The sequence below is a fragment of the Hemicordylus capensis genome, chromosome 2, assembly GCF_027244095.1.
Source record: "Hemicordylus capensis ecotype Gifberg chromosome 2, rHemCap1.1.pri, whole genome shotgun sequence".
Classification (NCBI taxonomy): domain Eukaryota; kingdom Metazoa; phylum Chordata; class Lepidosauria; order Squamata; family Cordylidae; genus Hemicordylus; species Hemicordylus capensis.
In genome coordinates, this window is record NC_069658.1 from 310,456,305 (window position 1) to 310,600,483 (window position 144,179).

Consider the following 144,179-nt stretch of genomic DNA (forward strand, 5'->3'; position numbering starts at 1 on the left):
AAAATGGGCTCAGACAAATTCACAGAGGACAGGCCTATCAAGGGCTGCTAGTCTGGTGGCTGTGGGCCACCTCCAGCCTCAGAGGCAAGATGCCTCTAAATACCAGCTGCAGGGGAGTAAAAGCAGGAGAGAGGGCATGCCCTCACCTCTTGCCTGTGGGCTTTTCAGAGGAATCTGGTGGGCCACTGTGTGAAACAGGATGCTGGGCTGGATGGGCCTTGGGAACGATCAAGCAGGACTGTTCTTATGTTCATAAGCTGGTGACCCATCTGATGAAGCTGGTGCATGCCACAGTAAATCTGTTAAGTCTTTAAGGTGTCAGAAGACGATTGTTTATCTCTGCTGCAACAAACACAGCTACTCCTCTGTATCAGCGTACAGTATATACAGCTAGCATCTTAGACGTGAAGGCTGTGACAACTACAGTGATAATTTTTCTCTTCGAAAGGAACCTCAAACCCCGAGAAATCCCTCAAAACCTGTCGCTCCCTCTCTTCGTCTTTTCTATTTAAAGGCACCTTCTTCCTCGTCGCTCTCCCTCTCTCCCAGCCCCCACGCCTTCGCATCCCATGGAAGCCCCCTCCTCCTCCTCTCCGTGCTGTGCCCCCCTCCCTTCACGCAGGCTCCGCCGACAAGCCTCCCCGCCCGCTCCTCATTTCCGCTTGCGAGGCCTTCCCGAGTCCAACCCTCCTCTCCGCTTCCTTCCCGCCCGCCGCCCTGTCGTGCGCATGCTTGGGTTATGCAACCAGCCCGGCCGCTCAGGCCCCAGCGCCCGAGTGTCCCAGCTGCAGGGGGCGGCGGGGCCGCCTAGCCAGCAGGCAGAGGCCGGGTCCAGGCGAGGGGGGCGGTGCGGAGGTGGGAGGAAAGGAGGACCAGCAAGGGAACCGGCCCGGCCAACCCTCCCCTTCAGGAGAGCGCGGGGAGGCGGAGGGCGAGGCAGCCAGTCGCCTCCTGCCCGCCTGGCGAGGAGGAGAGCGAGCTGGCAAGCGGTCTGAGTGGCATCGTCGGCACCCCCGGCCAAGTCCCGCCTGTTCCGCGGCGGCAAGTGGGTTGGCTTCCTGCGCGCTGTGCCGCTCCCCCCCTTCCTCTCCCTCTCCTTTCCCTTCCCTTCCTCCTCCCTCCCGCTCTCTCTCTCTCTCTTTTCCCTCCCTTCCTTCCCCCGGCAGTAGAAGCCGCAGCGGCAGCAGCCACAGCAGCAGCAGCCCGGATCGCCTGAGCCATGGCTCTGTGAGAGCAGCACATGGCGGCCGCAGCAGCCATGAACCCCCCACTAATCCATTCAACTCCCCCCTGAAGAGCCACCGTGCAACTGCAGCCGCCGCCAGCCACCAACCAACCAAACAGCCCACCCATCTTAGTTGAATACTACTACTACTACCACCACCACCACCACCACCCACCAACAGCACTGACAATATCCAGCAGCCCGGCTCCATCACTTCTCACCAAGACCCACCCGCAACTATTACTCTTGCTGCCTCGCCTGGACAGACGGCCGTGCCCAGCCAGCTCACTCGTCGCCCTCCTGCTGCTGCCGCCGCCGCCGCCACCCGGTCCCCCTCGCCAACGCCGCCGCCATGGGAGTGCAAGGCTTCCAGGACTACATCGAGAAACACTGCCCCAGCGCCGTGGTGCCGGTGGAGCTGCAGAAGCTGGCTCGGGGCAGCCTGGTTGGTGGAGGCCGCCAAAGGCCCCCCCAGACCCCGCTGCGCCTCCTCATCGACGCCGACAACTGCCTGCACCGGCTCTACGGCGGCTTCTACACGGACTGGGTGAGCGGCGGGCAGTGGAACCACATGCTGGGCTACTTGGCGGCGCTGGCCAAGGCCTGCTTCAACGGCAACATCGAGCTCTTCGTCTTCTTCAACGGCGCCCTGGAGAAGGCCCGGCTCCACGAGTGGGTGAAGCGCCAGGGCAATGAGCGCCAGACCGCCCAGCAGATCGTCAGCCACGTCCAGAACAAGGGCACCCCGCCGCCGAAGGTCTGGTTCCTGCCGCCCGTCTGCATGGCGCACTGCATCCGCCTGGCCCTCATCCGCTTCCACATCAAGGTAAGCAAGTCGTGGAGGCCTGCTCTGGCGCTGCTGGGTGCTATTCTCCCACCGCTTCCCCCCTTTCTAGATCTCCTAGCTTGCTAGACCAGCGCCCCCTTGCACCCATGCCCTGCCCCACTGCACAAGAGCCCCTTCCCCGTTGCACTTTACAGCCCCTGTCGGCTCTCTCGTCTCATGCTCATGCTTCCCTTGCGCTCTCCTGCCCACCCTCCTCTTGTTCCTTTCTCTTTCTGCGATCTCTCTCTTTTTTTTCTTTCTGCACTTCTTTCTTTGGGAGTCAAAAGGGCCTTTCGACGCTTCATTTTATTCACACGATAAGAAGTGGCCCCTCTTTGAGGCCCCCTTTGCAGCGGCTCTCCGGCCAACTCCTAGACTGCCTTTTCCGGCCAATAGAAGCGCCTGTGACTTTCCTCTTGGCTCCTCACGGCTCCACGGGTTTTGGGGCGGGAGATCGGGGCTGCACACTAAGATGGCAGCAGGGTTGCCCTCCCGGTTATGTTTCTACTGAGTTCAGAGGGAGGGAGAGAGGAGGGAGGGAAGGGAGTTCTGTTTCCCTGTATCCGCAAAATGTCGTCAAAACCTGGCGGTGTTGGCGGCTTGGGCGGGGAGAGGAGGTGCTGTGAATTTCCTGGGAACAAGCATGCTCACTGCTGGCCGGTAGTAGTCACAAATATGGCCAAAAAGTTTGTTTCTGCCTTGACCACAGACTCACCGCCATCACCCTCTCTCCTGCCTGGAGCAGAAATAAGTAGTCTCCCTGCCACCTCATTAGTAGCTGTGGAGCTGCAGGGTGCCCTTAGCTGGCAAAGAGAAGGGCTTAGTAAGCACCCTGATGTCCTCAATCTCTTTAGGGATTTTTCTATTTATACATACCTGTCAAGCTTTGAAAACCAGATGAGGGTGATCTAGAACATCCGAAGGCTCCTATCCACAATCAGAGATGTTCAAATTAGTTCAAACACATGTTGTGCAAGAATTACAGCTTCTCGTCTTTCCCCCACTGTTCCTGAGGCTACATCTCTTTTAGCTTTGTAAGCACTTGATTTTTTGATATATTATTGCCTTAGAACACCCCCAGCCACGGCCTTGAGCCTCTCTACTCAGTTCCGTTACCTTCCTTTTCCATACTTGATAGCAGTATTAAAAGGTGGTGGGTGGGGGAGGAGCTTGCTCACCAGGTTTGTTTGTAACTTCTAATTATAGATTATAAAGTGAATCTGCAGTATGTTTTGAAGTTTGTGTAGTTTGAAAACTTTAGTGAGGTGTGTTCTGACTCCATATTGTTCCAGGGGCCATTGTTCTATTTTTGTGGATTTATAGAATGTTTATTGCAGCTGCTGTTTGGGAAAAAGGACATCTCTCTGGTAGCCAGCAGCCAGTTTTAAAAAGTGCAATCACTTTTCCATCTTGTCTAAATCATAAATGAGTACTGAGGGACTTTACTCACACGAGTTTGCCAAGCAAATGAAAGTGAGCAACAAGTTATTTTACAGAAGATCTATATTTTAAGGGAAGTTGAAGCTAAAACTATCATGAAAACCTGAAGTTGAAAACTCTCACAAAATGATTGCTGCAAGTAAGTTGAAATACTTTAATATAAAGTTCCCTGTTTTGAACTTTTTCTGGACAGCAGTGAAAGCCATGCAGTTGTTACAGCTTGTCATGTAAATGTAGAATTGCTGCACTGAAAACTACAGTAATAGTGATGATAGGTTTAAACTATACTTTAGTCACTATTTAGCCTTGATCGTCCTTGCATTAATGTTTGGCATTAATACCCTATTGATGTCTCTGCATTTTTCTTAAATTATTTCCCCCCCCCAAGGGAAATGTGCAATCCTTTTCCATGGTGGATAAAAGTAGTATTGTTTCACTGCACACACACACACACACACACACACACACACACACACACACACACACACACTTTGTGAAATCAAAACCAGTGGAATCCTTGGGATATTCTGCTAATCTTGTGAAAGAGTAAAACAGTAGAAAAATGTTGAACACATTCTTAGATAGTTTTAGACTGCATCAGTTTTGTTGCATAGTTTAATAAATATAATGTGACCTTCAGAGACCTGCAATGATCCCTTTTGAGAGCTTACCATTATCCAGGTTTTGTGTGCCCTTTTGGCAGATTTAACCACAATTCTAACCAGGACCAAGAATATTTTTCAGGATGGGGTAAGTTTTCCTAAAACAAAACAACTTTCTTTAAAACATTTAAAAAGAGAATGCTGAGTGTTAATGTTTCTTGAATTCGTTGAAGGTGGGGTGGGGATAACATACTTGTTTTCTGGAGGCTTAGAGCAGATTCCTTTTCTGCTTTTAACTCCTACTTTAAGGCCTAGAAATTATCCTGCATTTTAGAGAAGCAGTGATACTTCAGACTAAGTTGATAGTGGAAGTCCCACCCCTTGTTTCAGTTGCAACGGGTAAGAAATTTTATAAGCCTATGAGTTGACAGATCTGGTATAATGATTGGCTTAGAGGAGTGACAGATGTGAAGTGTAGCTCTACAGTGAACAAGTTAGATTGTTCTGTTCGTATATGCTTGTTAAATTCTATAGAGTGAAAAGCTGTTAAGTGCAACCACACTTCCCTGTGTAACTTAATCAGATGTGACGTGCATCTCTAATAAAGGAGTAAATGATTGAGGTTAGAGACTTGTTCTTAGAGTAGTCTGTAGTGAAAAATGTCATAGGCCTTCCAGGAGGAGCCATCTAGATTTGATATCTTCATTGATGCCAATGAGTGCAGATAATCAGAAATGTTACTGTAAAAAAACAACCACCAAGAACATGAAGAAGCCTTCACACAGTTTACATTCTGTCGTCAAATGAAATAAGCAGCAAGTATTTGCATATGCCCCTCGTGGTAGTCAACTGAAAAAGTGAAATAGTTCTTGATAGAATAGCTTGCGTGCAGAATTCTAGCATTGCTAGAAACAGCCCCTCTAGTTCTGTCCCAACGGTGGTGGTGGGTGGGAGGGATCCAGGGAATATTTTATGTATTTTTAGTGCTGCTTTAGTGAGTACTGGACTGAGGCCTAACACAACTGTTATTCCAGTAAGAGTTTTTCCAGAAAGCGTAAGCCTTCCAAGGTTATTGTTATCCCCCCCCCCCCCCGGCTTGTTATCTTGCTGTATGACTTTTAAAAGCTGTGGTGTTCCTTTAACGTTCATATTACTTCAAACTACTGTGCATTTTTTCTAATCTATGGGTGAACTCTTGCTCCTTAAAAAAAATAAAAATCTATTATTTGTGTTGTGAGCCACCATGAAGTTCCTTACGGATGAAAGGTGGGATAGAAGTAATTTTAATAAATAAAACTGAAATAAATGTATAGAAATGCAAAATAAATTCTGTCATGCTGACAATTGAAGTAATAATTCATGTATAATGGATTATTGCAGTAAGATAAGAATTTATGAGACTGATATTTTGAACTCTCCAGTGGGAATTTTACTAGTAAATGGAAAATCTGTGGTGTGTGAGTGAGGAGCATGGGAAAAAGTTCTGAGAGCACTTATCCTTTAGTTTAAATGTTGAATTCCAGACTGGTCCCATTTTAAGATTTTAATGCATTGTATTTTAAAGCTATTCCATTGACTCACTGTTAATTTTTAGTTGTGTGTTTGGATTGTGAGTACATAAAATAAAGTTTGGGGGTTAAAGTAAAGTCCTGTCAGAAATTTTTAACATTTCTGGCTTAAAACTTAACATCTTTGTCTACATATGTTTGTCAACATATATGCATTCCAATTTTAAAACCAAAATCTTATGATAGTACCAGACAATTTATGTATTTCAAGATCTGTGCATCCTCTTCATAGTCAAATTCTAGTGCTTACATATGTGTAGCAAAAGGAATAAGTTATTTTGTTCTTTTTCTCTTATCTTTTGTAAAACCTTTCCTCATAGCCTTTTGCCATTTGTTCATTATTATTTTTTGCCATTTCTGAATATATCAGCTGCTCTACATTAGATATTATTTTAGAAAAATATATACACAGGTATTGTCAGTAATGAAGGATGCAAGTGTGAGTAAACTTCTGTTTTCCCTTTAAATTCCATGTGAGTGACAAGAATGAAAAAGATGGAGCTCTGTTTTGGGTGGGTTTGTTGTACATGAATAGCTGTGCAGTGCAAAGCACGAGTCCTCAGATTTTCTAAAGTTTCTCAAATGCCTTTGAATTAAGGGAAGCGATTGTGCTGAAAATCAAAATACTTGAACTTGATTCGCTGCACTCCTTGGACAACATCAATTGCACCCAGACCCAAGGAGACACGGACGCAGTTACATTTGGTGAAACTGGCCTCTTTATTAACATTCCAATTGCAGTGGACTTGTTAAGGCATTCAGCTGGGATTGGCATTCCACCCCCTCAGTGCGGGCACTCACAGGTCGGCCACGTGTGTGGCCGCCTTACTCTAAGGCCTAGGGCGCTGGCACCTTGGCTCAAGGCAGTTTGACCGCTGACAAGCGGGAATGCCCTTCTCAGCCGACCTAATGTCAGGTCCCTGTTGTTGGACGGACTGGGCGGGTGCCTGCAAGCAGGCCATAGGCCTGCTCCAGCCTCGCCCCCAGGAGGACGCCTGACCAATGGGAGTCAGCTGCCAGCGTCACGTGCTCCTCCTAGGGGGCTGAGGCAAACGAGCCACGCAGCCTAGAGTGGCTGCGATTGGCTTGCGACTAGCTAATTATAACTAAGCATAGAACCAGTTAGTCATGATTAACTTAAGTCCAGTTAATTTTGATGGGATTTAGTAATGACAAACTTGATCTGGATGCTCCTCATTCATTTCAGATGATGGAGTTAGGCAACAAAATGCCAGTTAGGCAACAAAATGGACAAATGACTGGAACACAATTTGGGTGTATTTTTTAATCTTTAGTTATATTCATTCATTTCTCCATTAAGAATGATGGTTAGTTTAAGCTGTAGGCAACAGCAGAGAACAAATAAGATTTACAAATTTTTTAAACCTTTCCAGAAGTTCATCCTGAAATCTTGGTATTGCTGAGTGTTCATTTAAGATCTAGAAATATGTTGTTGGAAACATATCAATGTTTTGTGGCTTTCATAAATTCTTCACTCACTTTTCAAGAGAATTTATCAACCTACGGCTTGGTTGTGTGGTTGTTTACTTGAGTAAATTCAAGTAATTCAATGGGATTTGAATTCAAGTAAGCATGTGCCTAATTACAACCTTGTCTGCCAGTGTTAAGGCACTGTGAATTCTAGTTCTCTTAGAAGTTCAAGAAGTTTATTTTAGGTGCTTTGGATATTGCTTAAAATAACCAAGAGCACTGTGGCATCTTAAAGACCAATGCATTTATTGTAGCATAAATGTGTGTGAACTGTAGTTCACTTCATCAGATGCATGGAATATAATATATAATCACTAGTCAATGGGTTTCACTTCATAGACTTAATGTTGACACCTTCCATGGTAACCACTGCCAGGTAGCCATGTTGGTCTGTAGTAGTAAAAACAATAGTCTTGTTGCACCCTAAGGATGAATGTATTTATTGTAGCATAAGGATTTCATGAGTATAGTCTGCATGTGTGTGGTGTGGTGAGTTAATTGTATTAGAGAAACTGTTGCTTCCACTTCTGCTCTTCATGATGTTTACAAGCTAATCATAAACACATTGATAGAGGTCCAGAGAACTACTTGTCCTTGTGCAACAAATCTGCTCTAGCGCCTTAAAATTTTTGATGTGTTTGCCTTAAATAGTTTGCCTTAACCACCATGGCCATATCACAAACTGATTTGAAGCTCCTCCTGAGTTTTGAAGCACTTTGCTCTATGGCATGGGTGTGGTGGGGGTGCAAGAAAACTGCCGCTTGAAAAAAGCAAAGCCTACAGTGGTCACAGCACTCTTCGAAGTCTGGAAGTAAAATTTTACTTGTGTGTGCTGGTCAACGACCGTAATAAAGATTATTATTATTATTATTTTACTTGTGTGGAAATAAAGTTCATTGTTTGAATTGGGTCTTAGATTCTTGTTATATATTTAGTAAAGTGGTTACTGAAGCATAATCTCAGTTTCAGTAATCTTATTTCTGGAAGGAGGAGGACTGTAGTCATGTATAGACATTTGGATGGAATTTTTATTTGCTGCTTTTTTCTGTAGCAGTGATTGCTAGATGATCAATGTGTGTAGAAGGGTGGATAAATATTTCTAATTATATTTTTAAAAAATTCAGTTTAAATTTAATTTTTGTTTAAATTTTTAAATTATGCTTTTTTAAAAAAACTGCTGGCCTACATGAGGGAAATTACCCAAAGTAGTCCATATCAAATTAAAAGGACAAGTTAGGTAATATCTAACTTGTTTTAATTTCAGTGGGACTGCTTTGAGTAATTTTTCTTATGTCAGCATGGCTTTAAAGGAAATCTGTATTTAACACAAATATGTTGAAGCCTACATTTAATCTCTTAAAACTGAATCGTCGTCTACCATATTTACCCAAATAGAAGACTGAATTTAAGATAACCCCCCTATTTAGGGGTTAAATACAGGTTATACCTGTATTTACTCAAAAGGAACAGCACTTTGAATTTAAGACAACCTCTCAAATTCTAACATCAAAGAACTTGGAAAAAACCTAGTCTTGGATCAGGTAACTACAGTACTGTCAAGTAAAAGAGTTAAAGTATGCTTGTCTGTATAACAGCAAGTTCTATGGTGGGGGAGGGGGGATCTTTTGGGTTTAAGCATTATACATGGCACAATAAGTTATGTTGGTTTCTTATTGGACTGAAGAACTAGCAAGTCATTGCAGACACTACGGACTGAAAGATCCTTCCCATCCAGCATCTCACCAGGATCTACTTGAGCCCATATGGTTCATCATGCACTCCTGTTTTACGCTATCCAACTGCCTGAACTGTACAATGTGTTCAGTTTCAGATTATGAATATTTATACTTTATCAACCGAATAGCATGTGTGTTTACTCTCCATCTTATGGGCAAAAATCTTATAGGCAAAACCTGTTTTGCCGAACAACTATCACCCCTTGTTTCTAAAAAGTTCTAGATACTTGTTACAGCCAGAGTCTGTTCATGTTTACTTGAAAGAAATTCCATCTTTTTTAACTAGACATAGTTCTAAATAAGTGTGCATATAATAATTGTAGCCTTCCAGTAAGTGATTTTTCTTGGTATTCTGGAAATTTTGGATGCCTCAGGTTTTTAGTGAGTTGGAAGGTGCCAGTGTTCCCTCTAAGGCAGGACTGCTCAACTTTGGCCCTCTTGCAGATATTGGCCTACATAATCCCATAATATTGGCGCCTGTGGCTGGGGATTATGGGAGTTGTCGTCCAAAAACAGCTGGGGGGCCTAAATTGAGCAGGCCTGCTCTAAGGTGTGGGCATGTGCACATTCTCACAAGTTTTTTGATATCTACTCAGTTAATTTTTGGAAGGGCGGTATAGAAATTGAATAAATAATAATAATAATAATAATAATAATAATAAATAATTTTAGATCCCACTCAAGTTTATTTGGGAAGGCCCCACTCTGAATGCATATGTGTGCACACTGCCTTGATCTTGCTACCCAGAACCATACTCATTCCACACACAGACGAAAAAAATTAGAGAGAACACTGGAAGGGGCAGGAAAGTCCCCTTCTGAGAGCTTGCTTCCACTTATGGTTATATAGATACAATCCATAGTGCTTCACTGAAGGGAGGACAAGTATTGACAGAACAGCAAAAAAGTTTTGGTCAAAGACAAGGTTTGATACTGTATTTGTGGTATATATCAGCATACACCATAGTGTACACCAGGCTTGAACTACACATTGTCAGCATTAAAACTTGTTTGATATGCACTACTGATATAAATTTCAACAGAAACTGACAATGCTTGTACTGTTTGCTTATAATAGTTAATGTGTACTTCTCCTCTTCTCCCTCCCCATCTTTTTAAACATAGGTTTCACAGAGCATTGAAGACCACCACCAAGAAGTAATTGCTTTTTGCCGAGAAAAAGGTTTCCATGGCTTGGTTGCGTATGATTCAGATTATGCATTGTGCAACATCCCTTACTATTTCAGTGCCCATGCCCTAAAACTGAGCCGTAATGGAAAAAGCCTCACAACAAGCCAATACCTGATGCACGAAGTTGCCAAGCAACTGGACCTGAATCCAAATCGGTTTCCTATTTTTGCTGCTCTTTTAGGTAGGTGGAATAACATGTGGAAGTCCCACATATAAACTGTTCTTAAAAATGTGTAAATGAAAAGGCTAGAACAAAGCCTTAACAACTCTATGTTTCTAAAAACACTTGTTTATGAGATGCTCCTCTCCTTTTGGTTTGTGTGTTTGCGGTTTTTACAGCAATGGATGAGATCCCTGGTACCCTGATCTCAAACACTTTTACTTGGTAGAATGTTTATTTGGTTTCAGAAGTATTTCAAGTAAGACTGCAGTGCTAAACATGATTTCTTTCAAGTAAGATCTTTACTTTCAAATAAACATGTTTATAAATTGGGAGGCGGGGGAACCCATGGGCTAGCATCCACAGTGGCGCTCGCTACCAGAAGTCAGAGTTAGTGCAAGCATTTCTCTGCTTTCTACCCTTCTCCTAGAAAGTCATTTCTGAGGGTCTAGGGACCCATAGCAATTGTGTGAAATAAGGCACGATTATTTCTGTAGGGGGACGGGGAGACTCTGGAAGGTGTTTGGATACACTTTTGCTAGTGGAAGGTATCTCTGTGCATCTTCTCCCTTCCCCTGCAGTCTCTGTGCTGCATCTCAGAATATTACTGAAGCCTCAAGAATGACCTTTTGCGTGGTTCTGGGGATTGCTGGGAGGACAGTAGGAAGAAAAGAATTGCTTGCTCTAACTCTGACTTCTGTTAGTACTGCTGTGGATGCTACTCATGTATATTAGTTACTGTTATAAACATTTGTTATCACATTCTATTACTATATTTGGGTTAAACGGAAGTAATAAAATATATAAAAAATAAATAAAATAAAATCCACCCCACTCCCCCCCAAACTTCTGTCAGGTTCAGCTAATTCCAACACAGCCTCAGGTTTAAAAAAACCAGTATCTTGAGACCAACATTTGCAGCAAGTATTTATTTTTAGCAGCTTACAAATATTGTACATTGTATGTTCTAGGTAATCACATTCTACCTGATGAAGATTTGGCTTCCTTTCATTGGAGTTTACTTGGTCCAGAGCATCCACTAGCCTCTCTTAAGGTACAATGTTCTCATATTTTTTTCTGACAGTTAAGCAAGTAACTTACTGTGGAAATAATATAGGCAATATTTAATAATGTTGAATGGTTCCTGAGAAATTTAAGATTGAGTTGCAATTTGCAATGCACTTACTCTAATGTAGTACCAGAAACTTCAGGAAGACTATGGCGGAGAAATTGTGTTATGGACTGCAGCTAGATGTTTCAGCATACCCCGTTTTCCTAGTTATATTTTTAGTTCTGATTTTATCATACTAGCAACAGAAATTTGATTGCTAGTTGGCAGTATTGGGTCTCTTTCTTTTTTGTTTTGTTTTTGCTTTAGAGAACAGAATTTGTCTTAAACTAGGTACATCTAGCATCTCAGGCTTAATACTTAGGCAACAGTGGCAGACCCGTTTGGCAACTTTATGAAACAATATCTCCAAAACCTAAACAAAGAGGGTGTGTAATGGTGAACCAGAGAACTGTCCTTGTCTTCTGTGCACAGCTTATAATAGCCACCAGGAAGGACAATGGTGACCTGACCCTTCTGATTCTAGATGTGGTTGGGCACAGTCACCTAGAAATGTCTAAGTTCTTTTAAAAAACTATTTTTGCTGCTTGTGTGGCTGAAAAACTAATTTTTAGGTAAACCAAAGCAAATTAGTGTACTCAGATTAAAACGCCCATAATATCTTTCTAGTTGACAATAATGAGAAGTCAGAAATGGTAAATTCAAAATGATGATTTAGGCAAGAGAAGCATGTCCTGCTTTCTTGAATTTCATCACTTTCTCATCTCGACACAAGTATAAACACCTTGCAGATTAAGTTTTGGTACCTTGCAAAATAAAGTCCTGAAGCTGACTAAAGTTCCTGCCATACATTTACTGTAATGGCATGGTAAAAGTATGGCAGGAACTACTTAAAGGGCATAACTTAAATGTATTTAATGCTTTGTTTTAGTGTATAAGACTTTCTCATGGCTTGAATGAGTAAGATTGTGTCTTAGGAAGATATGTAGAACAAGACGACAGTCTTTAGATAAGGGCTGTAGAAGAAGCCATTAGAAAATAACAAATCAGTGCTAACTGTGTTTGTTCAGAAATCATTCTCTTGGCATCAATGGAACTTGCTACCAAATAAGTGTGCTTAGTTTTGTAGCACAAGATTGAAGGTTGATTCAGCACTATGAGCTCTGGGGACACACACACACACACACCGGTTTATTGAGTGGTCATGTATATTCTAATTTCATACTCATTTAAAATCTTTTTCTTGGAAGGAACAAAAAGCAACCTTAGATTGTGCTGACCTGCAATATCATGTCATGACATTGAGATCCATCATTGTGTATAGATAGGCTGCTACAAATTTGCACGCAGGTTGCTGGTCTTGTTTTCACTTTATTTTATAAACATTTAATGAAATTATCTGCGTGAAAAATAAAGCAATAGCACAAGGGTGACCCAGTGCGAGTGTTCTTGGATATGTATTACAGCCTGTTTAAATGGCATTTATCTGTGCTGGGATGAATCTCTTAAGAAGCTGTCCTGCTGTATATCTTATGTGCCTAATAGGTCAGCTTCATTGGCCCCTTGGACTTACTTCTCTTTGCATCTGCCTGGACAGGCAAAGAAAATTATCAAGCAAAGGTTGATAATCTAGTTGCTTGTAAGAAGGATGGGCAAAAAACCCAAAAACAAACCCAAGGTTATTAGCAAATCTGATAAGGGGAGGCCCCATATTGACTCTTAAGTATGTTAGTTACTTAGAAGCACATATGAACCTAATGCACAGCAAGGAAATGACTTGACTAGTAAGCCAGATGCTGCTGGTTCAAATCCCCGAACACCTATATTGTGCGGCAGCGATATAGGAAGATGCTGAAAGGCATCTCCTGAAAGGCCAGGAGTCGACACTGACCCAACAGCACATTTTACCTTATTCCAGTCACTGGCTTACATAGTCTAAGTTACTTGTGAATATTCCCACTGCAGTTAATGGGAGAACTTGTCCCATTACTTTCAATGGGAGTACTCGGTGCTAATTTTCTGAAACCTGTCAGTCAGGCTGAGCGAGGTTTGTTCAGCTTTAGCACATAGCTAGCTAATCAGGAGTAGAGGAAGAAGCTCTTTCCCACTGTAATCAGAGCCCATCCTATAGTTAAGGGTATTTCCGTATGCTTCTAGGATCGACAGGAAGCTTCAACAGCCATGATTTGCCGTGAGACTAGGCAGCTCCTAAATCCCCAGTTCCTTTTCCTGTCGCCTCAGGATTGGCAGCAAATGGAGAGTAGCAATGCTGGAAAAAGACAGTGTAATTCTATGTATATTTTATTGGTATTAGATCTTACTGTTTTTTAGAGGTGCTTATTACCTGGTAAAGATGTTTAGAATTGTAGCCTTGGCTGACAACCAGACTCAGATGTGGTTCTGTGTACACATTGGTGATTCCCCCCTTTTCCCTGCAATCCCTGCCTCCTGAAAATATGTTCCATGAGGATACCCAGCCCTCAGGAATATATTATTGGTAGGCGTAGGCTGCAGACGGAAATGGGGATTGCCTAACATAATCATTTCCCTCCACATGTGAGCAGAGGTTCTCCCCATGCACAGCTCTTGTGTGGATGCTGGCTGATATGTGTTAGTGATGTGCCCGGACCAGTCCGGAGGCCATTCTATAGGCCTCCAGACTGGTCCAGGGACGGCCGGTTCGAGTTCAGAAGGTTATGGGTGGGGGGTTCCATTAAGGGCGGGGGAGGGTTTACTTACCCCTCCCGCTGCTTTCCAGCTCTGGCGGCCGTATTTACTATAGCAATCGGGGCGGCAGGATACCTCCTTGCCGCCCCTTTCCCCGCTTGCTTGCAAAAGGCTTTAAAAAGCCTTTTGTGCTGTAGCAATCGGGGTGGCAGGTTACCTCCCTGCCGCCCCTTTCCCTGCTTGACTGCAAAAAGCCTTTTTCCAGTCAAGCGGGGAAAGCCTTTTGCAGTCAAGCGAGGAAAGGGGCGGCAGGAAGGTATCCTGCCACCCCGATTGCTACAGTGCAAAAGGCTTTTTAAAGCCTCTTGCAAGCAAGCGGGGAAAGGGGTGGCAGGGAGGTATCCCGCCGCCCCGATTGCTATAGTAAATACGGCTGCCAGAGTTGGAAAGCGGCGGGAGGGGTAAGTAAACCCTCCCCCGCCCTTAATGGAACCCCCCCCCCCAGTGCTGGACCGCAGCTCCGTGGTTCCGTGCACACCCCTAATATGTGTAAGCTAACAGGAAGCACTTAAAATAGTGCTCTTTAGTCTACTTATGAAGTTAAAAAGTATTCATTGTTTGAATAAATATTAAATATGTTTGAGACAGAAGTGCAAGCTGATGTCAATCAGCAAATAATAGAAACATAAAGTAAAAATCAAAATGTTGAAACTAAAGATCAGGGATCCACAAATTTATGTTTAGCTCACTAGTCAGCAATAATTCTGGTCGCCACCAATTCTCTTCCCTTTTTTTGGCACACAGGCAGAGAACTAGGAGAGAAATGGGTCTTCTCTCATTTGCACAGGGATATTAAAGAGGGTAAGCAACAGTGAGAGCCTTACTCCTATTGCTCAGAAAGGATTCCTTCTGTTTCTTATCTTCTCAAAAATGACAGTGGGGAAAAAGATACAGTCTATAGTGAGGAGATCTGTTTGGTGCTGGGTGTCCAGCTCTCCAGTGGCAGCTGCCTCCAGCCCTATGTCCTGCTTGTCAGAGAGCTAGGGACACTTGTCACTGGTGAGCTGGCAAGTGGATTTGTAGAGGCCTGCTAAAAATAACCTATGTTTGGACTTACAAATTATTGCAACAAGGTCTTGAAAGAATAAAAGCAGCTCGTGTCAGATTTTACCTCAGTCACTCTTGTTTTTGGTGACTGGACCAGCTCAAGTTTCAGAACTGTCTTCAAGGGCAGCCCCACATAGAGTGCATTGCAGTAATCCAGTCTGGATGTCCAGTCTGGATTACTATGATGCGTTGTATGTGGGGCTGCCCTTGAAGACAGTTCTGAAACTTGAGCTGGTCCAGAATGCTACCGCAAGTTCTCATGGGCACTAGTTGCTTCACGAGTATTACACTCATCCTGTGACAGTTTTATTGGTTCTCAGTTTGCTTCCAGGGTAGCTTCAAAATGCTGGTCTTGACCTTTAAAGCCCTGTATGACTTGGCACAGGGGTATCTGTCAGACCACGTTCTCCCATCTAAACCTGCCAGAGCACCACATCTTAGGCCGTAAGATGCCTAATATCTTACGTCTGGACCTGCTATTGCCTGAAATCAAATTGCTGGGGATCATAGACAGGGGTTTTTCTTGTGGCCCCTCAACTCATCCAGCCCTTCTGGATGAGCTTGGTCATGTTCCCACTCTCAGCATTTTTCAGAAACACTTAGACTCATTTTGTTGAGAGGCTTTAAAAATATTTATTCTTGTTTGCTCTAGTGGGTTTTTAATTTGTAAATCTGGTTTTAATTGGCTGTAGTTTTAACTGAGGTTTATTCATTTAATACTGTTGTATTTGTTTTGTTATTGTAAGCTGCCCTGAGCAGTATTGCACTGGAGGGGTGAGATAGAAATATTTTAAATAATAAATAAATATTTAGAGAGAGAGAGAGAATGAGCTCAGAATATGATCATCCCACAAATGTAATTAGCATTCATTTATGGATTTATCTGAAAAAGAAAATATTTATTGGAGGATTTACTATTTTGGACCTCAGGGGCAGGTGTTTTGTTTTGTTTTTAACTGATTTCTTTCCCTTCTCCCCATTCTGGACTTTCTTGTCTCTAGCAAAATCCTTCTCAAGATTACATAAGCAAATTCTTGTGCCTCACTTCTTCCATTGTTTCCTCATTTTAGGGAAAAGTTTATTAACCTAATTATTTGATCTCCAATTTTAAACTTGTTAATGGATAATTTGTAGTCATTAATTATTGTCTCCACAATCACCATTAACCTAAATAGTTCTCCCCACTCTACTGATTTCTACTGTTCAGATCAATCATATGCTCGCTTAGCTAACATTTCAATGGGCTAAACAGGCCTACTTAATGCAGTTTCTTAATTATCACCCATTCATTCCTACCATAAGAACAGCCCCTCTGGATCAGGCCCAAGACATATCTAGTCCAGCATCCTGTTTCACACAGAAGCCCACCAGATTCTTCTGTGAAGCCCACAAGCAAGAGATGAGGACATGCCCTCTCTTCTGCTGTTGCTCCCCTGCAATTGGTATTCAGAGGCATCTAGTCTCTGAGCCTGGAGGTATATAGCCACCAGACCAGTAGCTATTGATAGACCTGTCCTCCATGAATTTGTCTAAGTTCTTTTTAGAGCCATCCAAGCTCGTGGCGATCACCACATCCTGTGGTAGAGAATTCCATTTTCCTTTTGTTCGTCCTAAATTTCCTGGCAATCAGTTTCATGCGGTGATTCCTGGTTCTAGTGTTGTGAGAGAGGGAGAAAAATGTCTGTCCACTCTCTCTACTCCATGCATAATTTTACAAACCTCCACCATGTCTCCCCATAGTCACCTCTTTTCTCCAAACTAAAACGCTCCAGATGCTTTAGCCTTTGCTCTAGGCCCCTGATCATCTTGGGGTTTTTTTTGTTTTTGTTTTTTAAAAATCCAGCTTATATCCCGCTCTTCCTCTGAGGAACTCAGAGTGGTGTACATGGTTATTTTTATCCTCACAACAGCCCTGTGAGGTAGGTTAGGCTGAGAGAGACATGACTGGCCCAGAGTCACCCAGTGAGTTTCATGGTTGAATGGGGATTCGAACTCAGGTCTTCCCAGTCCTAGTCCAACACTCTAACCACTATACTATGCTGGCTTGGTTGCCCTCCTCTACACCTTTTCCAGTTCTACAGTGTCCTCTTTAAGATATGGTGACCAAGACTGTACTCAGTACTCCAAATGTGGCCACACCACAGATTTGTATAAGGGCATTCTAATGTTAGCATTTTTATTTCCACTCCTCTCCTAATGTTCCCTAGCATGGAATTTGCATTTTTCGCAGCTGCCGTGCACTGGGTCGACACTTTCAACAAGCTGTCCGTCATGATGCCAAGAAGAGCTGTCTGTCATGACCCCATCTCCTGGTCAGTTGCTGACAGCTACACTTGCTTGCATTGAGCTACATTTGATATTTTGTCGCTCACTGCCCCAGTTTGGAGAGATCCTTTTGAAGCTCCTCACAATATGTTTTGGATTTTACTGCCCTGAATATTAATAAACAAGACCATCACTCAAATAGCTCCTATTTGTATTTTCATTGGTTTGAATTCATTGTTCTAGAACTAGATGGCCAAAATCACATAGTTCAAAACAAGACCTGTTACTACTACTACTGACTACGAATATTTATATACTACTTTTCAACAGAAGTTCTCCAAGTGGTTCACATAGAAAAGTAATAAACAAATTCATAAATAAGGCCTTACTGCTGCTTTTCAAAATGTTATTAATTGTCTTTCTCCTACTAAAATAACATCACTTTTAATTCAGCCAAGAATTTTGCTTAATGATGTCATCATCTCCTGGCAGAGCTGGCTTCAGGTTTGACAGTGCTCTCCTGGGGGCCCCTTCCCCTTAGCTAGGAGTGAGGCACAGCAGGATTTTATTTCTTTTACTTCAAGAGCAGTAGCAATAGCAATAGCACTTACATTTATATACTGCTCTATAGCTGAAGCTCTCTAAGCGGTTTACAATGATTTAGCATATTGCCCCCAACATTCTGGGTTCTCATTTTACCGACCTCGGAAGGATGGAAGGCTGAGTCAACCTTGAGCCCCTGGTCAGGATTGAACTTGTAACCTTCTGGTTACAGGGCAGCAGTTTTACCACTGCGCCACCAGGGGCTCTTTTAAAAGCAACAATGTGAGCTCAGCTGACAGGTGCCTTGTGTCTCACCACCTGACTAATGTATTGTGTTGTGCTGTGTCGGGACAGAGGTGTATCTAGGGAAAATAGCGCCTAGGGCAAGCACTGAAATTACGCCCCCCCTCCAGACATCTGACACCCATGGTGCCATTCTGAAAGGGGCTTACATCTTCTGGCAATTAATTCCATTTGTTGATTATGTTTGAATGTGAATAAGAATGAAAACATTCTCTCTTTATTTCCACCCCTAACCAAAGTTCTCTTTGAAAAAGCAAAAAAGTTGGATAAAGTGGAACAGTAATCAATAACTTTAATTGATTGAAAGCCGTACTGTTTTGCAAGAAGTTGGATAACTGGAGCTTACTGCTCTAGACTCCCTAATGACCTATAATGACCTATACATACATATTTATTTATAAATTGGGAGTGTGATTGCAGAATATCAGAACAAATATTCTATAATGAATAGGCTGCATTCTTTCTTATTTTTAAAGTAGCAATTCATTTTCATCAGCAGAAAACAATCATACTGTGAATACATTTTTGCTGTTAATACTTATTCTTCGGTGCATAAACAATCCCATTTGAAATTCTAGCTGGTTTTCTAGCTAGTCTTTCAGTGGAAAGAAACTGATTTGCAGAAGAATGAAGGGTCAGTAAGTGGAATGCATTTCATCTGTTTGAAATAACTGCAAAACTCACAGCAGAGGAAGAAGAGTCCAACACATGCCAAATCCCAGAGACTGGAAGTCAAAGGTGGCCACTAAAAAGGATCACCAACACCAAAACATACCCAAGAAGGCAGGTAGGGCTTGCTTGCTTGCTTGCTGGCGGGGAGTGCGGTGGAAGAGAAGAAACCCCTCCCAACTTCAGCTTCTGTTTGAGCGAAGGGGTGTGTGTGCGTGCGTGCGCGCGCCCGCACCCTAAGCCAGGGGACACGCACCGGAAAAGCAAACCAGGGAAAAGGCGAGGCAGGCTCCTCCACCCTGGGGGAAAGCGCACCCACCACGTAGCCTTCCCAGGCAGCATTAAATCCTCAATAAAATCCGAGGCAACTAATATTCCTACTCCACCACAACGCCTTTCCCACTAGCCAGAAACCTCTACTGCAAAACGCAGCTTTGCTGAGATAAGCGACGACTGCTGTCTGCAATAGTTCATCTGTTACCGGCGTTACCAGGTTGCTTTCTGGTGTGCTTTATTCCCTCCGGAGCCCTCTCTTTGCTGTGTCTGGGAAGCTCCACGTGGATATTAACCAACCCAGCGTCTTCTGTTCTCATGGAAACCCAACTTTTAGAAACCGCCCCCATTGAGCTACGCAGACCACTCTCCTCTCCTCTGACTGAACATGCAAAAAGCAATCCACCTACCTACCCCTCTCTCTCATTGCAAGCCATTACTCAGACGCAAGCCCCTTCTAATTAGGAATCCAGGCAGGAAAGGCAGGCTAGCCTTTGCATTGGGATTGGGATGGAATGCAATCCCCTCCCCTCCCACTTGTCTTCTCTAAGGCAGCTGCAACGGCTTCCCTGATGAACAACACAGAGTTCCATCCCATCCTACACAGCAGGAAAACATCCGCCCTTCTCGGCTGTTCATTGGCTAAAGCTCATATAACACTCTGCTTTCTGGGAATTGTAGTTTGAACTTCAGGCTTGCCATGTGTGCCTATAAAATTAAAAAAACCACAATTCCCAGTAGCTATTACTGTGAGGCAGGGAGATCTAGCATACCTTCCTGCCCCGGTGCCACCCTTCCCCTCGTTCTTGGCCCCAACAAACAACCCCCCGTCCACACACCCCGTCCAGGCTACTAGGAGCTCACCTCCCCCCCGCCCCCCAGTGAGCACTTGCCGACTTTGCCGATTCTTTTCAGATGGAATAAAGCATCTATTCTCCCCTTCTCGGGAGAGAAAGGGGAATAGTTGCTTTTAGGCAGGATTCAGGAAACGCTGCCTGAAGTGATACTGAAGATCTCACTACTCACTAGTAGCCTGGGTGGTGGGGGGGAGAGGGCGCCACACACACGTTCTCCAGATCGCAGCGAATGGGAGAGCGCCCGCCTGCCCTCCGGCTCCCAGACTCCGAGTGAGTCGTGCCTACAGTGTGCGAGTGTGTGTGTGGGCGTGCGGGTGGGCAGGCCAGCCACAGCAGCGGGCAGTAGCGGGCGCCTGGGCATCCGTGAAGATTAAATGGGTTTTTTTTAAAAAAAAAAATCTTTTAAAACTTTTTAAATTGTTGTGGTTGGGGGCAGGGTATGGCAGGCATTTTGTGCACACCCCTGCAATGGCGCCTAGGGCACGTGCCCTGCCTGCCCCCCTGGTTCCACCCTGATTGTGACAGGGAGAAATGGTAGGTATAGGCCTTCACTGGCTACAAAGCCATTGGCAGCAGTGAAAAAAACATAGCATTACCCCTCTCTGACCACACCACTGCCAAGATAAGGGGCAGCTCCTTCCAGTCATTGGTTGGCCCAAGGGCCCTGCCTGGTAAGCACCAGCAGTGTCCCATGCCCCCTTCCCTCAAGCATTGGGCCCTCAGCAGCTCTCTGGGGTTGCTGCCTTGTGACAGTGACCCAGATCAGGCAAGATCTTCATTTATCTCTGTTTTCATTTCCAGTTGATAACAAAATGTTAAGTCCTCAAGTGTACACTCTTACTCTTTGTGTTTTGTACCCTTTTGGAATCCCATTCCATTTCTGTCTCTTCAAGAGGTCTTTCAATGCATCAGCAAACTTCATCGACCATTCTTCTGCTTTTTTGCCCCAAGAGTCACTATGCCAGTAATGAAGTAAATGGTTTCTGAAGGGTTTTTAAAGCATCTTATTTTGCTCTTCTTGTCTAGTTTGAAGCACAATCCTAGTATTGCAGTCTTCAGTCATGGTTCTTCCATAGTGCTGTTTCCTACAAATGAAACTCTGTTCTGGAATCTTGGCACCTGTTATAATATCTGATAGGTCTGAACAGAGAGACCATTGGATCTAAGCTGTTTTGATACAACATTGGTCCAAGGAAACCAACAGGTTGCTTACCTGTAACTGAGGTGCTTCTAGTGGTCATTTGTTTGTTAACACATGGGGCTCTGTGCCTGTGCAGGGACAGCCACGGAATCTCTCAAGCTTTGATTTTGGGCAGTAACTTCGCCCTTTCCAGACTTATTCTGATTCCCCTCAAAGTCAGTTCTGGAGTTTGCTGATCTACAGAGTAGAAAAGAAAAAACAGAGACAGCAGTGAGGAAGGATGGGTGGGTGTGTGAATGGACAGATGACTACTAGAAGAACCTCAGTTACAGGTAAGCAACCTGTTGTTCTAAGTCGTGGTCTCTGTCTGTCACACATGGGCGCATCACAAGCATACCTGAACAGGAGGCAGGCAGGCAATCACTGGAAAATAGAGCGGATCACCATCCTTCCAAAAATTGCATCCTGTCTGGAACGCACATCAAGCACATGTCGAACATGTGAGGTCATGCCCATGTGGTAGCCTGACAAATGGTATCCAGAGAAAGGTTATCATCAAAGGCTACTGACATTGCCATAGTCAGTGCAGAATGTGCATGAATTGGGCCCGGCAAGGGTCTCTTCGCCAGTTGGTATGCCAGGCGAATGGCCTCCACTGTCAACCTGGATAGGCTTTGAGCAGATGGCTGAGCACCCAGGGAATGGTCAGCATAAGATACAAAAAGGTGAGGTCCTTTATGAATGTCCTTAGTCTGCTGGGCATAGATGAATGTCCTTAGTCTGCTGGGCATAGAAGTTAAGTGCCCTACAAACATCCAAAGAAGCTTACACTCTGAGTCCAAGGTAGGGTTCTGGAAGAACACCGGCAAGGAGATATCTTAAGTACGATGAAAGGTATAGACTATCTTAGCCAAAAGTGAAATACCGGGCCAAAGTTGGACCTTGTCTAAATGAAAAATCAAGTAGTGTGGATCCACTCGAAGGGCGCGTAATTAGTTCACCCTGTGGGCAGACATGATAGCCAACAGAAACACAGTTTTCCATGTCAGGGGTCTCAAGTTTCACGAGGCTAGAGGTTCAAATGGGGCACCCATCAGTTGAGTCAGCATGAATGGAAGTTCCCACGAAGGGGCTGTCCTTGGTGTGTCCGTGTCTTTAAGTGTCAGTCCCTTAAGGAAGCGCTTGACAGTTGGGTCCCAGAAGGGAGATGGGCGACCCAGTTCTGTCAGGTATTAAGTCACAGCATCCAAATGTACCTTGACTGAGGACAACGAGAGTCCAGATGATTTGAGCTTCAGTAGGTAAGTCAACAAGGCAGAAAGGGATGGGCTTGACGGATCCACTCCAGTGGAGCACATCTATCCGGAGAAACTTTTCCATTAATGACCTTAAGATTTTATGGTCTCAGGTTTTCTGGAAGCTTTTAGGACTTCTACTAAGGCTTGGTCCGTGATGGCAGAATCAACAATGCCGTGAGATGAATGTGCAGAGCATTGGGATGTAGAATGAGGCCGTCTCGAAGCATCAGAAGGTTGGGCGAGCAAGGTACGTGGCCAGGAGTTTCAGATGTGGAAACCACCATTTCCTAGGCCACCAAGGTGCAATTAAAAGTACCTTCACTCGTTGGTTGCAGACATGCTGGATCATTCTGGGGAGCAACAGAGTGGGAGGGAACATGTACAGGTAACCCCTACTCCAGTCCATTGAGAAGACATCTCCTAGAGATCCCTCTCCTATGCTTGCCCTCATGAAAAATTGAGGAATCTGGTGATTGGCTTAGGAGGCCAAGATGTCTGTGTCCGTGGACCCCCAAACTGTGAGTATGTGGGCAAGGCAATCTGGATCCAGTCGCTACTCGTGGGAGTCCGTCGAGGCGCTGCTGAGTGAATCCGCGAGAACATTCGCTTCCCCTTGAATATGGATTGCTGAGATCTCCATATCCTGCAAGAGGGCCCACTCCCAAAGTTGCAATGTGAGATGCAGAAGGGATTTCGAACTCGTCTCACCCTGCCTGTTGATATAAGACTTGGTTGTGTTATTGTCCGCCTGTATTTGAATGGAGCGGACCACCCCCCCCCCCCCGCCGCCAGGTGACGGGCTTCTTCTGAATTCCAGAGACAGTGGAGAGTCACAGTACCACAGTGGGCTCCCCACCCCATCTCCAAGGAATCTGTTTTGACTACATAATCTGGAGCATCTGGGGAGAAAGGAGTGCCCACGCTTTGGGTCCTTGGGGAGGTCCACCAAAAGAGGCTGTGGCGAATCGAAGGTGGGATACAGAGTTTCTTTGACTGGCAATCATGAAGCAGTCTGAAATTGTCCAGAAACCAGTGTTGCGAAACATCCATGTGCAGACTGCATTTGGTAACACTGACATCGCTGACGCAGAATGGCATTTGGTAACACTGACATCGCTGACGCCATAAGCCCAAGCATTCTTTGCACCCTCTTTGCTGGGTGGCATCGGGAGTGGGATATGAAATCTGCCAGCGAAGTGACGTCGGCCACTCGATCTGGAGGTAGAGAAGCCAAGCCTCTGATAGTCAAGTGTGATACCTACGAAGCGAATGGTTTTCGAGGGGACCAGAGTGGACTTCTTGCGGTTTCTCTGCCGGCTGAGATCTGTCGTCAAATGCAGAGTCATATGGAAGTTGTCTAACAGAAGCTCTCTCGAGTCTGCTGTCAACAACCAGTCCAAGTATGGCAGGACTTGGACACCCCATTCTTGGAGGTGTTCCACTACTGCGGCCATACACTTTGTAAAAACTCTGGGGGCTCTTTAAATTGGAAACTGTCTGCGCCTATTCGGAAATGAAGGAATTTTCTGTGCTGTGGCTGAATTGTCACATGATAATATGCATCTTTTAGGTTGATAGAGACAAACCACGTGTTGAGTTGGAGTAAGGCCACCTAATGGCGCAGCGGGGAAATGCTTGACTAACAAGCAGAAGGTTGCCGGTTCGAATCCCCGCTGGTGCTATATCGTGCATCATCTCATACTGCACAGGAGGAGGCAATGGTGAACCCCTCCTGTATTCTACCAAAGAAAATCACAGGGCTCTGTGGGCTCCAGGAGTCAAAATCGACTTGACGGCACACTTTACCTTTACCTAGAATATCCTTCATGGTAAGCATCCTGAACTTCCTTCAGTGAAGATGGTTGTTGAGGTCCCTGAGATCTAATATTGGACACAGTCCGCTGTCAGGCTTTGGGACCGTAAAGAAGGGGGAGTTGAAACTGGGTGTGGAAGCAGACATCACCAGTTCTGTGGCATCTTTCACTAGGAGGGCTTTCACCTCTTTGATCAGTGGGTGGGGGGCTTGAATGGTAAAGAAGGTACATCTACAGAATACAGAACGGTAGAGAAGGTACATCTTGGAACTCTAATGCATAGCCTACCCAAACTCTGGTGAGAACCCACTTGTAGGAGGTGATTTTCTCCCAGCGTGGCAGGAAAGGGCTCAGACAGGTGTCAGTTCGAGGGTGGTGGAAGTCAGGCCCATTTGGTGAAGTTCCCAGTTTAGTGGAGCCCTGTTTCTGGGACTGGAACTGTTGACGCAGCCTTCTGTAGGATCCCTGATGTTGACCATGAAAGGAAGAGGAATCAGAGTGTTGCAAAAACGAAGAGGTCCTAGAAGTCGATGGACGATGCCAACGATACTGCTTTTAGCTTCTTGAAGTTGAAGACTTCAGACTCATGAAACGTGTAGTGTTCCTTAAACTGTTGCACCTTCTGAAGAGTACCGTCAGTGCTTGATCCAAACAAGGCATCCCCATCAAAAGGGAGGCTCTCTATCTTGCATCTCACCTCAGGAGTCAGCCCAGATGACCACAGCCAAGCGTACCTACGAAGGGCCACTGATGAGACCATGGAGCTTGCCACGCAGTCCGCTTGATGTCTGGACGAATGGGCTGTTGCTTCGCCAGGTAGGAGCCTTCATTGAGAGTCAAATGGGCCAAGTCATGTTGTTCGACTGGCAACATATCTAGATATGGGCCTAACTTCTCCCACAGAAACAAAGTGTAGCTGCTGATACATGCCTGATAATTGGTGCTCTTAAGCTGCAGAGTTGTGATTGAGTAGACCCATCGGCCAATTGAGTCTAGTTTTCTCACCTATCTATTGGCTGGGGCAGAGAATATGTTTTGCTTAGCCCTTTGAGCTGCCTCCACCATGGTGGAATTTGGTATGAGGTGATGCTGCAGAAAAGGGCAATTCTCACACTGAACCCTATACAGCCCTTCAGTCCTTTTGGAATAGCCTGATTAGAAGTAGGTTTGGCTCAGGTCTCCTTCGTTCCATCCAAGAGAGGCTTAAACATGGGAAGAGTGACTGGGGTGTGAACCTCTGTGTCATTTACCCCAAATATTGGATCAGCCTCTGGTTTAGTAACTGGTTTCACCTGCAGGCCCAAGGAAGTCGCCATGCACAAGACTTGTTCAGAGCGGGAGTGGAGATTATCATTTGGAGATTCAGGTGAGGATCCGGGAAATCTCCTATCAGAGAGGTATGTACACTGGAGAGGGAGCTCCCGAATCTGATTCAGAGTCCGAATCCAGAGGCGGAACTACCGGATTAGCCAGCGCTGCAGGATGAGAAAGTAGCAATGGTTGGGTTGGCTGAGTAAGTAGAGATGGAAGCACTGGTCATGCTGGCTGCGCCGGTTGATATGGCAGCTGTGATGGGGGACCCCTGGCTGTTGGAATAGTCTGGTTGACCCATGTATCCACAAGTCTGGACGGCTGGGGCTGATGTGGTCTAGGAGACAGAGACCTGCTGCAGGCCCAATTACAGAAGCGACGCCTCAGGCTGCAATCCCTGCTGGAGTGGAAAGCCAGAGGAGAGCTACAGAGACAATGATGGTGGCAGTGGTCCGAGAAGAATGGAGAGTGATGGTACCTAGGATAGGTACCATAGTTGCATTCTTGAGCATTGTACCGCCGATCACTGAATGGGTCCCAGTAACCTTCTCTATAAGATAGATACCAAGGGTAATATGGTTCAGGCTCAGAAGGCTTGAGGTCATATGGATCTGGATCATAGGGATCCGAATCATAGGGCTCAGGATCATTTGATTCTGGCTCGTAGTCAGGAGAATTTCCAGGGGCTTGCCATGGTGAACATGGTGCATCATCAGGGTTGAGTGCAGGGTTTGTAGGTTCAGGTTCAACTGGAACTGTCTCTGGACATGTTGAAGCTGCTGGAGTATCCCCAAGCACTCAGTTCTTCTTCTTGGGTATCTTAGGAAAGTGTCCTCCTGCTGGCACCATGGGTGGGGGTGGTGGCATTTGGAGGATATTTAGGCATCTCAGGAGGTACAGGCTTCTCTCTCCTTTTTCTTATCAGGATCTGCACATTGCAGACCTGTTTCTTTAGGAATTTTAAGCTTCACTGGGAACACCTTGTGGGTAGTCCCCATTGCCAAAGCCAAAAAAGAATAATTCTGTAATGAGGGTGGCTCCATCGGTACTGAAGTTGTTGGTTCGGAGAGTATCTGTACTGAAGTATGTACCAAAGATGACACTGGAGCAGGTGCAAAGATGGTATTGGAACAGGCATAGCAGATGGTACCAAAGAGCCAGAAGTCTCCATGCCAAGTCCTGGATCCCCAAAAGTAGAAGGATCCAAATTCATAGGGTGGGTGTCATGAGAGGCACTCAGTACTGACACCATAGTCTTCGGAGGAGCTAGAGCTCTTTCCTACAAAAGGGAGCGTAAATGGCTTGCTTGATTCTTACAGGTTTGCTTGGTAAATTTGAGGCAATGCACACAGAAGTCTACTTTGTGCAACTCCCCTAGGCAAGCTAAGCAGTGAGCATGTCCGTCCGAGAAGGGAATTTTTGCCTTACAGAGCGAGCAAGACTTGAAAATAACTTTAGAGAGGGGTGGTATAACCTCCACAGGAATAGCCCATCTGAAAAATATGGTAGAGAAAAATTCAGGTTTCTTTACCTTTTTTTTTTTTTTTAAATGACAATATGAAAAAATGACACCCAAGGTTCAACAAGAGAGGGACAACGGATGTTCAAACACGCCTTTCCTCCAAGGAAAAATACTACTCAGCAACAGAAGGAGATTAGAAAGAAAAAACTCGCCTAACAGCTGCAAGTGGTAAGGACTACCCGGTGAAGGAGCCCTTCCCAGAGGAAAAACTGATAAGAACAAACAGGGGCCGAGAGAAGTTCCCGACCCACTGGAAAAAAAATCTGCTGAAGCAAACATCCCTAAGCCCAAAAGGGCGGGAAGCGGGGCAGAGAAGGTGGAGGGACAACCAGTCAGAAATAAAAATGTAAACAGAGAAAGGCAGGAAAAAGCTCACAATGGAGAGGCAGGAATAAAAATACAACTAAAGAATAATAGAGCAGAGCAATTGGAGTAATAAACCTTGTACAACGCAGGGAGCAAGAGAAAAGCAGATGAGCTGTTAATCCCTTGGCAGATGACAAAAATCTGGCTGTGAGGGGAACCAGAATGACACTGGAAGGGGCGGAACTACTGCCAAAAATCAGAGAGCTTGAGAAATTCCATGGCTGTCCCTGTGCAGGCGCAGAGCCCCATAAGGGGCAGACAGAGACCACAACGAAGAAACATGTTTTTTTTCTGTTATTTGGAACCACCGCGATGGCTTCTAGATGAAACTGACGTGCTGGGAAGCACTCAAATGTTATGGTCTCTCTTTAGTTAGTTGTCCTTAAGTCAGGATCAGTAATTTTACAGTCTGCTTAGGATTTTGTTAAAATCTGAAATTGAAGCAATAAAAAATGGGGTAAGTTCTTAAGATAGCCTCAGTTTAGTAGTACTCTTATGTTTCTGTATTCTGAAGCAAAGTGGGCTAACTTCAGTCTTGTGGGGTTGTGATCCATTGTGGAGATTTGGCTGTGTTTGTGGCAGCTTCTGGTGTTTGTGGCACCTTGCCCTTCATGGCTAATAAAAGCTGCCAGGGAGGGGACAGGGAGATGGCTGGAGGTGATCATTAATGCTTCATTAAGGGAGGGCAGGATGCCATCGTGCCTTAAGGAGGCGGTGGTAAGACCTCTATTAAAAAAGCCCTCCCTTGATCCCTCCAGCCTGGAGAACTATAGACCTGTGTCTAACCTTCCGTTTTTGGGCAAGGTGATAGAGCGTGTGGTGGCGTCCCAGCTGCAGAGGGTCTTGGATGATACGGATTATCTGGACCCTTTTCAATCTGGCTTCCGCCCCGGGTATGGGACTGAGACTGCCTTGGTCGCTCTAGTGGATGACCTACGCCGGGAACTAGACAGGGGGAGTGCGTCCCTGTTGGTTCTGCTGGACCTCTCGGCGGCGTTCAATACCATCGACCATGGTATCCTTCTGGGCCGCCTCTCGAGTATGGGAATCAGAGGCACTGCGTTGCAGTGGTTCCGGTCCTTTCTTGAGGGGAGGGTCCAGAAGGTGGTGCTGGGGGACTACTGCTCGGCCCCGTGGCCGTTGGCCTGTGGGGTCCCGCAGGGTTCGGTCTTGTCCCCCATGCTGTTTAACATCTACATGAAGCCGCTGGGAGAGGTCATCCGGGGATTTGGACTGAGTTGTCAGCAATATGCGGATGACACTCAGCTCTATCTCTCCTTGTCATCTGATCCTAGGGAGGCGGTGGATGTCCTGAACCGGGGGCTGGAGGCCGTGATGGGTTGGATGTGGGCTAACAAACTGAAATTGAATCCGGATAAGACGGAGGTACTGTTGGTCAGTAGGAGAGCCAAACGGGATGAGGAGTTTTTACCAGTTCTGGATGGGGTTGCACTCCCCTTGAAGGAGCAAGTACGCAGCTTGGGGGTACTACTGGACCCAGCTCTGCTTTTGGAAGCTCAGGTGGAGGCGGTGGCCAGGGGTGCCTTTGCACGACTTCGGCTGGTGCGCCAGCTGCGTCCCTTTCTCGAGAAGGCAGATCTGGCCACGGTTACCCACGCCTTAGTCACGTCACGGCTGGATTACTGTAACGCGCTCTACGTGGGGCTGCCCTTGAAGAATATCCGGAAACTGCAGCTAGTGCAAAACGCGGCAGCGAGGGTTTTATCCAGAGCTGCCCGTTGGGAACATATCACCCCCATTTTGAAAGAGCTGCACTGGCTACCGGTTCGTTTCCAGGTCCAATTCAAGGTGCTGGTTTTGACCTTTAAAGCCCTAAACGGTTTGGGCCCGGGGTATTTGAGGGACCGCCTGCTCCCAAGGGTTGCTGCCCGCTTGACGAGGACATCTGAGGGGGCCCTGCTCCGGGTGCCGACAATGAGAGAGGCCCGGCTGTCGTGCACTCGGGACAGGGCCTTCTCTGTTGCTGCCCCCAGACTCTGGAATGCTCTCCCAGTGGCCATTCGTTCCTCGGACTCCATCATGGCTTTTAGAAAGCTTGTAAAGACTTGGCTTTTTTACCCAGGCTTTTACATAATCGTTTTTACTGCTGCTTCTGGGTGTTTTTATTTGTTGTACTGTTTTATGCCTGTTTTTATATGTTTTTATACTCTTAGCATGTTGTTTTTATTGTGTTTTTATTGTATGTTTTTAACTTTTCTAAACCGCCTTGGGGCTATATTTTAACGAAAGGCGGTATAAAAATGCAAAAATAAATAAATAAAATAAATAAATGTCCAGCTTTGCCACAAAAACCTAGGTGGCTGAGAACCAATGTGGTGACTGGAAAGGGCTGGGTGGAAAGAGAAGGTGAAGCTGCACCTTAGTAGGGAATACAAAGACTGAAAGGGATATGGGCTGGAAATAGAGGAGCAACGGTTGGAAAGAGAAAGGGAGGAGGAGCTGGAGCTTGATCGAGGAAGGAAAGGATGATGGAGGATCAAAGAGAGAGGAGTGGGTGGAGTGTCTTGTGTGACAGTTGTGGCCGACAGAGTCTGGGACATCTTTGTGCTGTTGGGAACCCTTCTTTTCCCTGGTTTATAGTTGCACATACTATGATATGTGCAGGGGCTCTTTTCAGACTATTATGAATACGTGGGCATCAGGTGTGTGTGGTCCCACTCTTCTCTGTACACATCCCCACACCCTACCTGGCATTCATGAAAACATCTGAAAGAAGCTGCTGTTGGATCTGAATCATAAGAGATGATTGCACTTGAGGAAGTACTTCCTATTGGCCAGATCTTCCAGTGTGACACAATTCTTCTATTGAGAGCATTGTCATGTAGGAAACATCATGCAACCTGTATGTAGATTATGGCATATGAAGGTTGTAGTAGCATGTGTAGTCTTTCATTTGTTTTTAGCTCACTTAATCTATTATTCTTGTTGTGATATTTTTATTCTTTCCTGTTTTCTGTGTTGTCTTCCTTGTGTTTTTAGATTCAAATGTCTTCATATCTTGCTTGCACTAATCTATTTACTTTCCATGCCCCCTTCTTGCTCTCCTCACTCCTCTTCCAAAGTTACTTCTGCTATTCCCCACTGTGTCCTTTTTCCTTGCTGCTCTCTGCTGGCATAGATCTTGATTCTTCCTCTTTTTTTGGTAATGCCTGATTAAAATATCGCTTCATCTTATCATTTTCTAACTGATCTCTCACCTTACAGTTTCCTACCACTGTTCTTCCCTGGTCTGCCTAGTTGTATTTGGATTGTAAGACTGAGAGCAGCACCTGTGATTCTTTGTTTATATATAATATACAGTCTATTCAAAAAAGGTATTGTGGTGTTTGTGCATTGCAGTGAAATACATGTGTTTAATTGTCAAGCAGTGATTTTCCTTTAATGATGCCATTGCTGGATCTGCCTCTTGGAGAAGGTAGTGTAGAAATCTGAATTGACACAGTCTCTGTGAGGTGGACTTACAACCTGGCAGATAATGCAAATTATCAAGAGTATTGACACAAAGTATTCATTGCTGGATTGTACCGTGTCTGGTAGGAGATGGCATGTTTTGTATGCTCCCCCATGAAAAACAAACCCCAAAGCTCACTGGACATTCAAAACTCACATGAAGGGGATAACCCTTCTCTGTGATATACTGTTTCTGACTGTACAGGGAACTCTTTATATGAAGGTGTATAGAAAACATGCAAAGATCTGGTTTTTCTCGGGGGGGAAATGAATAGGAAAAATTTCCAGAAATTGTTTTGGCAGAATTTCTAGAAAATTTACCATATATTTTCCCCTTAATTTATATAAGGTTTTCATTCCGCCCCCCCTCAGAAAATGTTCCTGCTGCCCTAAATAGATTGTGATCTGATTTGGCCTGTTGTTTGACCTACTTGTGTTGGGGGGGGGGGCAGGGGTGGGGTGGAGGAGACCCACCATAGTAAATTCCCACACCATATCTAAAAGGTCTTTCAAATAACTGAACTGAAATATTTGTTTGTGTGTGTGTTGGGGTGGGGGGCATGCTTGTGTAATAAAAACTTTTAATGTGCTTTAAATGTTATACTGAAGCAAATTTAAAGCTTCAGTAGGAAATAAATTATTCTTATTGTAATACTAGATCAATAAAACATATATGTATTCTCTCACACTCTTCATAGGGATAATCAGCTGAAAAACATGCAATTTTGAAATTGCCAAACTTGCCTAATAATTGCATTGGCATCCAATAATTATTACTAACTAGCTTTATGACTACACTGGCGCTTGAGCAAGGGAAGAGCTGTCTTTTGCCATCCATTTCCCCCCTTTTCTCTAAAGCCCACTGTGCATTACCAAAATCTGTCCCTGGATCACCTGACCCCCAGTGACATATTTTGGTGATCACAGTGGAAGGAGTGATTGGTGACGATCGGCCCTTCCCCTGCTCAAGCAGGAGTGCAGTGGTAGTTTGAAGCTTGCTGCTGTACACACACATGCTAATCAGGATGTTGACCAGTGAATTTTTAGAAGTGGAAATTTTTTGACAGAAAAATAGAGAATAGGGAAATTTTCCATCAGCATCCCTTATTACCTGCAGTCTAAATACAGCCTAGTAAAGGTTAACCAAGTGAGCACTCTAGTCTGTTTTTGCTTTAAGTGATTTTAAAAAAAATTGGATAAGAGCAATGCAGAATGATAGGGAAGGATTAGGGATGTGCACAAACAGAATTCACCGCTGCTAGGTGGGGGAGCAGTGATCAGGATCCTTAAAAAGGAGGATAGCAGATCCTTACCTGCTCTCCACTGCCCTGTGCAGTTTCCTGCTGCGGCAGCGGTCCTCCCAATAGCCTGTGCATGGGAGCAGCACGCACGGCATGTGCAAACGCCATGTATGTGCCAGCGCTGTGGAAAGGTTCTTGGGCAGAGCACTGCTGCAACAGGAAGCTGCATGGGGCGGTGAAGAGCAGGTAAGGACCTACTCTCCTGCTTTTAAAAGATCCCGCTCAGCTCACCACTCCTCCCCCGGCGGCTCCAAACCTGTGCACAAACCTTGGCTGGTGTACATCCCTTGGAAGGATTAACTCGCAATGCAGAATAGGCAAGTCTGAAACTAGCAAAAAATCACTGTACTCTACCCCCAAACCTGTAGGGTGTACAGCTATTGGGGCCATTGTTGCCTATTTATAGTTAAAGCTCACTTGCTCATCCATCACTGTAGAAGAGCTCAAATGCAATAGTGGCTTTGAAGGTCTTTATACCGTATTTATAAATATTTTTGGTGCCAGGTTATATTTGATTGCAAATATATGCAGATAACTTCCTAACTTTTTAACTTTAAGAAAAGGGCCTGGCACTTCTACAAAGTAAAACTGTGGCCTGGTACTACGTGAAGTGCTAGTGTATGGTATGTTGTTGTGTTTTATGTCTAATGAGAATAACAGAGCATTTGAAGCAGAGTATGAATTATTGGCATGAGCATTGGTATTAAATATCTTTAGGTCATACAAAAAGTTCAGACAATTTTTGGGAAGTTGCTCAAAGTGGTAAGGCTCTGAGATTTTCATCTACAAAGTGGGGGTGGGGGTTGAGCTTTGCTTGTCATATTGTCATGTTTCTGAATCTCATCTATTGCAGTTTGCTTTTTTCCTTCATTTTTGCCACATAATTATCAGTGTTGACTATGTTATCAATAACCTTAACTGTCTTTCTGTTACCATCAGAGCTTATTCATAAGTGTAAATTTGCTTTTTTTTTTTTTTAAGGAATCAATAACCATTTTTACAAACACACTCGATTTAACTTTTTTTAGGTTTTTCAGCCTAACTAGACTTCTCTTTTGTTTGTCTTTATGTACTTCATGGCATCCACATTGTGCTAGCAGAAGTGTTTGCGGCTTTTCTTCTAGTAGTTATAGAATAAAACTCTATTCACTGCCTATCTTTTTCAGCCACTTAATCTGCTGCTGCTGCTACTTTCTTTTGTGGACTTCTCTCGGTTCCAGTTACTGGGTAAAAAATATTAATCTTCTCCAGGATTGCAGAATTCTCCTTTCAAACTTCCATTTTCCAGGTGTGATGTCACTTCCTCCTCCATAATTATGGTGCTACCAAGTTAGATTTTAAAAATTACACATTTAGTACCCATTTAAATGTATCTTCTACCTGACTGCCATGATGTTAACTGCTCTTATTAAATCATTTGTATATTGTGCTGTAGGTAATTCTGACTTTCATTTCCAACAGAAATGTGTGTACAGAATTGATTGAGGCCTTAAATATTTCACTAATGTGAAGTAAATCTAGAGTCTTGTCATACAATACATCTGATGCTAATTATACGAATGTAGTTCAGATATGTACAAAAGTATTAGGCATGTGCCCGAAACGTTTCGGAGGCCATTGTAAAGGCCTCCGAAACATTTCGGCGCTGGGGCGGTATTCGGTGCTTCGGCACCGGCGGGGTTAGTACTTTAAGGGTGGGGGAGGGTGTACTCACCACCCCCCCGCCGCGTTTCCCCCGCCGGCGCTCTGTAAATTTCAAGCCCCTCGGGGCGGCAGCGTTCCTCCCTGCCGCCCCGTTCCCCCCGTCAGCCGGAAGTGGCCGGAAGTCGCAAGCGCGCGTGCGCCTGCCTGTCTGCCGTGTGCGCGCGCACACAACTTCTGGCCACTTCCGGCCGACGGGGGGAACGGGGCGGCAGGGAGGAACGCTGCCGCCCCGAGGGGCTTGAAATTTACAGAGCGCCGGCGGGGGAAATGCGGCGGAGGGGGTGAGTACACCCTCCCCCGCCCTTAAAGTACTACCCCCGCCAGTGCCGAAGACCATTCATGCACGTCCCTAAAAAGTATGCCAAGATACTTTTAACGTATATATTCTTCTTTAAATCAGAAGGGCCCATAAATGCATTGAGCATTTTTAAGTGGCATTTTATGAAATTTAGTTCCCCCCCCCGATAGAAAACAAAACTCATGTTTAGAATGATCCATTCTTAGTAGTGCAATGAGATAGAAGTACAATCACTTTCTAAAAGTTGATTTCCCACCCACCTGGGGTTGCCATATTCTGGCTTTCCAAATCCAGGTGCCTAATTTGCGTATTATGTAAATTGGTTTGAAAATAATTTTTGAGCAGGAGGGTGACTGCACTCTTTGCTCAGTAACTCTGCTTCTACAAGGACTAGAGCGTAGCTTGATAGATAAATAAATAAATAAATAAATGCTGAATTCCCAGCAGATCTGGGTGGGCTAGGGGGGCATGGCAACTCTATACCCACCCCATTCATTAGCGCTTGCTTTGAGGTAGAGGAGAAGAGGGAAGTGACTTGATAATTAACACACTGGGAAATAATAAAACTTAAAGCTGAAACACAGTTATGTTTTGATATATTTTGGTTCTTTTTTAAAGCTTGTTAAAACATGAGACTTTTAAAAATTGTATTTTATATTTATATACTTTCATGTTTTTTGCTTTCCATTCTCTCATTATATTTAGTCAGTATTTTTAAATGAACCTATTTAAAATTATTTGTGACTTGACTCCATCTACCAATTTGGTTTTATTCTAAATCTGCCTGAAACTTTGAGAGTGTTCTTCCATCAATATGGAGTCTTTAGTATAGTTGATTGTTGATAGATGATAGTTCATCTCTAATGTTTGAGAGCGATTTTTCAGAAGCCATTTTTAATTGTACAAGTTGCATCAGGTGAATTCTCTCCTTATTGTACGTGGGGTAAAATTGTTTTGTGAATGAGTTCCCATGTGGTGAAATCCACACATTCACAAATTACTAGGTGTGGTAGTAGACTATAATTTTTAGCAGCCAGCAGGAATATGTTAATAGTATCTTCAAACATGTCCAAACATCCTTCCCTGTCTGTGAACAGCAGCATCTTGGCTCCTCCCCTCACAGAATTAAGGAGCAAGGCATAAAGGACTGGGAGATGAGAGCTGGTCTTGTGGTAGCAATCTTGAACGGTCCCCTTTGCTAAACGAAGTCTGCCTTGGTTTACATTTGAATAGGAGACTGCATGAGAGCAGCTGTAAGATATTCCCCTTAGAGTAAGGGGCTGTCGTTCCATGGAAGAGCATCTACTTGCATGCTGCTCCTGACCCTAACTCTTGTTGGCATTTCCAGATAGGACTAGAGGAGACTCCTGCTTGTAACTTGGAGAGCCGCTGCCAGTCAGTGTAGACAATATTGAGGTAGATGGATCAATGGTCTGACTCGGTACAAGGCAGCTTCCTATGTTCTTATGACTGCTGACGTGACTCTCACACAGGCCTGAGTCATGTACTTCTGTGCAGAAACTAAACACTGCATAATCTCCCTTGCCATGTAGTCAAGGGGAGAACACAGTCTTCCTCCCCAACCCCCCAAAATCAACTCCTTTCCCCCCCACTCCATTTCAACAACCCTTGACAACAAGAGTTCTCTCTTTTTGCAGCTTCCTTGCCCCACAATTTGTTGATGCCGTGGTTAGGCTCTTTTTATTGTACCCATATTCCTACCAAAGGTTTGATTTGTACTTCGCTGCTACCCATAAAAATTCTGTTTTCTATATCTGAGCAAGACTTTCAAGGCTTGCATGGTTATTTTCTCAGATGCTTTCTTTGCACTCTCTTTTTCTCTGTTTTTACATTGACTTCAGATACTTAACAAGTTGTTCTAGTAAGAACTAACCTGCCTGCTTTCCTTTCACTATCCCTGCAACAAAATTTGGTCTAAATCGGTTAGGCAGTTCACAAGTTAGCCCACTTGCGCCTCAAATGTTTACACATCCTCCATCCTGAATTGGGGTGGATGACATCATGACAAACTACACCCTTGAGGTGTCCCTACAACTGTACCTGATTTGGTTCATACCAGTCCAGGTATTGTGAAGTTGATAGCGGGGGGTGGACACATGGACAGAATGCTGGCTGATCTCATAAGCCTGCTAGAAAGTAGACGAAAAATCTGCTCAAGGAAGTGTGGGAGGTGACTTTATGATTGTCACAAGGACTGGCCATTTGGCTTGAGCCATTCTGGCTTGCTACAAAATGGTGGGGGTGGGGAAAGCAGGTTTCTTGTGAACTCTCTGGGGGAAAATATGGTATGTGTGTCTGAAACATGTTGAGTGTGCTTCCACAGTGGACTCAGCACTGAAAATATGCATATCTAAATGATGGCAGCAAAATATTGTGGCTCTTTTTTGCTGGATATTGCACCCCCAGTTCTGAACACCAGAATTAAATTTAACAGTTCCTGTGGCACCTGTGCAATTGTATTTGTGGATTTTTGGTGAGAGCACTTGTTGCCACCTCTTGACATTTTTTTGTTTGCCATGCATTTTGGAACCAAGTGATCTGTTTTACTATTTAGAGCCTTTATGGCAACAATACTTAGTGCCTAGTCAGCATCTCTTGCGTGATAAGAATGCTTCAAATAAAAATGATGCACCAGTGTTATCCCCATTCCTATGATGAGGTGGAAAGATTGGGATGAAAAGACGTCAGATTGCAGAAAGACACCCATTGAGTTTGTGACTTCTCAGATCAGATTGTCAATTGCAACACAAAAAACACAAAAAGTTTTTTTTTTAAAATCTAACACAAAAAGTTGCTATGTGGTAATATTCACCTATAAATGGCTAAGTGAATCATCATCTTGTTATATGGCAGCCTTCAGCATGGAAAGAGCAAGGGGCTGCCTGTTTCTTGTGGTAATGCTTATGTAAATGTAAGTAACTACCAACTACTGTAAAACATTCAAGTTTGCATGACAGCATAGTAAGTAGCCAGTGGCAGGGAAACAACAGCAGGAGAAGGGGCATGTTTTCATCTCCTGCTTGCAGACTTCCCAGAGTTGCATGGTGAGGCCACTGTGGGAGGTGGAATACTGGACTAGATAGCCGTTGGGTCTGATCCAGCAAGACTTTATGTTAAGTAAATTTTGAGGACCATGCAATGACCCCAGCTTTCCTTGATTCTATATGGAGCCAGTTCCAGGTGGTTTTGAGACACTACTCATATGAGGCAACTATCTGGATCGTGCTTTTTTGTTGTTGTTAATGATATTTATAATTAACAGCAGCAAATAGCCTTTCCCATTATATGTTGGTTTTATATTGTGACTGCTGATCAGTTTTACAATTGCACCAACCCATTTCAATGGTGGCAGGCAATTTTCTATAAAGAATCCCTTTGTTGAAAATGTCTAATGGTTGCCTTGCCACCCAATTTTCTGAATGGGTCCTAGTGTTGTCCATGCTTTTCAGGTAATATTTTGTTCTCAGGTTTCATTTGTAAGTTCTTCTCTATTTTCATGCTGTAAGCACTGGAATGTCTAATACATTAAATGTTTTTGTTTAGTTGACTCCCCCCCCTGATTTCCCCCCTGATTCCCTATGCAAGGAAGGAACATTTCCAGTATTCTATCCTATGTTCAGTTTTCGTAACCTGTGTTCACAGGAATAGGTTCAATATTCCTAAGCACTTTTTTCCTTTAAAAAAACAAAACATACTTCCATTGTTTGAGCCTTGGGGGCGAGGCTGAACAGCATGTACTGTTCAGAAGTTGTACAGTTCTGCTCTTCTCTTCTTTACTTCCTTTTTTCCTTCTAAACCCTGTTAGAATCCTAGGTGCTTCTAATGAGATCTTGGATGTCAATGGGTAGTGAGGGGGCATACATTATAGGTCAAATGGGACAGGCATTCACAGACTTATCCTTTGCAAATATTCAAATACTTTCCCCTTTTACCTTGATTCTCCTGGTCTCTTGTATTTGTATCTTTCAGTACTCTTGATAGCTCTTCCCTCCAGCATCTCAGAAATACAGAGGTCTCTATCCTGTATTATAACTCCAGACTGAAATTGGAGCTGGGTCGGGCTACTGATCCATTTTTCCTTGACTGCAGGAGTGCCCTCTGGTGGCTTTAAATAGCTATGGTAGCTTTCATTTTGGCCATTGTTTTTTAAATGATGGCGCAGCGGGAAATGACTTGCCTAGCAAGCATGAGGTTGCTGGTTCGAATCCCTGCTGGTACTTCTATTGGGCAGCAGCAATATAGGAAGATGCTGAAAGACATAATCTCATACTGATGAGAGGAGGCAATGGTAAACCCCTCCTTTCCCCTCCAAAGAAAACCACAAGGCTCTGTGGTTGCCAGGAGTCTACACCTACTCGTTGGCACACTTTACCTTTTCCTTACCCAGCTATAATCAGCACCTGTTTCTGTAAATGGAAGATGAGGTGCTTTGAGATCCAGATAAATGCGGTTTTGGCTGTGATAGGTTTGGGCTGGAACAGGCATTTAAATATATTTGCAAACATGATTTAAAGTCCTAAGAACAGTGGGTGTGGGTAACTACTGAGAAGTTAGGCAGTTTTTTTTCATTCTGAATGTACAGTCTTTCTGCAAGCAGAAACTTGCAAAAGTCAAACCTGACAAGATAGCTGAATTCTGTTGGATACTTGCTCTGTCATAGCTATAAACCATCAGTAGTTACATACTAGGGAAATAATAGATTCTCAAGGCCTGTGTTTGCCTTGACAAGCATGAATATGGGTTACTGACCAAAACTGCTAAAACTGGAAAGTACTATAACAAGATTATAGGTATTTTTCAAGAGTGTAAAAACAGTTACATACATACATACATACATACATCACATACATATATCATAATATGTATTAGTTAGAATCGGTATGTATTCATAAAAGAAATGAAAGTTTTGTGTCCTGTAAAGGAGGACTGGAAGGGATAATAGCTTCCAGTGTTCTTGCATGTTGGATTTCCATTGTCTTTCCTAATGACTTCCCCCCACATCATTATGACTACCCCAGTTCCTCCCATAATTGTTACAGTGTCTGATGCTGAAGTGTCCAGAAGCTCCTCTTATGTGGTGACCCTGGATTAGTTTCAGTTTGTGACTCCTGAGGATGTGGACAAGTTGCTTGGAATGGTGTGGCCTAACACCTGCCCTGTTGATTCTTGCCCGACATGGCTTATACTGTCTGGCAGGAAGGTTCTTGTAGAGGGCCTGGTAGAGATGATAAATGCTTCTCTGAGGGAAGGTAGGATACCTCATTGTCTAAGGGAGGCAATCATTAGGCCAAGAAGTCTGCCTTGGGTGTGGGAGGCACTGCCTTGTGGTGGTTCTTCTATCTCTCGGCAGATTCCAGATAGTGTCTCTTGGAGACTGTTGTTCTTCAAAATCTGAACTTCCATATAGTGTTCCTCAAGGCTCCATATTGTCTCCGATGTTGTTTAACATCTGCATGAAGCCGCTGGAAGAGAATATCAGGAGATTTGGAATGGGTGTTATCGTTATGCTGATGACACTCAAATCTTTCTCCATGTCAGCCTCATTAAGAGAAGATATAACCTCCCTAAATGCCTGCCTGGAGGCAATGATGGGCTGGATGAGGGATAACAAACTCATTCTGAATCCATATAAGATGGAGGTACTTACTGTGTGGGGTTGGAATTTGGGAGATAATTTTGATCTGCTCTTTCTGGATAGGGTCTTGCTGCCCCGGAAGGAATAGGTACGTAGTCTGGGAGTGCTTCTGGATCCGAATCTCTCCCTGGTGTCCCAGGTTGAGTCGGTAGCCAGAGGTTATTTCTGTCAGCTTCAGCTGATACGCCAGCTGCGTTAGTTTCTTAAGAGGAACAACCTCAGAACGGTGTTACATATTCTGGTAACCTCCAGACTGGACTACTGCAATGTGCTCTATGTGGGGTTGCCTTTGTACATAGTCTGGAAACTGCAGTTGGTGCAGAATGCGGCAGCCAGGTTGGTCTCTGGGCCATCTAGGAGAGACTATATTACTCCTGTGTTGAAAGAACTATACTGGCTGCCTATAGATTTCTGTGCAAAATACAAACTGCTGGTTATTACTGAAACAGCTCAGTCCCTGGATATTGTCTTCGCTCTCAGCTCTGTGGCCCATTGAGATCATTTGGAGAGGTTCGTCTCCGGTTGCCACCAACTCTTCTGGACCTTCTCCGTTGCTGCCCCTGGGCTTTGGAATGTGCTCCCTGTTGAAATAAGAGCCTCCCCATCTCTGGCAACTTTTTAAAAGGCACTGAAGACACATCTGTTCACCCAGGCTTTTAATTAGATTTATAGCTTTAATAGTTTTTAATGTTAGGTTTTAAATGATTTTAATGTTTTAATCTTTTTACAATTTGTTTAATTTGTATTGTGTTTGTTTTACATAAACACAGGTTTTGGACTCTGTGTATGTGTGTAAAAAATAAATTTATATATACACACACACACACCCCTTGCTTGCTTTTTACTTTTATTCTGTCCTTCCTCTAGGAAGCTCAGGGCAGTATACATTATTCTCTCTTTATCTCTCCCCGCCTCATTCTACCCTCTTAATGTAGCAAGGTAGGGTAGACTGAGAATGGGTGACCCAAGGTCACCCAGCGGGCTTCATGGCCGGCTGGGGATTTGAACTTGAGGCTCCCCAGTCTTACTTCTAACCTCTACATTACACTGCCTTAATAAACATCCCCTCATAAAAGATTTAAAATAATCTCATCTTTTCTTGTGTGGTAGCCTGGGTACCAACAAGGACATAAAATGCATGGGCAACACTCTTGTGGTATGCCATTTTGTGTGTAGCAGTGACTATGACTGATTATTAAGCTATGCTAATAAAACCTCCAGAAATCTCACATTTCTTGCTGGCATTCATAAAATTAATCTGAGTAATACTTTGCTTCAGATGGCTTGCCACTTGAAGTTCTTTGCATCTGTCTTCACGGCAGAGGATACTGAGCATATACCTGTTCCTGAACCAGGTTTTTCGGTGATGGAGGCTAAAGAACTGAGTCAGATAGAAGTGACAAGAGATGATGTTCTAAACTATCTGAAAAAACTGAAAACTAACAAATCGCTAGGGCCAGATGGCATCCATCCAAGAGTCCTCAAAGAACTCAAAAGTGAAATTGCCGACATCCTTGCCAAAATATGTAACTTATCCCTACAATCGGGCTCTGTACCAGAGGACTGGAAAGAAGCCAATGTAACACCGATTTTCAAAAAGGGATCGGGGGGAGAGATCTGGGAAATAACAGGCTGGTTAGCCTAAGGTCCGTTCCAGGCAAATTGATGGAAAGCATGCTCAAGGATAAAATTGTAAAGCACATAGAAGAAAAGGCCCTGCTGGGAATGAACCAGCTTGGCTTCTGCAAAGGTAAATCTTGCCTCATGAACCTTTTGGAGTTCTTTGAGAGTGTCAATAAGTGTGTGGATCAGGGTGATCCAGTTGACATGGTCTACCTGGACTTCCAAAAAGCTTTTGACAAAGTTCATCATCAAAGACTCCTGAGGAATCTTGGCAGTCATGGGATAAGGGGACAAGTACATGTGTGGATTGCTAACTGGTTGAAAGACAGGAAACAGAGGGTAGGTATAAATGGAAGGTTTTCACAATGGAGGGAAGTAAGAAGTGGGGTCCCCCAGGGATCTGTACTGGGACCGTTGCTTTTTAATTTATTCATAAATGATCTAGAAGCAGGGGTAAGCAGCGATGTGGCCAAATTTGCAGATGATACCAAACTCTTTTGGGTAGTGAAATCCAAAACTGATTGTGAGGCTCTCCAAAAGGATCTCTCCAAACTGGGGGTGGGGGGTGGGGGGTGACAAAATGGCAAATGTGGTTCAGTGCTGGTGTAAAGTGATGCACATTGGGACGAAAAACCCCAACTTCAAGGATACTTTGATGGGATCTGAGCTGTCAGTGACTGACCAGGAGAGGGATCTTGGGGTTGTGGTGGACAGCTCGTTGAAAGTGTCGACTCAATGTGCGGCAGCTGTGAAAAAGGCCAATTCCATGATAGAGATCATTAGGCAGGGGATTGGAAATAAAACTGCTAGTATTATAATGCCCTTATAGAAAACTATGGTGCGGCCACACCTGGAGTACTGCGTACAATTCTGGTCACCACATCTAAAGGACATTGTAGAACTGGAAAAGCTGCAGAAGAGGGCAAGGGGAGTAACAGCAGGAGAGAGGGCATGCCCTCAACTCCTGCCTGTGGCTTCCAGCAGCATCTGGTGGGCCACTTTGTGAAATAGGATGCTGGACTAGATGGGCCTTGGTCCTGATCCAGCAGGGCTGTTCTTACGTTCTTATGTTCACTTGGAGTGGCGCTCATGCACAGCTTACATTCTCTGTGGCAACTATACCACTAATCTCTTTCTCCCCCCTCCCCCATGCTTTTCTTCTTTGCTAGAAAGAAATCTGTTTGTCTTGGTTCTAATGTGTAAAGCAGTAGTGCTGCTTGATGCCATCATTCCTCATCATTCCTCATCATTCTTTGATGCCATCATTGATTGCAATAATCTGATTATTTAGATCCTTTCCACTCTGGCTTCCGACCAGGATATGGGACTGAAACTGCCTTGGTTGCCCTGGTGGATGACCAACGCTGGGAGATAGATAGAGGGTGTGTGACTCTGTTGATCCTCCTGGACCTCTCAACTGCTTTTAATACCATACACCATGGTATCCTTCTGGGACGTCTCTCTGGGTTGTGCACTTCCATCTTATCTGGATTGAGTTTCAGCTTGTTTGCCCCCATCCAGTCCAGAACAGCCTCCAAGCCCCTGTTCAGAGCATCGACTGGCTCCCTTGTGTCTTCTGACTTAGGTAGAGCTGGGTGTCATCAGCATATTGAAGACACTGCAGCCCACACCTATGGATTACCTCTCCCAGGGGCTTCATATAAATATTAAACAGCATGGGGGACAGCTCTCTTCCCACAGAGAAGCTGCTGCAGAGCTCATCCAAAGGCTTGCCATGCAGCCAAGCACACATGTGGGGAACAGTTTTTGCTCCTGTCCCATCCCTCCAATCATGCTATTTGGCTTCCAAAAATATGTCCCCAAAGATCATGTGACCCTCAGACATATTTCTTGTAAACCATCCAGGGATTTCTGTATAGTGCAGTATGATAAATAAATAAATAAAATTCTGGAAGCCAGATAGCACTATTGGAGAATGGAGGAGACAGCAGCTAAAATTGTTCCCCTGGCTCCCTCTGTGTGTGCTGGGCTGATAGCAAACCATTTGGCTCAACTCTGCAGTAACATATGTACCACTATGCTAAGAGTTCAGTAAAGTCTTAATATCTTCCCTCTTGAGTGACTTCAACCATGTGATTGCATCCATGGTTGAGTGTCTGAACGTATGAGGCTATCTTTTATTGAGTCAGACCATTGGTCCATCTATCCTAATGTTGTTTACTCTAAGTGGTAGCAGGTCTAACATATCCAGCAAATTCTGAGCCCCTACAATGAACACCTCCATCCTGTTTGATTCAGCTTCAATTTGTTATCCCTCATCCAGCCCATTACTGCCTGTAGGCAGGGATTTAGAGAACGAATGCCATTTCCTAATGATGAAGATGAAAAGAAGTAGATTTGGGTGTCATCAGCATACTGATAACACCCAGCACCAAACCTCTTGATGACCACACCCAGCGGTTTCATGTAGATATTAAAAAGCATTGGTGACAGAATGGAGCCCTTGGGGACTCCATATAATAGCTCTCATTTTGAGTAGCAACTGTCACCAAGCTCCACCATCTGGAATCTACCTGAGAGATAGGAGCGGAACCACTGCAAAGCAGTGCCCTCTATCCCCAACTCCCCCAGGCGATCCAGAAGGATACCATGCTCGATGGTATCGAACACCGCCAAGAGATCCAGAAGAACCAGCAGAGTCACACTTCTTCTGTCAGTTCCCTGTAAAGGTCATCCATCAGGCCAACCAAGGCTGTCTCAACCCCATAGCAGGCTCTAAAGCCAGTTTGAAATGGGTCTAGATAATCAGTTTCCTCCAAGACTGCTGGGAGCTGGTTGGCCACCACCCTCTCAATCACCTTGCCCAACCAAGGGAGATTGGCCTATAAATATCTATCGCTAAGGGATCCAGGGAAGGCTTCTTGAGGAGTGGTCTGACCAATGCCTCCTTCAGACAAGGGGGCACCCTACCCTCCCTCAGCGAAGCATTTATGATATTAACCAAGCCACCTCCAACAATCTCCCTGCTAGATAGAAGCAGCCAAGTCGGGCAAGGATCCAGAGAACAGGTGGTAGGTCGCACCACCCAAAGCAGCTTGTCCACATCCTCAGGAGTCACAGATTGAAACTGATCCAATCTAAAACTACATGAGGGATCGCTGGACACCTCCTCCATAGACCCTACAAAAATAGCGGAGTCCAAGTTGGCCCTGATTGTTCACAAACAATCCACTAAAAGCATCACAGCAGAACCACCCCAGGGACTGATTTGAGGTAGAAGGAGCAGAGACCAAACTCCTCACAACCCGGGATATGTCTTCTGAGTGCGAACCTGCAGTCGCAATGCGCGCAAACCAGATACTCTTTTTCGCTGCACACACCACCTCATAAGTCTTCAGATGGGTCACATGCTGTATCCTGACAAGATTCGAACCGGGTTCTCCTCCACTTGCGCTCTAGTCATCTACCCAACCGCTTCAGCCACTGCAACTCCTCAGTATACCAATGGGCCATTTTTGCAGCAGGTCGGAAGGGATGCTTAGGAGCAATTATGTCTACTGCCCTGATGAGTTCCCTGTTCCAGGTTCCCACTAGGGCATTGACAGAATCACTGGCCACACCAACATCAAAATTCTCCAAGGCCTTTTGAAAACCTACTGGGTTCAGCAGTCTTTTTGGATGGACCATCCTAATAGGTCCACCACCCCTACAGGGGTGGATTGTGGCTGTGAGACCAACCTTAACCAGGTAGTGGTCCCTCCATGAAAATGGGGAAATCACTGGATCCCCCACCCGCAGAACACTCCCCTAATCCAAACAAAAACCAAATCGAGAACGTAGCCAGCAACATGAGTTGGTTCAGAAACTAATTGGGATAGGCCCTTAGTTGTCATGGTCGCTATGAACTCCTGAGCCGCACCAGACAAGCCACCCCCAAAGTGGATATTGAAGTTCCTCAGCACCAAAAGTCTAGAAGACTCCAACACCAACTCAGTGACCATCTCCATCATTGAGTGACACCAGTTATACACCAGTTTCAGGGGAATAACATCAGGAGAGAGGGCATGCCCTCAACTCCTGCCTGTGGCTTCCAGCAGCATCTGGTGGGCCATTGTGCGAAACAGGATGCTGGGCTAGATGGGCCTTGGGCCTGATCCAGCAGGGCTGTTATTACAGTGAGGGAACTAAGTATTTGATCCCCTGCTGATTTTGTCCGTTTGCCCTCTGACACAGAAATGACCAGGCTATAATTGGAATGGTAGGTTTATTGTAGCTGTGAGAGACAGAATAACAACAAACCCACCCTCAAAAGCCCAGTGCCCAAAAGTCAGCGATGGATTTGCATTGTAGTGAGGGAAATAAGTATTCGATCCCCTATCAACCAGCAAGATTTCAGGCTCCCAGGTGTCTTTTCACTATATGCAGGTAACGAGCTGAGATGAGGAACACCCTCTGTAAGGGAGTGCTCCTAATCCCAGCTTGTTACAGTACCTGTATAAAAGACACCTGTCCATAGAAGCAAGCAATCACTCAGCTTCCAAACTCACCACCATGCCCAAGACCAAAGAGCTGTCGAAGGATGTCAGGGACAAGGTTGTAGACCTGCACAAGGCTGGACTGGGCTACAAGACTATCGCCAAGCAGCTTGGTGAGAAGGTGACTACAGTTGGCACGATAACTCGCAAATGGAAGAAACACAAAATAACTGTCAATCTCCCTCGGTCTGGGGCTCCATGCAAGATCTCACCTCGTGGAGTTGCAATGATCATGAGAACGGTGACCTCCAAGAAGGTTCTAGAGTGGCTAAACAACAACTGTATTTGCAAGCCACTGTGCAGATGGTGGGACCCGAGCTATAGTGACTGTTGTCTCCCTCAGGAAGCATGCATGGCTCTGTGCAACATTGCTCTTACAGGAACCCGGCCCCGTATTGAGGACTTACCATTTAATGGGGAGGCTCTTTTTGGTCAGCAGATGGATGACACACTGGAGTCCAGAAGTTCTGGTCCACAGCACGGTCCATGGGGATGTCATACTCTACCTCTTCCTCCTCCATGTCAACCAAAAAACGTTACTGGCCACACCAGGGTCAGTATAGGCCTCAAGGATATCAATCTGGCTACCAGTCTAATGATTCCTTTAGCCAATGGGGCAAGTACCATCAGCGTAGAGGCGGCTCCGCGGCTACCTACCAATCTCATTTTCCCAAGCCTACCTATCCTAAGAGGCAATAACACCACAGCCTCCAGGCTGGCCGTCCATTACAAGGCATGGACAGCCATTAAGTCCGATATTTGGGTTTGGGGCATTATCCGCAATGGCTACCGCATAGAGTTTCTATCCTTACCACCTTTTTCCGGCATAAGAACCACCAAGCTTTCCCCATAGTTATTCGAAGAAATTCACTCCTTGCTGCAGAAAGGAGCTATCAAATTTGTATTGTATTTGGCATACAAGCCAATATTGTATTTGGCATACAAGCCAAAACATAGGCTTCTAGTCGAAGTACTTTATGATACCGAAGTGAGATGGGGTCCTGAGACTGATCTTAGACCTGTGGGGTGTCAGTTCCTTTGTTTGATACCGGCGATTTTGGGTGGTGATGATCCCAACCATTCTGCGCCTGTCTAGTTCGCGTCTGTCGATCTGAAGGACGTGTATTTCCACCTGTCTATCTCGCACCATCATTGCAAGTATCTGAGGTTCCAATCGGGCAACTGTACCTACCAGTACAAGGTCCTCCCGTTTGGACTGGCATCGGCACCTTGTGTTTTTACAAAATGCATGGAAATGGTGGTGGCACAGCTTTGGCTTCAAAGGGTAACAGTTTTTCCGTACATCAATGACTGGTTGCTGGTGGCCACCTCCCACCAGCGCCTAGTAAGACACGTGCAACTCGCTCTTCGCTTGCTTCATTCCCTAGGATTGGAGGTGAATATCACTAAGTCAGCACTTGTACCGACTCGGAAACTGGAATTTCTAGGACTCTGTTAGACTCTAGGGCAAGGAGGGCTTACCCAGCTCCTCACAGTCTCAGAGATGCTGCACAGGTGTTTTGTCAGCGGAGATGTCATACAGCCAGGTTCGTGCAAAGACTTCTCAGGCTTATGGCTTCCAGCACGGCAGTTTTCCCACTAGCCCATTTCCACATGCGTCATCTTCAAGCGTGACTCCTGGACAACTTCAATCCACAGTACCAACACCAGAGCATGTGCCTTTGGCCTCCACAGGAGATACGAACGGCAGTACTGTAGTGGACAAGCAACAAGCACCTGGCGAAGGGTATGCCATTTCGACAGCTCTCCCTGAAGATGACCATAACAACCAGTGCCTCCAACTCCATTGATTCAAAGGGCAGCTGGTGCTCATCCTAACAGACATCAACATGTCCCGTTCTTACTTGAACCAGCAGGGCGGCACGGTCTCTCGGAGCTTGTTGTATCTAGCTCTAGATATATGGGACTGGTGTACGCTCGGCTGACAGCCGAAAGCCTGGCTGACAGCCATACACATAGAGGGGACTTTCAACTCCCTAGTGGATGCACTCAAGTGCCAGACAGCCAACACCCACGAGTGGTCCTTGGATCGGAGAAGTCTGTTTGAGGTGTTCCACAGGTGGAGAGCACCGTCCATAGACTTTTTCGCCACAGCTGCCAAGGTGAAGTGCAGCCATTACTGCAGCAGGGCAGGGGATCAACCAGCATTCTCTAGGCGATGCTTTATGCTTTAAAGGGTTTGCTTATGTGTTCCTGCCATTTCCATTGATCCCAAGAGTCCTCGAGAAGCTGAAAAGAGACAAGGTGTGGGCGATCTTGGTGACCCCATGGTGGCCGAGGCAACCTTGGTTCACCGTACTTCTGAATATGGCCAATCACACTTAGCTGCACTTAGCTCTGAGCCCTCAACTCCTGACAAAGGACTATGGCCGCAGATTGTATCCGGACCTAGGATCGCTGCACTTGACGGTCTGGAAAATATAAGGCCAACACAATTCACTGACCTGGTTCAAAGGGTGCTGGATGCAGCACGGAAACCATCTACCCGTAGATGTTATGTTGCAAAGTGGAAGAAATTCTGCTCACGCTTCGTAACGGGGTCTCGCCCCCAACCAAGCTCCAGTCCAAGCTTTCTTAGAGCACCTTCTGGCACTGCAGGAGTTGGGACAAGCTCATGCCTCAGTCAGGGTACACTTGGCAGCGATAGCTGCCTATCACAGTTATTCAGGTTTGTTTACCAACCTGGCAGTTAAAAAGCTTTTGAAAAGGCTGCTTAACTTGTTTCCAGTGGGCCCACGTTTATTGCCCTTGTGGGATTTACAGTTAGTTCTCTCAGCTGATGACGCATCCATTTGAACCATTGACCACATGCAGCCTGAAGCTCCTGACATTGAAAACAATATTTTGAGTAGCCATCTCCTCAGCTCAGAGAGTTAGTGAGCTGAAGGCCCTTCGTTGTGATTTCCCCTACTTAATATTCCACAAGGACAAAGTCGTACTGCGTCCTGACCTTATGTTCCTGCCTAAAGTGGTGTCAGGGTTTCACATGGCTCATGAGTTGAGGTTGCCAGTGTTCTTCCCTAACCCAGTCTCTGATAGAGAAAGGGCTTATCATTTTCTGGATGTTTGCAGAGCATTGGCCTTTTATGTGGACAGGACTAAAGCCTACCGAAAGTCTAACAGGCTGTTTGTTAGTTATGCAGGTCTGTCCATGGGTATGCCCATCTCAACACCAAGAGTTTTGTCCTGGGTCACAGAAGCAGTTATGTTGGCCTAACACGTGGCAAAGAAACAGCTGCCTTGCCCAGACCCGGCTCATTCAACACGGGCTGTGACATCCTCCATGGCATTCTGACAAGGAATCCCTCTGGATGAAATTTGCAGGGCAGTGACCTGGTCTAGCCCGTCAACCTTCGTCCGCCATTATGCCCTGGATGTCCAGTCCTAGTCACAGTCTGCATTTGGAACATCGGTGCTCCAGTCAGTCTCTCAGTAGGCTGCTCCCTCAAACCAGGTAATTACAGCTTGTTATGATCCCAAGGGTGATGCACAGAGACCATGAAGAAGAAGGGCAGGTTTCATACCTGTAACTGTACTTCTTTGAGTGGTCTTCTGTACATTCACACTCCCTCCCTACCTCCCTGCAGCAGCCTGACTCTATTGCCAATCTCTGGTTGCGGTGGTCTCCTTGACTGAGGTAGAGTGGGATAGGGTCATATAGAGGGAGCTATGTTTCCTGCTCTTTTTTCTTTTTATGGTGAAGCTTTGGAAGGTTCTGGAACCTGGTCTCTGCACAGGTGCATAACCAAAGTGTGAATGCACAAAAGACCACTCGAAGAACTACAGTTACAGGTAGGAAACCTGCCCTTACTCACTGTGACATTTTTAATGACTTTTTTGCGGGTAAAATTTCTCACATTCAGGCTGAGCTGGATTCCATGGTTATTGTATGTAGAGTCTACTGTGGAGGTGACCAGCAACTCCTTTTATGGGATTAGATTGGATCATTTTCAGCTTGTGACTTCTGAGGAAGTGGACAAACTGCTTCAGACTGTGCACCCTACAACCTGTTCTCTTGACCTTTGCCCAATTTACTTATTTATTTATTATTTGTTTTATTTATTGTTGCATTTATATACCGCCTTTCATTAAAAACAATCGCAAGGCGGTTTACAAAAGTTTAAAAAACATACAATAAAATGACAATAAAAGTATTAAGCTAAAAATATAAAAACAAACCAAATTTAAAATCTATAATACACAAGCATAAAAACGATGCACAGATAAAAACACATAGAAGCCACAAAATTTAGCTTATTTAGAAAAATTTAGCTTATCTCATCTCATAATTATATTATCAGAGAGGGTCTGATAAATATTATAAATGTTTCTCTGAGGGAGGCAGGATGCCTCTTTGTCTTAAGGAGACTATTATTAGACCACTTTTGAAGAAACCTGCATTGGATCCCTCGGAGTTAGCTAATTACAGACCTGATTCTAACCACCTGTGATTGGGCAAGGTGATTGAGTGGGTGGTGGCTTCTCAGCTCCAGGCAGTTTTGGGTTATGCAGATTTTCTAGACCCATTTCAAACCTGGCTTTCATGTGAGCTATGGGGTTGAGACTGCCTTGATCGGCCTGTTGGATGATCTTCAGTTGGCTGTCGACAGAGGGAGTGTGACTCTGCTGATCCTCTTATATCTCTCTGCAGCTTTCGATACCATAGACCATGGTATCCTTCTGGACTGCCTGAGAGAGGTGGGATTGGGTGGCACTGTTTTACAGTAGTTCTGCTCCTACTTCTCTGGTAAATTTCAGATGGTGTTGCTTGGAGACTGTTGCTCTGCAAATCGAGAACTAAAATGTGGAGTTCCACAAGGCTGCATACTGTCTCCAATGCTCTTTAACATCTACATGCAACTTCTGGGAGAGATCATCAGGAGGTTTGGATCTGGGTGTTATCAATATGCCGATGACACCCAGATTTACTTCTCCATGTCAGTCTAATCAGGAAATGGCATATCTTCCCTAAATGCCTGCTTGGAGGCAGTAATGGGCTGGATGAGAGATAAACTTTTGAATCCAAATAAGACAGATGTATGGACTGTGTGTGTGTGGGGGCGGCGGGGTCAGGACTGTCTTCTATGGGGTTACACTACCCCTGAAAGGTCAGGTACATAGTTTGGGAGTGCTCCTGGACCCAAAACTCTCCCTGGTTTCTCAGGTTGAGGCGATGGCCAGGAGCGCTTTTTATAAGCTTTGGCTGATACGTTAGCTACATTCATTTCTAGAGGTGAATGGCCTTAAAACAATGATACATATGCTGGTAAACTCCAGACTTGACTACTGTAATGCGCTTTACGTAGGGCTGCCTTTGTACGTAGTCTGGAAACTATAATTGGTACAGAATGTGGTGGCCAGATTGGTGTCTGAGACGACATGAATGGACCATATAACAACAGTTTTGAAAGAACTGCACTGGCTGCCGATGTTTCTAAACAAAATACAAAGTGCTGGTTATTACCTATAAAGCCCTTAACGTTTTGGGACCAGGCTATTTAAGAGAGCGCCTCCTTTGAACCCTCCTGCTTTTTACGATCTTCTGGAGAGGTCCAGTTACTGTTGCCACCAGTTCTTCTGGTGGAGACTCAGGACCAAGCTTTCTCTGTGGCCCAGGGCTTTGGAATATGCTCCCTGCTGAAATCAGAGCATCTCCTTCTCTGTTTGTTTTCAGGAAAACTCTCCTGTTCTCGCAAGCTTTTAATTAGAATTTTAATAGTTTGTTTTATATTGTTTGTATCGTGTTTTATGTATTTTAACCTGTGATTTTAATGTTGGGATTTGTACACTGCCTAGAGATTTACATATCAGGCAGTATAAAATATGATTAAATAAATAAAATATGTTTTTAGTGTGAAAGTATTCTTGCCTGTTTTGTGTCCTTGGTATTAGATGATCCAACAATCTAAATAAGTAACACTAATCTTCTGGAAATCATGCTAGCCAAAATTGTGGCTTTTGCAGTCTTCTGTGTTTTGGACACACCTGAGATAACCAATGCTTTGTAGAGTTTAATCCTAAGCATGCTTGCTCGAAATTACTGCTCTGTGTGTGTGTGTGTGTGTGTGTGTGTGTGTGTGTGTGTGTGTGTGTGTTGGGCGGGGGGGAGATGGGAGACACAGACTATGGAATTGAGTGTTAGGCATGGTGATTGCCAGAGGCCCCCATCTTGGAAAACTCCAACTTTATTTGTCTGCATTGTACCTCAGTTGGAGAAATTTAGGTAGTTGGCCCCTTTTACAAAACCATGTGCTAAGAGCCCGTGGTTGATGAGCAGAACATTCTGGAAGAATCTATTTTGATTCATGTTATTGGTATGAATGAACTGCAGTCACTTGGGGAATTTAATTTTCATTAAGTTTGCTTTTCTTCTGATTAATCATTGGCAGTTGCTTAATAACATTCTCAGTTAAGTCTAGGAGCCATCAGGTTAAATCTTGGATCTTGAATTTTTTTCTTACAATACAAGGAAAGAATATAAAATGCTCCTCAGCATTTTTTATTAGTTTATAGATGAGATTATTCTTTCTTAGGACAACACCCTACAGCTAGAGAACTGTAGTAATTTCAAGCTTGTCTCCCTATTGGCTGCATAAATATTTATAGTTCATTATCCTAGCACTCAGGGATCTGTCTGTCTTTTTCCCCTTCTGGATTTAGGGTTCCAGATTTCTCCACTTTTGAATAACTTTCATTAGAAATGATTAATGTTAATACAGTTCAAAGAAATTTGCTCTGTAAAATGTGCAGCATGGTATATACTTTAAAATCTCACATTTTAAGCTCACATTTCTGAAAGTTAAAGCATTGTAGTTGGTTTGGGAAAGTTAAGTTCACTGTGCTACTCTGAATTTGGTCAACTGTTTCATAAGCAGTGATTCTGTGAATGCTTGCTTAGGAGTTAGCTCAGTTTCACATCAGCTGTGCATGCTTCAGAGTTAAACATACATGGAATGGGGATGTCAGGATTATATGGAAAAAGAAGATACTAAAGCTGTTCTCACAAGCAGCCTAACCCAGGCTAGGGCAGCCCAACCTGGGTTAGGCTACTTGTGTAGAGTTCTGCGATTGCTCTCAATCCTGGCAGCTCCCACCCAGCTGAACCCTGCTTTTTGCCCCAACTCTTAGCCGGGGTTAAGGGCACAAGCACACTCTTAACCCCACACCGGGATTGTGTGTTTGCTCAGGCTGCTTGCAGCCCAGGCAGACACAGACATGGGCGCCTAGAGTACCCACAGTATGTGATGCCTGTCCCACAATCCACTCAATGCATGGTGCATTGTGGGATTCCTGGAGCCAGGGCACATTGCCCCGGCAAGCCGTGCGGCTCTCGGGAGCATTGCTTGTGTATGTGGCCCATCCATGTAGCAAGGAGATCACCTGAGGGGGGAAGGTAAGTACAGTGCATCCTCGCCACTACCAACTGCCCACCCTTCCCGCCTCCTGGTTAGCCTTACTGTTTAATAGATTTGCTCAAATCGCTTAATGCATTAAAGTACATATATATTTACACAGAAGCTGTGTAAATAAAGGAGTTTTTTTTAATTAATGTTGAGCTTATGTATATGTTGTGCGAAATGTCAGAAGTGTAGTGAATGCTGATGTTTACTGGTCTTGTAACATCTTAGAGCTGACAGAGAAATGTCAGAAAATGCTGGCATTTACCACATTTGAAGGCCGAGTGCTTCCCCCCCCCCCCCCACAACAACCCTCATTTCCATCACTTCCTGGTAAATGTTGGAAGTAATTTGCTATGAAGTTTGCTTTGGAATTTAATGGTAAACTGCTGAAATGAGGATGAAAGGTCACTAGTCAAAACCCCTTCACCATAGACATAACAATAAATCTCTGAATTTTTCTGTTGAGAATTCCAATGTCAGTGTTGACCGTTTTCCAGTTAGTGCATAGACCAGGTACAGACTAATGCGAAAGCATCGTTGTTGCTTTTTCTATGAGAATGAGCCTCCGCAGCAGACTTGCAAGCATCCCTCTTCCCTTCAGGAGAGGTGGAAGAGAGTGAGCTTTTGTTCCCAGTATGGACTACACCAGTTCTGTGTGGCATACAAATGCAAACTGCCATTTAGCTCAAGCGACAATTAGGTTAAAGAAATCAGAAACAAACTAAATGTGGTTGAAACTATGAACTACAGTTCCCAGAGTTTGTATGAAACACGGAACAGTGTACTAGTTCAAAGTGAAAGCAGAGGATTTCACTTGTCGCACACAAAATTGTGTGGCAAGTAGTGAATGTGAGAGCCCATGGCTCTGAGAAGCTTGTTCTCATAGTGGTAAACCTGCTTTATTTTGAAATTCATATATCTTGGAGAAGCATGCATTCTGTTGATTGCTGCAAGGATTAAAACATAGATTTGCAACTAAATAGTCTAGCATAGCAGGAACATAGCAAGATCTGGCTAAAATCCTAGGGACACTTATCTGGAAGTAAGTTTCATTGAAAAATACAGGCATATTCCCAGTAAAGGTAGGATCGGGCTGTAACAATGCCTAGTAGTTATTTTGCCAAAGGCCATTTGTCCATGAGATGAAAAGTAAATGTCCATTCTGTTGGGTGGTTAGGAGAGTCTTCTACTAGCAACAAAGTAATACACTGCAGATTTCAAGTAGGAATGCTCAGTGGATGATCCTAATAGCATTTCCTAGTCCTTAGCATGTGTGTTGAGTTAGTCTTTGGATCAAGTTGGAAGTCCACAATAACAGATTCAGTACATGACATGTCTTGCCATTTGTCATGCTTTAATCTCAGAAGTCAAATATCTTTCCCCATGGTTTTTGCTTTTACATAGAAAAGCAATATTTCACTTAGAAGATCATGATTCATTTTCAGGAGATGAGATTTTTACCATGCTTGTTTGTATTTAAATTTCATTTTAAATCATTTTATTTTTGTACGTTTCTGTAATCTTAAATCCTAACAAAATTCCAATTTCTAAAAAAGCCCCCACTGTTTTTATCTTCAAATTACTCTTCCCATGTTTCTCTTTGATTGCATATGTAGCTGGTGCTTTTATTTTCTTAAGTTCAAGACCGCCCACCACTTCTCTAACGTACTTTCAAACAACCTGGTTTCCACTTGATTATGCTTACATATCCCTAATGGGCTTGCTTCAGTGGATGCCACTTAATTACTAAAGTAATTGTTGCGGGCATAGAGGTAGGTTTCTTTTATATATATATCTGCAGAAGCTGAAGTGAAGCAACAACTCATATTTGGAGTATTTGTTTATGATTGAGAGTTTTGATAAGTTTTAAAAGAATCTCCATAAATTAGTGAATATCTCAAACACACAAGTTGTTAAATTGTGCTTGTGTTAATAGAATTTCTTGTTAGCGTGCTTTACAATGGCATTTGATTCAAGCCAACTACTCATTATGAAATGTAACTACTTTTGGGACTTCTTGTGGCCTGGAGAATTCTAATATGTGTTTATGTTTCTAGGTACGAGCACACCAGTTAGTTTTACCACCCTGTGATGTAGTGATCAAAGCTGTAGCTGACTATGTCCGCAATATTCAGGACACCTCTGATTTGGATGCCATAGCTAAAGATGTTTTTCAGCATTCACAGGTAAAGGAGGAACAAAACTTTATGGACATAAGCTTTTTGTTAGAGCATCTTACAGTACTAACAAATAGAAAATATACTGATACATCATGTTTGCCTGTGCATATACACGTTTGTGTAGACTGCCTTTTCACTGAACCATGATCTAGCTTGGTGATCAATCCCTAGAAAATGCATAAGCACATTCCACTGTTTTATTGCAGGGTGTGCTCACTACTAGCCCTTTGTGACATAAACCTATGTACTTGTGTTTGCTTTATAAATTTCCATCATCGATGTAGCCCTATGGTGAGGGATGTGGACAGCATATAGTTCATATATGTGTAATTTATAATATAAAATTTTGAACTTATTTTTCAGTCTAGAACGGATGACAAAGTTAAACGATTTAAGAGAGCAGTTGCATATTATTCAGCAACTAATAAGCCCATGCCATTTCATCCACCACACTATCTAGGTAAGTGCTGAAATTTGTTTTTACTGCAGTAATCTTTAATCTTAAATCTTGGCGCAGTGGAGAAAGAACTTGCCTAGAGAGCAAGAGGTTGCCAGTTCGAATCCCCACTGCTATATTTCCCAGACTATGGGAAACACCTATATTGGGTAGCAGCAATATAGGAAGATGCTGAAAGGCATCATCTCATACTGCATGGGAGATGGCATTGGTAAACCCCTCCTGTATTCTGCCAAAGAAAACCACATGGCTCTGTGGTTGCCAGGAGTCAACACCGACTCGATGGCACAACTTTACTTATTCTTTAAACAAACAAAAAATAACTATTCTTTAGAATAGTGTTTGTTTCTCCTTCAAATCCTATTTTCAATTTTGAATTACCAGACTATTTAGTTTGTTTCTTCCAAATCAGGATTAGCTGGCTACTAGTAATCTCCATTATTCTATCTATCTATCATCTATCTATCTATCTATCTAATTGATTTCTATACCGCCCTTCCAAAAATGGCTCAGGGTGGTTTATACAGAGAAATAATAAATAAATAAGATGGAACCCTGTCCCCAAAGGGCTCACATTCTAAAAAGAAACATAAGGCAGATACCAGCAACAGCCACTGGAGGGATGCCGTGCTGGGGATGGATAGAGCCAGTTACTCTCTCCCTGCTAAATGAAGAGAATCACCACGTTAAAAGGTCTCTCTTTGCCAAGTTAGCAGGGGTTATTATTGTAATTAGTACTCGCCATTACAGAGTGATGTATCTCTTGTCCTAGCAGTTCCTTGTTCTTGTTTGTTGAACTAAATGGGCTCTCTCATCTGCTACTGTTCTGCCTCCATCTTTTTATTTTTTGACAAGATTGTCACTTTTGCAGCTTCACACACTTCTGGATCAAATTAGATTCCTGAATCCAAAGCTGACCGAACTCTGTCCTGAGCGTGGTACTTAGATTTTGGTTAATAGTCTTAGTCATTTACCAAGGTTAAGGACAGGAAGGAGGTTGAACCTGTTTTATTATTTTATTCAGTGAACTACTGTTGAGATTATTATGGCAATACATATTAAAAATGGCAAATCTTCACATGTTAGTAAGCTACAAAAACAAACTCTCAAAAAGACATTGACACGAACACTAGGCAAGCTTCACGGGGAAAGAGTTCTGACAATAGATGTCATGACTGAGAAGGCCCTCTCTCCTGTTTGCACCGTCAGTGGCATTTTGATACTCTGACTTATGTGGTGATATGGCACAGCTGCTGAACCTAGCAGGTATTTGTGTTCCATTCATTTGTGCCAAGAAGTCCTAGAGAATTACAATATTTACTTTCTGTATCCTTGGGACCTTTTCTAGTGATCTTGCAAGATCTCACTGTCCCAGCCCTACAATATAAAAAGGAGAGGGTATTAACCTGACTGAAAGTGGCATTCTTGTGTGAGTTAAAAGCTATTTTCCTTTATCTAGGGAAACCTTCTCTCTTGAGTTGCTTTGCATAGGTCTCAAGCATGCTGCTTCTAATAGAAGATGCTGAAATAGCATATCTATGTGTAGTTTAAAGTATGTGTGTTTGTGTGCATGTCTGAGAAAGTAATCCACTCTATGCTTTTGGGTTCGTCTCCCTAGCCAATATGGCCACCAACATAAAACATTCCCTGTATCAGTGACCTGGTGGATTTTGTTTCGAAATTCCAAGAAGTATCCAATTAATTTGATGCTATCTTAGACTTTCTCAAACCAGCTAAAATTCTTGGACTTGACTTCAGTATTTCTGTTAAACATATAAATAAAAACCTCTTGACCTAAATGGTGAAGGAAATCTACACATGTAACCACATGGAAATCTAAAACTAGTTTATTAAAGTAACTTTTTTTTTTGCATTATTGAAACAGTTTTTAAAATACAAAATGCTTGAAACTGGGGCAAAACACCATTTGGAGATATGTCAAGATGCCCATCTGTAGGTTTTGTTTGGGCTGAATGTCACTTCAATTCACAAGGGAAATCATAGTAATTGGGGTTTGTTCACACAGGACAGTGGTTACTGAGAGACTTGCCTTTTAACTCCAGGTGAGCTACACTATAGTCTGCTTATTCTGAAATAAATTACCTTGTCAAAGGACATATATTTGATTCGTAGAAGGCAATTGACCTGTCTTTTTGCCAAACTGATTAATACCGCAAGTGAAGCAATTTATATTCCCTTTTCTGAATAAATCAGAAAAGTGTGAGAGAAGGAGAAAAATTTCTCTCCAACTCTAGAACCAGGAGTCATCCCATGAAACTGAAAGTCAGGAAATTTAGGACCAACAAGAGGAAGTACTTTTTCATAGAACGCATAATTAATCTATAGAATTCTTTGCAATGGGACGTGGTGATGGCCACAGGGCTTAGACAAATTCATGGAGCACAGTTCTACCAGTGGCTACTAGTCTGGTGGCTGTGGGCTACCTCCAGCCTCAAAGGCACGATGCCTCTGAATACCAGTTGCAGGGGAACAACTGCAGGAGAGGGCATGCCCTCTCCTCTTGCCTGGGCAATCAGATGGGTGTGAAACAGGATGCTAGACTTGATAGACCTTGAGCCTGATCCAGCAGGGCTGTTCTTATATTGTGTTCTAATTCTAATTAGCCAATCCTCATTGAGAATTGAAGGGATATTAATGGATGTAAAATAGTGTCTGGTTTTGGATGCATTATGTAGACTAGAGTTTCGCAACTAGTGTTATGGGTACCACTGGTGATTAGAGTTACAGGGGTACTAATTAGGGGCTCAGCTTTCTGCTGGATTGAGCTGCCTGTTCCTGTCCACTGCCCCTGGGTCTTCTTTGGAGTTCTCCTCCGCCTCCTTATCTGGTCCCAATCCTTCTGACAGATCTCGGCCAATTGCCAACTCTGTCAATGGTGTGTGCAGCCAGCTTGCTATTGGTTGGCAGTGGGTGGGCAGGTGACTCAGGGACAGAGTGTGTGCTTGTGTGTATGTTTGTCACCACTGTTTTTCTTCAAGGCTCCTTTTTCTTCCTTGGCCCTGTGTCATCCTCTGCCAGCCTCCTTCCTCCTTTTCTCCCTCCTGCACGTGCCTGCCTGCTTCCCGCCACCACTCTTCAAGGCTATCTCACTCTTGCGTCGTCTCTGCACCCTCCTCTGCCAACTTCCTCCTTGTCTCCTCTCTTTCCACTTTTGTTTAAAAGTCGTATATAAATATTCATAAATTAGCAGTCTTTGGTTGCAGATGGTTGGAGAGTAATCTTGGTTGGGGGAGCCTTTAGTAACTCCCTTGTTACAAGCAGATAATTATACTGATTGTGACTGTGTTCTTTTAGGTGGAATGGGGGCAGCGGCTGTCACCCTAACTGTAATGAACGTGTGTGTGTGTGTGTGTGTGTGTGTGTGTGTGTGTGTGTGTGTGTGTCCAAGGAGGATTTGTAGGCTTGCTGAAGGTTTGCAGCAGAAGTGGTACACTTGTTTAAAAAAAACCCTTGATGTTGATTACTGTCTTCATATTGTTGACTCCTTATTGCTTTCTGATCAGCAAAGAAGGAATACATTACCAGTCACAAAGGAGTTTTAAATTCTTCATTAAGTTAGTGCCCTAGTTAGGTGAGGACTTTCCATTTCTTCTGTGTTTTGTATTAGTTTTAGGGAGTATTAAAAAGGATTTAAAAGCAAGTTTCTCTTAAAAGCTTGAAGCAGGATCTGCTCACTGCCATTCTGCTGAGAAATAGAAAGTAAATAATGGATTCTAAAATGTTGGGAGTAGCTGTAATATAAACAAGAGAAGGTGAAATATTGAAAAGAAAAAATAAATGAACAGACAAGGAAGTGGAAAATGTGTCTCCTGAGAGAGACAGAAATGAAACAAAACTGGTACACAGTCATTAAAGAAAATTGAGCTAGAAGAAAAACAAACCATACTGTAGAAAATTAGGTCAGAGTTTTAAAAACAACAGAAGCTTATCAGGCATTTATTCATATTTGCTTGCTTTTTATATTAATGAGTTAACTAAAATGTATTTGGGGGAAAACCCACACCCACCCACTTCATTTCCATTTTCCAATAACAGCCAGACCAAATCAGTTTGGAATGCCGGGTATAGTGCCACCGTATGTTTCTCCTCAGATGCTCAACATTCCACAGACCCCTCTGCAAGCTAAACATGTGGCAAGTACACTTTGCTTTTTTCTCTTCTTCTCCCAGCAATTCTACTTTTGTTGTCTTGAACTGCATTTTATGGATATGAAAAGTGCTCCTCAACAGTTTGCACATCCTTAGGAAAACGTAGTATAATGGATAATGCATACTGTTTCTTTCAGGCCCAGCATATGTCTAGTCAAGGAAATGCCCAAGGTCAGGGTCCATATCCCTATAGCCTCTCAGAACCAGCCATCACCTTGGACACAGGAAAAAGTCTTTCTGAGCAGAACAGCTACAGCAACATTCCTCATGAAGGAAAACATACACCATTATATGAACGGTCCTCTCCGATAAACCCAGCTCAGAGTGGGAGCCCCAATCATGTGGATTCAACATATTTTCCTGCCTCTTCTACATCATCTTCCTCAGACAACGATGAAGGCAATGCAGGTGCTGTAAAGTAAGTAAAATAGATTTTATTACGGCTTGGAAGAAGCAAGTTGCTGATAGCTTGTTTGAACTATCTATGTGGGACTAGGTTATCATGAAGACGGAGATCCTAGATAGTTCTGTTGGTCCCTCAGAAGGATCCCGCCCCCACCTCCTCCCCCCGCCCCCAAAGCCAACCAACTTGCAGTTGTAAGTAGCTCGTTTTCCGAGCTTAATCCACTCTTCCAGAACTCTTTATCAGAGCTCAAAAACTACTGCTCACAATTTTGTTGAATCTAAAATAAAAGTAGCCTCCTTATTTAGTTTATGTTATGATTTTGATTTCCATGCTACAGGCCTGTTGCTGGAGAACATTTGTTTGGACTCTGCTGAGTGAAAGACAAGATAGAACTTTGCACCATACTGCATACTTGCAGGTGATAGTTGCTTGTGTGCACTGGGTTATATGGGTATAGATTCTCCCATATTACCAGTAGCAAAATCAACAGAAGAAAGAGAACATATTTCCAACTTAGGGCAGTCAAATTCTTCCTTTTTTATGAAGAGAAGGAGAAGAGAATGGACTGAAACCCGACTTAACATTCTTCCAACTTTATTCTGAATAAAATTTGGCCCTGGTGCAATGGTTATAGTGGTGGACTAGGACTGGGGAGACCTATGTTCAAATCCCCACTAAACATAACCATGAACACCTCTCTGGGCTACCATGAAGGGAGAATGGTATATAAATGTAAATATAGTGTGAACTCTTACTGAAATGATTGTATTCTAGAAGACCATTTGGATCTTGGGGATTTTTATATGTCCTGGTTATATTATGCTACTAAAACTAACCATGGTATCAAGGCTATTGAAACTGAGTCCTAGCATGTGTTACTAGTTTTATTTACATAGAAAGAGATGGCATCATTAGTTGCCATTCCCATTCCTCTGTTAGCCCAAATGTGCAATCATTTACCTATTGCAGGTCTCAATTTCAGATATCAGTACAGGCAAACTTTGTTATCCATGGTTTCAGCACTTGCATAGCTCGGCATTCACGCGTGGGCGGCAGCAGGGAACCAGACTCATGTATTAGGGGGTCGGCCATGGCCATACTTGTAAAAGGCAATCCATCAATCCGTTTGGGTTGGAGGGGGGCGAGGGGAAAGGAGGCATCATTTTACACTTAAAATTGCCACAGATGATGGCAGAGACGGCACATTTTACCTGCTAGAATTGCCACAGATGACCACAGAGGCAGCGGCAACAGCAGGGATTACATAGAAGCAGTGGTGCATTTTGCCTTTTCAAATCACTGCTGAGGCGCCCGCAGCATCAGGGATTGCAGCAGAGGCAGCAGCGGAGACTCCTCCTCTCTCCAAGCCTCTCTTCCATCTCATTGCAGGGGCCAGTCTGCATTCCATTTTGGGCCTCTCTAAGCACTTGTGCATGCGATTATGGGAGTTGTAGTCCAAAAGCAGCTGGGGGCGGCTAAGCTGAGCAGGCCGGCCCTAAGGTAATGATCTTGACAATAAGAAATGTGTTCTTCCTTCAGTCATGTTGGTGGGAACAAACCTTGCTGGGAAAAAACAGGAAACCAGTCAGAAAATCAAGCACGTGGGGATTCAGGAGACCAAACAAAGGTAAGGAAGTGTTGTGGAGTGTATGATCAGAGTTCTTCAATGTAATATTGAATGTGTGGTTTTTAGAACTTCAGCTCAGGGAGTCAAATTCAAACCTAAACCCTAACGCAACTCTCTTGGGCACACCTTCTGGAGGCATAGGTGGCTGCAGAGGAAAGGGGGATCACCATAAACCATGCCGCCTTGTGTGAAGGGAAAAACCCTGGCATGTTGGCACAGGGTTAGTCTGGATGTCAGCTGCTATTTACAGCTCAGTCTGGGAACAATCAGAATTATGCGGATTTGGCATTCTGTTTCTCATGTTTTGACCTCATATTAAGAATGTTAAAAGAGCTCTTGATTGGCTAGCGAATATGAGAGATTTTCTTGGCCACATTTCAAAGTCGGTTTCAAGCTGATGTCTGGGATGAGATTAGTGGCTACTATTCCTTGGACCTGCCTAATGAAACTGCCTTTAATTACACCAAGTAGTACCAGGCATTCAAACCAAGCACAGCAGAAAATCCTTCATCAGAAACAGTAGCTGATACAGTAAACCAGGGAGGGCAGAAAGCAGCCAGATCTCAGGAACAACATGTTCTTCACTGTAGAATGGCAGCCTTCTGTATGACGATAGGAAATCTGATGATAACTTGGAGTGTAACATGGTGATTGGGCTGCAGGACAAGAATTTCTGCTCACTTGATAACTCAATTGAGAGACAAGCTTTTCCCCACCACATGTTTCCTTGCTAAGGATATTTGACTACAGTCAAATAATAGGCTGTCAGTTGACCAAAAGATAGATGTCTGCCATCTCCACCTTGTTGTTGTTACTATTTTTGCAAAGGTTGTTCATACCCTGATGACTAACTGTCAAGGCTTGTTTGGCCAAACTTTATAGAGCTTATAGAAAAACTGATTTTATATTAATTTCAGAGTAAAGGTATGTCTGTGGCTAAATGAGTTGAATCATTCTCTCAATGTTTCATTTTATTACATGCAGTACATTTGTTTTCATCAATATGTCAAGGCAAATTTTCAGATATTGGGAATCTAGAGAAATTGAAGGCTTTTTGCTGAACATCGGCAATTTTTTTTTTTTTTTTTTTGCAAGCAAATTGTTCCCTGTAACTGGGATTCCCAGATATTGTTGACTGCAACTCCTAGCATCCCCACCTACAATGGCTGGGGAACTTGGGAGTTGTAGTCAACAAGATCTGGAAATCCCTGTTACAGGGAACACTGATAGCAAGACTTTTGAAAGGTAGAAGTGAGCACTCTGCATTAGAAAAATGTCCTGATCAGAAGCTCTCAGCATCTGCTTTCATAGTGGACATTATTGGTGAGTCATTTGTAATCATTCTCTAGCTGCTACTGCAGAGTGCTCACTCAATTTAGTTATGAAACCAAAAAGTTCCCAGCATTTTTCCAGGAGGCTGCGTATAGCCTTCACTGCAATAAAGTATATACAAATATAGAAATAAAAGATATATATATATAAATATATAGAGAAAATACTTTTCTTTGAGTGTAGAAGGTAACAAGTCTTGTGCATATTAGTTATTTCTTTAATTGCAAGTGTGTAAGATTTATTTTCCAAAATTCATATAAAGTTGCATATTATTTACTTGCATAATTCTTGCTTTAAAGACAGATGTATCTATTCAAAATGGCTTTCTTATATATTATAGGCAGAAGGTTCCTCTACTGTTTCTTCAGGAAACCAGGCAGCTGAAGTTAAAGGGAACCAAGCCAGTAGTCCACAAATCCCATGTCTGTTGTCAATGCCCACCAGGAATCATATGGATATTACCACTCCTCCATTACCTCCTGTAGCACCCGAAGTATTAAGAGTGGCAGAACACAGACACAAAAAGGGGTTAATGTATCCATACATCTTTCATGTTCTAACCAAGGTACGGTTCTCAGAACTGATTATTATAAAGCAAGGATTCTAAAAGCGTCATTGGATGCCTGCTATTGTCTCTTGGCTTTTAACAACAGTGCAGGCCTGGTCTACACATGCATTAGAATATGATTGTGGAGTTCTGAGAACAGACCCTACCATTTTGGTCTTCAGGTGGCAGATCATGTTTATGATTTGTTTAAAAAACAAACAAATACCTCTCCTTGTCATTAGAAAATTTAGCTTCAGAGAGCTTGCATACTGCCTAGCCAGTGTGCTAATTTCTTTTGCAGGAAGTATTTACATAAGGTATGTCTTATAAATGGCATCCCCCCAGCTGTGGACCAAAGTGGTAAAGTCCATTCTGCTCTCTGTGAAAAGACTCATAGTTGAATCCCTACCTACTTAGAACTTAGGTTTCCTTTTAGCATTGTTACTTTCTAGGCACAGCCCCGCCCCCCCCCCAATCCAATACCAACCATCTGTTTTGACAGATGTATGTTTGAAGATTCTTGTGTACAATGTGGCATGCACCCTCCTGCAGTGACATATCATGCCGTATGCTTGATACTTATTTAGCATCTGCATTCTCATACACTGGAACTTTTTGTACTTGCAAAATCTAAATTTGCCTGTTTGTGGTTTAACAGAAAGTAGTCACTGATACCTTGGAAAACTGCCCCCCCCCCGCAATATAGCTACTTATTAAGTGGCATAGCGGTTGGCCTATATCATGGGAACATCAGAAACTGCCATATACCAAGTCAAACTATTGGTCCATCTAGCCCAGTATTGTCTACACAGAATGGCAGCGTCTTCTCCAAGGTTATAGGCGGGAGTGTCTCAGCCCTATCTGGAGATGCCAGGGATGGAACCTGGAACCTTCTTCATGCAAGCATGCAGGTGCTTTTTCCAGCACAGCCTCATCCCCTATGGGGAATGTCTTACAGTGCTCTGGCATGTAGTCTCCCATTCAAATGCAAACCAGGGTGAGCCCTGCCTAGCAAAGGGGACAATTCATGCTTGCTATAAAGTATATTATGAAAAATGTCACTAAAACTTGTAGGAACTATGCTTCTCATATAATTGGGTTTCTGGATTTAAGGCTGCCATGGTGAGCGGGCCACTGGCAAAAGTGATGAGCAAGCCTAGTTTGCCTCCTAGCTTGGGAGCTAGATTTGTGGGATCATCCCTGAAATCCCATGGCAATTCCTGTCTCCTCTCCACCTCCAAGCTTACCGAAGACGGCTAGTTTGGGCACTGCATTACCATGAAGTACCTTGGCTATGCCAGGCCCAAACCAGCAAACCCTATACCTTCCTTCCCTTCTTTGTAATAGAAAAGGGAAGCAGGGGCATTTGTAGACATGGGTAGTGTCTAGACAGCCTCTGCCAAACAGCGACTAAACAGAGATATCCTATGCTTTCTTATCCTCCAGTGCAGGAGAAGAAAGCGGAAGGCAGAGCTTTCTTGGCTGTGCTTGGCTGTTCAACTGCACTGCCGATGGGGAAATTGACCACAGTTGTGGTCCAGCAACTAAGGCTGGCCACCAGTTGTGGAACATTGGCTATAATGCTTGAATTGACAATAATCCTTCTCTGTTTGCTCTTAGAAGACCCTCAAGACACACCTGTTTTCACAGGCTTTTAACTGAAATCCGTTTCAAGCAGTTTAATTTGGTGCCCCGCCCCAGATTATTTTCATTGTATTTTGTAAATTTTTAACTGTTTTACTCTGTTTTCTATTATGTTTCAGACTTTGTACACTGCCTTGAGATGTGCATATTAGGCAGTATAAAAATGAGATGGATGGATAGATAGATGAGAATTTCTATTCTGCTAATCATTTTCTTCTTTGTACAGGGTGAAATCAAAATTTCTGTTTCTATTGAAGATGAAGCTAACAAAGACCTGCCTCCTGCTGCACTTCTTTATAGGCCAGTTCGTCAGTATGTTTACGGAGTCCTGTTCAGTTTGGCAGAAAGCAGGAAAAAAAACGAGAGACTTGCTTTTAGAAAGAACAGGCTTCCTCCAGAATGTATGTATTTGCTTCTTGTTGTTGCCTCTAAATACTGCCTCAGTTCAGTTTAGAACAAATTGGGTGGGTGCAGACATCATAGAGAATCTCAGTTAAGATCCTCAGGAGCACACGCTCGCCTGTCCCCACATGAGCATGTACATCTAGTTCAGAGAATCCAAGACCTGAAACTCACTTCAACCCTTGGTCCCAGATCTCAGGTTTTTTTGAAGCAAGTAGGTTAGAATAAGCTGAGATTGGCCGTGACATCCAAACCAACCAATCTCAGCTTATCATAACCTAGATAGGAAGTAAAACTTGCAGAAATGGGATAATGGCAGGGAATGCATTCTGCCAAAGCTGAGGGAAATCACTCAAAGCTCATCTTCAACCAAGGTTCTGCATGACATCTGAACCATAGTGTAGAGCTGCTTGTCTGTTTTCCTTTTCCATCTGCCATTTTGTATTATATTGTGCCTTTGAACACACACGATTCTCAAAGTAGTTTAGTTTAGCTCTTCTATGGCACACACCAGGCACACCCATTTCTCACATTTTGGATGCAATTCACTTGGATCTTGTCCTATACAAGCCCACTGAAATTAATGGAAGTTGTTCTGATACAGCTCAATCACAGTACATACACTGAAGAGGCATAGCAGCTGCTCTTCCGTGATCTTTGCTGGCAGTAAGAAACCATGCCATTTAGGATGAGGCAAACACATTCTTCTGTGTAAACCAGACTAGAGAAAAGTTAAGCACTTTCTCTTCCACCTAAAGCTCTACGTCCCTTCTCCATGTATTGAACATGTAGTTCTGGCCTTGGTCTTGTTTTCAGAAAACCTTCCTGGCAAATCTTCAATGAAAAGTGGTGACATTTCTATTTTCCACATCTCAGCCTAGCCATCGCATGCATTTTTAGGTTAGTCTAATCTTAGATGTGGTCCAGTTTCTTAAAAAACTTCAAACATGAATACAGTGGAATAAATAGAGCTTTAAGGACTGCAGAATCAAGCTTAAGTTATGGAAATAATGGAGCAGCATCCAGTGCAAGATTTACATTAGGGAAATATTTCTGCTTACAAAAGGACCAGAGGTGTGACTTCTGCTGACCCTCTACATTCCCTCTACAGCCCTCTGTGCTTGCAGATAATATCTCCCTGAGAGTCCTCACCTCAAGTACATTTTGGCAGAAGGATGGCAGAAGAAAAAGAGAAGAGGCAAAAATCACTCTCTGCTTCTGCAAATTTTACTCTGGGTTTACTTTTGTAGTTTTTACATTTAGATGTACAGGTTGTCCTTGTTATCCATGGGGTTTCTTTTCTCTCCTACAGCTGTGGATAACAAGACCTTGGAGCAATGGGAATTGGGGGTTAGGTTCCTGGAGGTGAAAAAATAGCTTTAAAAGGCAGAAATAAGATAAAGTGTAGTACCATACTCTCCAACTGTCCAGCAATGTGCTCCCCCAAGCCCCCAATTCTGCCAATTTTTTCCATGAAAAATTGTGGGGATGGGTTTGAAGGGAGAACCACAAAATGGCTCTGTTCAGCAAAATAGGTGCTGGAAATGACCACCACGGAGCCAGCATGGTGTAGTGGTTAGAGTGCTGGACTAGGACCGGGGAGACCCGAGTTCAAATCCCCATTCAGCCATGAAACTAGCTGGGTGACTCTGGGCCAGTCACTTCTCTCTCAGCCTAACCTACTTCACAGGGTTGTTGTGAAAAAGAAACTCAAGTATGTAGTACACCGCTCTAGGCTCCTTGGAGGAAGAGCAGGATATAAATGTAATAATAATAATAATAATAATAATAATTATTATTATTATTATTATTATTATTATTATTATTATTATTATTATTTCCAGCCACCCAGGAAGCGCGGATAGGCAAATTCTTACTATTTTTCAAATCATGTACAGGGAGGGAAATAAGTATTTGATCCCCTGCTGATTTTGTCCGTTTGCCCTCTTGACACAGAAATGACCAGGCTATAATTGGAATGGTAGGTTTATTGTAGCTGTGAGAGACAGAATAACAACAAACCCACCCTCAAAAGCCCAGGGCCCAAAAGTCAGCGATGGATTTGCATTGTAGTGAGGGAAATAAGTATTCGATCCCTTCACAAAAGATGTCTTAGTACTTGGTGGCAAAACCCTTGTTGGCAATCACAGAGGTCAGACATTTCTTGTAGTTGGCCACCAGGTTTGCACACAACCCAGAAGGGATGTTGTCCCACTCCTCTTTGCAGATCCTCTCCAAGTCAGAAAGGTTTTGAGGCTGATGTTTGGCAACCCGAACCTTCAGCTCCCTCCACAGATTTTCTATGGGATTACGGTCTGGAGACTGGCTGGGCCACTCCAGGACCTTCATGTGCTTCTTCTTGAGCCACTCCTTTGTTGCCTTGGCTGTGTGTTTTGGGTCATTGTCATGCTGGAATACCCATCCACGACCCATTCTCAATGCCCTGGCTGAGGGAAGGAGGTGCTCACCCAAGATCTGGTGGTACGTGGTCCCGTCCATCGTCCCTTTGATGCGATGAAGGTGTCCTGTCCCCTTAGCAGAAAAACACCCCCAAAGCATAATGTGTCCACCTCCATGTTTGACGGTGGGGATGGTGTTCTTGGGCTCATAGGCAGCATTCCTCCTCCTCCACACATGGCGAGTTGAGTTGATGCCAAAGAGCTCGATTTTGGTCTCATCTGTCCACAACACTTTCGCCCAGTTCTCTTCTGGATCATTCAGATGTGCATTGGCAAACTGCAGACAGGCCTGTACATGTGCTGCCTTGAGCAGGGGGACCTTGCGGGCACTGCAAGATTTCAGTCCTTCACGGCCTAGTGTGTTACCAATTGTTTTCTTGGTGACTATGGTTCCAGCTGCCCTGAGATCATTGACAAGTTCCCCCCGTGTAGTTCTGGGCTGCTTTGTCACCGTTCTCATGATCATTGCAACTCCACGAGGTGAGATCTTGCATGGAGCCCCAGACCGAGGGAGATTGACAGTTATTTTGTGTTTCTTCCATTTGCGAGTTATCGTGCCAACTGTAGTCACCTTCTCACCAAGCTGCTTAGCGATAGTCTTGTAGCCCAGTCCAGCCTTGTGCAGGTCTACAACCTTGTCCCTGACATCCTTCGACAGCTCTTTGGTCTTGGGCATGGTGGTGAGTTTGGAAGCTGAGTGATTGCTTGCTTCTATGGACAGGTGTCTTTTATACAGGTACTGTAACAAGCTGGGATTAGGAGCACTCCCTTACAGAGGGTGTTCCTCATCTCAGCTCGTTACCTGCATATAGTGAAAAGACACCTGGGAGCCTGAAATCTTGCTGGTTGATAGGGGATCGAATACTTATTTCCCTCACTACAATGCAAATCCATCGCTGACTTTTGGGCCCTGGGCTTTTGAGGGTGGGTTTGTTGTTATTCTGTCTCTCACAGCTACAATAAACCTACCATTCCAATTATAGCCTGGTCATTTCTGTGTCAGAGGGCAAACGGACAAAATCAGCAGGGGATCAAATACTTATTTCCCTCAGAGTATAACAAGGCTGGGTTTACATTGTCCAGCCGCGGATACAGAAACTGCAGGTGCTGAGACCTCAGATAATGAGGACCATCTGTATTATGTTTATACACTATCAGGATCATATAGAATCATATAGATTCAGAGCTGGGATGTTGTCCACCATCACCCTGTCCCAGTTCTGCTCAACCAGTGACAGAACTACTCACCTATGTGCTGGATCAAGCTTAACAGTCAAGAAAGCCCCATAGCGTTTTGTCATGCTCTTGAACTGGATAACTAAAGCTTGTTTGATTGCAGTTTGCTGTACAGTATGCAGAATAGCCATATTATAAAGGAAGTAGCTTGAAATTATTCAGCCAAGTGAATCAAGCCTCATCTTGGAATCAACAGCTCATTGCCAATTTTCAGTCTTGTAGATTTGATATCAAAACTTGATTCTCTCTTTGTTTCCTTACTGAATGATGAAGTAGAAGGAATTTTAGCTTCTCAGCAAGGTGTGCAGCTCAGAATTCCTCACTTTGTGTTTTCTAGTTCACTTTTTTAAAAAGTATAACCTCCCTATCCTAAAAATATTATTATTTCACAGATTTCTTAGATTTAAATTGTTGAAGTTAAAGTAATCAAGGACGTGGCCCAACCAAACTCCAGTGATCTCAACTGAAGAGAGCTTATGCTTTAACTTCCCCATATAAACCAATGGACTTTAATATTTGCCCTAATTAACAAATTAATTTATATGGCACTTTAGTTTACAAAGTACAATCCATGTTGTTTCTTAGAATGATCTTAGGAAGTTTATTTGTTAATGGGATATGTGTGTGAGTAAGGCGGAAAGAAATATGAAATTAATAACTACATTGAATATACAGGTTTGAATTCAGTCTTGGTAAATTACTTGACTATTGGTACACAAAGGTGAAAATATCTGATTTCTTTTTTTATTCTGTAGTTTCACCAGTGATAATTAAAGAATGGGCTGCTTACAAAGGAAAGTCTCCCCAGACACCTGAGCTGGTAGAAGCTCTTGCATTTAGGGAATGGACCTGTCCCAATTTAAAGAAACTGTGGCTGGGGAAAGCCGTGGAGGACAAGAATCGAAGAATGAGGGCATTCTTGGCCTGCATGAGGTCAGACACACCAGCAATGCTAAACCCAACTAATGTGCCCACTCACCTTATGGTGCTCTGCTGTGTATTAAGGTGAGTATGTTCACTGGCCTCAGTGCTAACCTAACAGTTTGTCTTGGTAACATGTACCTCCTTATCAATGCTGTTAGAATTCATGTTACTTCCAATTGTATTATCCACCTGGGGAACCTGCACTTCAGCCCCATTTATGGCCCCACAGTCCCTGTTAATGTGTGTTAGTCAGGATGCCAGCCACTGTGGTCAAATCCTTGTGATACTTTCATGATTGCCACACATGGAGATTATAAGCAGCACAAGAGCTGGCGTTGCATAGTGGTTAGAAACCTGAGCTATAGTCGAGGGCTTCTGCCACTTCAGTTCTTGCCTCTGCCATGAACTCATTTGGTTGCCCAGGCAAGTCGCTTACTCCTTCTCAGCCTCAGCGCTCCAGCTGGGGATAATGCTTCTCTTGCAGAGCGTTGTAATGATTAGATGGGACTAATACACATGAAATACTTTGACTGCCTAAACAGGCTATACAAATGCTGAGGAGTGTATTATGCTTTTGAAATAATCCTGAATCCTTTGTAGGTATATGGTGCAATGGCCTGGCATTCGGATACTTCGTCGCCAGGAACTTGATGCCTTCCTGGCTCAAGCTTTATCTCCCAAACTCTATGAACCTGACCAACTACAGGAACTTAAGGTGAATTTTAAACTTGGCTTTGGTCCATACTTAGAGCAGTACAATTTTTCTTTGGTGATTGCTTGACTTCATTGATATAATATGTCTTATAGAATAAGATTTTGACACAAGGGTTTTTGAATTCAGCTCCAGCTTTAATTCGTTGATAATTATGGTAATAAAGGCTTGATTCCTTCAAGTAAAAAACTCTTCTGGCTCATACCTTTGCTTTTCTTGGTATTTCTTGTATTGTGTATACTTGTATCTTGCCTTTATTTTACTTGCATTATGTGTTTCATCAGTGCCTTTAAATGTCTTCCTCGGGGAGATCTTTTCAAGATATATATATATATATATATATACACACACACACATATATATACACACACATATATATACACACACACACACACATACACACGCACATACACACGCAAACACACACACATTGATATGGGGGGGTGGGGGAGGTTGGCTGAAAAATCTCTGCATTTCAGCCACAGAATCTCTGTTAGTTACAGAATACTCAGAGGCACACCTTAGGACCTATCTGTTCCCTTTTCACACTAAAAATGCACCTTATAACAGGTCAAACATAACTGTGCATTGCAGGAGAAAATCAGTAATAATGGACAGACTGTCTTTTGGACAGCTTGTTCTTCATTAGCCATATACTCATCAGGGAGCAAGATGGATAAAAACCGATAAATTAAAATTTGTAATTGTATTTTATTTTTTTACATTAAAAATATAAATGTATATCTTTTGTGAGGCTTCCGAACACCTGTTAGTGATTTTGCTTAAAGTCCTTGCACATTTATAGAAATAATCAAACAAAAATATTTATTTCACAAGTTGCCTTCCCAGCACCACCATCCCTGCATACACATCTTCTACCTTTTCTCTAACCATGTTTGCTACATGAACAAGCGTTTTGAATAGATCCTAGCTATATAAATGCTGTTGATTATTGTAGGAGCCAGTTATGCCTTTTTGTTTAGGAAAGATATGAGTTAGACACAGAAAACTTGCTTTTAAATCAGGAACATTTATTTTTGCTATTTTAAATCAATTCCTACGTGAAAGGAATGTTGAAAAACTTCTGAGGAATTCTGGGCCTACTACACACGCATACACATACCTCCACACTTGCTCATTCCTCAACAACCATTGTTTTGTATAGCATTTTTTTCCAGAGGAAAAGTTCCCAAACACTAAAATAACTCTGAATGTATATATTATAATACTAACTGATGCAAAGGGGAGACAAACATTCTTATGCAATGTTCTTGCAGGAACTTCAGTGAATATACAGAATACACAGTAAATGTAATTAACTCAGTCAGAGATTGCTTGTGGAGGGGGGCTTGGTAATTGACAGAGCTTTTTGGTGAAGGTTCTGTACCATCTGAAATGGTCGTTTTTCTTTTTTGCTTGTCATGCCTTTTTCTGTAGATCTTCCCTTTCCTCCCTTTCCCTATTTTTCTGTCTTAATTCTCTGCTACTGCTCACTGCTTCCCTGCTAACAGCTTGTACTTCCTTAGGAAGGCCTACCTCACACCATGGCTCTATCGTCTGGTATAGGCTAGCGTTGAAGACAGGATGCTGGGCTAAATTGACCATTGGCCAGACCCAGTAAGGCAGTATTTGTATTCTGAAAGTAAATTACCTCAGTTAAATCAGTATGAGCTTAGAATTACAGGTGAGTGGCTCAGAGAAGAACTATACCTGGATGACAGTAAATCACAGCTTGTAACAAGAATTAGGCAGAATTCAGCATGTTAATTTTATTTTGACTTTCAAAATTCAAACCTACAGATAGATTATTTATGCAGTGTCCTCAACACTATGAATATCTTAATAGCAGCTTAGGTTTGAAGTCTAGGAACTTTCTTGTTGGGCTTCAGCATTATTTAAGTATATAGAAAGAAGTCAACAGTAGTGCATGCTTCATGATGCTTCTGGTGTGTTATGTGCAAGGTACAGTGCTTCATGGCTGCAATACTTCAGCATCTGCTACAGTTCTGACACTTTCAACATGACATTGTTTACAACAGTGTGTTCTAGTTACTGACTAAACTAGTCAAATTCACTTTGGAAACTTGACCTTGCTGCTGCTGCATAAATCCCCCAATTAGCTACATAATTATCTCCCAGCCAGCTTGAAAACATAAGCTAATAGTTATGGGTTGCTCTACTCATTTCAAAAGATTAAAACAACGATATGACTTGGATAGCAAGAGTTTTCAAATGTCACAATATTGTGCTGTATTAACAGCTGCTTCATATTGAGTCAGTCCAATGGACCATCTAACCATTACTCTTAACTATAATTAGTATAAATTCTTCTGGTCCTTAGGAAAAGATATATGGAAAGGACTTCACCCTGAGGCCCAGTTAAATGTACAGAATGTGTGTGACTACTGCACTAAGCTCCCTTCCTCTGGGCATTCCAGTCCCACAAAGCTCATCTTCTTTTTAATTCCATGCCTAGAATATTCATTAGATCATGCATTGCTTAAGCCTATTAATATCTAAAAATATGAATTGTTATGTACTGGTAAAATGTTTGTGTGTCTTTAGTAAGATGCCTACAGATATTTGCTGCTTTAAGTGTACCAATGAAGATTATCACCTCTAATGTCCACAATACATAGTACTAATCGTCAACTTCTATTTTTTCCACATGATCTTTTTTTGGAGGGGGGGGGCGTGTTATATATTTGCTTGCTCAATTTGCTGTCTTGCTACCTATTTGACTCCCCACTAATCCCCAGCCCCAAGTCGCTTGGAGAAATCTGAAGCAGGCCCTAGATTTAGAATTATGCTCTCCTTTTCACTTCACCACTCTCTGTGGTCACTTTTCATGAAGTTGTGCAGAATTTCCCAAGACTCATGGGAACTAAACTGTCTTTAAAGTGGGTTGGAGAGAAAGAGTGTTCAAATAACTGGGGGTTATCAAAGTTTAGGGAAAGGAACAATACAAGCCTGAGCTCTTCTCAAGGACAATCTGGCTGTGGATTGGGCATCTGAATAACCTACTCTTGGGATTATGATTTAGTAATGGCCTGCAGCTCAAATGCATCTATTCTCAAGTTGTTTTATTCGATAAATACATTTTAAATAAATTGGGGGTGAGGCTGTTCCCAGTATATTCTACCTTGTGAAAATGTGTTTTTAAAGACAGGATATAAATCAAATAAATATTGCTTGCATTGTTTGGCAATCAACTATGTGCTTTTGGAATCTAAGATAGAGAAATTGAAGCTTCACCACCCATTCTCAGTCAGCTTTAAGTGACCTTATCTTAAATAAATGATGGCTAGTAATTAAGCACATGTGGCTTTATATAGAAGAAGTTTTATAGAGGCATTCAGTTCTTCAAACTAAGTTCTTAATAATACATACTTTTTAGTTTAAAAATAAACTTTGTAAATTGACATATTTAAGCTTGGAACTTTGGAAAACTAATTATTACCTATAAAGTCCTGAACAGCGTGGGTCCAGGGTATTTAAGAAAACACCTTCTTCATGAACCCAGTTGCTGTTAAGATCATCGGAGGTGGGGGTGGGGGAGACGGGTTTCCAGTTGCGGTTACTACCTCGCTTGATGGCAACCCAAACCTTCTCTAGGGTTACCCCAGGGCTCTGGAACACACTCCCAAATGACATCAAAATCTCCCGGTCTCTGGTTGTTTTTAGACGACTTTTGAAAACACACCTGTTTCATCAGGCTCTTAATTTATGATGATTTAAAGTTTATTTATGGTAATTTTAAGCTGTTTTATATTATATTTAGGTTCTACCAAATAAATATAGTATTTAGTCAACTGAAATTTCATTTCTGTTTTAAAGATTGAAAATCTAGATCCTCGAGGAATTCAGCTGTCAGCTTTGTTTATGAGTGGTGTGGACATGGCATTATTTGCAAATGACGCTTGCGGGCAGCCAATTCCATGGGAACATTGCTGTCCGTGGATGTACTTTGATGGGAAACTGTTCCAGACCAAGCTCATCAAAGCAATCCGGGAAAAAGTTCCTCTCATTGACCTCTGTGATGGTCAGGTATGTTTCTTAAGTTGTCTTATGTATGCTGGAATCTTGCCAGTGTTTAGTGAATGTATCTGTTAATGGTCATCTTGTCTAGCGGGGTGGGGGAGTCTAATACAAGTTGCTTTCAGCAATGAACTTTACTTCATTCGGGGGCTTTTGAGTTGAAAGGGAGGCTAATGTGGATGCTTGCATGTATGTAGGTTAAGGGTTTAATGCTGATTGTTATTAGTAAATGTTTATGACATATACTTGATGGATATATAGATCACTGCATCTTTTATAGAATATATGTCTCTAGATATATGCATGGGTTATTTTTGTTGGTTAACCAAGAATTCTCTACCAAGAAAAAAAGTCACACTGAACTTTAGAATGAGAAAATAAGTGTAAAATGCATCTCTTCATTCTCCAAAGCAGTGGATTCTGTCTTTCTCGGTTGTTAAGCAAGATAAAAGTTAGTCAGTAAATAAATCTGTGCCTGTTGTATTTGATAATAGAATTAAAAGATTGATAGATACAATGTTGTACATTTACAATATTTACTTTTGCCTGAAGCAAAAAGAATTGTCTTTTAAGGACACTATTATTTGTTTTAGGAAAGCTATTTATATTGTTAGATATAGGAGATTTTCCCCGTGTCTCAGTTGCACATGGTTACATTCATGATCAGATAGCTAGCTGTCATGGCAAGCACTGAAAAAGTTAGCGTAATGGAGAAACAATGAGTGTGTCAGTAGATTTCCAGTTTGCATTCATAGTAGAAACCCATTGGTGCCACAATCAAAAATGTTGGCTACATTCTTTCTCTGTAGGCTGAACAAGCTGCCAAGGTTGAAAAGATGCGCCAGAGCATCCTTGAAGGCTTAAATTTCTCTCGGCAGAACCATCCACTCCCTTTCCCACCTCCACCTGCCATGCCTTTTTATCCAGCTTCTGTATATCCTCGGCATTTTGGGCCAGTTCCACCACCTCATGGCAGGGGCAGAGGCTTTGCTGGTAAGTGTGCTTTGGTGTACAGCGTTACATCCAGAATATACTCTGTGGATTCTGCATGTAAGAGCACTGTGTATTAGGCATAATAAAAATAGTTGTAGGGTTATAGCCAAGGAGAGTGAGTCTTGACTAAGCACCGTTGAAATGAATGGTACAAGTTAGTCATTACTAACTTGTTTCTATTTCTTTCAGTGGTGCTTAGTCAGGATTTCCTGTCTTTAGACACAACCCTGTGACTATTTTATTATGGCTAATGCAAGGTGTTTTTACATATTTATATAGTGTTTTATATACACAAGTTCTTTGTACCAGAAGAGAAGGTGGCCACATTCAAAAGTCACTTGGCAACAGTCTCAAGCTCTGTGCGTTAATAGAAGATTTCCTGGTTTCTTCAACCCAATTTAGCATTTTGAATGCACTAGCAAAACGTGCTTTGAATACTCCTGCCCCACCAGGATTGTAGCCGTGGTTTTATACTGATTTGTAAGAGTGGGTTGGGGATGAGGAAGCGCTCGATCTTATTCTTTGTCCAATATGCCTAGCCAGGGGGTTTAACATCTGCATGTGGTCAGTAGGTTGGAATCTAATAACCATGAGCAAAAGCAAAATAGGTGTTACCACTGTTCTGCAAATGCTTCTGTGAAAGCTTGCAGAAAGATTCATTCAGTACTAATAGGTAGGTCTATAGTACTTGTCATACTTCTGAGCAGGGGTGTGCATGAACGGTTTGCAGAGAACTGGTCTGCCACAAACTGGGCCCGTTTGAGCAGCTCGACCGCGAACCAAACCATCCTTCAGGAAGGCCAGTCAGTCCGTGATCAACCCAAACCGAGCCTGGTCTGTGGTGAACTGGTCCAAAGGTTCAGGGGGCTATACTCGTACAGGAGAATCTGGTGAGGCACCAGATTACAAGCAAAAGGGAACCCTTGAAAATGTTTCTAAAGGGTGACAGGGGGGGCAGTAGTGAGAGGGCAGAGGTAGATGTAAGGAGCTTACCGGTCCTGCCGTGACCGTGGTATGGTACCAGCGCTCCTCACACAGATGCCAGGTCACTTCTGGAGCTGCACCACCGTCGCATGGGTGGGCTGATGGGGGGAACACCACAGGAGCACTGGGTCTGGGGCGGGGGGCCTTTGAGGAGCGGCAGTACTACCATGGCCACCAGCGGGCCAGTAAGCCCCTTTTAAAGGTGCCCTCTCAGCACTGCCCCCACTTTAGCAGCCTTGTTAAGGATTCCCCTTTGCTTCAGATCCCCTCACCTGATCCCCTTTTTACAAGCATAGCCCTTCAAACCAGTTTGAGCTGGTTCAGTTGAACGGACTGGGCCAGCCAATTGGTTCAACTGAACCAGTTCATAAACCTGCAGTATGGTCCAAATTTGAACTGAACCACAAAAAATGGTCCATGCACACCCCTACTTCTGAGTGTGCAAGAGATTGTACAAGTGGAAGAACATTTGGATTTAGTTTCACTTTTCTAGTGCAATATTTTAGCTTGTGGAGTAAAACAGCAGAAGACAACATTCTTGTGCAGAAGGGCACCTTTAAAACTAACCCTATGTCTAGATACAACATTTTGCTATGTTTCTTTGAAGAAAACTCTAAACTTAACCCTAAACTTGCTGAATATTAAAACGGTGGACCTTCTGTGAACAAACACAATACTTTATTTTAAAAAAGGAATATGTTTTCTTCCATCTTATCAGGCTCTTTAAGAACTTGAGCTGATTCAAAGCAATCTTTGAAGTTGTTTGCAGCAAGAAAGAGTAATAACTTGGTACTGAGGATTATGGAGACCATATTAAACTGGCTGAATTAAAATGCTCTGGTTTTAAAATATAGCTTGTCCATCTCTCCTTAGAAGCTAGTAGACATGCAGACCCCTTTTGCAGGCATTGCTCATGTTATCAGTTGTCTTCAGATTATAGTAAGCCCAGATATAAAATTGTATGCACATATTTTTATAATTGACATTTTTTAAAAATCTAGTATTTGTGTTGCTGACTCAGTGGAGGCAATGTAAATTGAGTCAATTTTGAGGTACAGTTCAAAACTTGTGAATGTGACCACATTGACACTAATTGTGTTGTGGAAGTTAGCTGCCATTATCTTAAGATTACGGTTTCTTAATAGTGGATAGGGTATATACAGGCCAGGATGCAACTGGACCTCTGAGTGACTAATAATCAACGGTTCCTGGAAACTCATCAGTTCCTGTCTGGGTGGCGGGACTTCCATATTGATTTCTCTGCGGCTTCTAGTGCAGCGATTTGCAGATCTACCGCCTTTTGTTAGTGAGAAACTGTGGTCACACCAGTAAAGATCAGTAGCTTTATTTCTCGGGGGAATTCCTGTATGTCCCCGTCCCCCTCACAGTTTTCCCCTGTCTCTTTTACCCCGGGTCTCACAGGAGTCTATGGCTTTGGAGGCCCTTATGGGGAAACAGTAGCAACAGGCGCATATCGGGCTTTCCGGGTGGCTACTGCAGGAGGACACTCCGGAGCCTTCTCTGGCAATGACAGCAACAGGACTAGCAAGTTTCAGGGCGGTAATTATACCAAACCCCTTTTCTTAGAGCTTGCGGCAACAGTCTCCTTCACCCCACTCCAGTCTGAGGCTTCTCACCAGCGATCAGTTTCCTCTTTCTCCCCTTAACTGTCTGCAGCTGTGATTTCCTCCCTCCTCGTTCACTAACTGCTATTACTCTGCTAAGCACCTCTCAGATTTTTATGACAACCTATAGTTATTGCCTGTCTGCCTTTAAAATAGAAATGCATTTGCTCAAAACTATAGTTTTAAATGTTTGTTTTAAATGTCTACATTAGCAATCTCAATGTGTGTGCTTAAGCAACATGGGAAGTTGGCTTGTTTTTGGAAATTAGTAGGTGGTAATTCCTAGTGGAAAATACCAGGGATGCAGGGGACGCAAAGTGAATATTGCTGCTGTTTCATTCTTCCTTAGTGCATGATGACAATTCATATTTCACGAATGGGATTTTTCTCAATTAAACAATTGGAAAAGGAAATTCCTGAATCTAATTATTTCCAGCAAACATATACATGCTTTAATGTTTAAACTTTAATACCACGAAGCAGCTGGTGTATTAATAAAGCTAAAAGCAGAGCATAGCAAAGAATGAACTTTCCTGACTTTTCGAGTTGTGTAGTAATTAGTGTGTTAACCTTGTGGCTTGATTTGTTACCGCATGTCTTTTACCCATTTTAACCCTTTCATTGCTATTAGTTTAATTCGTCATCTAGCTAATATCTGTTACCTAGATGATTAGAATAAGCCACCTAATGGCACAGCGGGTAATGACTTGACTAGCAAGCCAGAGGTTCAAATCCCCGCAGGTATGTTTCGCAGACTATGGGAAACACCTATATTGGGCAGCAGCAATATAGGAAGATCCTGAAAGGCATCATCTCATACTGCACGGGAGACGGCAATGGTAAATCTCTCCTGTATTCTACCAAAGATAACCACAGGGCTCTGTGGTTGCCAGGAGGCGACACCAAATCTATGGCACACGTTACTTTACTAGATGATTAGAAATTTACTGTTATGACTTGGACAGCATTTATCAGTAAATAGACAAATGTGAACAATTATATTTTGAATATGACTTGAGATACAGTCTGAAATGCAAAGTAATGAAGACCTTTATTTTTAATGATGTTGTGTCTTCAACCAACCCACCTTTTAATAAGTATGGGTTCCAGCAGTACAGTTGAAAGCAGGTCAATATAATTATTAGAATTTTTAATGCTAACACCTGCCTAATAACCATAGTAGTAAAGCTAAAGTCTTCAAAAGGAAGGCTACTTGGCAGTGAATGCTGACAAGCCATATTTTCCACTCTTTGACTACAGCTGATCAAGTCTCTTAATATTTTCTCTTTGTACAGGTGTCCAACCTATTCCTTCTCAGGGAGGGAAACTCGAAATAGCTGGCACTGTGGTCGGCCACTGGGCTGGAAGCAGACGTGGTCGAGGAGGAAGAGGGCCATTTCCTCTGCAGGTGGTTTCTGTTGGAGGACCAAGAGGGTAAACAGAAAGAAGCCTTGTGCTTAATATTGTTGTCAGAATTAACCTTAGAATTCTGTTTCTTGACAGATGATTCTCCTCCACCCCCCAATCTCTTAAATCAGGAGAATGATGGGAGAAAGCCAGGAAAGATTAGAAATCATTTCCTGGAATTGCTCCACTAGCATATCTAGATAGTGGCAGTAGGTAGGGTCGTTCACTAGAAATGGTTGCTGATGGTCCTGGGAGGGTACGAGCTGTACGGCAGTTGGTTCCAGCCAGACCAACAGAGCAGGCCTTCCTGTCTTGCTTCTCCCTTCAGATGTATTCCAGGGCAGGATTGATGGGCTGACATAATGCATACTCTTAATGGAGCCAGAGGTCAGCTCTGGCAAGAACTTTGCAGTTGCACAGTAAGTGTTGCCACTGTTCCTCCCTTTGCAATGAATGAGAGAAACAGTTATCATGTTGGTTGTGTAATCACTAGTTGCACTGCCTTCCAACTCTACTGCTGCCCTGACACGGAGAGTTCAGCTCCATTAAAGTTCACATCATGTTAGCCACATGTGTGTGGTGCTGACTGAAGTGCCCCCTGGTGGCTTAAAGGCAAAGGCAGAAATGTCCCTCCCTTCTTGATTGCCATGCAGGAGCTGCCAGCTGTTTCTCCTAATGAACTAGCTATTACTGACTACAGAGAAATAGAGCATTGATCTGAGATGGTGTTCTGTACATGTTGCATCATGATTATATTGAGCGCCATCTGTAGATTGACTGTAGTTTCTAGTTCTGTATTCATGTATTTGTAGTCAAGGGTGGAACACACAATTTTCTGCATGTAGCTCTGCCTGGTGAAACTAACAAGCAGTGCACAGCTCGCATCAAATTCCCATTTTCTGAGCAGCTCATTTGGTAGCAGTTGGGAATACTGCAGGTGCATCAGTTCTCTCTTTGAGAGCTACTTCTCTGCTGGTGTAGGAGGTCACCCATCGTAGGTTATTCCCACCCACATGCTCCAGAAGGCAGGTCTTTGTAAATGAAGGAACCTCAAACAGGCCCTATGTGGGCAGTTCCTTCCAGTTCATTGTCCTGCCTTCACTCCAGAGACCACAAGTCACCCCCCAGCTGTTCTTTGGCCTACTTTTTTGCTGGCCATCTTTATTTTCCTCAATTTTTTTCTCCTTTCCCCCGCTCTCCTCTCCTGCTTGGCTTCCATTTTTCTCTTAGACTTCTCCCTTGTACCTACAAAAAACAAAATCCTTTCGTTTTTACCTTCAGCCTTTCCTTCGGCCAAAAGGGAAAAGGTAAGCATGCTGGTGTACCAGGCCAAGCACGCGCGGAGCCAGCTCTTCCCGCCGAAACGGGGATAACCACTACAGCCTCACACTTATGGGGATGCCAGAGGGAGCTGCGCTAGTGCTATTAGGCCCCAGCTGCTCTCCACTGGTAAAACAGTGGTGCAGGGTGGAGGCCTTGACTCTGGGCATGATTCCAGCCACCAGAGTGCGCCCAAATGCCACAGGAGAAAGAGCACACGTGCCTCTTCCATGGAGGGAAGTGAGAGGATAAGTTCTAGCAAGTGCCCGACCTTGACGGAGATGCGCTCCCCACCACCTCTTGTCCTATCCCACCAATAGACTCTGGCAGTGAGGGGGAGGATGAAAAATGCCCTGAAAGCGGGGAGGAATCTAACAGGGAAGATGCAACTCCAAAAATGCCTGTGAGACCTCTCCTTCCCCCCAGGGGGTTGGGGCTAATCCCTGAGCAGCCAATCCTTCCCCCCTCTGCCCCCCAACTGCCAGCAGGGCCGGTACTACGGGGCACACACCCTGAGCAGCCAATCCTTCCCCCCTCTGCCCCCCAACTGCCAGCAGGGCCGGTACTACGGGGCACACCTACTCACCCTTCAGATTGGCAGGAGTGGGTTACACAGGTTGTTCAGCAGTCCATTCGGGAGTGTCACAAGTCCCTTAAGGGTCATTAAAATGTGTAAGAAATGTAGGAGCAGTTCTTCCTCCTCTTCTTCCTGTACTCCTTAACCTGAGGAAAAAAATTCAAGAAATCGGTTTTTTAAAAGATCGATAAATATAGGTCACCGCCATCATGTCACTCTTCTGAGGCATTGGGGGAGGGGGGATCACCTGATTTGAATCACAAGATCTGGCTGCCCTACCAAATTCTGCCCTGGATCTGAGTAAGGGGAAACACCTGATGCAGATTCCCACCTCCATCCAGCGCCTGTTTTTACAGGAGGACTTTCAGTCCCCGATTGCACAAGCCATTTCTGCTTTAGGGTTCCAGGCACTGCAGCCTGAGAGGGGGGAACCTGGGTCCAAGGGGTCCCTGTTCCTACCCAAACCTATGACACCACAGACTAGGGCACCAATGCCTGAGGGCTTCCTTTTAGCAGTAAAGGAGCAATGGAATAGGGCCTCCACCTTAGCCAACAAACTTTACAATTTTGAGGATGCAGCATTAGTACTGCTCAGAGTGCCACTCACTGATGCCTCAGTTGTGGTCCTCCTCCTTAGAGCCATAGTCCCTAAGGGCTGAGGCAGCCATTCACAGTCCATGGCAATTAGGGCAGACACTGCAGCTTCACTGCTCCAGGGCTGCATTCCTATGGATCAATGAGCTCTTTAATAATCCCCCCTCAGTTCCTACTGGACTGAGGCGCAAACTTTTAAGGCTACAAAGAGCTGCCGCATTTACTGCAGATACAATATTGGACAGTGTTAAGTTCACTGCCAGAGTTGTGAATTCTAATGTTACACCTTGCGCAATATGTGGCTGAGGCATTGGTGCGTGGACAACACTTCTATGGCTAATCTCATCTCAGTCCCTCAAATGGGGTCAAAGCTATTTGGGGATGAGGTCCTTAAAAAGACATTTTGATAGAAACAAGGGACAACAGAAGGCACTTTTAGAAGGGAGGAGAAAGAGGCTTCATAAATTCATTCAGACCTATAACGCATTTCACCCCTCCTTCAGATCTCGGGGTTCACCAAGGATAACCAGGCCATTCTCGAGGCCAGGGCAGACACTCCTTTCAGTCACAAGCCAGATCTAATTTTCCCTCCAGGCCAAGGTCCTAGGCAGCATTCCTTACAGCCAGTCACCAAAGGTGGGGGACACGTTATGGTCTTTGGGCACGCCTAGAGTAAAACTGCTTCAGATCAATGGGTCCTGTCGATAGTCTCACAAGGGTACAAACATTCATACTGTTACCAGGATGACCTGTTGATACAGGCCTGTTCATCAGGAGAAACAGCACTGGATCTCCAAAAGACCATTGCATATCTCTGGGAACATGGATTCCTCATGAACAAGAAGAAGAGTCATTTCCTCCCATCACAGTGCCTACTATACCTGGGGTGATCATAGATACTGCAAAGGACTGCCTATTCCTACCACCTGAAAGAATGGAGGTCATCATGTCCCTATTTGCCCCCTGCTAACTGGGCAAAGAGGCACCTTTTACCATGGTGATTATCTTTATTTAGCAGGGGAAGAGTAACTGGCCCTATCTACCCCCAGCAGAGTACTTCCAGTGACTGTTGCTGGTGTGTGTCTTATGTTTCTTTTTAGAATGTGAGCACTTTGGGGACAGGGAACCATCTTATTTGTTTGTTATTTTTCTTTGTAAACCGCCCTGAGCCATTTTTGGAAGGGCGGTATAGAAATCGAAATCATCATCATCATCATCATCATCATCATCATCACTAAGAACAAATTCAATAAGAGCAAAAGTTGAAAAATCCACCACAAACAGCAAGTACCGCCTTTGTAAAGAAGCAGATGAAACCGTGGACCACCTGATCAGCTGTTGTAAGTAGATCGCACAGACTGACTACAAACAAAGGCATGACAAGGTAGCAGGGATGATACACTGGAACATCTGCAAAAAATACAAGCTACCTGTAGCCAAGAATTGGTGGGACCATAAAATAGAAAAAGTTGAAGAAAATGAAGATGTAAAAATATTATGGGACTTCCAATTACAAACAGACAAACATCTGCCACACAATACACCAGATATAACTGTAGTCGAGAAGAAAGAAAAACAAGTCAAAATAATTGACATAGCAATACCAGGGGATAGCAGAATAGAAGAAAAAGAAATAGAAAAAATCACCAAATACAAAGATCTACAAATTGAAATTGAAAGGCTGTGGCAGAAAAAGACCAAAATAACCCCAGTGGTCATTGGCGCCCTGGGTGCAGTTCCAAAAGACCTTGAAGAGCACCTCAACACCATAGGGGCCACAGAAATCATGATCAGCTAATTACAAAAAGCAGCTTTACTGGGAACAGCCTATATTCTGCGACGATATCTATAACAATTGACAATAAAATTCTGGCATCCCAGGTCCTTGAGAAGGACTCGATGTCTGGATAAAACAAACCAGTCAATAACACCTGTCTTGACTGTGTAAACAAGAAATAATAATAATAAAAATGTGGGCAGGTTTAAAGAGAGCCTCAGCAGACACCTTGCAGCTGGCCAGACTACTGGGTCTCATGGTGGCAGCAATGGATTTGGTGCCCTGGGCAAGGTTACATTTAAGGCCACTCCAATGGACACTTCTCCCATATCAACTATGCATAGCCTGAAAACACAGAATGAACGTTCAAGTCACGGAAAATTTGAAACCGTCACTGTTGGTAGACAATTCCTGCAAACCTGTCAAAGGGAAAACAGTTCCTATAATACAACAGGGTCCTAGTGACCACAGATGCAAGTTTGACATCTTGCATCTGGGGACTGGGGTGGGTGGGCACACTGCCTCTCTTTCTACATTCCAGGCAGGTGGACAAAGGTGGAACGCTACAGCATAAACTGGTTAGAACTAAAAGCAGTCTGTCTGGCTGTTTTGGCATTTCAGAGAGTCATTGCCGGCAGCACTGTTTTTGTGCGTATGAACAGTGTTTCCGCCAAGGCCCATATCAACCTCCAAGGGAGGTTTGCCAGGGGAAAGCAGTGGCACAAGCTTGATGTACAAAGGACTTTACATTAAGTTTTAAGGACGGAGTTATTCCGCAGGCTTTGTTTTTTCTGTTTTTGTCCTTTCAACTGACCAACATGGGCCAGAAGGTTTCAGCTGCCACTTTTGGTTATTCGGTCACGGGGTCTATTGCTTTGACATACAAGCTGCAACATTTACCTCAGCCAAAGCTGATTATGGCACATTCCACAAGGTTGACAAGTGCTTTAGTGGCCAATGCCTATCTGGAAGAGATTTGTAGAGCTGCTACGTGGAAGTCACCCTCTACATTTTCAAGATATTACAAGTTGGATGTGCACGCCTCTGCTAGAGCAGCATCTGGGCTTGTTCCCACCTGTGGTTGTGTGCTGTGGTATTACCCATGATGGGTGACCACCTACACCAGCAGAGAAAGGAACGTTAATACTCACCATGAAAGTTCCTTCTTGCTGGTGATAACGGAGGTCACCCATGCCCACCTGGGGTTTGTACTGCCCAGTTCTACACTGCCAGGGGTATTACCAGCTGCATTCTTCCATGTAGTCTGCCACTTCCCTACGTTATGTCTCTTGTTTCTGCTGCCTCTATGCACAATAGTACCTCCCGCCAACCCCCGTGTATATACATTCTTCTGTTCTACCATTACTGGAGCTGCTTTTTGTTCTGGGCTCGAGCTTTTCAATGGAACTGGAAGGAACTGCCCACATGGGGCTTATTTGAGGTTTCTTCATTTACATAGTCCTGCTTTCTGGAGCATGTGGGTGGGAATAACCCACAATGGATGACCTCTGTTTTACCAGCAAGAAGAAACCTTCACAGTGAGTAACCTACCAACATTCTTTTTTCATTCATCAGCAATTGAACAAAGATATTTCAGTACTGCCATGGTCTATATGCAGGACACTCAGTGAAGAACAAGCAAAGAATGTGGTAACTGAAATAGATTTTCCAGTAGTTTCGGTGCCTTGCATCCCACAATTAGTAAAACCAGAATAAATTATGCAAAATAGGGAATAATTTGTTCAAAACCTGCTTATTTGACTAATTTAAGGTGGTGGAATTCATGGAATTCAACTTTCCTTGGAGCAGGATTTATATATCTTGGATTCAATACTTCAATTTTTATTAATTAATTAATTAATCAATCAATCACCTGAAAGCCTTTTCAGGTGCTGTCTATCCATGAACAGGATAGGATCAAGTCATTGATTTGCCAGTTTAAAGCGTTTTCAGGTGATTCCTGAAAGGTGTTAAACCTTTTGAATTGCTGAGATTACTTGTTTGGTGCCTTGAGACTGAAGGTAGTTCATCTGGCAAGTGGTCAGAGAGGAGATACAGCCCTCATCTGTGGACTTCTTGGTGATGTCAGACAGAAGGGAAGATTCACAATAGCAATAGCACTTACATTTATATACCACTTTTATAGCCGGAGCTCTCTAAGCGGTTTACAATGATCTAGCATATTGCCCCCAACATTCTGGGTACTCATTTTACCAACCTCGGAAGGATGGAAGGCTGAGTCAACCTTGAGCCCCTGGTCAGGATCGAACTTGTAACCTTCTGGTTACAGGGCGGCAGTTTTACCACTGTAGCACCAGGGGCTCACAAGCAAGAGGGTATCTGTTTACTAACCAAACCAGTAATGGGAACATCAGATAAATGGCTGCTCCACAAAGGCAACTCTTCTACATATCATACCACACCACAGAGTTAAGCAGTAGTTTGATTCTGTAAATCTGGATTTGATTCTACTGTATATTAGTCCAAATTGAGAACAACTGGTTTTGCTTTAAAATGGAGTAAATATTTTATTCAAAAGTAGCCCTTCTGAATAGGACAGATTGATTTTGATGCTCATGGAAGTTGACTCTTCTATATCACAACTTGAGAGAGAGCACAGTATCAGAGAATCAGTAGTCTTGCATTTTGACGAATTGATCTAGTCCATATCTCTGCACACGGTCATTTCAGGATTGTTGCATGTTTAATACAGGCTTGCTTTCCATGCTAAGTCATAATTAATTTTATATATGTGAATATATAATTATTTAATATATATAATTTTATATATACAAATTCCAACACATAAATGGAAGAAATACTATTGTTAAATGTATATTGCAAAATGACAACAAAATATACACACAGATCAATACACTGTAATTCAGCCTAAATAAGTAATTAGTGTTAATATAAAATAAACAATATTATGATGATGATATGTTTAATGATGTTGTTGATCACTGAGTAATTTACTACTTAGTGATCAACAACATCATTAAACATATCATTATTGCCGTTGATTATTGCTGGGCAGTGAATTGATTGTTAAGTATATCTAGTCAAAACCAAACACATCTTCTTTATTTCTTCAAAGAAAATTTGAAGGTTTTTTGTTTTTTTTTTTAAAAATCCTTTTGTTCTGATTTTAAGAGTATTAGCTGTATGTTCCAGGAGCAGGATTTTGATTCATCTGAAATAAGCAGTAGCCAACTTTGTTTATAAGTTTTAGTAAGACAATTGTATTTGTTTAGGAAATATTGATAGAATTGATATTATAAAAATTATGGATGTATTTAAGAACCTTTTGAAAGTAGAGAGGAAGCCTATTGATTGATTTATGAATTTCTATCCCGCTCTTCCTCTAAGGAGCCTCGAGTGGTGTACATGGTTATGTTTAACCTCACAATAACCCTGTGAGGTAAGTTAGACTGAGAGATATGTGACTGGCCCAGAGTTGTCAAGTGAGGTTCATGGCTGAGGTTTGTGAGATACATGGGTCTCCCCAGTACTAGACCAGCACTCTAACCATTATACCATGCTGGCTTCCAATTTGTTGTTAGGAGCATAAGATCTGTGCTCCTCACAAACACTATAAACATGCTTCCCCAAAAAATAAAGAATGGTTTCTAAAGTTTAAATGCCTTTATAACTTGTTTCTCCTTCTGTGTAGGCGCCCTAGAGGAGTTATTTCCACTCCAGTGATAAGAACATTTGGCAGAGGAGGAAGATATTACGGAAGAGCTTATAAGAACCAGGGAGCAATTCAGGTACTGGAAAAATGTCATTTACAAAACCTCAGGTCAGCAAAGGTTGATAGCTGTTCTGATTGCCAAGTCTATCCATGTATATTTCTGTTTAGTGATATAGATATGGAAGCAGGGGAAGAGATTGAATAAAAAATAAGGCGGCAGTGGAACTAAGTTATATTTGTCTTTCCCTGTCTCTCCCCCATTTTTATTATTGCCGTTTCTGAAACTTGAATAAATCTCCTACATTGAAGGAGTGCATAAAGGAATAGGTTGGTCCTCCTACTTGTCCCAGAGACTGAGCCAAAAATCATAAATCAACTTTTGAGCCCTATAGATGGGATGAGCAGTTCATCCTAATCTCTAGTTCTGCTTCTGTGTCTCCCTGGATAGTGAACTGAGCCACAGGAATTCCCTAGAGCATCTTCCCCTGACGTGCGCCTCTCTCCTCTTGTGGGTTAGGCACACAGGGCAAGGTGGGGTGTGTGGACAATTCCTTTCATGTTTTGTTTATTTACGCTCTGCAGTTTCAGTCATTGAGCATGGCAGCCACAAAAGCAGCAATCTCTGAACAGGAACACTGCAAAATAAGGGAAAATAAGGGAGTCAAATGAGAAGTGCTCTCGTGCCAACCGGGGGAAAAGAGGAGCAAAATGGTTTAGACAGAGAGGCCTCTTCCCCCACCCCAATCCCTGGCTGGAAGTACCTGGAACAATTGAGACAGGAGTGTAAGCCTAGCAAACCTCTGTAACTAACAGCCCCCCCTCCCCCCTCCAGCACAAAAATGTGTGGGATTACGGGAACCCAAAACAATGATTCCCCCCATCCCTCCATGGAACCATGTATACATTTTCCCAGCAGGAGTGCCCCACAAAGCAGCAGAAAAAGGATCTAACCATCCTTCTCCCCTAAGCACTCAAGACACAAGGCTATACTTACAAGAATTGCCGGGACAGCGAAGGCAGGGATGGATGGACCCCCCCACGCCTGATGTTGATTGTTGTTGTTCCCTTAGGCACGCCACCGCAGACCCACATGCTGCACAAAGCAGTGCGAATTTTTTAAGAATTATTTTTGCATTTTAAATTTTTATTGGCTTTTACAATAGCTTTACATTCAAATTACATTCATTTCTACACATAAGTAAATATTGACTTCCCGCTTACCTATCTGCACGGTTCACATTAAATACATATAAACTATTGCTATAATAATTCAAAACATACATACTCCACACTACTACTCAATTTTACCCAACCCAACCCAACCTGCTGTTATTACTATATTTCAAACCCTACTGAAAAGTCCATATTAGAAAAATAGTTCTTTAAGTAAAACAAAAATGGTTCCCAATCTTTAAAAACATTCCAAATTTTTGTCTCTTATAAGTGCTGTAAGCTTTGCCATCTCAGCATATTCCAAAATTTTTATCAGCCAGTCTTCTTTTGAGGGCATTTTAGTGTCTTTCCATTTCTGCACATTTACTATCCTAGCTGCCGTGGTTGCATACACAAAAAATGTTAAATTTCTTCAGGAAAACTCTCTTTCAGTTATTCCCAGCAGGAAGGATTCTGGCCTCTTAAGAAATGTCATTTAAAAAAATTTCTTTTAAAAAATGTCATTTAAATTTTTTTCGACTCATTGTATATCATATCCCAAAAAGCCTTTGCCTTACCACATGACCACCACATGTGGAAAAAAGTTCCTTCACATTGTCCACATTTCCAACATTTGTTTGAAACATTTTTATACATTAAAGCTATTTTTTTCAGTGCCAGATACCTCCTATACATCATCTTATAATAATTTTCTTTTAAAGTATAACATGCAGTAAACTTTAAATCCATTTTCCATAATTTTTCCCAAGCAGCCATATCTGTATTATGACCCACATCTTGAGCCCATTTTATCATAGTCATTTTAACCACTTCATCTCTTGTCTCCTCCAAAAGCAACAACTTATACATCTTAGAGACTAATCTTTCATCATTTTCATACAGCTCCTTCTCAAATCTCGACATTTGATCCACAAACCCAACCTTAAGATCCTTTTTATAAATTTCATTTAGCTGATGATACTGAAACCAACTACTAACCAAATTTTGTACTTCATTTAAATTTTTTAATTTACAGCCCTTCTCTTGAAAACATAACAAATCCCTACACCAATCAGATTGCATATTTGTCTCTTTATGTGCCAAGCCTCAATCAGGGATACCATAGTGGAGTTTTGCACTCCAGCCATTTTTTATATTTTGCCCATACTCCCATCAGACTCCTCCTTACATAGTGATTAAGAAAATCTTTATGCACGTTGCATTTATCATAGCACAAATATGAGTGCCAGCCAAACCTTCTATCGAATCCTTCCAAATCAAGTATTCTGGGATTTCTTAATGTTATCCATTCCTTTAACCACGTCAAACAGACAGCATCAAAATACAGCCTTTAATCAGGCAGGGTGAGACCACCTCTTTCTTTAGCATCTGTTAAATTTTTAAATTTAATTCTTGGTCTTTTCCCTTGCCAAACTAATTTAGTTATATCTTTTTGCCATTGCTTGAAACAGGTTAGCGTATTAATTATAGGATTACTCTGGAAAAAAAACCCAGCATTTTAGGTAAGACATTCATCTTCACAACTGAAATTCTTCCCATTAAAGATAAGTTCATTCTAGTCCATCTTTGCAAATCAATTCTTACTGTATTCCATATTTTAATATAATTATTTGAAAACAACAAAGAGTTTTTATTTGTCAACCAGACACCCAAATATTTGATTTTCTTCTCCACTTTCAATTCACTTATCTCATAAAGTCCATCATTTGATTTCTGGTCCATATTTTTTTGTCAACACCTTCATTTTACTCTTATTAATATAAAACCTGGCCAATTGGCCAAATTGTTCTATTTTTTCCAAGAGCCTTCCAACCTTTCCTATTGGATTTTCTAGAAAGAACACCACATCATCTGCAAAGGCTCTTAGTTTATACTCCTGTTTCCCTACTTTCAAGCCTTTTATTTGGTCAACTTCTCTAATATTTCTACAAAGCACTTCCAGAACTAATATAAAAAGTAATGGGGAAAGTGGACAACCTTGTCTAGTTCCTTTTTGTATTTTACAATTATCTGATACTTCCCCATTTATAATAATTTTGGCATATTGCTCCGAATATTTGTCTTAATGGCCGTAATAAAATTATTACCAAATCCCATTGCGTCCAATAACTTCCACATAAACTCCCAGGAGACATTGTCAAATGCTTTCTCTGCACATCCAAAAAGATCATAGCTATCTGTTTGTCACTATGTTTTTCATAGTGCTCCAATACATTCAAGACTATTCTCACATTGTCTCTTAGTTGCCTTTTTGACAAAAAACCTGCTTGATCTTCATGAATAAAAGCTATTAGTACAACCTTCATTTTTCTTGCCAAAATGGCAGTTAAAAGTGTATAATCATTATTTAATAGTGAAATTGGCCTGTAATTCTTAACTTGTGTTAAATCTTGATCCGGTTTTGGAATTACTGAAAATGTTGGCATATTTCCAAGACTCTGGCATATTCCCTTTTTGCAGAGTATCTTTCATCGTCCATTGCAAAGGCTGTAATAGTTGATCTTTAAAAGATTTGTAATACAAAGACCATCGGGCCCTGGTGCTTTATTAACTTTACTTTGATTTATTGCTTCAGTTAATTCCATTATTGATATCGGTGCATTAATAATTTCTATTTGATCCTTAGTAAGTTATGGAACATTTTGTGTCTTCAAGAATTTATAAATTTTTATATCCTCTACTTTATTTTCTTTATATAATTTAGAGTAGTATCTGAAAAATTCCCTTTTTATTTCCCTTTCATCATAGGAAAGTCCATTTTTTGTAGATATCTTGGATATGTACTTATTCTTTCTCTTACTTCTAATTTTCCAAGCCTCGTTTGTTTGTTTCCAAGCCTCGTTTGTAATTTGCCTCATTTGTTTGCAAATTCAAACGACTTCTGCTTCACATACTTTAAATTCTGTTCAATTTCATTTAATACCAACATAGCAAAGCAGTGCGAATCTATGGAGGCTGAGACTCGTTTTCCTGGTCTTCATGAATCCCACAATGCTCTGCACAACAAGCACAGTGCATTGGAGGATTTCTCCAGGAGTAGTAGGGAGATCTAGGTGCCTGACTCTGTGAATGCTGTGTACAGCCCAAGCATACACACAATCCCGTACCTGGGGTAAAAGGCACGCTTGAACCGTTTAACTGAGATAAAAGCCTGGGTTAAAAACTTGGGCTTGCGGAGGATGTTACCGCTGGGAGCAGCCTCAATCCCGGTGCTGCACATGATTAGTTCTACCCAGATAGGGCTTCCCTAACCTATCTGGGGCTGATCATGTGCACAGCCTCAATATCAGACATCGCTCTTTTTGCTGTTCAGATATGAGGACTCTCCTTAACCAGGGTCAGGAGGATGGGAAAGCACATAGTGTCTGTCAGGCACCTAGAAGAACAGCTTTCCTTCTAAGGTCTCTGAGAGGCCCAGCTGGTATAGTAGTCTTTTCTGATGCTCCGACCGTGGCAGCAGGCTTAGAAAAACTGCACATCCCATCCTTGCAGCACTCAGTAACTTGTGGCAGGGAATTGCCTTTTTAAAATTGAAGCCTCAGACCAACGAGGACATGATGCATCCTATCTCTGGGTCCCACCTGGTCCCACATAAAGGAGGGAGAGGATGGAAAGGCATGGGGGAGAAGGGCCCAGCAGACATGTTGGAACTCTGACACAATTCCACAACAGCAGCAGGGATCTCGGTTGGAGTTCCAGCTGTCAGAAGCTCCCTGCTGTTGCTCCTGAACTCCCCCTGACAGTGCCTGCTAGTGGCTGACACAGCTGCACAGCCCTTAAATTCAAGAGCCAGGCTTTAGCCACTAGGCTGCGGGAAGGGGCACAAGAAGTTTATCTCACACCCCATTTAAAAATATGCCTTATGCTCATTTATTCTAGCACATAATTCAGGCTGAATGGCAAAGCCCCTTAAAGGGCAAAAATGCTGCAGCCCAAAAAAAAAAAAAAAAATTCTACACGGTCCCTAAGAGTATCATGGGCATCCAAAAGGTCCCATTGGTGGATCCACCTGTAGCAGCTCTAGTCTCAAACACAGTAACACCCAAGGACAGCAATGGCCTCCTTAAGAATCCATTCTCTAGAAATCCCATGAAACTACCACCCTGGCCATGAGAGTATTTCCTTCATGGAGAAGCACAGGACTTAGGTGACCTCAAATGTGAGCCTGTAGGGATGAGGAGCCAGTTACAGCTACCTTGTTTCGCAGTGCAACAATGGTCCACTTTGAGTTTGTCCTATGGAATCAACTGGATGGCATTTTGTGCAGTCAGGTTGGCTCTTCTGAAATTCCAACCAGTCCTAAATTACCAACCCTATCGATATGAAAGGAGAGCTCCAACACAAAAGTGCATATGACTAGAATCCATATCCCTGACTAGCATTTTCATTCGCAGATTTGGCCACCCAGTAGTTGATCTCTTTGCTCCCCAGCCATCACTAGGTTTTCAGATCTCATCCTCATGTCGTAGGAACCCCCTCTGTCTCTAGATTGCATCCCCAATCTTCTAGCACAGACTCATCTTCATTCCATACCTAGCCTGGCTACATCTCATGGGAGTTGCTGAGCAACCAGGGATATGACAGTAGGGTCTTAGATATAATAATGTCCTTTAGGTGAGACTGCTGTTTGAAACTGCCTGGCCACTTGCAGTACTTGACTTTCTCCAGCATGGATTGGACTCCATGCTGCATCCAAATATGAGGATGGGACTGCATCCAGTGTCGGGCATCCCCATGTCAAACATTTTCTCAGGCTACATCTCTGCTAAACCTCCACCAATCCCTTGTTTCCCACCCAAATCTTAACACAGTACTAACGGCTCTAATGAGCCTTCAAATGCTTACAAACAAATATCTAAAGTTGCTAACATGGAAGGTGGTGTTTCTTGTGACAGTTTTTTCCACCTATCAGGTATTGGAGCTTTGAGCTCTTCCTTTCACTTAGAAAGGAGCACTGGAACATCCAGACTAATCTTCTCAGATTATGTCCTCTTTATACCTTATTCTACCTTCATCCCAAAGGTTAACTCAGTATTTCATTGAGCCTAGGAGCTCATTTTAGCTTCCTTTTGCCCTAAACTCTCACGTCTTTGAGAAAAAGCATGACACACTTGATGTAAGCTTTATCAAGATTTATCTAAAACATACTAAGCCATGCTGAGGAAGGTTTTCCTCTTCTTTGTCTCGTTGGCTCACGGCTTACTCTATTTCAGGTCACTCACATAAAAACTTTAGATTACTTTAGTCATGACTTTCTTTTCTCCCTGTAGCACAGCTACTTCAGTAGCATTCTCAACCCAGGCACCTTTGGACATCTGTTGTGCAGCAACCTTAAGGTTTTAAGGTTTTAATTTGTGGGTGATTTTTAAATTGTTAAATTGTTCTAAGTTTTTGTATATATTTTAACTTGTTTTATGCTGTTGTTAACTGCCCAGAGATGAAAGTTTGGGGCGATGTACAAATTTGATTAATAAATAATACATAAACTTGGTCTTCTCTTTCATCATTCATTACTACAAATAAAGCTCATTGGCATCAGCTGATGCTGGCTTTGGCAGATTATTTCTTCAGTAAGTGATCTAGTCCTAACCAACAAGTGAGAAGATCCCTCCCTTAACTTGGGTGGCTGTCAAAATTCCTGTTCCTGGAAGTACTGGGAATTACCTGATGAATTCCTTCTCAGTGGAATGGGGTACAACCAACCCACCCTTTCCACCTCTGACCATTACTGCTCTTATGTTCTCATCTTCAGAATGGTTCTGGGTTCCCAGGGTTCTTTGTTTGTTTTGAATGTTTCCATATTCCCAGTAGGTCTTTCCCCTTATTTAGTTTCCCCACATATGTTAGTATTTTCTTCTGTTACCTTTTTCTTTTTCTTTTTTTGGCTCACGAAGACCTATATCTGGGGATTGGAGTGGGCTGCTTCTCTTATTTATAGGGCTCAAAAATTGAATTTTGATCAGAATTTTGACCTTCTCTGTCTTTGGGGGCAAGTAGGAGAAGTAATCTGTTCTTTAATGCACTCCATTCCCCTACAGAGAAGGAACTTAACAGGTAAGTTCCAACGTTCTTGGCTGTTGTTGGTGAACAGCCATGGCCAACCTCCCAGATTAAGCAGAGTTTTCCATTGCGTGTGTGAAAAGGGGCAACTACCTGCTTTCTCCCCTTTCCTCTGCAGCTGCCTGTGCTTCTCAAAGGTTGGGGAACCCTTTGAAGGTTCTTGAAGGTTGGGGAACCCTCAGGTAGAGGAAAGTCCCCTGCCCTCCCCCATTGTGCAGTGGAAAACCCGAAGATATTGGCACATGATTATGCAAAGAGCAGCGCAAACTAATTTTGTGTGTTTATTTCTTGATTTTATGTCTGACTTGCATCTGAACTGCAGAATAGTTGTGGAAGAGCAAGAGAATTAGGGACTGACTTTAACAATTGGACATTGAAACATAGCAACTCTAACATGGTGATTTATTAATTATTTTTATTTTTATTTTATTTTATGTATATGCCACCTGACTCCAAAGGCTCTAGGTCAGGGGTGGGGAACCTTGGCACTCAAGCTGTTGTTGAACTACAACTCCCATTGTGGCTGGGGATGATGGGAGTTGTAGTTCAACAACAGCTGGAGTGCCAAGATTCCCCACCACTGCTCTAGGTGGTTCACAAAAGTAAATACAATAGAGCCAAAATAAAACAACCATTAAAATACATACATGCATAATATTTATTCGGTCATTGACCAGCAGTTCAACCATTAAAACATTAACAGATTACTAAAATCCAGGCTAAAAAGTATCTAAATCTGTATCTAAATTAGTAAAGACATCTAATCTGTTTTCATATGTGGATTACTTAATTTTTTTTTATTAAGCCAAACAGCAGTTTAAATATTTAAACTTTTAGTTTAAACACTAAAAAATGTTTAAATTTTTAGGTGTCAGCCCCCCTCCCCCTACTGCCTCTGTTCAGGTGCCAGTTTTGAAGATTTTATTTTCCAGCTTATGGGGATGAAATTGGCAGATCAGTCACATACTGGGGGACGGAGGGACTTGGGGTGGCTTTTCGTAGTAAAAAAAAAACCCCCGAGAAACAGGGTTGTGAAAAACATTCTTACCTAGTTAGCAGAATTATGTTCAGTTCAGTTGTGCTCATAACGGTTTATCTCTCTCTTTCCCCTCCCGCTCTGTTTAATAGGGCAAACCTCCTTATGCTGCTTCAGCAGAAGAAGTGGCCAAAGAACTTAAGTCAAAATCAGAGGAATCTAAGTCCTCGATTGTGTCTTCAGAAGGATCCCTGGCTGAAAATGGAGTAGTGAATGAGGAGAAACCAGCTTCCCAGATGAATGGAAATACAGTAGACGTCAGGGCTTCCAACCAGTCTGAAAGTGCCTTGAGTAATGACTCTAAAATGTGCAATACAAATCCTCACTTAAATGCACTAAATGTAGACAGTGTTTGCCATAAAGATGATGCTCTTGAGGCCACTGTCTTAAAAAAAGAAGAGTAAACTTATTTTTTATAGAGGGTGAAGGATGTTGGAAGGGTCAGGATTAGGAATATCTGGAAAGAAAGAGAGCCTACAGTAACGTACATTTTTTTCCTTTCCATAAGAGAAAAATGAGGACTTTGGAAATTCGGATCCCTCTTGGATGTCAGAGATTTAAGGAACACATTTTTAGTTTTAACCAGTTGTAGTCAAAATGCTACAATACAACAAAAATGAAAGAGAATGAAGAGCATTTGACTCCCGCACTTAAAATGAAGTATACACAAAGTTTAAACTGGTTATGACAAAAGCTTGTAGTTTTTGTTTCTTGAAATATATATTAAAAAAAAAACAAATTTTGGCAGTCTTTCAGTATATATAGCTTAAAATATAATTTTTAGTACTTGGCACCATATGTATGCCATTATATTTGATTTTGCATTACTGTGTCACAAAGCTTTCTTTAAGGCTTTGATTTCATGATTATGGGGGGGAAAGGCACAACCACAGTTCTTTCTTTTCTTAGATTTCATCACTGTTGATGTGGTTCTTTATGTTTAAAATGTGCAAACTATCAAAATTTAAAAAATTATAGAGTAATATTGGAGTTCTGCTGATTTTAAATATACATCATACATACTTTACAAGCAAGTTAAAATGGATTTAACTTGAAAATCATAGAAGATGCAAATGACCTTTTTCAAAATAAACACAATGTGTTCTGATACTTTTTGTGACTAATACCATGCATCCGTGATCAATGAACTATGTGGTTTTGAATCAGACGTAGACCATTAGTACTACTATTTGAGCTAAACTTCTGCATGGTTCATAATTTTTAAAGTGTGTAGTTAATATTATGCATGTTATTGTCCTCTTTCTTCCATTCTTACAAGTACTGTGCCCATTTGCAAAACAAAAAAAAAGCTAATAATCAGTAATAGTCCTATAAAAGATGTTAACTATGTTTAGTCATTGACTGATCTTGCTCTAACCTTAAAATTTTGTGATTATTGACCTCTGTTGCATTTATTCTAAAACAAAAAAATTATCTAGCCGTTTTGAATATCAACGTTACCCTGGTGTACTCATTGCTGTATGCATTATTGTTCTCTGTTGCTGTTTTATGCCTTCATATTAGCAAATATGAAATTCTGTGGAAAAACACAAAAAAAATAAGCTTTGATCTTCAAGAAATACCCCCCTTCTGTAGCAGGAAACAAATGGCTTGTTCTTGAGAACTTTCCCATCAAGAATTTAGTATAAGCAAATATACCTGTATCATTTTGATGTTTTTGTTAGTGTTTCCAAACTTAATGTACTTCAAAATCAGAATCATTTCTTTATATTCGTTTTCATATAATTCTCCTGATGCTCTTCATCACACATTAGTGATCAGAAATGAGGTGTAATTCCCCATACCCTGCCCGCAAGAGCTAAGTAGGTATCTTAATGTAAGTTGAAGGGAGTTCTGCCCCAACTCATGGATTGTGCAAGAATGAACTACTGTTGGGTTTGATTGGTTGTAGATGGATTGTGGTGTGGTGTATTTGAAGGCTATTGAATGCAACTTACAATGCTTAATAAAAATCTTTATTCTTTTAGTATAAAATACTGTGTGGTTTCTTATTTGTATGTCTAATAGTGAGGATAAGCTATCTAGTACCACCAGTGTGCATTTGACAGGGTTCAAGACAAGAGATTTGTAATATCAAATTTGACAAGAGAACACAACTTGCATGGTAAATGGGGACAGAATAGGTTTTCAAAATCTATATCAAAATCCTATTTTGCACAGAAATGTAAAATAAGTCTTAAATATAGACTTCTGCTTTCTAGTGACCCTTGGATATTTATTACATCAAATTACATGGAACTTCATGCTGAAGTCCCTCCCCTCAAAAAGTGGGTTATATGTAGTAAAACGTACTTGTATCTTGACCTTATTCTCTGTGTCTGCAACTAAGCTCTTCTATTTTGGCTGCTGGTGAGGGCAGGGAAGCTTGCAACACAATGAAGTCAGAGCAGTGATACGTTTTGCAACACATTATGGGCAAGGCAATGGCCTATACTTATCGTAATGTTTAGTTCCCCTTAAGGAAGATAAGGCAAAGCAAATACAAGTTTTGGTGAGATCAGCACAAACTAGAAGACAAATTATTCTAATTGCCACAATTGCTACAGCTTTCCTACTTTGGCTTCATGGAAAGGAAGGGTAATTTTCAAATATTATGATTTAGCAAGGCTACCACATGCTTTGCTAGCCTCACATCTGATGGAAGGAAACTCTTGTCTTTTTTTGGAAAAATCTCAAAACATTCAGAGGTTGGGACAGAAAACATGTTCAATTATTCATAAGCAGCTGCCATTACCAATGTGAGATGTTAGCCTTGGGGATGCCAGCAGTTGCATGTTAACTAATCAAGTGCTTGCTGGTGGTGGAATCTCATCTTCATTGTCAAGATGAGGCAGCTGTTTCTTTATCTGGGTAAATAATTCATAATAGTCTGGAATTAAGCTTTTGTTGTGTCTTCTATCTTTTTCCCTGTTCTTCTAGACTATGGAGAAAAGTGTAGGACGACAAAATCAGAGTGGATTGTGATTTGAACAGAGCATTTATATATTCTGGACATCAAGAGCAAGTTGCTAGTCCTTGTGACTTGAAAAATGCTTATAAGTACTATACCCATCCCCACAATTGTTTTAAATTCCTGCTTCCCAGTTGTTTTCTCCTCCCCATTTTGGGTGTTTCATACAACTCCTGTACCTCTTCATTTAAAAAAAAAAGAGCTTCAGATTGTAAAATAAAATTTATTTGCATATGTGAGTTGACTTAAGATGTTAATAGGTAATCTGTGCTGCATGTGCAGGTGTGTGTTTTTAAGCAAACTACGGTATGACTAGCAAAAGTATATCTTTTTAAAATGTTACAGATAAATCCATTGTGTAGCATCCAAAGTAAAAGCTATGTGAGCAAGAGTTTTGCTTGCACAACCAGGGCGGTGATTTTTATTGAATCTCAGGTCCCTCTGCAACCACCTGCATCTCCTGGTAAGACATTCCTGTGGCTTGGAGTGTGGAGCAGATTTTCAGGGGGCTGTAGAGGGACAAGAGCATGGCTGAAAATCATACCACTTCCTGTTGTGTGAGCAGAAGTGCAGCTTTTACTCTGGATGCTACTTGTTAAAATAATTATAAATAATAAAACTTTGTTTGACTGCCCAATAACAATTATTCTTTGGGTGACTCACAAAGTAAATAAACCTATTAAATAAAACATACAATTAAAACAAAAGATTACAATAAAATGCAAAAAAATCTTTTAAAACCTTTAATATATATGGCCTGATGAACAGAAATGTCTTCTGTTCCTAATACATGCTATGGTGCAATTTGAATACTGATTTTTATTTCCATGCTCATGAACATTAATAGTATTCAGGCATTCTTGATGCACTATACCAGCACTGAGAAAATGAGATTTTGTCCAGGTAGCAAGACTTATTATAACTTGAACTATTGTGAGGAGCATGGTTACATAAATGTCAGGGACCTGTATCAGATAGTTCCTGCAATATCACTAATGACTAGCAACACCATTCTCTACTCCATGCTGTTTTGTCCGTTACTGGTTGATTTAAATGGTTATCGAGGCTGTACACTGTGCTCTTACAATGCATTGCAATGCTTGGCCACCATTGGTATAAAACAGAAACCTTCCCTACCCCCTGCACTGCCTGATAATTCTGGAATAGGAACATGACTAAAGAAAGGCTTTCCAGGAGGGCTTCTTGGCAGGTTCTGTGAAAGCTCTTTGGTTTATATGTGGGTGCTGGATGATGAACAGGGGGGATGCATTTTTGCCCCCCTATCTCTGTCTAGAAAGGACTAGAAAATATATTCCATTCTCAATAGAAGTAAATATATTGGGTGTCTTGAGTGCTTTAGGAGCAGGTCCTAACGCTGCAAGGTGAAAGTGGTGTCTATTAATAAATAAACTCCACTGAATGAGGGAACTCATCAAAAACTCTACTGGGTCTATCCCCAAACCGCTGAGGCTATATGGAGATCATGGAAATAGCCCTGGATCTGCATCTCAAACAATATGTGCTTTAGATAGTACATAATTTAGGTGTAATGCTACTGAAATCTTAAGATGTTAATGTGCTGCTGGCCATTTACAAGACAGAACAAATGTTGGAAAGGTTGTCTGATCATAGACACTGATGATACGCTGATCATAGGGGTTCCTGAAACCACCTATCAAACTGAAAAATATGAAACATGCTTTGATAGTGCTGACTAGTGAGATTCTTGCAGAGATGCAAAAGCCTTGTGAACTGTGTTACTAGAAGGTCCAGGAAGGCCCCTTTGTAAGGTTTGCAAACAATCCATCTGTAAGATTGGGTTGTTTAAATTTTTATCCTACCTTTCTAAGGAACTCAGAGTGGCATACATTCCTCTCCCGACCCCTACCCCCATTTTATCCTCACAAGAAGTCTCTTAAAGTAGGTTAGACAGAGTGTGATGCCTAAAATCACCTTGTGAATTCAATGGCCAGGTGGGGATTTGAATCTGGGTCTCCCAAATTCTACTCTGACACTCTGCGTGAGGGCTATATGAAAAACAAAATAGAATTATTAAATCATTAAAAAGGAAAGGGAGGGGGAAAGGTAATGGAAAGATATTTTTCCTTGAAAGGAAAGGGCCCATGTTTACAGATTAAGATCTTGAGAAGACATCCAAAGATATAGGAAGGTTAAGTTAGATGGCAATGGCAAACCCCTCCTGTATTCTACCAAAGAAAACCACATGGCTGTACGGTCACCAGGAGTCGACACCAACTAGACCAGTGTTTCTCAACCACCAGTCCGTGGAAGGCATCACTAATAAAAATCAAAAACAATTTTGGGCTGGCAGGGGCCGCCAACGGGAGCTCTCTGAAGCTCATTTCTAGGCAGGCAGCCCTTGCTGCTGGATAATGTTCATTTTGAGGAAGTAAAATGAACATTATCAAGCAGCGAGGGCTGCCTGCCTAGAAATGAGCTCTGGAGAGCTTGCCTGGGCTCTGTGGGCCCTGGGCCCCGCCCCCTTGCACATGACATCACTGGGGGTAAGGGTGGCAGTGAGGGGGGGTGACCCCTTTACTAACTGCTGGTCTGGGAAACTGCACATGAAGAATGTACCAGTCCATGATTCCAAACTCGTTGAGAAACACTGGACTAGACGGCACAACTTTACCTTTACTTTGTTAGATCAGGGTTATTGATTGTAATTATTCTTAAACATCATTAATCTGAATCTTTTAAAAAATACAACTAGATAGTAGGATTCTGAATCCCTAATTCAGACCAGTAGATTAAGCCACTTCAACATTTTAATGTGATGTCAGACTAATGTCCTTGTGCAATTAGCTGTAGCTGCTTCTAGAGAGAATGGGAGAAACAATCGCATTCAGCAACACAAGATGTTCTGACCAAATGTTGTTCTTGGAACTATTAAGCAGGAGTGAAGAATAATATTTAACATATAGCAACCAACCTGCAGGGATCCTCAAATGAGCTGGCATTAATGTGCTTTGCTGTTTTAACAGTTCCACCCTCTTTAACAGCATTGGGTGTTAGTAAAGTGTGCCATAGAGTCGGTGTCGACTCCTGGCAACCACAGAGCCCTGTGATTGTCTTTGGTAGAATACAGAAGGGGTTTAACATTGCCATCTCCCATGCAGTAGGAGATGATGCCTTTTAGTATCTTCCTATATCACTGCTGCCCAATTCAAACCAGCAACCTCTGGCTTTGTAGTCAAGCCATTTCCCCGCTGTGCCATTAGTGGGCTGGGTGTTGGTAGTTAGTAGTTAATTGTTTTAGGCTGTGTTGCTAACTTCCCTTTGGCAGATTCTGTCATGCAAATATGCAACTGTTCATTGATGAGTTTTGAACACAGACAGGTAGATTGTGACTAGCTGAATTCAGGCACTCAATGAACAGAATTGGTTCTTGCTGGAATGGTAATATGCTGTTAATGCTGAGGAGTTCAAAGTACAGATTATTACAGGCATGGTAGTACCTCTGTATATAGTTGAGGTATATTCTACCAAAAGAAAACCACAGGGCTCTGTGGGCGCCAGGAGTCGGAATCGACTTGACGGCACACTTTACTTTTATGTGAACTGTGTTCCATTATCATAAGCACTGAACCTTCATTTTGGTTGTAAAATCCAATTTTATATATTGGTTTTGTTGTATTTATATTCCACCCTTCATTCTAAGACCCCAGGACAGCTAACAAGATAAAAAAACAATTCAACAACAACATAAAAACAGAATAAATGCAGCTAAAAGTTTAAAAAGAACAAAGGACAGCTCATTGGCTGAAAGCCTGGATAAAAAGGGTAATCCAATCCAATCTGTCAAAAATTTGGTATAGAGCAACTGAGTGATGTGTTACTGCTTCGTGCAGGTCTGTTGAGAAATTACTGAGATACAGCAGCTTGAAAATGGTTCCCTTAGAAGTTATTTTCACATGTAAGTGATTTACATTTTACCAAGAGTAACCGTGTGTGTGTCTGTCTGTCTCTGTGTTAATCTTGTCCCTTTAAATGTGTCCAAAATTGCAGGTTCATAGTGGAATGTGATCACATCACAGTACATGTCCACTGGCCTGAATGATTCTTCCTAGTAGCAATCTTTTCCCTTAGTAAAAACAGGTGCCACTTGCTGCCGCCTTAGCTGTGTTGACCAACTGAGCCACCATAGGAAGCTTTCTATCTTCAGAGCAGAGATTGCTGATCTGCCAAGTTTCTTTTTGTGTTTGGAGCAACCTTGTAATAGTATTGCCCTTTGCATGTTTAGTCCAGAGACGTCCTGGCGGGGTGGGTAGTGGAAAGATCTCTGTTAGTGTGGGGGGAATCATGTAAACCTTGCTCACTCAGCCTAGATCTCTTGCACAAAGTGATTCAGAACAGCTTGGCACTTTTCAAAATATGTGGCCCAAAATAATTTTGCTTTGTCTAAAACAAAAACAAATCAAAACAATACAAATAAACTAAAACAATCAATCAATTTGGGGACTCATTAATGCATTAAAACATAAAACATAAAGCAGATGTCTAGAGTTAGTGAACGTTTTGATGTAACACATCAGTTTCATTGTTCTAGTGGCTCTAAAATACTATAAAGTATTAATGGGACAGCAAACTGACAGCAAGTAGCCAAGCTAGATAGGATTAGGGAATTGGTGAAGGGCAGGTCCCGGTGGATGCTGTAGACATGATGCTCTCTCTTTCAGGATAATGCAGGCTAACTCCCATCATCCACAGGGTTCCTTCACACATTGTTTCTTCAGAATCTGCCATGCCTCTCAATTAAACTCATCAGTCACATATGGAGTCTTTGTCCCACTATAAATGTGAAAGAGAAAATGAGGAAAGCAATGAAGTTCATTTGTTTTTGAAGCAAGGGTGTATTTTCACTTCTTCGATTTGGTCTCTGTGCTCTACACAAATGGGCTTTGTGCCTACGCAGAGACCTCATAGGAGTTTTTCCAAGCTAAATTTTCTCTCCAGAATTCTGGCAGTAGCCCCGCCCCCTCTAGTGATATGCGGCTGTGCACAATTCCCTCCTCAGACTTTCTTCATCCATGGACAGATCGGCTTCTTCTGAGTAGCTCCGAGCTAAATTCACTGCAAACTGTAAAGAATCTCTCCCTCTTCTCTTTTTACTTCTCCCTCTTTCTATTTTTAGTTTTGTTATCTTCCTCTATTAGTCAGCATATTTATTTATTTATCCCCTCCCCCACCCGCCCCTTCAAGGCTCAGTGTTTTTTTCTTCATTCCCTGCTGCTTATGGCCAGCAGGGCCACATTCAAATGGTATGTCCAGTGCAGGCTAAGATTCCCTTCACTGACAGGCACAAACTTTGCCTTTTCTGCCTTGGCAAGGCCCACAAGGTAGATGCTTGCACACATTGTGCTAAGTTCACTAAACAAGCTAAAAAGAACCGAGCCTCCCGCTTAACACCTTGGCTTTAAGAGCATGCGTTAAAATCCTCTCAGGCAAGATCTACGCCTTGGACTATGCAGACAGTGGCCATGCTAAAGGTTGAGGCCAGAATGTGGGTGGCTGTTCTTAACCACTGGCTTAAATTATCCCTTAGCCCACAGGGCCTGGCCCCACTGTCCCTACAGGACAAATTTCAATCCTCATGGAAACAGGCCATTAGGACTAAAGTGGAATTATTGGGATTCCTCCCATCTCCTACTTGCTATAGGCGGTGATCAGGCGAAAGCAGCTATCAAGCAGAGGATAATGGGCACGGAGAGACAAGCTGACCTAAGCAGGGCCCCAAGTTTCTTAACCTCGGAAAGACTCAAATACATCACCTCTCCTGCCGAATACTTGACACAACTGGAGATCCCAAGCCACAGAAGGGCTTTTACCCTTGCCCGCTGTCATGCTCTATCTTCCGCTGTTCTAGAGGTAAAATATTCTGAGGTTCCATTCATGAAGAGGCTTTGTCCCTGTGACAATGGGGAGATTGAAACTACAGAACATGTACTCCTCTCCTGCCCCTTTTATCGAGAAACTTGGGACAAGCTCTTACTCCTATTACTCCGCAAGTACCCTGGAAGATCAACCCGAGCCTACACCAACCCGAGCTTACACCTGGATGCTTCTAGCGGACAAGGACCGGGCCCTCACGCACAACCCTGCCAAGTTCTGTGCAGTGGTGTGCAAGATTCATCAGACCTTGTCTGCCAGTTTATAACCATGCTGCTGATTTTCCTAACTGTTAACTTCAGACTTTAGCTTGTCTGCTCAATTAGACATTCTTTTATACATAGTCTGTTTTAAACCCCCATACTGGTTTTTACACTTATTTTATAAACTGTACATTCTTAATTCCTTATGACCTGTTGTTATATATCCTGTTTCACATTTATTTTGTTTGCCTTGTCCATAACCGATCATGTTAAGATATTTAGCCTTTTAACCTTCTTTTACTGAAATTCTTCTTACTGCACTTCAATCATAATATAAGACATAGTGGCTTTATAAGCTCTGTAGTTTGTAGTTTTATTGTACCAGTATTTTATAAATATATAACAGTTTTATTGTAGGGCAGTAATTGGCTAATAGTGATATTTTAGATTGTGATGTATTTTTAGCATTTGATGTTTTTCCCTTGTCCATGCCTTTGTATGCTTTGTATTATTGTGCTGGTCTAGGACCATAATAAAGACTAATTGATATTATGTGATTTGTAACAGGATTGGTTGATTGGTATTGTAATAGGACTGGCTATTTGCTGTCAGTTTGCTGAATTATGTTCCCTAAACATAACAAAGAGTATGTATCCCAATGTTCCAAAACAGATTCAGTTTCTGAATTAGTGGGTCATGATTACTTCTATGAAACTGCAAAAGTGTTTTGGGAATAACTACTGGAAATGACTTAAATCAGGGAGTTGGCAGCCTTTCAGAAGTAGTATTTTCTTCAGGGGCAGCTTGAGGAGGTTTGCTGCTCATCGCAAAACTGGCATCTCTGCCTTGCTGGCCTTACCCCCTGAACCAGTTGTGCGATGACACTGCCCCCATCTCATTAGTCATGCCCCCCAGCAATTGGACTCGCTGTCCAAGGAAGTCCCAAGCTGATTACCACTTCTCTTTGGAGAGAGAGAGAGGGGGGGGGGAGAGAGATATTGGGCAGTATATCAATATGACAGATAAATAATAAATATATGTATAGGTTTTGAACTGAGGATAATAATACCTTGAATCTTAGGGTTGCTCCTAATAACCATTGCTATGGGCTCCACTGATATCCAAAAAAAGAGTTATGACAAGAGGCAACGCAGGTCAGTACCCCTAGTCAACGAACAGTCTCATAAGATAATTAAAACTGATAAATTGAGTGGAGAAAGTTCGGACCCATTTCCAGTTAGGGGAACCAATTAGTAAGTTAAATTTCAAGAAGGACTATAGCTCAGTGAGAAAGGATCTGTTTTGCATGCACAAGGTCCAAGGTTCAATCCCTTGCATTTCCAGGTAGGGTTGAGAAATCTCCATCTGAAACCTTGGTGAGTTGCTGCCCTTCAATGTAGGCAATCCTAGATTGACCAATGGTCTGAATTGGTTTAAGGCAGCTTTCTATGTAACACAGTAGATTTTGAGGCTATGAACACAACCGGGGGGGGGGAGGGAGGCTACACGAAACTTGCCTTCCCTCCAGTTGTTCCTGGAATGGTTTCAGGGAAGCGTGAACTGCACTCTCACATGATCCGTGCTGTTCACATAGCACAGATTTCAGGAGGCAGGGATATGCATCCTGGCCTCCACATATCCCACAAAGCACCACACAACAAACACAGTGCATTGGGGAAAATGCCAGGGAACAGGTGCTCCAGGTACCTGTCTCTGTGTTCTCTCGGGCTTAAGGGTTATGGGTGCGCTCGTGTCCTTAACCTTTGTAAAAGGCCGGATCCAAAGGCAGGTTAGGTGCCACAGCAGCGCTGGGATCCACCTCAATCCCATTGCTGCACACAAGCAGCCTAACCCAGGCTGGGCTGCTCTAGCCTGGGTTAGGCTGCTTGTTGTATTGGCACTAGTGGCCAGCCGGTGCCCAGCAGGTTCTAGGACAATAAGCTCATTCCAGGGCAGATACCAAAAAGGTTTTATTAGATAGAGTTGAAAAGCATTGAAAGAGGATTACAGAATAAAGAAGATGTATCATATGTCCCTTCTACTCGTCAGGAATCCCCGAATGACAGTGGGTGGACCCCATGAAGCTACTTTCTGCATAACACCTCCAGGTACGCTGAAGTTCAAAGACTGGGGTGTCCTGCTATGCTTTTATACTTCCCCCAAGCTCATAAACACCACCTGGAAATCATCTAGTGGGCACACCTTCTCAGTTGCGATGGCTAAGACAGAGACACTTGGATCACTGCCAAGGGCATTCCAATCCAGAGATTGTCCTTGGCACACGGACTATCCTATCTTATGTAGGTGGTCAGCTCGGGAGCACGTCTGAAGTAAACAAGTGCCTCTACCTGGCGACAGCAAGTGGTACCAAGATATGGTGTTCAAAACGTGAATACAGAAATGAAAGCGATTACATGGTTTTTAATGAGAAACAAATTTGCAAAGCCTACAATTAACCCCTTTATGTGTGGAAATATATGGATCTACAACATCCTATGTGCATAGAGGGGCAAAGGGGACCACACTATTAAACCACCTCACCGTATCTTCCATGGTGGCACTACACTCGTGAGAACAGCCTTTCAAACTTGTCAAATAGTTTAAGTTGTTATTGTTTAAAAATGCTTAAAATTGCATACTTTAGGATTGTATTATAATTATACATTACATTTTATTTTGAAGTAAAACCTTAAAACTAAATAAATGTCCAGACTGGTTAGCAATTCTAATCTTGAAATGTGCAGCTACAACAGTTGACCAAATGTTCTGCACCAGTGAAGCTATGTGCAGCATTATCCTGCATTTGAACACAGTCCTTTGTTGTCTGTTGATTGTTTCCCCATAAGAAAACTAGAAAATGAACACTGACTACTGAATGGATAGTGTTGTGCCAACATGGATGATCATGGTGAAAACACCTTCATGATTTCATGTAGCTGAATTTTTCTCATCATACTACTGACATGTCAGGAAGACCTGCCAAATTTTGAAACTATGTACTCTGATGCTTTCCATTGTGAAGAGTTTCACACATAGAGTAAAACACCATCCCTCCTATGCCACATGACAAACCAGTTTGGGAAAAGGAGCACTTTGAAAGTAGTTGTGATGTGACCTGGGACTCTTCAAAGGAATGAGAAAAAAGACAAATGTCTCACTGGGCATGGCACATCCAAATATACTCAGAGATGTATATAGGCTCCAACTATCCCTATTTATCAGAGACAATCTTTCCCTGCCTATATTTTGTCCAATCTTTGTCTCTTGGAGATGCTCTATTCAATGTGTTCATAAGTTGTTAGGCTTATCATTCTCCAAGATTCAACAACAGAGTCCCTAGAAATTAAACCTCTGTGGGATGGTGGATCCATCATGTTGCTAGTGTGACCTCATGTAAATGGTAGGGATGTGCACGAACCAGATTTTGTGTTTTGTTTTGAGCTTGAAATGAAAAGCAGAACAGTCAAAACAGTTCATCAAAACAGCAGTTGAGCTGGCTGTTTTGATGAAATAATTCGAAATGTTTTGACTGTTTCGGCCATGGGGGACAATGGGGAAACTTGAAACACCCCATTGTTCCCTGTGGGTATCTCCTAGGGACACCAAAGTAGGTTGAGTAATACGGCATGATAGGTGGTACGTACCACCCAACCCACAAACGAAATGTGCAAGCATGCAATTTCTAACAAAATTTTAACCTTTCCCCCAAACCCCATAAGATCCTATGAGTAGTTAGGGAAAGGTTAGAAATTTGTTTAAAACTGCCTGCTTGCCCATTAATTTTCATTTCTTGCCCATCATACCCTACCACACAACCCACTGTGGTGTCCCTGGCAGCTACCCTTGGGGAACAATGGGATATTTCAAGTTTCCCCATTGTTCCTTTTGGCCAGAACAAGCTGCATTCAGAGTGCACTGCACACATGTTTTGCGTAGCAATTTGCAATGCATTTTGTAACCCTGCCTTGAAAAACACTGCAGAAGCACACAGTAAAAGGGAATCTGTCCCTCCCAACACAGAACATATTTTTTTTACCAAACACACAGTCCAAATATATATATATATATATATATATATATATATATATATATATATATATATATATATCACTGACCCAGAATCTACTGTCAGCCACAGAGCCTGCACTGCAGAAACATCATTGGCACAATTTGTGCTCTCACACACAATTATGACACCATCCTACATGCAACAGCTGCCACAGCACAGCAGCACTCTTAGCAGCCAGAAAGCATAGCCAGCGTGGTGTAGTGGTTAGAGTGCTGGACTAGGACCAGGGAGACCTGAGTTCAAATCCCCATTCAGCCATGATACTAGCTGGGTTACTCTGGGCCAGTCACGTCTCTCTCAACCTAACCTACTTCACAGGGTTGTTGTGAGGAGAAAACTAAAGTAGGTAGTACACCACTCTGGGCTCCTTGGAGGAAAAGCGGGATAAAAATGTAATAATAATAATAATAATAATTATTATTATTATTATTATTAATAAGCTCAACTATAGCAATGTCTTCTGTCACATTGTGACTGAGTGAGTATACTTTGCAATGCAGAATGCAAACTGCAGAGCAGTGAGTGAAGCAGTGAGGAAGGGTGGTATAGAGATCGAATAAATAAAATAGCCTCAAGGCCATCACAGCAATCACCAAGAAATATTACAGAGAGAGAGAGAGAGGAGAGAGAGAGAGAGAGAGAGTGGACTGCCACTGTCCACTTCTTGCCACAACACTATCTCAAAAACAAAACAAATGACAACTCAAGGAAGAAGAGCCTTCCTTCCTTCCGTCCTTCCTCCAAGTTCTGCCTTTGTGAATCTGAGATCCAGCAAAACTAGATAGTTATAGCAATAGCAATAGCAATAGCATATTATACTCTGTTGCAAGAGAAGAACACCACAAAACCAAATCTTCCCTCCTTCCTCCTCTCCTGATGTATCTTCTTCTTCAAGAGTGGCACAGCATAAGGGATCTCTCTGCCTCCCACTCCCTTTGAAGACATTTTGAATTTGAAATCCTCACATTTTGAATTTTATTGTAAATTCAAAATTGATTCAAGGGGAGTTCCCCCTCCCCTCCCTCCCCCCAGCCAATGGGGCCACTTGATTTTACAATACTAGATTTTTATAGCAAGCCAACCAAGAAGCAAGGAGGTTGCAAGCCAGTTGGAAGCCAGTGCTAGAAAACCAATCAGCAAGGGGAAAACAGGCCTATAAAATGGTGCTCAAAATGTGGAAAAGTTTCAATTGAAACGGGGTTGTTTTGTTTCAAAGAGGGTGTTCTGTTTCAACCTTCTAAAGAGTGTATTTCTGTTTTGAGCTTGAAAAACTTGAAACGGCCCGTTTTGAGTCAAAATGTTTTGTGCTTGAAACGTTTTGCGCATCCCTAGTAAATGGGTGCACAATGCTAAGGCACTAGGCACTGCACAATATGTCACAGGTGGGATCCAGTCTTCACACTGTGTAATAGTGGCAGATTGGGGCTTGGGCAGTAATCCTAAGAAAATTGGCTGTGAGCCCTTTTGGGACAGGGAACCAGCTTATTTCTTTTTCTATAAAAACTGCTTTGAAAACTTTTTTAAAAAATGAAAAGTGGTATATGAATATTTCTAATAATACTAATAATTTAAGAAGTTTATCCCTGTTTTCACCTGCAGAATGTTGGAAGGTATGGGCTTGGCTCATCTGCTTTGGTAACATGGAATAATATGCTCTGCATACACTTTATTGACTGCTTTCCATTTGTGGCATGCTTGTAGTCATTATTGTACACCATGCCTCCCAGCTTGCTTGAACACACCAACAGGCATGTCCTTGTTTTCATCGGTCAAATGTTGAATGGAAGGTATGCTTATCTCCTTCCTTTAATTTCCCCCTCCAATGCTCTTCATTTGTGTTTTGACAGGTTTTGATTGTTTTGCATGCAGAAGGTCCAAGGTTCAATCCCTAGCATTTCCAGGTAGGGTGAGAAATATCCACCCACATATCTACCCACAAGTGGGTAGCAGAGGTGGCCAAGTGTAGCAGCAGCAGCCACTGCCATTTGTCAACCTAGCCATACCTGTATCTGACAGGGCCTACTATAGGCTTCTGGCCAAGGCCCACAAAAACGGAGTCGGTCTCAAAATCTACTGTGTTATAAAATCTACTGCGTTACTGTCTTATACCAATTCAGACCATTGTTCTATCTAGGATGGTCTTAAATGAAGGGTAGAAACACCCGAGTTTCTACCCTTCATTTAAGACCATCCTAGATAGAACAATGGTCTGAATTGGTATAAGACAGTAACGCAGTAGATTTTATAACACAGTAGATTTTGAGACCAACTCCATTTTTGTGGGCCTTGGCCAGAAGCCTATAGTAGGCCCTGTCAGATGCAGGTATGGCTAGGTTGACAAATGGCAGTGGCTGCTGCTGCTACACTTGGCCACCCACTGAGAAAAGAACAGAATCAGTAAATGCAGCAGTTACTTACGTCACAATTGTATGTATGTATACCCAAAACTAGGAACATAGGAAGCTTCCATACACCGGGTCAGACCATTGGTCCATCTAGCTCAGTATTGCCTACTCAGACTAGCCATGGCTACTCCAAGGTTGCAGGCTGGAGTCTCTCCCAGCCCTATCTTGGAGATGCTAGGGAGAGAACTTGGAACATTCTGCATGCAGGTGCTTTTCCCAGGGTGGCCACATCCCCTAAGGGGAATATGTTACAGTGCTCACATGTAGTCTCCCATTCAAATGCAAATAAGGGTGGACCCTGATTAGCAAAGGGGACACTTCATGCTCGCTACCACAAGACCAGTTCTCCTCCCTTAGACTCAGCCATTCTGTTTGAATTCTTTCAAACTTCATGGCCCTAGTTTGTCCTGATGTGGCAGTTCCTGTGGCGGTCCAGATCCCTGTATATTGGGGTCTGGAATTTTGAATCTAATTTCCACAGGAAATGAAACCAGGAGGCGAAACACACCCAAACTGTCAACACAGCTTATTATTATTGTCCACTGCCCATCTTTTAGAATGCATGGCCAAGAGGGGAAGCAAGTAAGAAAGAGGAAAGAAGGTCCCAAGTGATTCTTCAGAGGGTTGCCACCTTGAAGAGCATACCTTGGAGAGTGTCTCAAAATGTTGAGGAAAACCCCATTTTATCATAAAAGAAGAAAGGCTACCACAGACTGACTGTGGTTTGTTTATATTTTATATTATTTTATATTTTATATTTATTTTATATTTTTATACCACCCCAGATTTCCATCTCTTGGTGGTTTACATCAACATAAAACAAAACAGGAATTAAAACCTTAACACATTTTAAAACCACAAGTCTAGTTAAAAAGCTTGGGTGAGTATGTGTCTTGAAAGATTAAAAGTTGTCAGTGATGGGAGGCTCTTATTTCAAAAGAGAGTGCATTCCAGAGTTTCAGGGTGGCAACAGAGAAGACCACCTTCTCAGCAGTTCTTGGCTGGTGGCAACTGCAGATGAACCTCTCTGGATGATCTCAATGGGCGATGGAGCTCCTAGTGAAGAATATGTCCTCTTAAATACCCTGGGCCTAAGCTATGTAGGGCTTTATTGGTTTTAACCAGAACCTTGTATTTTGCCTGGAAATTTATTGGTAGCCAATGCAGTTGTTTTAATATAGGAGTAATATGGTCTCTTCTCATTGAGATGACCCAGAAACCAACCTGGATTCCACATTCTGCAGTTTCCGGACTATGTACAAAGGCAACCCCACATAGAGTCCATTGCCGTAGTCAAGTCTGGAGGTTACCAGCACATGTACTACTGTTCTGAGGTAGTTTATATTAAAAAAATGGATGCCGAAGCTGAAAGAAGGCATCTCTGGCCACTGCCCCAACCTGAGACACCAGGGAGAGGTTTGTGTCCAGAAGCACCCCAGATTGCGTACCTGTTCCTTATGCGGAAGTGTGACCCAATCCAGAACTGGCAGATCAAAATCATCTCCTGAGTTCCAACCCCTCCTGACTCCAGTCAGTACTTCAGTCTTATTTGGATTCAATTTTAGCTTGTTATCTCTCACCAACCCCTCACTGCCTCCAGGCAGGCATTTAAGGAGGTTATGCCTTCTCCCAATGAGATTGACATGGAGAAATAGATTTGGGTCTCATCAGCATACTGATTAACACCCTGCACTAAATCTCTTGATTATCTCTCCCAGCAGTTTCATGTAGATGTTAAAGAGCATTGGAGACAGTATGGAGCACTGGGGGATGCCAAATAAAAGTTCACATTTTGAAGTGCAACAGTCTCCAAACGACACCATCTGGAATCTGCCCAAGTGGTAGGACCGGAACCACTGCAAAGTAATGCCTCCCACTCCCAACCCTCTCAGATGTTCCAGAAGGATACTATGGTCAACAGTATTGAAAGCCGCCAAGAGATCCAAAAGGACCAACAGAGTCACACTCCCTCTGTCAATTCTCTGTTGGAGATCATCCATCAGGCCGAACAAGGAAGTCTACCCCATAGCCTGCCCAAAAACCAGTTTGAAATGAGTCTAGATAATCAGGTGCTTCCAAGACTGCCTGGAGGCAGTGGCACTGCCGGCTGACCTTTTTTCAACTTATATGCATTTCTTTTCCTGTCTTTTAAAGGCGGAGATGGAGAGTTAGAAGAATCAAAATGCCATTAATGCAGGATTGGGGTGTATGACTGACATGGTGTGCAAAGGGAAGTTGGCCTTGTTGGTATGAGTGAGAAAATGATTTTATTTTTATTTTATTTAGGGTGGAGGAAGAAGCAGAAGGGGGGGATTAATAATTAATTAGAGAAAATCTGGGGTGGAATTAATTTTTGGAATGGGAAATCAATTCTAAGCTTTTGGTCTTGGGGTCTTAAATTTCTTCTCTGCATTATATTCAGTTTCTGGTCTTGGACCAGTAATTTATGTGTCAGCTTTTATCCACCAGAAAGCAAAGTCTTTGCACTGTTATTCAATGACAAATGATCTGACTTGGCTGTTATCATTTGTGCAGAATCTGTAACAGGGGTCAGAACTAACCACATTTTAGAAGTGTTAAGATCAAACCTTCTGTGGCATGGTGTTTGGTGCTGCTGTAGTAATCACATATACTTTGGATCTTTGCCCTTCGTGGATGGTGAAGACCAGCTGGGGAGAGGTTTGTGGGCAGCTGGCTATTAAAGTCTTTCCAGAGGAGAATAGGATTGCTCCTATATTATAAAAGGTGGTGATCTGCCCAGTTCTTTAAGAGGTCTAATTTGATAGGGAGGACATAAACAATTTTAGGCTTGAATCAAGCTTTCTTAGTGGGGAGAAGCTTGTAGAGTGTATTTGGTGAATCAGCATTATGCATTTCTTTATGAAATTTCTCTGATCCTTTTCAGACTAGTTCCAATAGCTTGGTAGATTATCTCCATTTAGAGATCAACAAGGGAGTTGTTTCCGTGTTGATTTGCTTGGCGTTGATAGTGAGGACCACACCATTCTCCTGAGAACATCTAGCTGAGGTGCCTTTCTGTCTGAATAATGTATGTAAAGAGAATACAGCATATACACATCAGGATACTAGCTCAGCTCTGGGGGAAATGATTTGTGGGCATCCACAGAATTTGGTGCTGTCACCAATGTTACTTCATGTCTATATTAAACCATAGAGCAATATCCAGAGCTCTGGAGAGTTATCATTAAGGTATTGATAATATCCCATTCTATGTTGCATTATGTTGATGGAAAATTCTCAGATTCTGGAGAGGATTACTTCAGTTGTAAGATAATAGCTGTAACAGATGGGTGGTGGTATCTACATTGGATCAAGTTCAGAATCTTGGTATGCCCCTAGATTGGACCTTGCCTTTTGAGGAGAAGTACTTTTTATCATTTAGATGATAAAATCTTGCATCTTGGGGAGGTTTACAACAACATAAAACAAAACAAAAATTAAGACATTAAAACAATTTCAAATCACCATTCTAGTTTAAAAGCTTGGGTGAATAAATGAGGATCTTCCTCTAATTCTTTTAGAGGAAGGTCAGGATATAAATGTCATAACAGCTGAGTGAAAAATGTATGGTATGAACATGGAAATTCTATCTAGTAACATGGCTGATAGAAGAACCTTAATGGGTGAAGCTGGGAAGAAGCAGATAGGAAGAACTTTGGGTACATGGATCTGAGGCAAGACATAAAGGGAATAGTTTGGCATGCCCCCAGAGGCGTATCTAGGGAAAATAGCGCCTAGGGCAAGCACTGAAATTGCACCCCCTGTCCAAACATCTGAAACCCATCTTTCAGATAATTTTACCATAATATCAGCTCAAAAATATAAGTCAAGCTCGTTCATCTTTTAATATTTCAAAAACTATTTAGCAGTGGACGTAGCCAGACCAAAATATGCTGGAAAACTACAAATTTCAGTATGCTGGGGCTCATGAAATACCCATATACTATGTGGAAGTGTACTTGGAAAACTAAACAGAAGTGCCTGTCTAATTCTCTACTATGAATTGTAGCATCAATATTACATAAGTTTTAAAAATCAATGGAGAATTTGACTTTTCCCAGATACTCTGAAAATAATTAAAAGATATGCAGAGTAAACTGTCTCACTGCTTGGAATATATTCTAGTATTTCTTGCTCTCTTTCTCTCATTTTATCTGTCTTTCTGAAACTCCCAGTGAGCCTTAATACTAAGGATTTCACACTGATTCAAAGACAAACTTACCATTCCCCCTCCCCCTGCTGGCCTCTTAATTCACTGCCACAGCCCATCCCGGGTTGATTTTCAGGCCTATTTGGGCCTGCAAAGATTGGTTGGTGGCCATTTTGTAGGCTGCAACGCATGCTCAAATGGCCTCTGTGAGGCCTGGCAAGGCCTAGGGCCTCGCAGGGACCATTTGAGTACATGTGGTGGCTAATATATATATATATATATATATATATATATATATATATATATATATATATATAGGCTGCTGAAAACAAAATGGCCACCGCAATGTTCAAATAGCCTCTGTGAGGCCTGGCATGGCCTAGGGCCTCGCAGAGGCCATTTGAGCATCCATGGTGGCCATTTTGTTTTTGGTGGCCATTTTTAATTTTTTTTTTAAATTTTAAGAAATGGAGCCCCTTCAAGTGGCGCCCGGGGCACATGCCCTGCCTGCCACATGCTAAATACCCCCCTGCATGCCCCCCTCTCTCATTCATAACCCACCTTTCTGCAACTGAATGGTACAATGGAATTGTAGATAGATCAACCCAACCCCTCCTTTAAGGTACCAGATGCCACCACTAGTTGAAAGGTAGACTTCATCATGGAACACCTTGTCTGTGGCAACCCCTTTTTAAAAAAGAACAGGATCTTATCTGTATCATGTTTTCTTCATAGTATGTTATGTTATGTAATGGTGTTGAGGTTTGCCCCAGAGTGTCCCTTCATCTGATCTTTGGACAATCTGCCTCCTCCTTTTCTATCTGAAAAGACTGAAGTGATCTAGCCATCCTGCCCCCAACACTTTTAGCATATGGGTTTCTCCCTTATTTCCCCTAAGGACTGTTGTGTGTCCTTTTGTAACTTTGATAAACAGCACTGTGCCTCAATTTGCTCTGACGATGAAGTTCTGTTTAAATAAAGGTGGTAATCACCAATTGCTCAAGGTGTGACAGCTGAAAGGAAGTTCATGAATTAGCACTTAATGCAGCTGAAAGAGACCTGCCATTCCTGCCAGTGGTCTCCTGCTCAGTCCCCCCCCCCCCCACCTTCTATTGGTAATGGAATACTCTGCTGTTGGGTTTGGTGGTATCCAGTCCCCACTTGGCTGCTTTGCTGTCTTCCCAGAATAAAGGCCTCATTGTTTTATGTTCAAAAACCTCATAGGGAGAAACATTCTTGCTAGATTACTGTGGAGACGCCACTTTCTTGCTAAATTAATTGACAATTCAGAAGCAAAGCTATTGGCCTTATCAAAGGAAAGAAATGCAATTAAAATCAAGCAGTTTCAGGGGCGCTAACAATCCCTGTCCTCTATCCATATCTTTATAAGGTGTATGCTCAACTATGTAGATCTAGCAATAATTCTTGCAAAACATTATTTAAACTGGAAAGCTCCACAATTAAATGGGTGGCTCATGGAGTATGTAGAATATGTATTAGGGTCCAAAAGAAAATGGCTGGATTCTAGTATCCCAACAACAACAACAACAACAACAACAACAACTTTATTTGTTAGCCACCCCATAACAAATTGTTCTGGGCAGCTCACAGCGGGGTTAAAACATACAATGAAAACACATAACACATTAAACCATAACAGGCAAAAATGGTGAAAAGAAAATACAAAATACAATACAAAGCAGCTTAAAAAATCATTTTAAAATTAGTTAAAAATCAGATCAAATCTGAAAACCCGAATGTAAAAGGCCTGGTTGAACAAAAAGGTTTTTACCTGAAGTCTAAAAAAACAAAGTGACAAAGCCAGGCAAGCCTCACAGGGGAGGCTATTCCATAAATGGGGTGCAACCACTGAAAAGACCCTCTCCCTAGTAGCTACTTGCCTCACTATGTTTGGCTGGGACACCAGAAGGAGGGCCTCTGAAGAAGATCTCAAGGTTTGGGCAGGGACATAGGGGCAAGCACTCTCTCAGGGAACCCACTCCCAAGTCATTTGGGGCTTTAAAAGTTAAAACCAGCACTTTGAATCTGGCCCAGAAATGGCCTGGGAGCCAGTGCAGCTGATGAAGCACTGGCATAGTATACTCAAAACATCCAGTCCCAGTTAATAATCTTGCAGCCCTATTTTGTACCAGCTGCAGTTTCAGGACCATTTTCAAAGGCAGCCCCATGTACAATGCATTGCGGTAATCTAAGTGAGAGGTTACCAGTAACTGTGGCTGGCCCAGCTATCTCTGTCCTGGTAAGGTCACAGTTGGCTTATCAGTCAAAGCTGATAATCGGCACTCCGAGCCACAGAAACCACCTGAGCTTCTAGTCATAGTGTTGGATCAATGAGCACCACCAAACTGCAAACTTGATCCTTCAGAGGGAGTGCAACCGCATTTAGAATAGTCTGAACATCATTCACCCAGGCAGAGGAACCACCGACCAACAGTACTTCTGTCTTGTCTGTATTGAGTCTCAGCTTTTTCACCCTCATCCAGTCCATTACTGCATCCAAGCACCTATTCAAGGCAGTCACCGCTTCACCTGTGTCTGATGAAAAAGAGAGATACAACTGATTGTCATCTGCATATTGATGACACCTCAAGTCAAATCTCCTGATTACCTCTCCCAGCGATTTCATGTAGATGTTAAACAGCATAGGGGAAAAGAATGGGGTCTTGCGGAACCCTATAGCATAACTGCCAATGGGTTGAGCAGCAGTCCCCCAGAACCACCTTTTGGGAATGGCCCTCAAGGTAGGAGTGGAACCATAAACCCAACCCAGCTAGCCTATCCAAAAGGATACCATGGTCAATGGTATCGAAAGCCACTGAGATATCCAACAGAATTAAGAGGGTTGCACTCCCCCTGTCTCTCTCTGCATAGATCATCCCACAGGGTGACCAAAGCAGTTTCTGTTCCAAAGCTGGTCCTGTAATCCACAGGCAACAAGCTGAAGAGCTGATAGCAAAGTCTGAACATTTGAACAGACAGGCCTGTCCTTAGAGAGCCCTGGAGGGGTGAGTGGCCCAGGGCAAATCAGCCAGTACGGGGCCCCCTTCCAGTTAATTCTAATGGGGGTTAAAAGAGTGGTGGTCGCCCTGCTTGCCATGCCCTAAGGACAGCCCTGTGAACAGATAACCAGGTTTGAGAACTGACAGCACTGTAGTCTTTGGTTTTCCCATTGGGACCACGTGAGCAGAAGGAAATTAATGACTGCAACAGACTAGGAATAACTGATTCAATTATACACAGACAGTGAGGCTTATTTCCTAATAAACACACACAGGATGGATCTGGTTTTCAGAGATGGAAAGAAAGGAAGAGAGGGTTTTTCTTAATATTCTTCAGTCATAAATGACAAGAAATTGGGAAAAAACAACCCATTGGCATATTTTTATAAGACACGATTCCGAAGCTTTTTTAAAAAACCCAAAGTTATTGTTCATAACTGCTGTTTCAGTACACATTGCAATCTCTGAATTAGAAAACAGAACAGAAATTCAGGGATTAAAAAAGGAAATAATAGATTATTCAGACTATGAGAATAATATTAAGTCTATTGTATACATGTGTGTTTGTACACACACAGACACACACAGACACACAGACACACACACACACACACTCAGCCCCAAGATGAAACAGGCCATGGTACTTTCAGAGATAGTTAAGTGTCTGACATAACAGTTATGTAATTATTAAATCTTAATTCATCTTAAATTTATCTTAAATTTAATCTTAAATATTAATTTATCATCCCTGGGTTATGAGTCATCATCATCATCATCATCATCATCATCATCATCTTCCCTGGTTTTATGGATTATTTCCAACACTTGCAGCTTAATCTTATTTGTGTTTAATTGGAAGTAAGTTCCACTATTGGCCTAGGAAACACGCAGGAGAATGACATCAGTTTCTGCCAAGCCAATGATCTCTTCATTGCTAACACATTCTTCAAATAACCAAAGTGGCGCCTATACACATGGACATCACCAGATGGAATACACAGAAATCAAATTGATTACATTATTGGTGCATGAAGATGGAAGAGCTCAGTTATAACAGCAAAAACGTGGTTGGGGGCTGATTGTGAAACAAATAATAAACTGCTCATGTGCAAGTTCCAAGTCAAGCTATAGCAGAAAAACAAAGCTATCCAGTTTTTATGATATGATCTTGAGAATGTACCCACCATTTTCAAGGAGAACATTCAGATTAGATTTTATAGTTCTAAGAGTCTGAATTTCTTTTGCTTTATCTTGTTCTAGATACTTTTTCTCTACTGATGTAATTAATTAGAAAAATGATTTTTCATCATGAAGAATGATTGGTTTTAAATTGTTTTTATGGTGATTTGTCTTTGTCCTCTTTGGTCTATTTCTTAATGAAAATTCTTATTAAAAAAAAAATTCAAGGAGAACCTCAGGAACTGCTCTGAAGTTCTGAACCTCATTGATAAGGGACCAGAGGAACTGTGGAATGAAATCAATTAAGTTGTTAAGGACGAATGTGAAAAGAAATTGCCAAAGACCAAGAAACAGAAGAAAGCAAAATGGATGTTAGAACAGATGGCGGAAATTGCCAAGAAGAAGCCAAAGTCAAGAAAGATAAAGACCTCAGGAAGGAATTTAATAGGGAATTTCAGAAAGCTGTTAGAAAAGACAAGGAGCAGTACTACAATGACATCTGTAAAGAACTTGAGAATGGAAATAGACATGGAAAAACAAGGAAAATTTTCCAAATGCTCTCTGAACTCAGGAGGAGGTTCCAACCTTGAATTGTTATGTTGAGGGATACCAAAGGACAGAAGGTAACTGATTCAGAGAAGATCAAACAGAGACTTAAGGAGTATACTGAAAATCTGTACTTCAGGGACGTTAACATCCAAGATACTCTAGAAGATATTTCCTACTTGCAAGAACCTCTAGTACGGGAGCATGAAGATAGATCAGCACTCTGGTCAATACCAAGTCAGAAGGCTACAGGAATTGATGGAACAGCTACAGAAGTATGGCAGGCAACAGAAGAAGCAGTCAAGGCCCTAACCAAATTATGCCAGCAAATTTGGAGAACGGCACAGTGGTCAACAGATTGGAAGAGGTCAATCTACATACCCATACCAAAGAAAGGAGACAACAGATTGTGCAAACCATCACACAATATCCTTAATTCTACACGCTAATAAAATAATGCTCAGGAGCATCCAATGCAGATTAGCGCCCTACATGGAAAGGGAACTGCTGGATGTTCAAGCTGGTTACAGAAAAGGCGGAGGAACAAGAGACATCATTGCTGATGCACACTGGATAATTGAGAAAGCCAAAGAATACCAAAAAGTAGTCAATGTGTGCTTTATTGACTGCAGAAAAGCCTTCGACTGCATTGACCATATCAAGTTGTGGAATATCCTTAGGAAATGGGCGTCCCAGAAGACTTCATTGTTCTCATTATACACAGGACAGGAAACCACAGCCCAGATGGAACATGGTGAAACAGACTGGTTCCAGATTGCCAAAGTAGTAAGAGAAGGCTGTCTGCTTTCTCTTATTTATTCATTTTATATGCTGAACATATACTGAGAGAAGCTGGATTGGAAGAAGATGAGTGTGGAAGAAAATGAGTGTGGTTTTAAAGTTGGAGGAAGAAACATCAATTACCTGCGCTAAACTGATGACACCACTCTGATAGTTGAGAATGCGGATGATCTGCAAGCTTTAGTGATGAAAGTCAAGGAGCACAGTGAAAAAATAGGACTACGACTAAATGTAAAGATGACTAAACTCATGACAACGGATATAGCAACCAGCCTCAGAATTGATAATGAAGACATTGAAGTGGTGGATAGCTTCTGCCTTTTAGGATCGACCATCAACAGTAAAGGATCCAGCAGTCAAGAAATACACCACACACACACACACACACACACACACACTTGGCACAGGGGTTACTGGGGGCACAACTGGCACATCATATTCCCTCTCCCAGTGTGTCTTCCCCCTTCTTCTTATCGTGTGTGTGTGTGTGTGTGTGTGTGTGTGTGGTGTGGGGTAGAATGAACCATTCTTTCACACGGATCTAAGTACCACAAACCACCCTCTCCACACGATTAGGTGAAGGGTATTGCATGCCAAGAGAGTGAGCTAGATGTGCTCATGGAGGTCCCCAATTTGCTCAGTAGGCGGGCAGGTTGGTTCCCATCTCGGAGCTGGGAAGTTACCTGGACACCCACCTTAAGGGGGTGTCATACATAGCTTATTGCCTCGCTGTTTGTTGAATGCAATGTCTTCAGTGAACTATGGAGAAAGAAAGCTCAACCAGGAAAACACTTTCTCTGCCTATTTTCTCTTTTACAGTAAGAGAGACAAAAGTTGGGGAAAGGATGACAGGAAAGATCTGGAGAGTGGGAAGAAACAACTGCAGAAGGTCTGTGAGACTTCAATGGGATCCTAGAACTGGAGCCTGAAAACTGGAGCTTTTCCGCAGCCTGAAAAGCATTGGCAGCAAAAGAGAAAATGACTGAGAGGTAGCTCTGGGCCCTTTCCATGAGCATTGCTGGAAAAGCCTGGAAACAGAAGGAGAGCCTCTTATACTAATAGGTTTTGCAACCCTGCATCAGTCGCACAACTTGGCACCACTGATAAATTAACCATGGCTGGCATGCTAAAGACACTTATCACAAAGGGCACAATTTATCTTAGTGCTGGCCCTGAATGTGCTCTTGCATAAGCGCAATACCTCAGGAATCTAAGAAACCATATATGCAATGCTGTTATACCCATATATAAAGGTTTAATGATATCACATATAGAGATCAATCCAATATACTATTATAGTATATCAATAATAACCACCCTTACAAAGTATATAGTTGCCACATTCACACTAAAATATATTCAAAAATGCTAAGAATAACCCAAAATATATCTTAAATAATATACACAAATAATACCCTTTGCCCATAATAACATCTTATGATGTGGTTATAATGTGTTTCAGAGACTTCTTAGAAGTATTGCCTTTGGCCCAGCATCTGTCCAACCCTGAGGGCTCTTGTCAATGCTCAGAAGCTAAGGCCAGTCTCCCTCTACAGTTCCCCGACTCTCTTGTTCTTGGCAGGTATCAGCTACAGAGCCGCTACTCCCCCCACACCACAGTGAACATCACGTTGGGGCTATTCTTACGATCACCTAGCCCGATTTTTGTGATCGCAAGAACCACCAGGCTCGCAGCTGAGCCTGGTGGTTCTGGAGCGGCTAACCCGCTCCTGTAGCCAGCTGCTTAGCCCGGGTTTGAGGAGCGAGTGCTCTGCAAACCCAGGCTATCTGCTCGTGAGTAGCCACGGCACGGCTCTGCGCCGCAGCTACTTGCAAGTAGACCCCCGGCCAGGAGGCTTAAAAGCGCAGGCTTAAAAGCAGACTCGCGCAGGGCATACTGGGGCTTCCAGGGGCCGTGCAGCCCCCCAAGCTCCCCAGCCCCCGCCGCCTCTGTCTCAGGGCCGGCCATTGTGTGGGTGGCCGATCCGGCCACCCAGGGCTCCCTACCCGCTCAGCGCCCTAAACCAGGTCTCACTGATCGTGAGACCTGGTCCTTTGTTTAATAGTGGTGGCCCCACCTCTTGGTTGGTGGCTTGACCAAAGGGGCTCCATTCCTACAAACTAGGTAGGTATTTTGGGGTGAACATCATTTGTTTGATGTTCGAATGGGTCTCCATCCCTACAAACCAGGTCGGTATTTTGGGTGGCCCCACTACCTGGCTCTCAGCAGATCCTATGAATATACCTCATATGGCCCAGGTTGGGCTAGCCATTCCCCAACTTCAGACAAGGCCCAGAGGGTTCCCAGTCCCATCTTCCTCTGGTGGAATCTCTACCAACTGTGCCACAGCTGGCTTATAGGGTAGGTGGTAGGTGGGCTTGTATGTACAATCTCACCTCTCTCTCTTAAGTTTTCATAGTTTTACAGCCCCATATAGGTGGGCTCATATATGTATGTGTGGGCTATGTATATATGTATGTGTGTGTGATACATCTTGTCCTCCTTAGCTAATGTAAAATGTCACTTGTCTACATATTTACATTGACATGATCTCAAATTTAAGCACTGGGTAAAGTTGGGAGCTCATTTATACAAATATACATATATGCTGGGTGAAACCGATCTTCTTGTATAATTTGTCCATTTCTCCTTATTGAACTAGTTTGAATTTGCAAAACATTAATGTTAATCCATTGGTTTTATAGCTGAACTCATTTGTTTAACATTTAACATTTGTGAGTTCTCCTAATTATATATTAGGGCCTTTCACATGAGCTGGCGGGGAGAAGGCAGGGTTTAACCTACCATCCCCTGTAGTTGATCCCAGACTGGCCCCAGCCATGCCACACCACTGCACACATGATTGCAGCAGCAGTGACTGGTGTGGCATCCAGAGGATAGGGGAATCCCACAATGTACCACACTCTAGGCACCCATCTCTGTAAGCTGACACATGATCCCGGAGCCTGGATTAATGGAGTGCTGACTTTGTTAACCCTGGCTGAAAGCTGGGCTTGAAAACCCGGTTTGGTACTGCAGCCAAACCAGGATCCACATGGATCTCGGCAATTATCATGGGCAGCCAAGCTTGGCTGCCTAAACCTAGGCTTGGCTGCTTATGAGAACAGCCTCATTATCTGTCCATGCATGTCTAGAGTTTAAAATACCAGAACTGATAATACTGGTAAAAAGATCAAAGAATACATTTTCCATAACATTATTGCCATCAAGTAGCTCTTGAAATTGAAATAGCTCTTTAAATTCCATTAAATACAATTCCATTTTACACTTGCGCTAAAGTGTTGTACAAAAAAAAGGTTGGAAGTTAAGCATAAAAACAAGTGTCAGGGAGAGACAAAGTTAAGCATGATTTCATGGGAAAGCCCTAAAGTCTGCTCTTTGTAATAGTCTTAAAAGGAGTCCAACCTATCTTAAATCCTATCTATAACAGTAGAATTGAGGGGCTTGTTTTAAATCATACCTAACTTTTTCTCTTCCCCCTTCTTGTGCGTGGTGCATTATGGGGATCTCCCCTACCTGCAGCATGATTACACATTCCCCAGTGATTTAGAGTTAACTTTAATTGACTATCAGATATTTTTAAACAGGAATAATTTACAGAAATGCATTGTGTTTGAGATGATGTCTTACTCATTTATTGTTTGCCGAGTACTTAATCGTGTGAAGAGCACTTTACGAGCAGAAGTAGCCCGTCTTAATCTTCTATCCTAAAAAAGGCAGAGCACAATAGAGAAGGGATGGAGAACTAGAAAGAGGATCCTAACAGGGTAATCCTAGATACGCTTCTTGGAAATAAGCCCCACTGTGTCCATTGGGGCTCACTCTCAGGTAGGTATGTCTAGGACTGCAGCCAGAGGCCACTAAAACCTGGTTCACATCTCCAGCTTCTTTTTGGAAGAAGGGAAAGAGGAGATCCTCCAAAAATGGGTGTGGGGTGACGTGCCAAGCAGGGAAGGGAAGGGAAGTATACCAGGAGAAATTAAAGATGAGATTTTTATGAGGATAGGATTAGCTCAGGAAGGACAAAGCATGAAAAGGGTAGAGTTTTCAGGTAAGTTGGGGTAAAAGAATAAAGACATTAAATGTTAAAAAAACCAGCAGTTGCAAAAGGGAGTTGGAGGGAGATTGAAAGAGGAGCAAGATTATTACTGCATCAAAGAGAAAAGATTAAGCAAAAAGCAGAGTTCAGTTAAGAAAAAAAGCTAAACTATTGAAATAAAGAGAATCAAAACAAGACATTCGAGTGGGGAAAAGGGTTTTGTGTGTCAATAGAGAGGAATGGGTTGATTTAGATGTATTCAGTAAGTGGGAACTACAGCTTTTAGCTGAAGACTGTATCTGTGGAAGAATGAGAGGAAATGAAAATTATACCTAAGGTGCATTTTTGTGTAGAAGATGAGACAGTAAAAATCAGTTTGTAGAGTTGATGAATATAATTCATAAGCTAGTTTTATGTGTGATATTGATGTATTGGGAATCTGTTTGGTTTTTTACAATATATTGTAAGGCAATATCTGTACAATAAAATATATTTGATTTGACAGTGACATTCTTGAAAAGGAAGTGAGGTGAGAGGAATGTTCTGACTGTGATGCTTCATCTGTGATGGCTCACTAATACATTAGATGTTGTAGTCTTCAACTCATGAAACTGCATGTATCATCAGGAGATCCCAACTTCATGTATAAAAAACCCCAAAGTCAATGCAAGATAGAAACATTGGTGTCTCACATCTGGCCAAAGAATAAAAAATATTCAGCTCTGGCTTCCTGCCAGGCAAACCTTTCTGGCCATGAAGCTAGAGGGAATGTTGACCTCAGGTCACATTTTCATGAGCTGTGTTGTGGCAAACAGGAGAATGGGTGTTGAGATACTGTACCAACTGAAGCCTTTTCAATCACTATAATGTCAGGAAAGACCACTCCAAGGCTGCCATCAGGGGTCAGCAATGCTGGTGAGGTGTCAAGGCCCACTGTTTATCCCTGAGGCTATCTCTGTACCCATAGCCTTTGTGTGATGATGGCAGAGTGACTCTCTGATAGTAGAGGGTCCAGGAGGTCCATGGTGGACAGAGTCAGCTCTTGACCACTAGCTGACATAATGAACTGGATTCCAGCTTTCACATCTTTTTTTGTAGTTTCCCAGCAATATACATTAAAGCAAGGGTGGCCAACTTGAGGCTCCCCAGGTTTTGCTGAACTACAGCTCCCAACCTGGCTGGGAGGCATCTGCCTTCCAGACCCCATGGCCTGACACTCCCATGAGTGAGCGGTCCCTGGGAGAAGGGATTGCCATCACACATTATTAGTGCTTCTGCCTGACATGCCTGTCCTCACATAGCTTCTTCTCATGAGTAGTGAAGGGGCATCCCCATGGCCTGACACTCTCATCAGTGAGTGGTCACTCAGGAACAGCATCCATCCTCATCACTTGTGATGAATCACTCCCTTCACTGGGGCAATTCTGATCCTGCTGCCCTGCCCTTCTCAAGAACAAGCCTAGGGGTCACTCATTCCCCCAAGGGGAAGAGGCTGGGCCCCCTTTCCCCAACAAAATTGTACAAAAGATAGCCCAGAGGCATTCAAGAACTCCTTGTTGGGGCTACCTTATAAACCCAACCCCAGGTATCACCAGCCCGCCATATGTTGCCATCGCAGCACTCTAATGCACTCTCCACCCTGCTTATGTTGCTTGCTACATCTTTGGCACTCCATTTTTGGAGAGCAAAGCAGTTTGTGCCCCTCTTGCCATCCAATCCTCTTTCTCTCCCAATTGTCAGGAGCAGGGGAGGAAGGGACAGAGTGGGAAGAGGGCATGCCCCTGTGTAACTTTGTTGTTTGACAAGCTAAGCTTGGGATGGGACGTCACTTGTTGCTAGGCAACTGCTTTGTTGGGTCTGAGACAAACATTATTGTGTGTCTCAGGGGGACAGGGTGAGTGCACAGAGAGGTGGCCAAAGTGAAGTGCCACAGGAATGGAGCAGGCTCAATCCCATGCGGGTCTGCGCTGCCGTCTCTGTGATTATGGCTCCAGAAAGTGAACGAAACCTCGGTTATGGCACTATCTGCATTCAGATGGATGGGAAAGAAAGAGAACAGACAGAAAACTGATACCACAAACCCTCCAATTCTGAACTCAGACATCAAAACTATTCACATGACACAAGCTGCCTGGGTTATCTTAGGGACTGGGAGCTTGGGTCATCTGGGTCACCGGGGGCCCCTCTGCTCGCAGCTGCTCCAGACCTGGCTAGCCCAGTTTTTCTACTCTGGGTTTTGCCAAGGTAAAATGTGAGCTGGGGGCAAAAAGCAGTGAACTGGGGGCAAAGAGCAGCTGCGCAGAATACTAAAAGCAGCTGCTCCACTGCATGAGCACTGAATTCTGGGTCCATGGAGTACCCAGAATGCACCCCCCCCCCAGCTGGCAGAGTGCAAATTGCCATCCCGGCATGCATGTGGGTGTGTGATCAGCAAAGATTTCTTCTTTAGTTGATAGTCTGTGGCGGAGGTGCACCTAAAGGCCTTTGGAGGCCCCCTTCCCCTGCAAATTAAGCATCATCATGCTCCACCGGGCTACCACACCACCCAGGACAGACTAAAGAGCATTTGGGGGGCCCCAGGGTCTGTAGAAGCCATGGACTTCAGTCCTGAAGTCCAGGGGTAAGAGTACCTCTGGTCTTTGGGGACTGGGAGGCAGGTAGGAGTCAGCCTCCCTGCCCACCCTCCCCACCACTCAGGTAAGAGGTTGTGTGTACAACCTTATCTTCTAGCAAAGTGTCTAATTATCTGACAGGACTTCTTGAGTCTCAGAAAGTCCAGTCATGATACTGAGTGGCAAGAGGTCAGGGAGGCACACTCAGCCATATTCTACTGCCCATTCTTCATGAAACAGAAGGGGAAGGAGATATATTACCCCTCAGGAATGCATTATTTGTTTTTCATATATTTGGTGGCTGCCCTTCTACTGTGCCTGTAATTTTTAATTTCTATTTACCATTAGTTTAGGTAGCAGTTAGGCTGCCTGTCTGAATGCTTTTTGTAATGTCCCCTTGGTGCTGTCTGGGATTTGGTAGGCATGTCCACTTGGAGGGGTCCATGAATGCCTGAATATTTCATGAAGGTTGGCTGTAAATGGTGACATTATAGGAAAAGTGAAGGTGATTTCCCCACTGAAATCACTGGGAATGACAGGAATGAATCAGTGAGTGAAAATGGGCCATGAAGGCTATTCCTACAGACACAGACACAAGCAAAATCTCCATAAATAGAGACAAGTAACATGTTTCCCCTTTACAACTTGAATACGAACACATTTAACAGTGCCCATCTCCTTTAAAGATTGGCGGGGGGGGGTTATTATAAAATAATTCAGAGTGCAATGACTAAGGGGGTGTTTAATTCTTTCTCCGCCCCCCATTTTCCTATATAGCCCCCCTCTGAGAGGCTCCCCCCCATAGGGTACCAAACACCACATAACTGAAACTCTGCAGAAGTACCACCACTGGAGAAGGCAGATTCTAAACTTCCTTCTTCTCCCTTCCCTCTTCCTGTATGTAGCTAGCAATGGGGTGTGTAGATCTCAATCTATCTCCCTGATGGATTTCCCAAATAAACGACTTCATTTGGAAGTTTAACTCCATGTTTCCAGACAGTATTAATTAGTAGTGCTCCCTTGCCTGTGGACGTCCGCTGTCACTGGAGAAGAGAAAGAAATCGCCCCTCCTGTGCTCTCTAACAGTTATGGGTTGCCAGTGAGGCTTTCTATAATCTGCTAATCTGGACTGGCAGCTGTTAAAAGGGTCTGTGATCAAGGTTGTTATCATAAAAGTAAAAAAAAACTGGCACTTGAGGAAGGAAGTGACATGGTATGGAGGAATAAGAATGGTGCCTGCGCATGCGTGGGTGCCATGTGTGTGCTGGCGTTATGCTGGACTCACCCCAGCAGAAAGCTGCATAGGGTGGTGGAGAGCAGGTAAGGACTCTTAAAGCTACCAAGCTGCGATCCCAAACTGTGCTCGAACCGGGGGTCAAATCGCAGTCCGTGCACATCCCTAAAGGGTAATGCCTGAGTACCACCACAGAAGTTCTTGCAAGACTCCAAGTCATGGCGAGCCATCCTGCATTAGGAATGATTCATTCGCTTTCAGAGGACTTCCTGGCATGACTGGACTTTGCTTTATGAAGCAGAGACTACGAAAACCAATATCAAAGAAGAATCGCAATAAATGAGTATTTCAGGTGCCATAGTTCCTGTTTTCATCTTTATGGCTGCCACTTACTAACAGTTCCCAAGGGCAGGGGTTTGTTTACGTAAGAGAAAAATATTGCTTTTAAAGAGACATTCTCCTCCAGGTCTATTTAGTAGCTAGTATGTGAGCAATAATTAATTACAAAGTAAAATTATCTTTTTTATAACAGAAAAAAAGAAGTTGCATATGGGGCCAACTGTAACAATAAGCGAACCAGAGAAGCCAGGCTTCTGTAAATACAGTCCATGTAATTGCAAGCAATTGTTAGAGAGTATGAATGTCATTCCAGGCGCAGCCAGTTAATGAAGCATACGCTTTCTTTTGTGGGATCTCTCCTTTGAAGCACAGTGTGAAAATGCTGCTTATCAAAAGAAACGATGACAAACTGGTGATGCCCACTTATTAAATGTCTGAGTGCTAACATTAACATTACCCAGTTGCTTGTTCACTTACAGTAGGAGCATTTGTGTTTACCTCAGTAACACACCTGAGCTAACATGGGACCTACAATTCACACAGAGAAATACTGGAATTGGTAAAATATTGCACCCACAATCAAGACAAAGTTACTTCTTGGTTCACATGACCCTTGCAACATCTTAATCTATTCTTGCATTAATGTCTATTCACTTTGATGCAATTTGCCAAAAAAAAAAACACCAGGATGACCCAGGGGCATCCGTATTAAAACAAATAAATGCATTGTGATCAACCGGTGAAGGAAGAGTTCAGTGATTTTTTGCTGGCTGAGGGGGGAAAGGGAGAGCCTGGATTTTTGTCAACTGAAATACACAGTCACATAAGACTAAAGTTGATCGGTCAGAAGCAGACAGAGGAAGCAGTAAGCAGTAATGATGACACCTGACAGAAGAGATTGTGAGACCTATTATGTTGCATGTGTGTACAGTAGTCTGTATGCATGTACATATTTTTATGTGAATGACTGTACTTGCATTCATTTTAAAAGTGAACTTGAGTAAAAGCCTCCTCAAATGCAGGGCACAGATAGGAAGTATATTGCTGCATTGAACATAATGTATGAATAACTGTACATGTCTACAATGTACACAGATTGTACGTGCGTTAGGGATGTGCCCGGACCAGTTTGGCGGCTAATGATGGAAGCGCTGAACCAGTTTAGGTGGTCACCCAAGCCGGTCCAGAGGGGCGGGGATCAGTTCCTTTAAAAAGGAGGCCTGCAGGTTCTTATCTGCTCCTCTGCTGCCCCCATGCTTATCCAGGACTGGGACTGGTGTGTAAATGACCACATGGAGGCTGCTGTGAACAAGGAAGCAGCCACACACAGTCTTTTGCATGCCAGCACCAGTCCCGGATGAGTGGTGGGGCAGGGTGGGGCAGTGGTGGAACAGGTAAGCACCTGTGTGTTTCTCCTTTTTAAAAGAACCAATCCCTGCTCCACCCGTGGTTGCCAAGTCGGCTCGTGCACATCCCTAGTGTGGGTTGAACATTTCTTGTGAACAGGGGTCTTTTGTGTGGAGAATCAGCTGTCCTGAAGTGAACTCAAGTGTGGCAACAGGCTGAGCACATTACCAGGCTCCCCAATGCCTTGGGTAAGAAAAAGGAGATAATGCATATATGGGAGGTGCATGTGGACCTCCTACTGAAAGTAATGGCTGGTGCCTTGCAGGAAAGTGGTGCCCCTTGAGCCCTAGACAACTCTTCTGCATGCACAGGTGCACTTGTAGGGGAGGGATTATGTCTTATATCTAATATGACTGATTTTAAGGGATGTGTGCTCAGGTAAAAATAAACTTGCACTGGACTTTTGAGTTGATAAATATCATTTATGCACCTTTTCTGCCATGAAAACTACTTTACAGTCCTTATACATCTCTTAACTACTCTGTAAGATAGGTCATTATTATTTCTACTTCACAGTTGGAGAATTATGGTTGAGAAGTAATATATTGCCAAACTGTACTGGTCAAAGACTGTAATAAATTCTATCTATCTATCTATCTATCTATCTATCTATCTATCTATCTATCTATCTAGTATATTGTCAAATGCTAATTCATGGCTAAGCTAAGATTCCGTACAATTCTTCTCAGCCTAACACTATCCACTGAATCACAGTTGTTGTTGTTGTTGATGATGATGATGATGCAAGTGAAAGTGAGTCTGAACAAATAAGCAAGTGTTAGCAATTAAGCCTTGATCCTTAGCAATGAATCAGCTGACCCACATCCTCTGCGAGAGAAAGCTAATTTTAATATCGTGTGGTGTATAGTCCTCCCTTGCCAACCACGGTTTTACCAACTGCAGTTTTGAGTATATGCAAATAGGAAATTGTGACAGGTCTTGCCAACTGCGACCCGAGTATCTGTGGTTGGTGAGGTTTTTTAGTGATTTGAGGAGGAGGAGTTCAGCGATTTTGCGGGGTTCAGAGGTTTGATCTACTCATTCCACTTGGTGACCCTTGCTGACCTTGCTGTCCCTTGACAATTTAAAATGCCTTTGAGTGATTTGGGGGGATTAAAAAAAATTCCAGAGGTTCTATCTGCTCATTATTCTTGGTGACTCTTGGTGATATTACAGGATTTTTTGGTGATGTTTTAGCTTCTTCTTCTTCTTCTTCTTCTTCTTCTTCTTCTTCTTCTTCTTCTTCTTCTTCTTCTTCTTCTTCTTCTTCTTCTTCTTCTTCTTCTTCTTGGTATTTTTTCCTTTATTTTTAGGTCTTTTTGTGGCCGTGGTTTCCCTAACCCCCTGTTTCCAATAGATTTTAATGCCTCGCCAACAATGAATTTGCCAACAGAGAGGTTTTGCCAGAATGGAACCATAGCAGTTGGTGAGAGATGACTGTATTTCTTTTTAAGTTGCTTGCATCCCTGTGATCCAGTGAGGTGTTTTACATTTTCAGAGCAAAAGTGTACTCAGAACCTCTTAACTGTTAAAGTGTAACGGAAAGAGATCCTGAGTGCATCTTTTGCATAAGGACACAAAATGCCTCACTGGGGCAGACCATGAGCCTTCTTTCAAATAATCCCTAGTGCTGGACCACAGTACATTCTGCCTACTCCTGCTATAATAAGAAATTAATTAATATAAGAAAATACATAAATTTGTCCTCCTAAAGTTTTATTCTTTTCAGGGCACTTAGAACAAATGACATATGATTCCTATTGAAGCTTAACATGAATTTGATAATGACCACAGGAATACATTTGTTTTAAAAGGCCAGTCAGAGTATATTCTGTTTCTATATACTGCACTTAATTTTTGTCCACATATGGAGGCCTTTCTTCTAAATATTTAACAATTTTGTCTTTAAGTATGCTTTCCATCAATTTACCTGGCACAGATGTTAAACTGACAGGCCTGTAATTTCCTGAATCCCCCCTGGATCACTTTTTGAAAACTGGCTACTTTCCAGGCCTCTGGTACAGAGCCTGATTGTAGGGACAAGTTATATATTGTTGCTAGGAGATCAGCAATATCACATTCGAGGTCCTTAAGAACTCTTGGATGGGTATAATTTGGCCTCGCCCTAGCAATTTGTTAATTTTTAATTTTTCAAGACAGTTTAGAATGTCCTTTCTCGTCACCTCAAATTGACCCAGTACTTCAGGCTCCAAGCCTGAGAAGCTCAATTCCGGAGAGGGTATATGGTCAGTATCCTCCACCATGAAGACAGATGCAAAGAACTCATTCAGCTTCTCTGCAATCTCCTTATCCTGCTTAACAATCCCTTTCACGCCCTCATCATCGAAGGGTCCAACCGCCTCCCTGGCAGGTTTTATGCTTCTGATATAATGAAAGAAGTGTTTGTTATTCCCCTTGACACTTCCAGCTATATGCTCCTCAAACATTCTTTTTGCTTCCCTTATTGTCTCCTTGCATTTCTTTTGCCAGAGTTTATATTCATTTCTTAATTTGGGCAGACCTTCCATTTTCTGAAGGAAGTCTTCTTCCCTTTTATAGCTTACCTGATTCTGCTTGTTAGCCATGCTGGCGTCATCCTGAACTTGGTGGTGCCCTTCCTCCTTCTTGGTATACGTTCTCAGTATACTCTCTTCCCCCTTTTCACCCACATTCCAACACAAACTGCAGTCTGATAGAATCTTCAGTTCCTCACTCCCCTCATTCCTTCTCTAGTTCCTGGGAGCTTCCTTGATCCCTTGTGCTACCAAGGTTGTCAAATACTACTGTACACCTTGTGTTTCTGTTATACAAATAAATTTTGTTCCTTGTTTCAAAAGCCTTGTCTCAAAAATTCTTGTCTCTGAGTCTGTTGCTGATCTGGGGCACCCTAATGTTGTCATTTGCTAGTGTTCTTCAGACTGCAATCTTTTTGTTATGCACCCTTGCAAGGTTGGTTTCTGAGTTGATTTCCCCAAGTCAGTTAAGAGCATAGATTTGCTCATAGATTTGCTCTCTACTGTGAAGCAGAGTCACCTTAAGTGGCGCAGCAGGAAATGCTTGACTAACAAGCAGAAGGTTGCCAGTTCAAATCCCTGCTGCTACTATATCAGGCAGCAGTGATATAGGAAGATGCTGAAAGGCATCATCTCAGACTCCGTGGGAGGAGGTAATGGCAAACCCCTCCTGTACTCTACCAAAGACAACCACAGGGCTCTGTTGGTACCAGGAGTCGAAATCAACTTGACGGGACACTTTACCTTTACTGTGAAGAAACTGACTTGTTGATGGATGTAAAAAGATGGATTTTATTTGGATTAGTCATCAGACTACAGTGGGACAATACAATTAAAAAGACCTGTCAAAAACCAAGAATCTTTAAAATCTGCTCTTGTGCACATTGCAGACCTAAATCTGTTCAGCTAGGGCTCAAACTCTAGTGGGCTAAGGAGGTTAGGGGGTGCTATCATAATTATCACCACCATCATCATTTTTGATGTTGTTATTGTTATTATAATACATATTTGCTGCTTGGATGACAAGAATATTCCAAGTACTATGGGAAACAGTACTGGGGTTAGGGTTAGTACTGGGAAAATCTCCCATAAATTTCTACAGTTCACTGAATAGATAGGACATGTTAGGACTATTCTGTAATTGGCTGACATGTTCTGCAGCAAAATGTGCCACTACACATGGTGACACTGTTGTCCAAGACCACTGTTCCAGTGCAGCTCACTCTTGCACATTCTCAGGTCATGAGCTGTTTGTATTGTTCCCAGTGGAAGTACCACATTTGTTTGTTTGTTTGTTTGTTTGATTGATTGATTTATATACCGCCCCTCCAAAAAATGGCTCAGGGTGGTTTACAACAAATAAAAACAATTAAAATCAAATAACAGTTAAAGTCAAAACTAAATCAATTAAACAATTAAAATCATTTAAATATTAAAAACATTAACATTAAAATCATTTTTAACTAGCATTAAAAATTTAAATCAGAAATCTAATTAAAAGCCTGGGTGAATACATGTGTCTTCAAAGCCTTTTTAAAAGTTTCCAGAGATGGGGAGGCTCTTATTTCAACGTGACCTGCAATCATGCAAGGACTTATCCTCCAACAGAACAGCCCACTTGTGTGGTAGCATCAACATTCATGTTAGAGCCCCACAGCTCCATGGGCAGATCTGCACCATATCTGTTCACTGCTGAACATGTCAGCCACTGTGTTTAGAAATATCAATGCATATGAGCAATTATGCTAGGGTTGCAGTGTTGTGTCAAAAAGCAGTTAAATTAATTTATTAAAAGTGTAGATTAACCCCAATGGCAATAGATGTTTAAATTTTTTAACACTGGACAGCATCCAGACTACTTAATCATGACTGAGCATCATTGAAATCAATGAGACAAGTTAGTCATGACTAATTTAAGTCCCATTAATTTCAGTGATTGATTTAGTCTGGGTGTTGCCCATTGTTTTTAATATAAGTACATATACAAAACTGTGGGTGACAAATGCCTTCCTGAAAGAGGGATTCTTTGCTGTGTGACAGAGAAGGCAGAATGTATCTCTCCTAAGATTCTGTGTGTGTGCGTAATCGAAAAACAAAGGAAGCTGGCCTTTTGTTTTTAGCCCTGTTATTTTCCGTCTATGCAATTCTATGCAAATTCATTGATCAATGAATAGACTAAAACTCATAAGATTAATTGATGAAGATTTCTTTAATCAACTGACAGTTCTAAATTAAACCTGTTCTTGTAAATGGCTTATCCAGATGCATGAAAATGGCCATTACAATTCCATGGGCATAATACACTTGTATTAAGCATTGGCTATACAACAAACTTCACATAAATACTTTTACTTAAAAGTACTATTTTTAAAATGTTATTATATCATTTTTAATATTTTTAGTGCTTTAGTAAAGTGCTTCTAAATGTTTTTTGCAGCCAAAATATTTAGGTTTACAATATTAATTATGGCCTAAAGCAAAAGCTTCATATTAGCCAATATATATTTGAAGTTTATTTTATTTATTTATACATATTTCGATACTGCCCAAAACTTGTGTTTCTGGATGGTTTACAATTAAAATCATATAAACATTAGAATCATTTACATTAAATTCATTTTAAACCCAACATTAAAAGTATAAAAACTATAAATCTAATTAAAAGCCTGGGTGAACAAATATGTCTTCAATGCCTTTTTAAAAGTTGCCAGAGATGGGCGGCTCTTATCTCAACAGGGAGGGCACTCCAAAGCCCAGGGGCAGCAACGGAGAAGGCCAGTCCCCAAGTAGCCAACAAAGGAACTGGTGACAACTGTACCTTTCTAGAAGATCTCAACGGGAGAGGGAGCTCATGGCAAAGAAGATGTTCTCTTTAAAACCTAGGACCTAAGCTGTTTAGAGCTTTGTAGGTAATTACCAGCATGTTGTATTTTGCCTGGGAATGTATCGGCAGCCAGTGTAGCTCTTTCAACACAGGAGTAAGATGGTCTCTCCGAGATGACCCAGAAACCAACCTAACTGCCGCATTCTGTACCAACTGCAGTTTCTGGACTATGTACAAAGGGACCCCCACATAGAGCACATTGCAGAAGTCCAGCATATGTAGAACTATTCTGACATCATTCATATCAAGAAACGGATGCAGCTAGCATATCAGCCAAAGCTGATAGAAAGCACCTCTGGCCACCGTCTCAACTTGGGACACCTGGGAGAGGTTAGGATCCAGAAGCACCCCCAGACTACGTACCTGTTTCTTCTGGGGAAGTGTGACCCCATCCAGAACTGGGAGATCAGAATTGTCTCCCAAGTTCCAACCTTGCACAATAAGTACCTTTGTCTTATCTGGATTCAGCCTTAGTTTGGTATCTCTTATCCATCCCATCACCACCTCCATGCAGGGGAGGTTATGCCTTCTCCCAATGAGACTGACATGGAGAAATAGATTTGGATGTCATCAGCATACTGATAACACCCTGCACCAAATCTCCTGATGATCTCTCCAAGAGACACCATCTGGAATCTGCCTGAGAGGTAAGAGCATAACCACTGCAAGGCAGTGCCTCTCACTCCCTATCCCCTCAGATATTCCAGAAGGATACTATGGTCAATAGTATCATAGGCTGCCGAGAGACCCAAAAGGACCAACAGAGTCACACTCCCTCTGTCAATTCCCAACTGGAGATCATTCATCAGGCCGACCAAGGCAGTCTCCACCCCATCGCCTGCCCGAAAGTCAGTTTGAAATGGGTCTATATAATCAGAGTCCTCCACCTGGGGCTGGGAGGCCACCACCCTCTCAATCACCTTGCCCAGCCACAGAAGGTTGGACAGGCCTGTAGTTGCTTTGCTCTGAGGGACAGAAGGCAGACTTCTTCAGAAGTGGTCTAATTATTGCCTCCTTGAGACAAGGAGGCATCCTGCCCTCCATCAGAGAAGCATTTATAATCTTTACCAGGCCCTCTACAACAGCCTTCTGACCTGATAGTATAAGCCATGTTGGGCAAGGATCAAGAAGGCAAGAGGTAGGCCACACCATTCCAAGCAACTTGTCCACATCCTCAGGAGTCACGAACTGCTGGACACTTCAGAATCAGACACTGTAACAATGGTAGAGTTTGAATCTAAGTCAGCCTCAATACAAGAGATTTTGTCCACAAAAAACTCATTAAAAACATTGCAGCGAGTAATTGTTTGTTCCAAGAACTGATTCAAGAGGGAAGAGGCACGCACTAGCCTCCTTACAACTCTGAACAACTCAGCTGGACATGAACTTGTGGACATGATACAGGCAGCAAAGAATAGCTTCTTTGCCGCTTGTATCACCTTAGTGAGCATAGGTCAGATTTGAGGTGAGTCTTTCTCGCTTTGTGCTCTACTGTCTTCCTCGCCGCTTCAGCCCCCGTAGTTCAGAGACGATGCTTAGGAGCAATTGTGTCCATTGCCCTGGTGAGTTGGCAGATTCTATATCAGCAGTTCCACCTGTTCGTGGGTGACTAATTGACACCCGATTTCAGTATCCGCGGATACTAGAGTTAAAACCCACACATCTGTGGTTCCTAGAGGGCTGGAAATGACTGCTAAGGTCACTTCTACCCTCCATCTGTCACCAGGAGCCATTTTGTTGTTTGTTTCTTTGAAAAACAAGCATATTCTCCGTGGTTTTTTGTGGTTTGCAGATTTCATAGTTTGAGAGGCACTGCTGGCCACAACGAGGGCCCAAGGGACCCTGCAAAGCATGGAAGATAACTTTTTCTGCTGTTTTTTTGTTGCTTTTTGGCTCTTTTCTTTTAAAAACAAGCATTTCCCAGCTATTCCTGCTGTTTGGGAGGCATTTTGAGGTTTCGGGGGCATTGCAGGGCACAAAGAGACCCTGCGGATTGCATTACAGGGTTGTTGGGGTGGGTTTTTTGCCATTTAAAAAACTTTTTTGTCTCCATCTTGGAACCTAACACCCTGTTTTCCATAGGCACAATGCCTTGTTACTTGCAGTTTCATTACGTGCAGTGGTAGGCAAGGAATGGAACCCCTTGTGTTGATGTTTGCTTTGTGTTTTTATCCTGGAATAATCTAGGCAATTCTGTGGTTGTTCTAATCAGTCTACTACATAGCAGGCACCGTTGCCAAATTAGCTAATTGGATTTGGAGGTGCCATTCAGGATACTTAAGTTCATACCTCTGGAGAACAACATACACACTGAAGATAGTTCTTCAGGGCTGACTCAAGATTTCTTGGGCTCCATAACAAACCTAGCAGTTAGCTATGAATGTGGCAGGACACATTCTTGCCAAATTCAGGCATAGCAAGAAACCGGAGGTTGGCGAACCTGATGTTTCAATTCTAAACTGTAAATTGCACTGCAGACATTGGTCACACCATAGCCTGCCAACCTTCTGTTCCAGGAGAGGGGACCCCTGCCTATTTCTCAGCTGTCAAGGCCAATCCCAGTAAGCTTCACAGCCAGACTGTGGGCAAAGCATCAGCACACCAGCGGAGTGGCCGTGATTAGTCATGATCTCAAAGGGGGTGTGCCAAGCATTATCCTGCATTTTCAGAGCACTCCACCCACCCTTGGCATGGAAAGGGCATTTAAATCCCTGTAAATGCCATTCCATGACAGCGATGGCACCGCTGCTCCACAAGGAACCCTGCACAAGCACAATTTTGGGTGGGTGGGTCAGGGGGCACTATTTCCCTGTTATTCAGCAAAAGGAAGGGAACACAAAGACTTTCCAGTAAGGGAGATTTAGATAGATATAGATATAGATATAGATATAGATATAGATATAGATATAGATATAGATATATGCAAAGGATCCTGCTAACCTCTGCTAACTTGGCAAAGAGGCACCTTTTAATGTGGTGATTATCATTTATTTAGCAGGGGGAGAGTAACTGGCCCTATTCAACCCCAGCACAGAAACTCCAGTGACTGTTGCTGGTGTCTATCTTATGTTTCTTTTTAGATTGTGAGCCCTTTGGGGACAGGGATCCACCCTATTTATTTGTTATTTCTCTGGGTAAACCACCCTGAGCCATTTCTGGAAGGGCAGTATAGAAATTGAATGAATGAATGAATGAATGAATGAATGAATGAATGAATGCATAAATAAATAAATAAATAAATAAATAAATAAATAAATAAATAAATAAGGGGGTGGGGGAGGGTCTGTCCTGCCATGACCTAGTGAGGGATCATCCTATCAAAGCATTCCATACAAATGAAACCAAACTCCTGCTCTGCTGGGAGCTTGCTCCTGATGGGCTCATCCTCTATGAGAGGGCCAGTCTACTGGGGAGGATCATGAGGGTGAAACCCCTAGGTCTCCCTTCTGCACATTCACTAGTTTAGCTAACCCAACAAAGGGGGGCCCACTTATGTTGGGCCCCCCAACTTGCCATTGTAAAAAAATAGAACAGAATCACTGCAACCCTCCTTTCCCTGTGAAGGCTTGCACACACTCAAAGGAGATGTTGATGCTCCATGTGTCAGAGCCTGGGCACGTGTGTGGATGGGGGAAACATCAGGTGCATGGGTGGATCTTTCAAAATTCCCAGGTTCAGTCTGGCGTTATACCATTTGCAGATCTGCTGGTGTGGGGAGTTGCAGGAGAGGGGAGCCCCGATTTCCAGTGACCCCGGGAGAGCAGGTTTGCCATTTGGGGGCACAAGCAGGAGTACACATGCCAACATGGGTGGACAGGCTGGCAGAGGGCAAGCTTTGAAAGCTACTTGGCAGCAATCACCAGCACAGGGAGAGCAGTCACCAGGGTACCTGTCCTTGCAGTTTTCCTTCATACAGCAACCTGGCTTATAGATATAGAACTCCAATGGCCTGGCACTCTCGTGAGAGAGTGATCCATGGGAGAAGGGGATGTTTTGTCATCACACATTATTAGAGATCTTACTCAGCAGTTCTCTCCCTTCCCCTCTGATGGTTCTTCTCATGAGTTGTGGTGGTGGGAGGGGTGTCCCCATGGCCTGGCACTCTCCTGAATGAGTGTGGTCCACCTTGGTGACAACATCCCTGTTGCCAGGCAATTCCATAGTGGGATAGGTGACAGGAAGGGCGGGGCTGCTGCTTGGAGAGGTGGCCAGCGAGAATCACTGCAGTCATGGAGCGGCCGCAATCCCAGGCATGTCTGTGCCTCCACCTCTATGATTACAGTTTGAAAATTGGCATGAAACCACGGTTACGGCGGCATCCGGGATCAGACGTAATGCTTCGGCAGCCAAACTGGAGGTCTCAGGAGCAAACCTTTGTGCAAACCAAAGGTTCAGATTGGAGTTTGGTGAGGCAAACCACAAGTCACTTTCAGCTCAAAACTATGGTTTCATGAATTCGGACATAATGGAGTTCCAACTCCAGTTGCATGCTACATCTGAATTTAGCCTCTGGATCTGTTGTTTTGCACTGATTTGAAAACAGATAATCCCAATATTAGGAGTTTTAAAACGATAGCTATGTCATGGTCAGAATTATCTTTCAAAGAGATTCTCAGGCTAATCTGTGCCTTTCAGGGCTGGTTTGGTTAGTTCTTCTTCCCTAGAAGACTTGTGCAGCCAATTAAATCCTCTATCAATGGCCTAAATGAATGACACCATCATTTTGCAACACAGGCTTCAGGGCCATACAGGCGGTTTGAAGCAGCAGATGATGAGAGCAATAGTAGCACTCAACTCACATAAAATCCTAGTAATTATGTTTATAGATGTTTTATGCAGTAGGCCATGGTGATGGCACTGGTGAAAACAAACTTTATCATTTGCTGCTAGGCTGCCTGTAAAATATCACATGACAATATTTTGAAATGGTGAATCGTTGTAATCCCATCGGACTGGCCCCCTTCGTTCTGTCATAAAATTTTGTGTCTGGTTGGAGGAAAGCAGTTAAGGAGAAACTTAGGAAATATGGTTTTCTTTCATCAGTGCTGATCTCCCTAGGTTTTTTCATCTGTATTTTGGGGTGGATTTCCACTCCCAGCTGCATTAAGCTGCATAAACAAGGAAGCCACTGCACTCTCAGCTATGCTCTTGCTGTCAAACTCTTACCTGCACTTTGGTACATGATAAATACACAAGTATAGCCCCTCACCAGTTGTGATATTTATGTTATTAATAAAAATATGACATGGGGTAGAAGGCTACCCCAAAATGAATTGGCTTTCTATGGTGGCATGGTATCTAGCCCATGTTAAGTCCTTTGGGGTGGGGAGGACAACCTCATTCTCTTTAGAAACTTCTGTTTTGTTTCCCTTGATGATGATACTGTCTCAAAACCAGTAGGAGGCACTGTATAGTAGGGATGTGAGAACCGGTTCAGGTTCGACATCGAATCGGTTAAGTTTAATGGTCCATTATTGAACTGAACACACATACTCAGTTTGGTTTGCTATTGGACTGAAGCCCCATGGCTGTTTTTTTGGGGGGGGGGTGTTGCAATTATTATTATTTTAATTTAAATGAAATTTTACTTACTGCCACCCAGTCTGTGAGCTTAGATTCAGCCATGGGGTGGGGTCTCCAGAAGTCTCCCTCCCCCCCCGGCCTCCATTCATGTCCAAATCACCCGGTCCGGGCAGTCTTTGGCCTGGGTCATGACCTGGTCATGCAGAGGCCCATTGAGCATGTGTGGCAGCCTCCAAAATGGCCACTGCAACAGAATGGGCCAAAAACTGCCTGAACTTAGCAATTCGGACAGAAATGAAGGCCAGTGAGGGTGATGGGAAAATGTTGGAGACACCCCCATGGCCGAATCTAAGCCCCCAGACTGGGTGGAAATAAGTAAAATTTAATTTTTAAAAGTTAAACTTTTTTCCCATTTCTCCTAGAGGGATGCAGCTCCAAAGGGATTGGGATGGGGTGGGGGTTGGAGCTTGGTTCTAGGTGGAGAGAGCAAGATGTGGAGTTGAGATGTGTGGGATGAAGAGTATGTGTATTGAAATTAATGGGAGAAGTTTACTTGTCCTATTAATTTTAATGGGTAGTACTCAGAGCTAATTTTCCGAAGCCTGTCAGTCAGGCTGAGGAGAAGGCTATGCTAAGCCAATCAGGAGCAGAGCAAGAGGGTCTTTGCCCTCCTCCCTTCCCTTCTTCAGCAAACACATTGCTGAGGATGTTGGCTTTAAGCCAGAGATCCTCAGATGGGGAATAAATAGCATGGCTGCAGTGTGGAGTGGCAGGAAGGCAATGAGTACCCCCTGGGAGCCCTAGGGGCACTAGTACCTCCTGATGGGAAACCCTGAGTTAGGGCATTTGAGTTACTTAGGACATTTAAGTCAGATAGGGCATTCAAAGAGCACTTGCAGTTTCCTGTTATGAATTGTATCAGTGGTCGCTGGTGCGGGTACTGCTGGGGGGCAGGCGGCACCTTTAAGTATAAATTAGTAGGTGCTTACCCCCCATACCACTGCACCTGAAAACTTTCCCCAGCAGCGGTGCATCGCTCAGCACTCGCAGCATTGGAGGATCAGCTCTGCACTCAGCTGGTGGAGGCCATAAGCGTAGTCAGCAAATGGCTTTCATGCATGTGCAGAGGCCAGCTGATTGGTGGATGCGATCCCCCACCAGAGCAGGTGCTGGGTGGCATGCCGCTGCTGGGAAGAGCTTTCAGGTGTGGCGGTATGGGGAGGTAAGCACCTACTAACTTACACTTAAAGGTGCCTCCTGCTGCCCGCCCCCCACCAACACAGCGGCACCTACACCAGCTGCCACCGAATGTTATCAGAACAACAACAGAGGTCAAACAATCACACACAAGTCCTAATTCATTTATTTTAAGCAAAGGAAATTTGCTTTGATATGCATACTTAATATGTGGTCCCATATAATAAGTACATGTGTGATCTGAAACATGGAGAGGGGTATACCTGTCTGGTACCTCTGAGCTGAGGGTTTCTCTTTTTAGTTGGAGTTGCCAAATATCCCCCAAGAGCACAGCATGTCCCATAGCT

General features: G+C 42.9%; 1 protein-coding gene across 4 annotated transcripts; it reads left to right on the forward strand.

The window, feature by feature from the left end:
* Positions 1 to 684: 684 nt before the first annotated feature.
* Positions 685 to 98,782, forward strand: FAM120A (family with sequence similarity 120A). Of its 4 annotated transcripts, XM_053293803.1 has the most exons (19): positions 689 to 2,051; positions 10,014 to 10,260; positions 11,211 to 11,293; positions 55,472 to 55,600; positions 55,958 to 56,054; positions 60,108 to 60,205; positions 60,358 to 60,638; positions 62,166 to 62,253; positions 63,926 to 64,150; positions 66,003 to 66,177; positions 70,629 to 70,878; positions 71,398 to 71,512; positions 75,347 to 75,556; positions 76,357 to 76,540; positions 78,947 to 79,084; positions 80,445 to 80,583; positions 88,498 to 88,594; positions 96,074 to 96,148; positions 96,880 to 98,782. In XM_053293803.1, the coding sequence occupies exons 1-19, from the start codon at positions 1,578 to 1,580 to the stop codon at positions 97,189 to 97,191; spliced, it is 3,417 nt and encodes a 1,138-aa protein (XP_053149778.1). In that variant the 5' UTR covers positions 689 to 1,577; the 3' UTR covers positions 97,192 to 98,782. The 4 variants fall into 4 exon arrangements, with proteins under 4 accessions (XP_053149780.1, XP_053149778.1, XP_053149781.1 ...); XM_053293805.1 differs by lacking the exon at positions 78,947 to 79,084 and having other exon boundaries at positions 685 to 2,051; XM_053293804.1 differs by lacking the exon at positions 96,074 to 96,148 and having other exon boundaries at positions 692 to 2,051.
* Positions 98,783 to 144,179: the final 45,397 nt, after the last annotated feature.

What these genes read in the sequence shown, in the direction of transcription:
- FAM120A (XM_053293803.1), top strand. Translation starts at nt 1,578, where the DNA reads ATGGGAGTGCAAGGCTTCCAGGACTACATCGAGAAACACTGCCCCAGC. An exon ending in GGCAATGCAGGTGCTGTAAA is followed by an intron (nt 60,639 to 62,165) that starts GTAAGTAAAATA and finishes TTCTTCCTTCAG; the next exon opens with TCATGTTGGTGGGAACAAAC. An exon ending in TCTGTTGGAGGACCAAGAGG is followed by an intron (nt 80,584 to 88,497) that starts GTAAACAGAAAG and finishes CCTTCTGTGTAG; the next exon opens with GCGCCCTAGAGGAGTTATTT.